The following is a 101182-nucleotide window of genomic DNA, read 5'->3' on the forward strand; positions in this document are numbered from 1 at the left end:
TGCTTTGGCCTTGCTTTGCTCTTTGGTGCCGAAATGTGTCGAAAGGATAACATTTAGAACTGTGAAGTGGTGATCGCTGCATTATCAGATATATCAGTCCCTGTATAAATGGGCCTTTTTCATATTCCTTGGGAAGGCTGTTATCAGCAAGAAAGTTCATTTCATGCAAATTGATAATTGCGATGACTGCAGCAGGCATGCTGGGCTCCAGCGTCACAGCCCTGCCCTGCCTCCCTGCTCTCACAGATGATTACTCAGGAAGGAGCTGCTGGGAGCACTGCTCCTCTCTGTGTGGTTAACTGCTTCCATGCTGAAATGGATACAGGGCCCTGTTGAGAAAACCTCCTATGTATTAAATATTTTAGATATTAAAGATGGATGATTTTCTCTTGCGTAGGGTGTTGTCTTCAGTGTTTTTATATTATACTTACTCATTTTTTTCAAGTGTCATGCTCTTTCTTATAATACCATTTATCCACCTGTCATACTGCTATCCATATCATCATATATTGTGCTGGTACAGAATTTCCAAATACATATACTGCACATACAAGAAATGGCACAGACCTTGTGGAAATGACCTGACAGGTAGGAAAAGAAATTGATTGATAGATCTCTATAGATAAAGTTCTGTCAGTGTACAGATGTAGAGATAAAATAGTGTCAGCAAACCCGCTGGACTTGTTGTGAAGGTGTAGTTAGCAATGTTGCTCACTCAATGTAGAGTGACTACCGTAACCATGCAGACAGAAATAGCATTAGGTCTAAGCTAAAAGAGGTAAATATCTGGCTTGTGCAAAGTTTTGTTCATTAGACAAGCTACATGCCTTTTTTCCCTTTAAAATCTTTTCTCAACAAAAAGCATTTCACTGAGTCATTTCCTCTGACCTACTGCTACCATCTACCATCCTCGTTGGCAATGCAATCAGAGCCTTCCTAGGACTGGAGAACCACAGGAGACCATTTCATGAAGATTTTTTTTTATGATGAGCCCTCGTCTGTGTCTTGTTCCCTTGAGCAAGGACAGGATTCAAAAGCTGGCTGCTGCTGGGAAGCAGTGTGGCTCATCGTATCTCTAATCAAACACCCCAGGCTTTCACTTCAAATGTCAATCACTGGGCAAGTGTCAAAACTAGCTTCCCGCTTGATGGCGAGAGAGCATGTGTGCAGAGCAATCAGTGTACATTATCAGGAATGTGGCATGCTTGTGCTTCTCAAAGGTCTCCCATTCATGACAGTGGTCCTTAAGGAATTAACTGCCTCCATCAGAGCATTAATTGGGTAAATAAGAGAAAACCTCAGGATCGATTTTTTCAGGATTGGGGGTTTGTTTGCTTTTGTGGAGAGGCCACTGTAAACAAGAAACCTGGCATTCCCTCGCTCTGAGGGGTCAATCCCATGCCCTTCACATTTTAGCATCAGGTATACAGCTTTCTCCTTCTCAGACCCTGGTGCACAGTGCTGAGAATAGTGCTGTCCAAGCTTAGCAAATCTGGGCTCTTGGTTCAGTACTCATTCTGTATATCCAAATTCACAGCTGCAGAGAAGCATCTTTCCACATAAGAAGCTAAAAGTAAAACTAGAAAGGTTATAAAGAGACTTTGAACTCTTCATTCAAGTACTATTGGTCACATTCCTGTAAACCCAGAACTGCAGCTTTGTCATCTGTGGAATGGACTGTGGTAACTATTTAAAAAACCCAAAGTTCGGCAGTCAGTTGCTCTGGATATATGTGGTTAGCTGCCACCTCTGCATTACTAACACTGTTAAACATGCACTGGAGGTTTCTGTTCCACATTCTCATCTTTCCACACATCAAACATCAGGACAGAGTGGCTTTCTGAAGGTAATATTCAGATCAGGTTGCAACAAAATAGGTTTTTGTCACAAATTACATTATACCAGGGTCATGTTGTATATATTTCACTGGTGAGAAACAGTGTACACATATATTTCTTATCTTAGAAATTTGACACTGATTCAGTTCAGATACGTAAACCAGCCTGCTTTGACATTCTCCCAGCCTCCATACTCTACATGGTAATAAATACACGTCAATATACAAAACTTTTACATGAGAAATGTTTCAGAAATTTTGTATAAGATCCCTGATGGATTTTGTACTCCTGCCTTGATAAATTACAGGGATTTATGGATTAGAGGAACCTCCCAACTTATTATAAAAAAACTCAATAGGCTGTTGCATGATGGCATGATGACGAAAAAGAAGTGATAAAACATGAACACAGGATTAAATATGAAATGGGAATAAGTCTATCTTCAGGACTGGAAAGCTATTCAGTTAATAATAAAATATGCTCCAAATCGCGCTTGCTTAATTATACATCTTAAGAAGCTCTACCTACATTTCTTTTGGAGAACCAGAATCATTCAGAAAATGCTTTTGTTTTGCTGTAATGGTTACATTCGTGGTGCAGCCTGAATCTTCCAGTTCTGTTCCTTTTCTTCCCAGGATGCAGAGCTGACAGGGAAAGGGGAGGGTGGCTCTGCAGCCCGATCAAGCAGTCCTTTAGGGTTCAGAGGCACGTGCACTCCAATTTGTCCTCTGTGACACATTAATTACAGCAGGCCACTCCAGCACCCTCTGCTCCAGCGGGGGGCTGCCAAATGAAGTGAAGAAAATAATTGTTCGTTCTCGTCTGCAGCGTGTGACGGCAAACTTTGCCTGGCCTGACTCATGCTCCAGCGAGGATCTGTTTAATAAAACTCCCAGGGAGCTCAGCGATATGAATTCAAGAGTGCCGTCGGCCTCTGACGACTGAAGACAGCAGTTCTCTCACGCACAGAGCCCTCTTAGGTGAGGTCACAAGCATAGAAGAAGCAGGAGAAGTGAACAAGACTCTGCTCCTGGCTCAACCTTTTATCTTTAACTCTGCATTTATATACAGCCCACCTGTGTACGTGCAGAACCTATACGCCATCTGAACTGACACACATCTATTCTACTACTTTTAACACAAAACTCAGCAATTAATAATAACACGCCAACCTGAGTGCTTGGCTGCACTTGGGACTCCAATCCTAATCCAGGCCTCTTTAAAACACCAACAACACAACAGAGATGGTTAAGCCTTAACTGGACAGATTCATTCAAGCTCTCCCCTCAAATAAGCTGTTGATGACGTAAAGACTTAAAACCTCTGAAGTCTGGAACAAGCTACCCAGCCACTCTGTTGAAGCTGATACCCCGGCATCTTTCGAGAAGTGGCTGGATATGATCCTCAGATCAATGAGCTACAAGCTACCAAACTGGCCTCCTCTCATTTTCTTATGATTAGTGCTCACCCACCAGAGCTGATGATGCCAGAGCTGAAGAGATAAGATGATCAGCACTATTTTCACCTCAGCTTTCCATTTTAACCAGGTTCTTTTTCATAGACTTTGAATGGTAATGACGACCATCAGCAGCCTCGTTCTCCACCTGCGCTTTGCCTCCTTGTCTTATTTATGATGCTGGACCTGCTTCTTTTGGCTTATTCTCTATGCAGCAGGGAGAGGAATTATTTTGTGTAAGTGAAGACCTGAACATGCAAAGCTATCTCCAAGGCTGCTAAAAGAGATGCTAATTGTATGCAGGAGAGACACATCAGGGGTAACAAATGCAGACCTAAATTGCTAGGAAGTAATCCTGCAACTCTGGGCCCCTCGGTTCATTAGACCATTATCTTCATATCCAACACCTGCCACAGATTCAACATAGACACTGCAGATTGGTACAGTAGGCTGTATAATGAGAGCTAAACTCAGTAAACAGACACCTATTTAAAACACTTAATTCATCCAGGCACTTGCTGACAAGACAGTGATCAATTTAATCCATTACAAATACAGCAATGGACTTTTCTGGTTGGAAGAAAAATCAGAACATTAGACATGAAAAATTAATTTTATTTGAGAATAATGTAACCTGTGTGTCTCGTAGTTATCCATCACTACACAACAGCAACTGAGGTACAAAGATTTTACTGTAAAAAAGCACACCAAAAACAACCCTGAATGTATCAAATATACACTGCAATATTAAACATTTGTGAAAGAAGAATTCAGCCCTGCTGAACATTTCATGCTTGAAAATCTCAATCTATCACAAAACATTTCTAAACAATGCATAATCATACCTATTAGGAATACAGTGAACAGCACTACAGTATAATGCAAAGACTAGTTTTTAAACCATAAGCAATTTTATGGGGAAAAGTCTTTAAACGGAGAATTCAATTTCCACAGCACGTTCTCAGACGTAATTAATCTGAGCTAGTTACATTTCAGAAATGAAGACAGTCTACGGAGACACACAGAAGAGCACATCTGATGAGACCTAGAAAGCAAGAACACTTCTGATATTTCTGTCCTACAAAACTTTGGTCTTTAGATCCCATTGCCAGTCCACAACATGAAAGATTCTGCTCTGGCAAGCGGGAAGGGACCATTAAGAAATATCCGCTGACCATCATTGTTGATTCAAACAAATGCACACATTTTCACAATCTTTAGCAGCACTACAGAGTACAGACACAGAAACATCAAATCACAGGATCAACATCTAAGACACCCCTTTCTACTAAAAAAAAATACTAACTTTTGATTTCAAAAATCTGAAATTTAGCAAATGCAACAGAACTCTGGCCAAATTGTCTTTGTAGATGGGTTTTAATTGCATAAGAGAGAGAGAGAGACAGAGAGATTACTGCACACCTCCTTCAGTAACGATTATGTGGCCTTTGATTATATGAATTGTAGCCCTGGTGTCCGTAGGAACTGTACTGTTCTTGCTGCTGGTAGTGTTGGTGACTGTGCCCCCAGCCTCTGTTCTGCCATGCCTGTCCGTCACGGTTATCGCCTGTCCAGCTCCTGCCCCGTTCTCTTCCTCGGTAGGATCGATAATCGTGTGGACTGGGAGAGAGGGAATCAAAAGAAACAGCCTTACTTCAACTTGCCTGATCTACAAACAAGGCCGACGGTAACTCTTGATATACCAAAACAGAAGAGTCAGCATTTTGTTATTACAGTCCACTAAAGACAACAACATCCAAGGCAGGAATGCTTTGTGACTGCCTGGAATACTAAGTGAGAAAAGTTTGGCTTAAACTTCTAGGTTACTGGGCACCCTCCTGGCTATAGGACAAGGAGGCTCGAACCCCTTTTAGACTGAGTTAAGCAAGGGCCAGCTGCAGGGGGAGCTGGGGTGGAGGAGGGATGCTTGAGACAGCTGTGAAGGGAGGCATTTGATTCCAGTCTACAGTACTGTATGTAGTCAGTATTGTGATGATGGCAATTAGGAACATTGAGTGAGACTGACTTGTCATTGTTATACCTCCCGAACTACAGTTAATAACTTCCATATCATATTCTGCTGCATGTTAAAATATTTTGGAAAAGACTGTCTTCAAATAAGAGTAAATATGTGCTGAACCTCATATTGAAGGCCAGCAGAAATGTCACAGGCTTTCTGAGGCTTTCCTTGAACATCAAATAAATCCCTGAAGAAAATAAAAACGACATTCCTGTCCGGATTCCCAACATTCGAGCAGGGCAGCAGAAAACAAAGCGAGGAATGAAAGGCTGGACCCGGAGCCCTAGCAGGTTCAGCCTGCCTGGCCGAGAATGCAGCAGAGAAATGCGACCATACCGGCTGTCCCGGCCCCGCGGCGGGCCTCCGCCTCTCCCCCTCCAGCCCTCCACAATAGGAGGCGGGTCGGGACCGCGCTGCAGGCATTCCTGATATTCCTTGTCTTCTATTGTGAATCGGTGGGCAAACTGCTCTTCATAGTTAGGTACTGACTCAGAAGCGCCGGACATTCTGCAAGGTCACACAAGACAGGGTTAAACGTAAAGCAATTCGCGTGGAGCTCCGGGTTTGGCCTCTGTACCTGTAACTGGAAGACTGTGGGGTTCAACTCTTTGAGTGTGAGCAGATCTGTGCTTCCCACACAAATCACTCCAAAAAAACATCCAGTTGCCCAAAAGGCACAAATGACAAAAGTGTCAGCTGAATAAACACGGCGTTTTTAAGTAAATGTGACACTAGTTCACCTTTTACGGGGATCAACGTGGAAGAAATCCCAGACAGTATATGCTTAATCATACAAAGTACCGCGATTTTATTTTTTTATGTTAAGCACGAAAAAAATTACTTCAGATACAAACAATATATACATATATCTGAAGTCACCCGATGATTTTCGAAAGTCCTGATCAAACAATTATCTATGATTTTCTTAATGGGTGCAAAAGAGTCAGCTGACAAGAACCTGAGCTTCGCCAGCGAAACCGGCTGAGCCGGCGCCACGCGTCTGCCTCGAACCCGAGCGTATAGCAATAACGCAACCCATTGTGTACAGGACTGCTTAAGCGACTTCAGAAGATCACCGAACCTACGTATTAACTGACTCATTTGTATATTTAGATTTAAAAAGTAATTAATTCGTCAGCTCCATGCTATTTCCAGTGCAAAACGCTGGATCCACCTCCTGCTCATCATCATTTCCCCGTGTTAATTTGTTTGCATTAGACCTTTGTATTATTCATGTAACACGTACTGGCGACGCAAGTACTGAAATAAAATGTAGAGCACACCCACAAACTGGAGCCTGGCGAACTTTATTACTCCTGTTCTGTGGAGGACGAAAAAAAAGTCTAATTTTATTCTTTCGAAACTCTTGATAAAACAAAGGTTACTTACATTAAAATCGGTCCCGAAACCCGGGATTTACAATCCAAATGTTTTCGTTACGAAAATGAGCTCCAACACTCTTGTTTCTGTTGTGCAGTAGCGTACTGATTCCGCAAGACTCTCTGAAAAATGGTTCCGGGTACGTTAGTTCCTAAAAGAACTGTGCGCTTCTTTCTCATTAAATAGCCACAAACTTTAACGGGGGTATATTCTGAAGTTAATTAGATAGAAATGATTACCTTACATATTTTAAATAATTTCTTACAAAATATCTTTGGTTTACTCTCCATTCCTTCGTTCATTGCAGTCCAATAGTTTGTATTTTTTCTAACTTAAGAAAGTTCGCTTAAAATTTCAATTGGGTCTAGAAGATCCCTACAAAACCGCGTTGTTCTTTTTAGTCAGTATCTGGTCTTATTTCCTGTAATGTGGACTGCTTAAAGTTACATACGATACTCGTATCATCACCGTTTATCTTAATTTCGGTCGTGAATGTTTTTAAAAGTTATAATTCAGGTGAGTACAGACACCTGAAGGGTCCACGGCCGAAACGTTGTGTTTTCTTCTTTTTTTCCCCAGCATGGAATAAACCTATTACTTGTTCCTTCACAGCCTACGTATGCTGACGCAGCTACCCACCTGAACTTCAACATAATTACGATTTATTTCGGCTCTTAAAATGTTGAATATGGTTTGTAATGATCCAAGTTCCGAGTTTCAGAAAGGCTGCTTCACTCTGTTTTCTGACGTCATTAGAAACAATATGCTTGTACAAAGATATTTTAGAAACTCGAACAGAGTACAGAAGCATGTAAATTAAAAGTCCAAACAAACTAACGGGAACGAAGGACTTGGAAGAGGCTTAGAACTAAATAATATTTGGAAAAAACCTCAGTGACAATGAACGAAAATAATTATTTTGATTGGGATTAATTTGCTTTTCATACAGTTTTGTAAAACCTTAATTTTGTTCACATTTATTTGCATGTGTTTTTGCTTAGTATAAAATGTTCAGCCTAAATGCTTTGGTGGAGGGAAAGAGAAAGGATCAATTTGTGTATCAAAATAAAAGGTCATGTGCAGGCTGAAGTTTTAGCTAGTTTTATGTGTATGAGGGTCGATGTATATCTAGTGATACATAACTATAACCGGCACATGGGTGGCTGTTTCTGGTCATGGAAAGCCCCAATCCAGTAGGTCATTCTCAATGACCTCTGATTAGTTTAGTCAGCCAATCGGTTCAATTAAATCAGAAATAGCAACCTTTGGGTTTTAAAAACTACAAGGGGTGGGTATTTAGATTTGAGACCATCTCTAAGATGCTTCATTGATTGAAGACAATTTTGTCCGACGTGTAAAGTAATTGATGATTTAAAGATTACCCAAAATGCGACAGAATGCTGGACTGCCTCTTTTCAGCCTGGGTCAGCAACTCCTGGGTGGTTGGGCAAAATAATTATAGATAAAGAGACGTACAGGTAAGTAAACCTTCTAATCAATTTAAAATCAATTTGAACATTTTCTTATTGGTCTGTGTAACTGTTTTGCTCTGAGGGTATTAATAATATATATGATATGGTTGTAGAAATATTATTATAAACAATGACAAAAACTGAATGAACAGGAGCAAACTCTTTATAGGGAACGGCACATTAAACGATCTGGATAATTAGATCGTAATATATGGTACTTCACTTCAGAGGGGGAAACATTAGAAATGTTGAGTCTTTGCAGATGTAGGACTTGTATGGCGCCACACAACCTTCTTTCAACTGTACATGGAAACACGATATTGCTCAGTGACTCATCATTAATCCAGAGTAAAAGCAGCTAAGTAACCAAGTAACCCGGTCGCAAGGAATGCAGCAGGAACCGGAATAATGCTATTATTTATTGAATAACCACTGGCTTTGCTGTGGGTTCCCTGAAATAAATACTGCACTACGAAGCAATGGTAGACTGATACAGAGTTTCACTTGGAACAATGCCACTAGTTCCATTTTAGAAATGCAACAATGACATACAAGCACTGTAGGCGCTTTCTGTATTCACTCATACCTCAGTGCTCGGTGACCTAATTGTGTAAAATAAAAAAGCAACACAAGTTTCTATGGTTATAAAACTGTAAAGCACGATCTGGGGTGTCTCAAAATTCTCTTTTGTATTGAAACGTTTTGACGGCTTGATGGGTTTTCAGAAAGTGCTGCACACAACTGAGAGGCCTTGCCTGCCTCATGCTGTAAAACAAAACAGTCGTTTTGCGGCGCTTTTCAGGACAGGTGAAGTCTGTCGCTATATACAATCCCATTGAAGTGGCAGGTGGCTTTTTTTTTTAAGAAACAGACATACTGTATTATATACTGTAGCATCGTGGTCTAAAATCACGGAGATCGGGGGGAGTCGAGCTCAATTGACTGTATACAACATTATTAAAAAGACAGAATTACAGATTTACTGTACCCCCACACACCTCTTTTTCCAGACTCTCCGTTCATACAGGTCTATCAAAAATGATGTACTGTAACTTATTTGCATTGCCTCTAGTTTAGTTAAAATGCCCTTTGAGCTATATTTTCTTAACTCACAAAAGTTTTATTGAAACCCACCGCTATATGTGCTCTTCTGTGGGCTCTTTTTATTCAGCTGATTGCTAAACGCCCGTTATGTTTTGCGCAAGGTCGTTATTTCTACTGTAGGTGCATCTCGGGGCAGATCATTCACCGGCGTGCTGTAGTTGTGAGTCTCGGATCTCGCCCCCTGGAGATGTAGTAACTAAGCACCAGCCCCATGTCACTCTGAAGAGTGTGGGAGGCTGCTGCCGAGAGCAGGTGGAATCCTCTCAGTGTCGCTGCTGCCGTTCCGAGCTTCACTTCCAACACAAGCGCATCAGGGAACGGAGATACACACTTCTACTGGGGGAGAAAATTAGAAAAACAAGAAAATACATTTCAACATTGCTGTGATCGTTTGTGGATTCCCCCCCTCCCCGTGTTTTCTGCATTGGACAGATTCCTAAATGGCTTGGAAAAGCGCTCTCGCAGAAATAAGAGGAAAGGCTTGATATAAGGACGAAAATTAAGCTTCTCCGTGCCCGTGTGCGAGTGAGTCAGACTCTCATATTTCAGTCCTTGCTCCTCCAAGCTAGGGTCCCGATATGCACTCGTCGAACAGTTAATACCGAGAGAGGGGATATTTTGCATAAGTTTTTGAAGATTGCTGTTACCGCAGCTGGTGAAGTTCGCTTCAAAGGCTTTATTTTTGGAAGCTTGGAGGTTTGTTCGGAAAGTCCAAGGAAATGGGGTGAGTATAACTTGACAGAGGCTCGCTGTCAGTGTCCATTATGTCGAACGCGTGTTGTTTTGACAGCTGCCTTTTTTTCATTTTTAAAATGCCCTCACGCGTTTTTACTTCTATATTTAAACATCTATGTCATAAGGAAATCAGTTTTTTTTCCTCGTGAGCAAATAGACCAGCGCCTCGCATTCGATTTTCCAAATCCGTTAATTTGATAAGTTTGAAATATATATTATCTTTATCGATCTAGCCATAGAAAGATTTATTTAATAAAGTAACTAGTTTGTGTAACCAGTCTATTTTTAGTCTTTCAGATCAAGGAGCGTTTTCTCACTCTTAAACACACGTGTACATATAGGTAATTTGTTAGATATATTAAAAGTTGAGATAAAAACTGTGATTATTAAATTTTAATTAAGACACTTAATAAAAAAAAACATTTATTAAAAATCTAGGTATTTTGATTCATGTACACGTCGGTCCTGCGTGCGCTGTGTGAGCGCTTTTGAGTTGAGATTATTAGGAAGGCATCTTTAAAGAGACTTATTTAATTTCGTAAATTACATTCTGATGTTACGAACAAACATTTATATACAATTTTAAACAGGCTTATAGTCCTCAGGTTTTACAGATACACTAGATTTTAACATATAGCACTAAGCGTTTGCGTTGTCTTTTCAGATCACTCGGAAAGTATCGATGCCATTTAGAAACCTGGTACACATTCACCTCTTCACTGCAGTTTTTCTTATAAATCTTAATCTGATTACTGTAATAGTTGTCGATGATTTGATTGTTTTTATCTAGCTATAAAAAACGTTGGTAGAATGACCTTTCCAGAAAAAAATAACGTCAGTCGTATGTACTGTAGCTTTGGTCTGGTATCATACGGCCATGTCCGGCTGTCAAAGACTAAACACATTGGCGTGATGTGTCTTTGACATATAAACGTGTCACAGCCGACTTTTTAAACGTTTCCGTTTAAGGTGCCTCTTAAAACAATAAGTGTGAGCTCAGGGACGATTCATTAAAAAGCAAGCACAGGAAAGGTAAAGGGATTATGAGGGTAATAAATACTGAACTGTCATTCTGCCACTCAGAATCACTTACAGTAGGTGAGTGCATCACTTCTTGTTACGCTCCGTTGTCAAAATGGGTCGAAACGAATGTCCTGCGACTGGGGAGATAAAATGAAATACCGAGTTTATGCGATACAAGTCAATGTCTGGTCATATGTGCGGACGGCAGGATTCATTATTTTACTTTTAGGGTCCTAGTTGATGGAACAACATGCCATTTGCTTTCCTTAGTTTTAATTTATTAAAACTATCTTACTGTAAGACTGGTTAAGGCCAAAGTGGATTTCCATATCTTTCCCAGAGTGGTCTGCATGTGGAACATTTAGAGGTTTTGATGACATAAGCGATATGTCCAGCCTGCAGCAACACAGCTACAGGTGGCTGTGCAAGGGGAGTCTGTCCTTAGCTGCAGTCTACTTTAAATGTTGTAATCAAAGTACAGTAATTGTCCCTGGAGCCCTGCCGTGCTTTCCCCCTCTAGTTTCACTGGCTGCCATCTTTACCAAGGCAACAGCAGTCTTTGAGGACATCTCGCATATCTCACCTGTTGAAATCCTCTGAATGGAGATAGCTGTTACACACAGAGCATTGTTTACAAATGTCAAATTCCGTTCAGCTGTGTGAGTGTTTCTGAAGTCTGATAGCTGGAATACCCTTGTTAATGCTGGTGTAAAAACGCACTGCGGTTTAGAATTGGAACAGGTTATTCTAAGACTCAGAATCGATCTTTTTAGTCCACGTAGCCATGTGTTATTAACTGTGGGTGATTTATGCAGTTCTGCCTCTGGTCAAGTTACAGCTCTTTGGGACATCCTCAGGACATATCTTTTGTGTTTTGTTGGCATATGAAAGTCGTTGGTGTTTTTCTGCAAATGGTGTAATTCTCTGGAGACTGGAGGCATTGTTTTGACAATGTGTCAGCTATCATGGCTGTAGTGAGCTGAAGAATTATTTTTGGCTTTTCTCAGTATTGTTGCTGAATATTTATATACATCTCCTACAGTTTGTTAGATTACAGGACAAATCACAGAACTAGCCAGTTTGCATTTGTGGTTTATTCTAAATGTTCATGTGGTTATGGCTTTTTTCAAAATGAAGCAGCACTTACTGTGTGTGGTCTATATTTATCATAATAATTCAGCCTTTTGTGTTTTGCATTCCTTCAGGCATCTACATTTACGCAGTGAAACTTCTACCCGTGAGGACACTAAATATCATAGTCCTTTTAAACATCACTGAAACGTGTTTGTAATATATGGGCCTTGGAAAGCAATATAAAAATAAATAAGTGTATTCTCTGTAGAGACATGTTGTGACTTCTCACCAGCCTCTGAGAGACGCATTTAATGTAACGTGTTATGCGGTAGCATTAAAGTCTTTTTGGATGCCAGAATGTTCTATGCTGAATGTCTGAATTTGTCAAATCTTATGTTTGGGAGGAGGAGGGGGGGAGGGTTGGTAGGATGGAAAAATGAAATAGTTCTGCAAGAATGCAAACATATGACTATAAAGCATTTGGAATTAAAAAGAGTAGCTGATTAATTTAATTGTTGAAAGCTGTCTTCAACACGTGTAAACCACAATCGATCTATGGATTCACACTCACTATAATAGCCTGTAGGTCTACATATTTTTTCTCTGTTACATACCATCTGTACAGCACTGTAGCACTGGTTTGACTTCTAACTCCTGTCTTACACACACGTTTACTGCATTAAATCATTTAATCGTACAACATCTTGCTGGGCTGCTCACCTCTATTCTGTTCATGATTTTTGTCAGAGACTTGGATTTTCATTGTTCTAGAGGGTTATGTTGGGGTTTTGCTCTTTTTTTTTATTCGGGGTATCAGCATAAATCTACAGCTCATGCTTAATCCTGTAACCTGTTATATAAACAGCCAGGTAAGGGGTTTAACCAATCGGGCTGCACAACCCAAGATGTCTTAAGATGTCTGAGTGCTTCATGTCATAGAAAGCTATCAATGTCTAATTTTATCCTTTAGGTTCTCAATGCACACCTCACTATAAATAAACCTCTGCAGAAGCTATCCTAGCAGACAGTTAATATTGCTTTACATCTTCAAATAATGTTAGAGCAGAATATTATGAATTACATCTTCCCAGCAGAAGACTTGGGTGGCGTTGTGTGTATTTTGCTGTGTCATAAATCATATTTTCGGGTTTAAAAAGGCCAGCGTGCAATTAGGAATCTCGCAGTAAAAAGGGAGGGCATGCCACGTTTTTCGGCTGGCTTGTCTTTTAAATCATTTTAATCCCGCCTGTCTTTTTTTTCCATCAGTTTTCAGTAAAATTTTCCCAACAGTCTTGAAAAAGGGATTGTCGAGTTGAAGCCTCCACTCCACATACTTTCCCTGTGGCCGACCCCCACTTTACAGTGACTGTTACGATCAATAGTGTTATCTTGCCAATGGTGATTGATCCAATCAATCACTCCGGCGCAAACAACACCTCTTGCCCCGTTAATTCATTTTGGTCGTCAAGCAGAACAGTAGCTCGATGACTCCTTTCTAATAACTCCATGTTAATGACTTGATTGAAGTTTTCAGTCTGGGAATAGACTGTGTTACATAAAAATGTAAAAGCAAGGAAAGTTAAAGAGACATGTACTGTATACTGCAGCATGCAGTGTTCAGAACACAAAATTATGAACTCTTCAAGCACACCTCTTTCTCCCAGACACTATGGGACAGCTTCTGTACTTACTGCACTCACCCAGATCTCTCTTTATGTGCCCATGGGGATCTTTTTTATTCTAGAACAATATTCAGATAAGAAAAGCATAATGTCTCTCCAGTCAGTGGAAAGCTGTACTTTTCTGGGGACAATTTACAACAAAATAAGTCTTACAGTGTTCTTTACTTTTAAAAACACTCACATTTCCATTTTACAAAAAGGTTGTCCTGTATCTGCTTCTGTAAATGTGTCGTTAATAACTAGTGGTTTAGAATGAAACTGAAGGTTGTAGACTGTGAATGTTATGCAGATGTTACTGAGAGGTAAAGTGGGTTATATCCATGGGTCTTCCATTTTACTCAGCATTTTATTCTCATGCAAATGAATAGTGATGGAGCTTGATGGTACTATAGTATTGATTTGTCATGTTTTTAGCCAGTAATTGCCCTCCAGAGCTGTGTTTGTTCTGTGTGCGAGATTATGGATTGTCTTTCAGCAATCTTTCACTCACCATGCTGTTGAATTACTCTGACAGCTCTGATCATCTCATGATATTATATCTCATAAAAAAGATTGGTGAAGGTTCTGATTAGATGACTGATAGAGCCTAAATGATATCACAAATTATTAATTAATTGTGCCACATTGCTCTGTGCTGAAGGTAATATCACTCTCCCACTTAAAACCCTCAAATCTGTTGGAAGAGAAGACTTCTTACAGCCTAGGCAACTCATTAATCCAGTCGAAGTTCAGAGAAATCAGACCAGCTAATCATTAACATACGACAAACTGAACTCTAGATGATGTAGTAAATGATTCACAAGTTGTCCATTGTTTTTTTTATTACTTCTGAATCTGAGTATGGAAGTGTCTTTGTGCCAAGTCCTTTTTTCACACTTAGAGCAAGTTTTTGCTAATTATTATTATTAGGGGTAAAGTGTGTAAGAGTACACATGAGGTCAAGAGTCAGGAGTAGAAGGACAGTTCTGCAGACAGACTAATAGGGACAGAATTTTTTTTAAAGAAATCAATGAGGCATTTCATAAATGACTTTTCCAGTCTAGATTTCAACCTGTTTAGTTCGTGTTAAGCAAACAGTGATGTTATCAAGTGCCACACACCTTTCCCCATTGTCACAGCTTTGGGACTTTATGAGTTGCCTTCTTTGGGAAGGTACAGTAAATTATTACTGCCTGGATTAGAGCTGCCAGCTGCAGTTTCCTAATGTGAACAGATAGTGAAGTACAGTGACCTTCATACATTGTTATTGAATTAGTTTTTTTTAAACTGTCTCGTCACATTTCATTTCTGTACAGTATGTCCCAATCACTCATCTGCATGGAACCAAAGAACTAGAACTCCACACTCTTTTCAGCTGACTTTATGAGTACTCATTGTCCGTTGCTATTGTTGGACTACAGTGAGTGTTGCTGAAGACTGCCAAGACCACAGAGGTAGCTAGATACTAATCTTAAGCAGGTTAAATTCTTTAAAGAGATAAGTGTCTATTACTACCGAGAGCTTTCCACTTGGTGCCTGTGCTCCATTCCTGAATGACTTAATCTGTTTTTAGACAGAAGATGCACATAAAGAATAGAAGATTCTGTTCTCACATCTCTTGCGTATCTATTAAAAGGTCAGTTACACTTCTTGTAACCAAATAATAATATTACTTAAAGAATGAGAAATGGAGGAGGTAGGCAGATATGGTTTGGAAATCTAAGGGGCAGATGGTAAGGGCCTAGGCCCTTAACCTTGTCTGCTGCCTGTTTCTCTTCTGCAGCAGACACCTTCACTGACAGTGTAAATTAAACAGGAGACTGCCCAGGGCAGATAATTTTCTCCCAGTTTGAACCTTTAACCATTTTGATTTTGTGATTCCGTTCAAAAACTGGTGACAAGCGCTTTCAATCCTGATATGTATAAGCAGAGTCTAGAAGCCAGAGTCAGGAAAATGTCGACATTTGGTACCTTACAAACAGTGAGAAACAATTGTCTGTAGGGGAAGATGACACATAATTGTGGATCCTTCCCTTTTCCTCCTCCAGTTTTCAATGTCACCCCAGTGGTGAACAACGTTTTGTGCCCCTGGGGGCATCTCTGATGGACAATCATTCTTGAGTCTGGAACAAGTTATTCCGTTAGGATTCACAGAGAGAGTTCATGCTAAAATCCCCAAAATATAAGGATTGAAGGTTTGCTTTTTAAATGAATTGTGCTGCAATAAAATATTGTATGGGGTCAATGGAATTCTTACAAAGTTTTAATATTTTATGGAGGAGAGAATCTGGTGACATAACGAAAACCCTAAAAACGGCCTTATAATATATGAATATGAAGGATTCAAAGTTGTGGTGTTTATGTTCTTGATAAGGTTTATATTGTAAGGATAAACTCTAATGCTATTTGATTTGATGGCAAAGGCTTATATATATATATTTCCTTGTGTGAAAACGTTACAGCATGTTGGCTGCTGATAAGTGCTCGGTGACTTGGATGATGATATCTAGTTCACTAAAGTGAAGCTGAGGGTGCTTTAACTGTATATGAATCTCAACACAAAAGCACTGTTGTAATTCACCTTCATAAATAGTTGCTAATGTATGCATTTTGTGCCCTAGATTTCTGAGTAGCTTACAGTTATATTCTTCCTTCAGTAAAGTCAAATGCAATGTGCTTTGTTCATTCATGTAGGGGGTCTGCTCAAATGGCCGCATAGTTATTCAGGTGTGCAATGAAGCACAACTCTGAGCAACGCTGCAGAGCCCTGAGATTGTGAACCTGCCACATGCGAGATCCTTCCCTGTCCATTTCTCTCTTTCTGAGCCTGTGTTTGATTTTCATTTATGGATTTTGTATACATTTCTATAGCTGGTTTTATTTGTTGTTTTTTTCCCCCATTTCCAAAGTCATTTGCTTTCTCTTTGTCCTGGTCTAATGTTGCTGGAAGATCGCAAGCTACAGTAAGTCTGCCACAGACAGTGGTGAATGTGCTGTGCCTTTCCTGTATGGGCCAGAAAGGGCACAGGAACTCTCTGGTATCTTGCTCAACACGCTGCAGGTCACGGGTACTGGGCCTCTGCTCTGCACCTGGTTCACGGCGCAACCGCTCAGCAGCTGTGTTATTGTCTATGAATGTTTTCCTTGCAAGACCTTCATATCTATGCTTGTGGGCTCACTGCTCTTGAGAAGTTTTATAGGCATGGCCTCATTCTCCCTCTTTCTGTTCTTAATGGATGTGCATCATTGACCAGGTTTAAACCAAAATACGAGTGTGGGAGTCTTGTCAGTACTGTGCTCAGATTTTATTGTTGCATTCATATATTCCTTTATAGTCAAAGGAGCTTTAAAAAGGTTAAAGACCTGGTTGAAGAAATGCAGGGAAGTAGGTTTGAAGTTCTGCCTCTATGTGAAATCTACTGCTTGGATTAGAGTGAGTTCATACTGTATATCGATTGTTTTTTTTTCCTTTAGGTTGGGAAAGAAGCATCCTACCCTTACTTCTAGTAAATTACGCTGATCAGGTTCTATTTGGCACATGTGTCTTCCTTAAACTATTTGTCCTAATAGCATTATGAAATCCTTTCTGAAAGCTCAGACACAGGTGCTTTGAGTTAATAGATGCTCTATTTGATAATAATTTTTTGTGATACAATTCTCAGCATACATCCAGCCATTTACTGTACAGTAGGTATCCGGTTACACACCTACTTTAGACAGCATGTCAGCCAGCTGCTGTGCCCCTTCTGGCAGTCTTGAGAAGTGTTTCTAGGCGCTGAAGTTTCATCACTGTACTTCACTCCCTGGCTGAAACATTAGGAATCTCTACCTTTGCTATCAAGATTTCGGCATGTGGAGTCCTATTCCATCCCATTCTGGCAGTGTCACTTCCTTGTATGGTTGTGTCAAGGGGAATAGTAAGTTGGATTGAACTGGCGGAACAGATGGATCATGTAGCTTTCAGAAGGATTGAGATCTGAGGCTTGTTCTGGCCAGGGAAGGTCCTGGGGGTCTGTCTCATGTTCCTCAAGCCCCCATATATGGCCTGCTGCTGGTGTGAGTCTGTTTGACAGAGGGTCCTGATATTTTGGCCCATGTAATTAAGTAGCCTTAGTAACTATTCAGAAACCGATCAAACAGCACTAGTACTGCGAGGAATGCAACATTGATCATGTTCTTTTTTCCGAATTTGCATGCAGAAGGTCAGAATTTGACACAGAAACAGATGGATGATTGGTGTCAAGGAAGCACAGTTACAGTACACTGTGCAGGAACAGTATCCAAGCTACTAACCACGATGGAACAGGTACTGCTAGGTGACAACTTAAGAAGTACAGTGCTTGCGTGTTGTAAAACAGGTTAGGCAGGGAATTGCTTATCTCTTTACACTTGGAAATAGGAATGCTAAATGCATTTTTCTATTCTATAATTCACGAATCCCCAATCTTCATTCATACAGACCACAACCAGCACGTTTTCAAGGTCTCTTATAATTTCTACCAGGTTAAAACCTATAGAGAAGGTTCACATTCGTTCAATTAAGAATTATAAGGGCCGTTTTCATGACTCTCGGTCTTTACGCTGCCGATGATTTAAAGAGGTCTTGAAAGCTAGAGAATTTTGGCTCTCAGTCACCAGAGCTGCTATAATTTAACATCAAAGACAAGCTGACCTGGCATTTCTGCCCATGTTATACACGCAGAATATGTTTTTTTCCACCAATTAAAATCGCTTGCCATTGTATTTGGTGCTGGTGGTAAAGAATGAACCCAAATGATTTACTTTACCTTTTGATCTGGAAGGGCCTGTCCTGGATATTAAGTACTACTGTATATGTTTCCCAAAGGGTGGTAAATATCAGTGTAAACGCAGCGCACACACTTTTGCACCACATAGCTATCTGAAGTAATTTAATTCATGCTTTGTCATTAAATCTACAGTTAGCAAAGCTAACAAATGCTAATTAAGTGCACAACCAGTGCCAGGATAGATAATAGAATGTAATCTTTTCGCTCACTTGTGGTCTGGTGTTGACTGTTGTAGATGATGGATTGCTCTGTATGTTAAAGTTTATACAATTTCAGCAAACTCTTTGTTCTGGGAAGTGTTGCATCACATACAGGGAGGTAGGGGGTATATATCAGCCTCTAGTCACTTCTATTTCTTTTTCTCTGCCACTGTCTCCCATCAGAGGGAGGTCTGCATGGTTCTCTGCGCCTCCCCAGAGATTCACATACTGTAACATCTATAAGTTAAAATAGTTATGCTCCTGAATTTAGTTTCAGTTCAGATCATGGAAGGTTTGCTCTTTCCTTGACTCAAGTAATAAAAAGCCCCTAGGCTGTAAAGGAATAAACCTCTATTGCCGATTTCCAATATAGCTTGGAGTATGTAGATCAGTAGATTGGAGTGCAGGTTAAAGGGTTCCTGTTTTCAAGAGAACACTGTAGAAAATACTTGGATTAATTAATTATAATAATTATAATTGGTTACACTTATATAGCGCTTTTCTGGACACTCCACTCAAAGTGCTTAACAGGTAATGGGGACTCCCCTCCACCACCTCCAATGTGCAGCCCCACCTGGATGATGTCCTGCACGTTTTTAACTGTATATTATGATATTAAATGTGTTGGTATTTTTCACTTTTTGTGCTACTGTATATCCACTGCAGCACGATCTACAGAGTAACCTGTGCTCTGTTATTACTTAAACATTACAATAGTATAAAGATTTAACCCATATACAACATAGTCTTTTGAGAGGGGGTAGAGAGTCTGTTCAGTCAGAGGGAATCAGTTATTTTTAAGGCCTTCTTTGATGTCAGACCTGGATACCACTCTGTAGAGCTTTATAATGAACTGCCTAAATAACATAAGCCTCAGCTAATTCCTAACCATTCATAAACTGCTAAAGAGGTTGAGTGTCAATATGTAGAGCAGGTGAGCAGCTGAGCAATGAATATAATTCTTCAGACACACATTTAGCCAGAGGTGTGAGGAGTATCTAATGGCTGGCTTTGGAGAGAGGGCAAAGGGTCACAGACACGCATGTGGTGGCACTGTCGTGTGAGCAGGGACATACACACGCATGTGGCGGCACTGGCATGTGCGCAGGGACACACACATACACACACACAAGTGGCGGCACTGTCGTGTGCGCAGGGGGACACAAATATGTGTGGCGGCACTGTCGTGTGTGCAGGGAAACACACACGTGTGGCAGCACTGCCATGTGTGCGGACACACACACACACACACACACACACACACACACACACACGTTTCGAGGCACTATCATGTGCGCAAGGTCACGAGGCACAGCTCATCATCAGGCTCCGAGCTGGGGTACATCTGCAGACTCCTGTCATTCTTGGCTACTACAGACAGCCCTCCTAAGAGCCATGTACTGTATGTGAACTGCCTCTTGCTGCAGGCACCATAACCAACACTTGGTGCCTTTATGCCAAGAAGCATTAATGTATAAAAAAGATTTGTCTTAGGCAAACAATTTCAATTAATTTCTGTATAATGTACATCCTTTAGGTTTGTTTAATGGTTCTGCTTGTATATCATTGTCCCATCAATTAAGGTTTCTTGGCCCAGAAGTGCAGTTCCTTTTTAAATAAAGGACAACAGAACTGGGATCTATTAAAAATGAAACAGTGTCTGTTAATTGGATAATTATTCTAATTGCATGCCAGATCTTTTTTTATTCATACTTTTGGTTACTTTGCCAGTTTTTTTTTTTCAAATCACATCCCTCATTTAAAGTTCAGTGTCAGTGCTGTCAGACTACAGCTGCTCCATGTGGAAATTGTAGAACTCCAGTATTCCTAGAGACACTTTGCTTTACAATTCTTGGCAATGAAGCAACACCCTAATTTCAAAACGCTTGATGTAAATAAAGGTGCAGCACAAGCAAATATTTATACATTTCACATAACACACTTTGTTTTGTTTATTCTACCTATGCTTGCATTCATGTCTGTCATATCCTGTGTGTAAAAAGTGGCCTATTTACAGTATTATATTGCTTCCATAGGACAGGGATAGATTTCTAAATCTAGGGCAGCAACAGCTTTAAAATCACCGCATCAGCAGTACAAACAAAGTGACCTGTGCATTTTTTTCATGTTCTGAAAATGCAGTTTAACGTCTGTGATTGCACACAAAGGTGGAGCAGTGGTTTACATTGTCACCTTACAGCGCTGGGACCCTGGGTTCAGTTCCTGGGGTGAGTTTGTACAGTATGTTATCCCAGTGTTTGTGTGGGTTTCCTCTGGGTCCTCTAGTTTCCTCCCACGGTTCAAAAGCATACTAGATAGTGTAATTGACTTCTGGGATAATTTCCCCCGGCGTGAGTGCGTACGTGTCTGCGTTTGTATCTGTGCCCTGCCCTGCCATGGACTGGTGTCCTGTCCAAGGTGTACCCTGCCTTGCACCCGTTGCTTGCCTGGTTTGACTCTGGCTTCTCCTCGACCCTGTATTGGAAGAAGCAGTTTGAAAAAGGATGGATGGGTGCACAATCCTGTCATCACCATCACTAAAGCAGGGGGCACATCAGCCACTTAGATCACAGAGGAGCTGCGATCAGTACCTACTCTACTGCCCATGTGAGGCCAGTGCTCTGGTATGCATTCTGCTGCTTCCCCTGAAACCCCCTACTGCCTTCCGACCCTTCTGAGCACTGTGTGGCAGCAGCATCCAGCAGGGCTGTTCGGCATCTGCAAGCAGGAGGCTGCGTTTGAAAGGACGAGGAAGCGGAGCGCTGGGAATAAGATATTTTCAAGCTTGGTCGCGTGCTTCATTATTCCCCAAACTTCACTCTCACTGGGGGTAGCTGCCACCTGCGGTGTGTTCTGGCTCTAAAGCTGTTGTTTGTTTTCTCATCAGCAAATCAGTGAATCTTTCTTTCTTCGTGCTCTTGATATTTTTGGAAGGTCGGTTCCTGAACTGCATTCCTCTCCTAACAGGAATAAAACAGAGCCAGGTTGTAAACGGAGACTATTTGTCCACCCACCTGCCCTCCTGGACTCCGGGGTGCAGAGCTGGGGGGGCAGTCCTGCAGTGTGAGGCTGAGCACACCCACTCGCTGCTGAATTATTGAACTACAACTGAAGGGGCTGTGAGGCAGGGGGAAATGTTTTAACACAAGCTATTGCTAGTTTGTCTTTGTTTCCATTCCACTGTTCTGTTCTGCCACATCATTAACCCTTTTATTATTTCTTGGAGTATCTGTTGGCCGTGGCAACAGGTTTTTATAACGTGCAATCATCTGCATCTGCTGTAGATAATAATTTTTCAAAACAATATTAACATTTTAATGTTACTGCAAAATAATGCCCATTCGTTTTTCGGTGACAGCTTTTTCCTTAGTGGGTCGCTCTGAGTTGTTGCCTGTCCCAGCAGGCCCTGTGAGGAGCTGATGTTTCTGGTAGGGCACCAGTCCATCACAGGCTCACATAAACATAGGAGAGCAAATCAAAGATACCAGTTACCCTACTTAGTCTGCCTTTAAACTATGGAGAGAAATCAGGGTACCAGGAGATAACCTAAGAGGATATGCAGACTCCATACAGTCAGATTAGAACTCAAGGCATTGGATCTGTTAAGTGGCAGCCTACAAAAACAAACTAAGCCTGTATCATTTGAAAGTTTCAATTTAAATTCAGGCATGTGCCATCTTCCTTTTATAATCTGAGCATTAAGTGCTAATAAGTATAACTATTCGCAAACTTTACAATAAATCTGTACAACATACTGTATAGACTGGGAGTGACTGTGACTCCCGGCTGGTAATTATCTAATTATTAAAGACCACACATACACTACGCTTATATTTCTTGTGTTTAGTCGTCCCTGGTGCCAATCATGGTGACTGTTGTTTTAAATTTGAACATCCATCCTCATGGTTTCTGCAAGTTTAAGGCTCAGGACAATATGCTTCAGTGGCCCAGCAGAAGGACGTGGTGCTCATGTTAGTCTCCTGTACCATTTTCAGAGCAGGTTCAGACTGTAAAGATTCAGTGACTTTACAGAAATTATATCTTAATCATAGTCAAATACAAAAAAATACTGCCATGGGCTGTTCACATACTAAAATAGTTTTCAGGTTCAAATGTGCATTGAATCAATGGTTTGTGGTTTTCAGCATATACTGGCTCAAAAGCTCTTTTTCATTTTTTTCTTAAGCTGTGCAGCAAATGTTGAGGATTTGTTTGACCCTGTGGCCAGAGAAGAGATTAAATCCCACCAGGTCTGCCCATCTGTGTTGCACTTAGTTACATGATTTTGTTACACCAGTGCTTTCCGTTTCTTCTCAGGGCTCTCGAAAACGCCCTGTCTCAAGAGAAACAGACAGCTGAGCGCCTGGCTTTTAATCCTGTTTACAGGGCTTTTCTCTGAAAGGTCACCCAAGCTGTGTAACTCTATAGCACCCCTGCCGCTCGCTGGCCCAGCTTGGAAAAAGGGAAGCTGTGGTGCACCACCTCCATGACCAGATGTTCTCACAGTAGAGCTGGCTCTCTAAAAATTATTTTGCTGCTGTTGTTGGGCAATGGCCATTGTAGACTCATACCTGATCCCTGTTGATGTATGTTTTTGAACCCTCTTAAAGACTAAGTGAGACTCTTATATTAATATAGTAAGAAAATGGTAATCTGGTTTTGATGTAGCGTAAGCTTGGAACAATTCATATTCCTTAATCACACCTACTGTACCTGTATGTATATAAATAATATCGTTACAAATGGGGGGGTCACAAAACTGATGAAAATCAGGATTTGACCTAGCCGTTTAGTCAATAAGTGAAATAATTGTTCATAACCCCCAACTTGAAAATGATTTCTAGCAATATACCCGAGCAAAACAGCTGTGTTGAGAGGAATAATAATCCAGACACACTTGGTTAACAAATATTTATAACAATGACAGGACACAAACTACACAACATACAACACACAAATTACTTTATGTACAGTATTTACAAAAAATACATTTCAGAGGCCTAACCTTCTGGTCACCCAGAAAACCCCAGGCTGCTACTAAGCAAGATAAGCTGCCTTCTAACTAAATACAAAGGAACCTGCAGTTAAAGCTCTCTCTCTGCACCCTGGATGCCACAAAATAAATGGGACCTATATCCCTATCCATAGAAACCCACCCTAAGCAGTAAAGATGTTTCTAACTGAGGTATCTTTTAATCAGGAAACCCAAGTTCCTTAAAAACACAGAAAAGCACATTCTCTCTAACAAGGTTCAAATACTTAGCTCCAGTCAGGTTTGATTTGGATGATGTGATCTTATATTATGTGTGTCTGTGCTGCTTCTTGACAAATCATTAATCCACAACTTACCTAGGTATACTAAGGTAAACTATACTATACAGTTGTTTCTACTCAAGGGACCACCCAGACCTCAGCAAACATCCTCTCTCCTTTTGAAGTTTGAAGTGTTTAACCTTCCAAGTGTCACAAACTTTTTCTGAAATCTAAGAGACACTTCTCAGTCACCTAAAACTGTAACAATATATAAAACATTCTAAAATGTCTTTGCTTTTTAAAGTTCTATCTATGTAGATGTCTTTCACTGAGGAGTGGTAGTGGTTCTGCATTTCTTTCTTATGACAGCGTGAGAGACTAGCTGCACTCCCACAGCTAATCTTCTGTATCTTGGCTGCTGCCTTTGAAATCTTAATCTTGTCATAACATGACATTTTAATGGTGCTCTGAGAACACTTCAGGCCCCTTGTCTGTGAATCCTTTGGCCTTCTAGCGCTGTTGGGCACTTCCTTCTTTGAATGTGTGAGATGAATTTGAGCCTCCCGGTGAAACATCTCAATGTGGAAGTGCACTTAAAACCAGGCTTTACACTAAGGGTGTAAGTGGAAGAGGTGTTAGTGGGGCCAGCAGGGGGCGCTCACCCTGTGGTCCATGTGGGTCCTAATGCCCCAGTATAGTGATGGGGACACTATACTGTAAACAGGCGCCGTCCTTCGGATGAGACGTAAAACCGAGGTCGTGGCTCTCTGTGGTCATTTAAAATCCCAGGGCGTTTCTCGAAAAGAGTAGGGGTGTAACCCTGGCGTCCTGGCCAAATTTCCCATTGGCCCTTACACATCATGGCCTCCTAATAACCCCCCTCTATGAATTGGCTTCATTACTCTGCTCTTCTCCCCACTGATAGCTGATGTGTGGTGAGCGTTCTGGCGCACTATGGCTGCCATCGCATCATCCAGGTGGATGCTGCACATTGGTGGTGGTGGAGGGGAGTCCCCATTACCTGTAAAGCGCTTTGAGTGGAGTGTCCAGAAAAGCGCTATATAAGTGTAAGCAATTATTATTAATTAAGGGTGGTGGGAGTGTGGAACAAGCTGCCCAGCCTTGTTGTTAAAGCCGATAAACTGGTTTATTTCAGGAAATGACTGGATGAAGTTCTCAGATCAATTAATCATTTACAACCATAAGGGCTGGATGAACTGAATGGCTTCCTGTCGTCTGTGACTTTCTCAATGTTCCTATCATTGTTGCCATGAGAAGGCAAATACTGTGTTATACTAATAGGACAGTTCTGCACAAAAGACTTTTTAAAGTTTTAGTAGTAGCTGAATGCATTGAAATTTAATCACGCCTCTCCAACATGTCTGTTGGTATAATGCAGGTGACATTTTCACTGACCACCTGCTCTTCAGCTGCCCATCTGTGCCTCTCCAGGAGGTGCTGCCACAGCGGCACATTCTTTTAATTTTATTGGACGTATTGTTGTGGATTTGGAGTAAACTTCAACAATGATCAGTATAAAGGGCATTATTTTCAAAAGAAGATTAGGATTACGATTAGGATCTATCTAGCGGGTGAAATTATTAGGCAGGCTTTGATTCCTTTGTGGTGGATAATCCGTGTGGCCAGAGAGGCTGTCTCAGCACTGCCCAGCAGTGCTTCCTGATTCAGCTTTCTAAGGATGAGCGATTGTGCGTTGCAGATTTTGTTTAAATTGGAAAACATGTTGCATAATTTTATTGAATAAATATTGGTGTTGTTGGATTTAAACAGGGAATTGGAGCTGGTCAGAGGGGCTTAGTTGAGAGATACACTCTATTTCAGCCACAACAGGTTTCCATAATCATAATGCACTAACTACACACTGAGCCGCTGTGACCCCTGTGATAAGGGTGCACTGCACTGCCATGTCCGTCCAGCATACAGCTGACAAGTGATCATGTAGCAGACCAGCTTCCCATGGAATCCTGAAAAAGGACATTTGATTTGATGTCATAAAAACATCAAAAACATACTTCTAGATTGATTTAATCAGGCAAGGAACCTCTCTTGGTTCATCATTACCAGGGGTCATTTTGACTATGAGTCATAAGGGAGAAAGTTTCTTACTTTAGATATGCAGTAAGATGCCAGAAAGCATTCACTCCCTTCCAATGAGGTGCTATTTTGTTAAAATTTCAAATTATGTAAACACATTTTATAAAATTTAATATTTTAATCACAGCTAAAATACTCAATCTAAACAACTTTTTTCTGTGAAAGCCGTTAAAGTTCAACAAAAACTGCAAAGTCATTCACTTGGTTTATCCAACAATCTCTACTTAGTTCATGCTTGTAAATCAAATCATTCAAGACAGCCTACACAAATCTGCTCTTATATGCTTAGAGAATGATTAATAAAATACAGTAGTTTCAATGATTTGTGTTTCCTGGAACCATATTTAAAACACACATACAGTATGTAGTCTCCTTTTTACAAAATGAACTAATTCATTTTAAGTCAACATGAAAAGTTAGATTCTGTAGTAGTATAATTGCTTCTACTTAATACTAACAGCGCAGGTGACATGGATGTTCTTATTCTTGTTTGAAGCAGCACGGAAAAGAGTATGTACCTTCAGCTATTAAAATACAGCTGTCCTTGCCAAAGAACCTCAGTAAGAGCCCTCTTCTTACAAGTGCAATTGTTTACACCACATTATCCTTATAGATGAGGGTGGTTTAAATACATTGGCAAAGTTGTATATCACTGTCTGCCTTAAAACTGTCTAAGCAACGTAAATACAGTACATGAGGACATTAGGAACAAGAAGAACTTATTCTCTGCTCTCTGTTGTTCAGACCTTAGTGGAAATTAGCTCTTCATCTCCAGGAAAAAGCTGAAGTTTGTTCTTCTTATGATGCACATTAACTACGGAAAGAAAACAAAAACGAGTTATTGGTAGTTAGTAGTTAATGAACCCATACAGCTTTCTTGAAAGAAACTGGGATATCGGCTTTAGTATCATGGCTGGGTAGCTTGTTCCACACTCTCAAGGCCCGTTTGTAAAGCAGTGCGCTCTCAGTTTTAAACGAACCTCCCCGTGGTTATAATATTATTAGGACTGTTATCTTTGCTGTGGCTGCTCTTAGATATGCCACTTTGAGATTGAAAATAGGTGTTGGTGTGCTAATAGCTGTGGGGCAGTGTGGGATTGTGGATAATGTTACATTAGCACGTCTGAGACTGTGTCAAGTAGCCCACGGCAGCATCATGTCACGTGGTCTCCCCAAGAATAGGTAGGAAACTGGCTGAATGTTTGAGAGCTGCCTTACAAAGTATATTTAGTGCAGATATATTGTTGTTGTGGTGGTGGTTATTTTAAAACTTAAACAACTTAGCAAGAACATACAAATCTCATTGCGTTATTTCTCTACAGCATTGCCAGACAAGACATTTCAGCCTTTGTCCTCTCATGCAAGCTCAATGCTTTGTCTTTCCTTTTCCCCATTTTCTCCAGGGAACAGCCGATCTTCACCACCAGAGCTCATGTCTTCCAGATTGACCCCACGACCAAGAAGAACTGGGTGCCTGCCAGCAAGCAGGCAGTCACCGTCTCCTACTTCTACGACAGCACACGCAACAGCTACCGGATCATCAGCGTCGATGGAACCAAGGTGAGTGTACTGCTGGAGATGGGTCTGTTAAATCTTCGCTGAGATCTCAGGCAAAACAGGCAGATCTCTTCCTCAGAGAAGAAGAAATCATGACCTTGAAAAGTGTTTACCCATTTAAGAAAGGTCACAGATGAGAGGGTCTATTCAATCCATTTTATTTGTTTGTGGACTAGTATCTTATTGATCCAAAGACGTCTTCCAGCCTTTTTTGAGAGTTCCCAGGCCATCTGGTTCAACAATGTGGCTGCGTCGCTCATTCAGGCTCCCACAACACGTCGTCTGAAGTAGTTCTCTCTGAATATAAATTGATGTTTTTTTGTCAGTTTTATTATCATGGACTTGGAGCTTGAAGGCAAAGTTTTCAAGGTGTCTGTATTCCCTGTTCAGCAAAAAAGAGAGCAGTTTGTCTCTGGTCTAAAGCAGTGGAAACCATCAGTTGATCACAAGCCAGTAGGATAAAACTCCATTAACTCAGCCTGGATGTACTTTTATCTCCAAATGAAAACACTTTGCATTTGATATCAGTGTGATTCATAGCATTGACATCACTGCAGCTCTTAATATTTGATAACTTAACGAGTTGAACTTAATCTCTGTGGCTATGAATGAAAATTAAACCCTTTCTGCGGCATAAATACTTAATTGCCACTTTAACATGTTCTTTTAATAAGACTACAGATTTGGCATTAAAAGAAAAATGAAATGCCCATTTCAAAATGTTTCCTATTTTCCTGCCTGTCTTTATACTGTGTATTTACATGGCATGTTTCTATGGAAACGCTTCACTCTTGTTTGGAAATGCTGTCTGCAGTGATAGTCTTCAATAGGCCCAGCCCCTCTGTCAGCACTGCCTGGCCTTGTATTTGGGTTTATGAAAGTTTACAGTCAAATTGGAAAATATAACTTTGAATTACACAAAGAAAAGTAACTTTTTGGAATCCCCCGATTTAAAATGGAAATATTTTCTTGGTTTTATGTTAGTGAATGTGTCCTCTATTCCTGTGTTAATTCTTTATGAAATGTTGGTCTTGTTTGGTCTTGGTGTGGGGTTGCTCTCTCACATCTTCTTTTTGGATATGTGGGTACATGATAATGACTTTACTGGGACATCTAGTCTCTGCAGTAGCTTGACTATCATGTCTGGGACACCACATGGGCGAGATGTACTGTAGATACTTCAAGGTGCTGAGGGGTTTTACAGCACCCCAAAAATCCACCAACGTGACAATCACGTGTACCCCACAGGGATTGTCATTCCTCAACAGGAACCTTTCACCTCTGGGTGAAAAATGCCTGTAAATGTCTGGGCACTGTGCCATGTGAACATTCAATGTCTTATACTTTTCACATCACCATCTAAACTATAAAAAAGTAACAAAAGCAATTGTAAACTCCAACAAGACTATTCAGTTATATTAACTCTAGGACTCTTCCTTGGTTGCATCTGAAAAGCTGTGCATTTTCAAGGTGGTTAGCCATTCATTTTTCAGAATCCTTTACTCGTTTTTTATTTTTTAGTTGAAACAGAATGCCAAGGTAAGTATTTCCTCTATAATGGTTGTGGTGTCTGGCAAAATATCTTAGACGCAAAATTATCATCTTGCTTAAGTAAAAGCATCACGTCCTTTTAAAACTGAACAGGATGTAAGAGCTGGGACCTCAGAAGTCTGCGGTCTGGTTTACTGCCCTGATAGAAATGCATCATTAATAGAGACAGATCTAGAATACACAGTCAGGAGCCTAAGGTTTCTGATATAATTCTATGCAGTAACTTGATATTCAGTGTTTAAGTCACATCCAAACATCTCATTAGTTTTTGTAAAACCCCAGACTGAGTTGCACAGAGACATAGAAAGTCTGTTAACCCCAGAACTCTGTCCCTCTTGAATTTGATAGATCTTTAATATGTATTTTGCCTAGAATCACTCCTGAGATCACAGGAAAGTAGTACATTTCTGTGTCTCTGATCTTTTTTTTGCATGCATGCGTATTCTAATCATCTCGTCTAAGCTATGAAAATGACTACTTTTTGTTTCTTGATTTCAGGAAAAATGAATGAGAGATATTTTAATAGGTTTTACTGAGTCACTGGTATTCCATATAATTTTTTCATTAATACTGTAATCTCTATGTAGTCAGAGCATGAAGCCTTTGTAAAAATGTCTGTCGCACAACAGACACAGGTTATAGTACCTGCCCTCTGTGAGCTCAGTGACAATTCCTATGCTGCATCTGTCAGCCTATCTCACTGAATGTGCAAAGGAATCTATCAGCAGCCACAGAATGCAGTGAGTCATTGTAAAGGAATTAATAATTTGTGCCACTATTCCTCTTGCTGCATTAATCCTTGACCATTGACATACTGTAAAAACATTTCAAAAAGCTACCGAACAATAAGAAACACAGTGTGATGAACGGCGTGTTGACGTGTGGGGAAGGCATTGCTGAGAAATTCGGATTTATTTTAGACATAAAAGATAAATTTAAAATGTAGCCATGATGAGTGTGTTTGCTCAGAACCTGCTCACCCCCTGCAATTGTAACATTTCCTTCATTGTAGTTAATGGGGATTTTGAGACAGGTAGCACAGCTTCCATGTAGAGATGATTAGCCATCATTTCATCATCTACTAGGGGTCCCAGTGCCGCTGCAAGCTACTACCCGTTCTAAGCTTTCCTTGTGGACTTGTCGTTATTATTTTTAAAACATGCACACTGTGCTCCCCTTCTTCCTTACCACTCTTGCCTGCAGTTAGAATCAGGGGCTGGTCTTTCCCTTTAGCATGCCTCAAACAGTGAATTACTGGATAGTTAAAGCAAGCAAAAGCTCTTTGAGGGGCGCAGTCGTTCATTAATGTGCGAGAAATTGCTCAATTCTAAATCAACACGACATTTATGTATGTGGACTGTGTGAATTTTAACGAGCCTGACCAAGAATCTACATGGTAAATTAGTACTCATCTAAAAATCAATTTAACGTTCATTTGTAACTTAAACATTGCTGGATCCATTTATATGAATGTTTATTTTATTCTCTTTCACCCTCCACGGCATCATTAAGTACTTTTAGCAGTACTTTTATTGCTATGTTTTTTAATGCTGTAGTAACGCTCACCTGTTTTATGAATAGTTACATAATGTGTGTCACCTAAATCCTAAGCCCTTTACAGCATGTGTGACACATTAAATGTCCTGACTCAAGTGTTTAATGTCATGTTCAGTCCATATTAGACCACAAATGAAAGAGGCTGTCAAAAAGGAGCTGGAACATTAAAAAAAAATCTTGGGCTGAAAAAACCCACAATATCAGGAGGCACTGAGAATCTCAGCTTCATATCCCACTAAAACGGCGACAGACCCACCTGGACAGGGACCATCCCAGCTGGCAGGCTCCGGCATTGGCAAGGTCTTACAGGAGCAGAGTGGGGGCGGGAGCCATAACTTGGCAAGTTGGACCCTGAATTAGGTATATAGCTCTGCTGTTAGATTTGTAATCCTGGCTGTTCATCTACAGCGACTGCAGAGAAACACCTGCTTGTCCTTCAGTTGCTTTTCCTATATCTCACTGCCATCAAATTGGAGAAGCTGAAAAAATTGGGTTTATCATGCTTTCCTAAACCCATCAGGAAGCCAGCCTGAAAACCCCTCACAAGCATTCCTCGCCAGAATCCCCAGAGGTAATTTAATATGTCCTGTCATTTGAATGACCAGGAAATCTGTTAGAAACCACAGTCAATCCCTTCAAAGTGTCTTGTGTCATTAGTAAAAATGCTAGCAGGTGTCTCCATCACTTGTATTACTGGGATGTAGGTTGCTTTATAGTAATTAGACATTTGTCTTCACATTTTCTCCTCATTAATATGACTGAATTACCTGAAGTGACAGACAAATTCTAAATGTAATGAATAATTCACATAAGCATTTTTGCTTTGAAGGAGAAAATATACTGTGCCTTGCGAAAGTGTTCACCCCCTGACAATAATGTCCCATTATGTTGAATTACAAATGATGTATACGTATATATAAAGTGAATATTAATGCTTGAATACTCAATCTGAATACTTTTATGGATAAAAAGAAGATAAATGTCACCAAAAAGAGAGAAGTGAGAGAAGTTCACTAAGTGGATCCACCAATATCTACCTAGTTCCTGCTAGCAAATCAAACCATTCAGCTCAACCTACACAAATATGTTCATATATGAGGGCTAAATTACAGCATTAACTGCAAAAAATCAATGTTTATAGGACACCATGCCAGTGGATAAGTTTTGTCTATTTTTTTCTCATAATTTGCAAGTTTTCCCCACTTTCTGTGCTAAAACACATTCAAACACATTTCTAATTGCCTTACTGATGATTTTTACCATGCCATGGAAACCACTTTATTCTTTTGTGCATGCTCTTATTGTAATGTTTTTTTTTACTTTATAGTAATTACTGTACTTTTGCAGATGCTTTGTTTTAATTCACTTCGTTGAACTTGTTTTAAGCTGCGGCAGTTGTAACTGCAGTAATTTGAGCTGGAGCTTCAGCGAAGCCTGGGTCACCTGTTGTGACTCGGCTTGAATGTACAGTACATCTCACTGGTCTCGCCTCTGTAGGGGTAAGAGAGGAGAGAGAAAGTGGGAGAGTGAGAGGAAAGGCACTCAGTTGAAGTAGCTGGGTGACAATGACTCCTGGTGCTTCTCAGACACGTTGGCACAGAACGAGTTTTGAGTCACTGGCAGCTGGTGCCAGCAGGTTCTGGAAAGTTCCGGTTCGTCTCATGTCTCCACTGGCTCTTTTCCCCTCTTATCCCATTGGTCTGTCTGGCTGTAGGAGCAGCTTGGCTGTCTGTGTATGGCCAGCCACACAAGTGAAGGAAGGCCTGTTAGGGCCACATCCACAAGTCACAGTTTTGTAACAGGATTAATCATTTTATATTATTATTACATCACCAATTATAATAATTCAGCCCCTAATGAAGGGATCTAATTAGGCCACACTTCACATAGTGCACAGTTAAAGCCTAATAGTGACATTACTTTATCTGACATTAATCTGAACATTTTTCAGTTCAAAAGGCACAGACAAGTATTTATGCAGCCTCTACTCATCCCATTTAAATTTAAATGGGATTAAATTCGGAAGGAGGAATCTGCTGATGGTATTTTATTGTGCAGTTACGGTCCTATAAAATAGAAATCCCTTTTGATTCTTCATCCAGTATTTAATCTCTTGCCATGTCTAGGATGATCAACCTGTGAGTCATTGGCCCTCCAAGCCAATAGGCACCCTGCACTGCTTGTGAAAGAAATAGAAATGGTTAAGTCCATAAAAGGTGGAAGTTGCTGTGGTTTGCAGTTTAAGAAGGATAGTAAAGCCATTATTTGATTTTTTTCCCAGAGTCCCCATTGCTTTCCCCATTAGTTCACCTGCTGGAGAAAATAGAGACATTGACGTCAGCATCTGCCACGAATCTATGCTCTGAGGAGTTTTTCTTGCTGTGAGACAATTCTCAATTCCTAATAAAGTTTCATTTCAGTTCTGTTTTTTTGCTGTCTTGCTAAAGGTATTTCTATATGTAGAGTCACAGGGCAGTTATAAGCGGTCTCAGTGCTGCTGTTTCAATAATATTAATCAAAATTGGCAAAAGCCTGGTTCTTTCTACCTGTGCCAGGCACAGTGCTCTCAGGATGGAGGCAGCGAAAAAATGTGAGGTATCATGCGTGATTGCTCGATTCATGTCCAGAGCACGGGAGACATGCTGAGCCAGGCTGGCCTAAGAAGGAGCTGCAGTTACAGTTGACCTGCTACTAGGTGCTGCTGTCAAGCCCCTAATACCTTGTAAGTAGCCACAACAAGGGTGCCGAACTTAATTATTGGCTAGTTGGTAAAGGATTTAGGAATTCGCTTTTTCACATGGGTGGAATTAGTCTTTTTGTTTTGTATCTAAAAGGCATGAGTGGGACTAATGGAGGATTGCTTTTTTTAATGCCAATGTGCCCACCAAAAGGTTTTATGCATGCAGTAACTGAGACTTCCTGAGACTACCCTCTTTAAATGTAGCGTCTCTTTAAGTGTAGCGTCTACAGCTGCCCTTGCATGTGATCAAGGTGGAGATGTTCCTGCAAACCTGAAGAGTTAACAGTGACAGTAAACAACAGTTTCCCTCTTCACTGTTGACTGGTACACAGGAACAGAGCTGGTTTTCAAAACTAGAATCCATTGCATTTCCAGGATGTTTAAATTCACAGACTCCAAATCTGACCTGTTCTTAAAGAAGCTTTGGAAACAATGAAGATTATACCTTTCAGATTCAGGAAATTTCAGTATCACATTTTTTTGGTGCATTGCTGTTTGATGGTGTTAACAGTGTTATTTACTCTGCTGTCATAAATCTCTCGCAGCACTGGAGTCTTGGGTTTAATTCCACGGGATACATGATCTCCACATGTTAGCCTGGGTGTCCTCACACAGCCCAAAGGCAGGTTAATTGGCCTCTGGGAATGTCGGCCCTGGCGTGAGTGTGTTTGTGTCTGCCCTGAGATGGACTAGCTTCCCATCCAGGGTGTATTCTGTCTTGCACCCGTTGCTTGCTGGGATAGGCTTCTCCATGACCCAGTAATGGACAGAGCAATTAGAAAATGGATGGATGGTTCAGGCCATGCAAATTAGCCCAGGTGTTTGAGATAAATGGAGGCTTTGAATGGATTTCCTCCATACCAAATACCCTTTTGGCTTACTGCCTTAGTAAACTGAACATTACTCTTTATTGAATCGAGTACCTTTATTACCTGTCTTGTTCTGGACAGCGAGGGCAGTCTTCATCTACGGCTTTCATTCAAAAGAACACAGTGAGGGTTTGAGTAGCCTGGTGACTTGGCAGTTAGTGGTGCCCAGCCTTTATTTTATCGTTTAATTGTGTGGTTTCTCAGGGGAAAGCTTTCCATTGACTGGAAACAAATATAATTTTGAATTGCTGGGATGCACTGTAAGTCACCTGGATCAACAACCTGAGAGACAGAGTGGCTCAGTGTGGAAACGGAAAGGGAAACCCAACCAGTCAGGAGTGTATAAGGAAGAGAGGTTTTTGCAACGGATTATTCTTTAGATTCCCTCTGCTGATTATCCTATTATGCATCACATGACTGAGGGATGGGACAGGCCTGGAAAGAGTCACCCACAGTCCACACAGAAATCCCTTACCTCTGCAAACAGTCGTTTACTCCTTCAGCTATATTCAGAAGTAAGTTAGTTTCTAATTTGTGATTTGGGTTGCTGAATATACATAGAAAGTTTTGCAGCTACAGTTGGTAAAATCAAAATATGTACTCAAGCAAGCATAGTGACAGTATACAAACTAGAGGTTTCTGTGAATCTTAATGCCTCAGCTTCTTATATTTGATCAATATCCTGCTTAACTTTATAATCTTACGGGATCAGCTGTTCAAGGCTTGTTGAAATCATTGCTCATAATCTCTGCTGAGCAGACGGGTCAAGAGTCTGGGATCTCATCATGTACAGTCCAGCTGGGGACATATCGCACGGAAGTCCTCTTCCTTAAGTTTGTGTTCAGACACATCTCCTCCATCAGTCTGTTCCGCTCAGCACTTGACTTAAGAGGTGATGTCTTCTATGGAGTCACATTCGCTGTCATTTTACTATACTAAAAAAAGTTACTGACCAAAACTTTTTATATATATAACTAACTCCAAATAAAAATATGAACACATCTGCACTTATTTACATTTCAGGAAATTTAATGGCTGTTTTAGCTGTCGACGTATTAAATTTGCAGATTTATTTAGTGTTTTTCTTAGTTTTAATTAGATTTTTTAATATATGTTTCAAGACAGAATTTATTTTAGAAAATGTAGTTTCTACTTAAATGAGGAAGTGCCCTTGAGCTGAGTATCGATTTTCCTTTTTATATATATAAAGAGCAGCTCAGGAATCTGTCTCTTGGCCTTACGCTGACAATATGGAAGTTCTTGTAGATTTTTCTGTTTACAGCTCCATCCATAGATTTGCAATCTTTTTCATCGCCTTTTCAGGCAATGGAAAGGTATTTAAAACTCTATCAATATTAAAAAATTAAATTTATATCCATATTAGAACCTATCTGTTCGTCTTTATGGAATGATAACCCATCACAAAATGTGAATATTTAATATACATCTCATGATATCTTTAATATTTCTGTGTTATACATTACAGATGTCACAATGATACAGTATATGATAGGAAGAAAGTCTGTAGACATCAGTGCCACAATGAAACTAAATGCCAAATCCATTTTTGGGATGTAAATAGAAAAAACGCCGTAAATAGAAAAAACAGGTGCCGTCCTTCGGATGAGATGTAAAACCGAGGTCCTGACTCTCTGTGGTCATTAAAAATCCCAAGAGTAGGGGTGTAACCCCGGTGTCCTGGCCTAAATTTCCCATTACCAATCATGGCCTCCTAATAATCCCCCTCTATGAATTGGCTTCATTACTGTGCTCTCCTCCCCACTGATAGCTGATGTGAGCGTTCTGGCGCACTATGGCTGCCGTCGCATCATCCAGGTGGATGCTGCACATTGGTAGTGGTGGAGGGGAGTCCCCATTACCTGTGAAGCGCTTTGAATGGAGTGTCCAGAAAAGCGCTATATAAGTGTAAGCAATTATTATAATTATTATTAAAACATTATGTTGGCTTTTTTTAGTATAAAGCCATCACTAAACTTACTGTTACCTCTGACCTTGAATGCTAGACATTTCTGTCCTCAGAACTGGTTCTGTTTTCAGTTTTCAGCTAGAGTGAGCTTGACGGGCCATACTAGTCTGCAGAGAAGCCGTTTTACTTAACCTTCATTGTTTTTCATTAAGGCACTTCCCCCAAGACAGAAAGAGCTATTTTACATTTGATAACGTAACCTAAAATTACCAAAATAACCACTAACATTGTTAATTGCGTTGGCAAAAAACATTTCATGTCCATTGACATTAAAGCCTGGGTATTAAAGTATGTTCTGAAATGCATCCTATGGAGACTGTATTAATTTTAAGGATGCATATAACTGTATTATGTATAGAGAAAGAAAAGACCTCAGATAAACCAAAGAGTGGATTACTCTCAAAGGGTTGAAGTGTGGAGGAAAAATAAACTTTATTTTTACCATTGCTAAAATTTTATTTTATATTTTATATTATTGGGGAAATAAAACTTATGTTGTGGAGTAGGCAAGACTGGAATTCAGAACTGCAGGGCTGTTGGTTCAAATCCTGGGTGAGGCTGTATTTGTGTGCAAAGGGCTTCCCACAGATCCCTGCAGCTGTATAAATGGTTACCAATGTAAGGTTAGCCAAATTAATAATAATTTTTAAAACAAGTAACCCTTAAACTTAATTCATAGTGATGCTGGAAGGATAATGGTGTTTTGTCCTGAAACAGCTGGATTTCCAATACTTTGTGCAGCAAATGGTCAAATAAGCTTGATTCGTGTGCCTCAGGCACATGCCCCAAGATTATCTTGCTATTGCTTCTGATTATATTAAAATAATACACGTTAGCAGTAGCTTCTGAATCCAGTCAGACATCAAATCTGAGACTATTTAATGCTGTGCTGATGCATTCTGGAGACTCTCTGCCTGTCCTGAAGGGCTCTGAAACTAGGAGATGCCAGACAAACGACGTATTTCGCCAACAAGCTCTTCACTGTAATTCATTCTTTTCAGGCCTCTGCTTCAGACACAAGCCTGCCAGGTTGCCATGATACAAGGGATGCATTTTAATTAAACTGTCTTCTATTTTAGCTTAATTGTTGGTTGATTTGCATACCCCCCTCCCGTTCGGCCCAGGGTCTTTCCATTCCGACGGGCACACGCCGACCACCCCGATCTCCTGCCCCTGCCTCTGGGCAGGGGCAGGGGCAGTGGCAGGGGCAGGGGCAGTGAGCCCGGTAGACAAGGCAACAAAATTAGCTCTTTGCAATCAAGCCCCCTCAGGGCCTCTTGTCATTTGAGTTTTCGACTATTATCACTGCTATGCATCCCCATGCCACATCCTTTGCAGCATTAACAGGGTTTTTAAAACATTGAAAGATGTGCTCAGCAGCAGCCTGGCCAGAGCAAGCGGAATATGGCGCGTCAATGGGCAGCCGCACTGTGGGAGCTGTTGGCTGTGATTCTGCCGGTCTGCATGGTCTGCTCTCCCGTTTTGCAGAGCAAATGTTTGTTCTGATCGAACTTTCCCAATCAGAATGCAGCATGAATTCAATTTCAGTGCTTCTGTGTATAATGGAGCATGGTGGTTAGCATTGCAGCCTCGCAGCGCTGGGGCCTGGATCCAGTTCCAAACCTGGGGTGCCATCTGCATGGAGTTTATGTGTTCTTCCTGTGTTCCTGTGGGTTTCCTCCCACAGCCCGAAGACATACTGGTAGCTTAATGAGTTTCTGGGAAAACTGGCCCTGGTGTGAGTGTGTGCGTTTCTGTGTCTGTGTGTGCCCTGCGATGGACTGGTGTCCTGTCCAGGTTGTACCCTGCCTTGTGCCCGTTGTTTGCCAAGTAAGACTCCAGCTCCCCCTGTGACCCTCTACTGGATAAAGAGGTTAGAAAATGAAGAGGTGAATAGATGGTTCAGGGCATGCAATTTAGCACAGGCGTTTGACATAAATTGGCTGGAGTGGAAGAAAATGGGTGGATGGACAGACATGTCTATAATGTCCAGAAATCCTGATTCTTCATGCACGTGACAATGGCCTTGTGACTGAACGTAAATTTTTAGTCCTTATGGTTTAATCCAACGGAACAAACTTGCGTCTCTCGAGTCGAGAGTGAAAAAAACGTTCTATTTTTTAAAAACATAGGTAATGATGTGAAGGAAAAGCCTTCCGCAGATTGCTAGGGCAGCATTATTAGCATTGTGTTGGGAAGACCTCAGTCATTGATGGGTGCGTCCTGAAAGACCAGCTGAAAGTCAGCCACTGGCTAGATAGCAGGGCCATTCTTCAGTGGTGAACAACTCCAGACATCAAAGACAATTTTTACATTATCTGCTGTTTCTTAGTAACAGTTCCTGTGCAGGAGTGTTGCTCACAATTCCAGCAGGAGCTGCAAATGCTTCTCAAAGATCAGATGGAAGAGGTTAGTCTGTCCTACAAAATATTGGCCACTAAAAATGACAAAATAATTTAGAACTTTTTTCTCTTTAGATCTCCCTGGCAAAAAAAAATATGTTTGAGTACTTACTGAGCTTCCAGTAAACTGACAGAAGCAAATTTTTAATTGCATAAGAAAATTGAGGTTATGTAAATTGCTCATCAAAAGTAATAAAACGAGGCTTTAAAGATTCCCTCTATAATCCATTAAATGTAATACATGGAGCTCCGTATCTATGCTTGTTTGCATATCAATCTGGAGAAGAATTGGATGAAATGTCTTCAAATATGGCATTATGGTGGCACAGTGCCTCCCAGCACTGGGGTCAGGAGTTCCATTCTGGACCTGGGGTGCTATTTATGTGGAGGTTGCATGTTCTCCTTGTTCTCATGGGTTTCCTCTGGGTGCTCCAGTTCCTCCCACAGTCCAAACACATGTTGGTAGGTTAGGTAGCTTTTGTGAAGCTGGCCCTTGTGTGTGTGTGTGTGTGTGTGTGTGTGTGTGTGTGTGTGTGTGTGTGTCTGTTTGGCATCCAAACCAGGCTCCAGGATGCTGTAACCCTGAATTGGATAAGCGGTTAGAAAATGAATGGATGGCTCAGGTATGATGTGATTATAATGTCTTCAGAACAGAGAACTGAACCAGGGGGCTTTTAATATTAACTATAAGACAGCAAATTGTGACAAACAGGGAGCCATCTAAAACCTGTTTGGGGTCTGTTTTCACCCCATGTGCACTTTCATTTGAGATGAACCGTGGAATAGTAAAAAAAACCTGAATGCATATAAATGTGTGTTTGTGCTGTTTGCTCTAAGCCCAGGATGTCTAATGTGAGGTCTCTCATCTCTGGAAAAAGTTAGTACCCAGAAGCAGAGGCTGTTTCTTATTTGAACAAAGCCTTTTTGTTTGTGTGAAAGTGCAGTAGTAGTTTGTTTCCAGGGGTGATGTTCAGTGAAGTGGAAGAGAATGTCTTGGATCTCATTATTACAGATGTGTAAAGGTAGCAGGAAAAGTGTTCTGCAGTAGGGATATGAGCTGCCTCTAAACTCAGCCATTAATGCCATACAGGGTATGCAATAAAGTTATTTTACTGTACTTCTTTTTATGTGTGCTAATGATGTTACTTAAGTTCACATACTGTATGTATTTTAATATCCTGCTGTTCCTTGCATTTGGGGGGAAAACAAACTGCCACAGACATTCACATTAAGATGATCGGAGGTGTTCAGCTTTTAACGGGAGCCTAGAAAACAAGGGACTGAGATTTAAAGTTACAGACTTTGGTTCTCCTTTAAAATGATATATTTGTAATTTGAATTTTAGCCATCAGTGCTACAGTAGTTGAAACTGAAGCAGTCAGTAACCACAGAGAAACACCTCTAGTGTAGTAAAGGGGTCAGCAGCCTTTAAGAATCTTATGGAACTCCCTTTATGCTTAGTTATTCAAGGACAATGACATGTCGTTTTTCAAGCTAAATGGAAATTAGGCATGTTTGTAATGTATTCTTCAGGTTTTAAAGTTTTGTAACCTCATTTTGGAACCTTAGTGAGATTGTTTGTCTTGCGTGGCAACATAGCAACAGAAAACAAACACCTTAAAACAGCTGGAAAAGATTTGCTCCGACTCGTGTTCCAGAACTCCAGCTGTCCTTGTACCTTACCGCTGGTTTTCTCATTCCGTCTGAAATGAAATTACAAGGTTGTACAGGTTTAAGCAATGGTTTATCTCCTTGGGGGATTCACTCATTTAAAATGAGACAAGAGATCACGAATTAGGCAGCACTCAAGTCCTCTGAGTTACAGAGACTCTCTCACTTCAAAGGGCGACATCGGTCTGTCGAATTAATTAATCGAGCAGTCAATTAATTAACATTATTTTGAGCTTTTTGTCCCAAACGATCTTAACGGACTTGACATATAGAGGAAACTCTTTTGTTCCCCTCGTGAAGGGTGATCCACAGCAGCTCTTCGGCTCCAGCAGCACTGCACCACAGTAGATCAGGGGGCGAGAGAAATTCAATTCATTGCCAATCGGATTGACGGGAAACTTTAGGTTGGGCTAATTGTGCAAGCCCAGGGTGGGAACGTTAACACATACTCTTATTCAGGACATGAATACCCAGCTGGAAGACCTGCAGCAGGCAGCTGTGGAGTTCAGCAGAACTTGAGGAGATTATCTGAACGGTGCTCCTCAAGGATCCTTGCAGGGCGGAGATGCAGCTGCTCTTCCTGCTGTGGCGCTTGTCCCTGGTTCCCACAGCTGCGCACTTATCCCGCCTGATCTCCGGATCTTGGCTGTGATGCCAGAGCCATGTGTGAGCGAGGAGTGGCAGTCGGAGTCAGGACTAGTGCTGACCCAGAATGGAATTTCACTCCTCATTTTCACTAGAGCTGACTGTGATTCATAACATGAAATGTCCTGGCTCGAAAAAAGTAGTGTTTGTTTTTTTTATGGTGGATTTTTCACAACAGTTGCAACCCAGTCTGACCATTAGGGCTTCATGTGTGTGACATGGGTTCTTTTTTTTAACTTTTTATTTAAAGATGAAAGAATGAACAAATACATGTACAATACACAGTCAAATCATTTACAGCTTTCATCTTTCTTTTGACTGTATACATTTTTTATATAATAAACTATCTACATTATGCCAGCATGGATGAGAGGTTAAAACTAGAAATATAGTCAGCAAAAACACAACAAAGAACAAACAATCTAGACAAAACATTGTTTCATCCTCTTTCACAGAACAAAATCAGGTCTCAATGAGGCCACAAATTCAATTCAGGCTTCCCAGTATTTTCTAAACTTTTCTGCTTGTAACCTAAGGGAAAAGGTGATCTTTTCCATTGTCACCTGGGTTCTACAGTCTCCTGCTGTCTTTCTCGGGCACGATCGCTGCGCTGTCATAATCCTGCAGGCAGAGTTTTATGACATTCTGACTCTCTGGAGGAGAGCAGGTTTCCCATCTAATCCTTCACCCCATTCAGCCTTTTCAGGACAGAATAAAAAAATGCAAAGGTGAAAATTGAATTGTAAATGTGGGTAATCCTAGTGTGAAGAGGAGGGGCATGATGGTGCAGTGGGGCTGGATTCTGCCCCTGGAATGTTATCCATGTGGAGTTTGTATGCTCTCCCCGTGTTCAATGGGTTTTTGCAGGGTGCACTGGTTTCCTCCCGCAGGCCAAAGACATACTGGTAGGTCAGTTGGCTTCTGGGAAAATTGGCCCTAATGTGAGTGTTTGTGTGTTTGTGTTTGTGCCTGCCCTGTGATGGACTGGTGTCCTGTCCAGGGTGTACCTTACCTTGCGTCTTTTGCAAGTTTAAACATTTAGTGAAATGCTCTAAACTATCTTCTGTTTATTGAAGCAGAGGCAGAGGCCAATATACTATTTGTGCTTCAGTAATCCTTAGCATTCTTTCATTCTTTCCTCCCACAGGTGATCATCAACAGCACAATCACCCCAAATATGACCTTCACCAAGACATCGCAGAAGTTCGGCCAGTGGGCGGACAGCAGGGCGAACACGGTCTTCGGTCTTGGCTTTGCCTCAGAGCAGCAGCTAGCCAAGGTATGTGTGTGACAGAGCCCCATGGGCCCATTGAGCCAGAGCTCATCCTGGATTCCATGGCTTTTAGTGGACTAGAGAGCACGTGACTCCCTCTTGGAACGAACACCAGTCCATAACTGGGATTACACCTTTGGAATGCTGGTCCCCAGTTATACAGCTGGGTGGACTGGACTGGTGAATTGGGGCACAGCAACTCACTCAAGGTACAACAGCAGTGTCTGCAGCAGGAGCCCATACCCACAACCTGTCTATCATGAGTCCAGAACCTTAATCAACATAACTTGCTGCCCCTCTAAGGCATGTGTATGCTGTATATTAAAATATATATAAAAAGGTTCTGAGATACTCATCAATTTTGCGTAGGGTGGCGTCTAACATGCTGTCAATCAAATGTACATAAGAACTTCATCCATACCATGAAATAATAATACAATGCATTTTCTGAAAAGCATATACAGTACTTCTGAAAAATCTTCCACAGGATAATTGATTTGTTTCATTATTCTACAACAAGAGTATTGAAGAAACACCTTATCAAGCGAATCTTTCTCCTTTCTTAATACAGTTTGCTGAAAAATTCCAGGAAGTCAAAGAAGCAGCAAAACTAGCAAGAGACAAATCTCAAGAAAAAATAGAAACCTCAAGCAATCATTCCCAGGTAATCCCCGCTATTACTGGTCTTTTCCCTTCCATACCTCCAGTTGCCCAGACATGGACATTCTAATCCCGTGGCTGTCGAATCTTCAGCAGAGCTGTATCGTAAGCGAGGTCACCCTGAAATAGATATTGCTCGCAGGCAGTAGTGGACGCCTGGTGATAGGGTAAAGTAGGGTGAAAGGTCATGAGATTGGGTGTCGCTTATCAGGGGCCAGTGTGGAATTCCGCCTCCTGGCAGGAGCCAGAAATAGAATGACGTCAGAGACGCAGAGGTCGAGTTTCCAGAGGGAAGGAGGAAGAGCTTCTGGGAATTAAATTCCTCCATATGGCTCAAACACCAACGGCACAAGGGACAGGGCTCCAGAAAACCGTCTTCGTCATTCTCCATTTGCAGCTTTGTGTTTGTGTGTCAGGCAATTCTACTAATGGGGAAATTAGAGGTTGCTCCGGGACTGACGTAAGGGCCACTCCTGTATGATCCATCATGTCATCAGTATGGTTCATTTGCTTCTCAAGGACACTGACTGCAGGGCTGCAGTTCTATTATAATATGATAATACTGTATGGGCGTTCCAGTGCCCTGAGCTCCGTTCTGGACTTGGGGTGCTATCTGTGTGCGGTTTGTATGACTTGTGTTCATGTGAGTTTCCTCCCACAGTCCAAAGACAGTCTGGTTGGTTAATTGGCTGCTGCTGGGAAAATTGGCCCTGTTGTGAGTGTTTCTGGGGGTACCCTGTGACGAACTTGTGTCCCGTCCAGGGTGTGCCCTGCCTTGCACTCATCCCTTGCTGGAATAGGTTACGGTTCTCTGGCCTGAATCCTGAATTGAGAGAAGCAGTCAGAAAATGGATGGATTGATACGGTATAATCTTTCAACATTTTGCCTCTAGTATCCAGAGACAAAAACAATAATGAAATTTAATTTTTAGGCCCTCAATATTCATTTTCTGTTAGTTTCAACAGCTTTAATTTTTTTTTCATTTAATCTGTTCGCAGTACATAAATATGCCATAGGTTTGCTCTCCTCAGCCTGGCAGGTGGAAGGAGATGACAGTAAGACGCTGTCCAGATAAACACCCGCTGCTGCCAAACCTTCTTTAATATGTTAATGTCCTCCGACTGTCACTCATGTGTTCGGTCCCTCAGAGAAAATTTGAGCCCACTTTGCATACATTTTGTCCTGTCACAGGGTAAGATAGCCAGGCCTGATGTCCCCCGAGTGGAGACGAGAAAATATGAGAAAAAGATCATTTTCTTCAGAGCTAGACCTCTGGGGTTTGCTGCCTATTTGTGGTACAGATGAAAGTCATGAGCATGGAGCTCATTAATGTCTCCAAGATGGCTCTGCTTAACAAAGGTGTGTTACAGTGTAACCTCTTTGCCTGCAATGAGATGAATAACTTTTCATTATATTTACCTGTATATGTATATAGCAGATAGGAGAATCATAGGAGTTTTTTAAATGTGAGTGTGACCTTGGGTTTTATAAACTTCATGGATGTCACTGGCCAATAAAAGTACATTTGCATGAAAAACACATTCAATCAAAATTAGCACAGTCCGGTTTTGGATTTCTATAGCCCAAGTAGCTGTTACGTACAGTACATTAACTAGCTTACATAAGCTGCACACTTATCCAGGCCATTTTTTCAAGGTTTTCTTAGTAATTACCTTTCAGAATGTTTGAGCATTCGTTTTTCATTTGGAGGCTATGTGTTACAGTGTGTAAACAAAGGTAAAATCAATTAATATTTAATGTGTTTTGATTTCAGGCAACAAAACATGTTACTTATTGAAAGGGTGTTCAGACTTTCCATAGGCGCTGTATAAGAAAAATCGATAAGCTCACTCACGAATTTTGTTGACCTGCAAATGAAGAGGAGGAAGAAAGGCGAAAGCTAGTTAGGTTTGTTTGGCGGGGTTTGAAGTCGCAGAGTGGTGACTCTGTGGCGACAGAGAATCAATGATGTTTGCATTTAAAAATAGAGCCCATTATCTCCGAGTGGGTGCTTGGCATTGTTTCAGCAATGCCTGCGGTCTGATAACCCTGTTGCTTTTCCACGGTCAGGAATCTGGGCGAGAGACCCCCTCCTCCACACAGGCCTCCAGCATTAACGGCACGGACGACGAGAAGATTTCGCACGGCGGGCCCGTGGACACACAGCTGAAGAGCGAGAACGACCGGCTGAAGACGGCGCTGGCGCAGGGGTGAGGCCACAGCGGGCTGTCCGTGCGGCTCAGCTTCGCTCTGCGGTCGGTGGCCTGAAAGACGATCGGTCATTTCTGCGTCCTCACCAGGCCGCGAGGAGCTGGGCGGTGGCCTTCTCCTTTCCTCCAGGGCAGCGCATCTGTGCATCGCATTGCTGTGCAAAAAGTTTATTGTTCCACACTCCCACCACCCTTTGTGTAAAGAAGTACCTCCCGAACTTGGGTTTAAAAGCACTTCCATGTTGTTTCCACTCATGCGCTCTGGTTCATGTTTTGCTTTTTATTTGGAAGATATCCACTTTGTTGAGTTGAAATAGATGCCCTGGTACTCTTCTCTGTTTAAAACTACAAACGTTCAGTTCCAGTTCTTTCATCTTGTCAATATAAGACATTCTTTCAAATCCCACACTGCATCTGGTTGCTCTTCTCTGGACAAATTCCAGAGCAGTGGAATCTTTTTTTTGTAAGATGGTGACAAAAATGTGCAGAGTATTGCAAATTCCTAGTGTTTTGTACAAATGAACATAAACCTTGATTTAAATTACACACTTTTAATCACATATCCTAAAAATCTATTGGCCATTTTGTCTGGAAGATCTAAATGACTTGTCAACATTAATACTTAAGTCAGTTTTTGGTATCCACTTCAAGTTTACTGTCTACCCTTTTGCATTTGCTGTATCGTTAGTTTTTGCTATGTTTATGTAGTACTCTGTACTGTTCTATGCTCTTGGGTGGCAGTAAAAATATTTCTGTCCAGAGATCTTGCGATATACAGATCGCATTTATTGCATTCCTTGGTTTCAGAAATATTTTGTATTTTGTGTTTTTTCCATTTACAAGAGAGGTCTTGCTCTTTTATTAAAGTGGACGCAGGCTCACCAGCTTTCTGTATTTTTTGTCACACTTCACTGTAAGGTTCAAAACTCTCCTGTTACACTGATACTTCTTGGTGATTGCTGCAGGGTCTGAAGTGTCAGTTTTTAATGATGCTGTGGTTTCTGAGCCGATGCCCGCTCCTCAGCGCTGGTATCAAGAGTCCTGCCACACTGGGCTGTTTAACTTTGTCATCCTCACGGCTTCTTCCTTCGGGTTTTCCAGCTCTACCAATGCGAAGAAGTGGGAGACGGAGCTGCAGACGCTGAGGGACAGCAATGCCCGGCTGATAGACGCGCTGCAGGAGTCCGCGAGCAACGTGGAGCAGTGGAAGAAGCAGCTGGCGGTGTGCAAAGAGGAGAGCGATCAGCTCAGAAACAAGGTCAGCGCGGGGAAGAAGAGATGTCACAGTACCATGGCACACGATGGTGCGCTTGTGCACACCTGAGTGTGTGTTTCACACTCTCACTCTTCACACTCCCTCGGTGAATCACAGTAGTTCTCCGTTAAGCGTGCTGAAGCTTTTTGCAAGACCAAGGTATCGCAGTGGCAGTGGCTGTTGCATCAGCTGATGCTCATTTTTCCCGGTCTGGAGAGAGAAGTGGGTTTCCTGCCAGCTTTGCTAAGAATAGAGTTTGAGCACCAATAGAAATCAGCTGGTACAGTAAACTGGAAAACAACAACCCAGCCAATAAACCAGTGTATCGTTTCTTCTGCCTACGCTCCTACCACCTTTGTAGTCACTATTTTCTTCCCCTCCCCTGAAGGATCAGGGAAAGACCTTCAAGCTTCAGCTTAATAGGAATTTAATCTTAGCTTAAACGTGAACTGGAGCATGTCATTCTGTATTTAAGTCGTGGTTGTGCTGCACAACATGTCTAAACAGGGGCTCTTAGAGGTGCTGGCCTCCCATCACTTGAATTGCACTTGAATAGAAATGGGGTAGCTGTGATCTCCTGCTGCCTCTGGGCTGTTTTCTCTACGGGGGCAGACTCCCCAGCCCTGGCCCGCTGACCCAGCGCTGTCCTCTGCAGATCTCGGAGCTGGAGGCCCAGTGCGCCGAGGCGAACCTGGAGAAAGAGCGCAACGTGCAGCTGGGCGTGCGAGTGAGAGAACTGGAGTCGGAGCTCCAGGAGAAGGAGCAGGTAGGAGGAAATCTGGCTGGCGAGCAGGCGCAGCCCACTGACACACACACACAATAACACACACCGCCTCACGATGCTACTGCTCTCTCCTTCCCTCCTCAGCTCACACAGGCTTCTGGTGGTGCTCCTCTAGATCTTTTTACTCTCCTGGAACGCCAGGACATGCAGTAAATACTGTATGAACTGAAACACCATGTCAACCTTCCCTTTGTTTCCACGGTTATTCTTGAGGATGGTAGCTTTTAAGGCAAGTGCCTTTCCTCCTCTTTCCCGGGAATTGTGTAGTAAGCATTAAAAACACACTGCGGTAATTGGCAGCACATTTTCACAGCTCTCCCAGATGTGCCCTGCCTCTGAAGTCTGGCTCACCGTAATAGGAGTCAATTAGTATCACAATGCTTGTTTGGGTGTCAGTGGCATATTTGCTTAGCAGCCAAACATCAACGCACTGGATGTCTCTATACATGTTGTGCGTCTCTCCTTCTCCCTTGGGAAGTGATTACGTTAGAAATAAGAATGAACAAATATTGATTTGTTTCATCGCCTAGAAACGTGCCATCGTTTCTAGCTTCTGTGCCGATATTCTCACACTCAGCAGATTTGTGGTATGTGTGTGGATTTTCTTTTTTTTTTTTCTTGCTTCTGCTGCTTTCGGTATTTCCCAGTAGGACACAGCTGACAAGGTACTACCATAACAGACAATAAATAACCTTGTATGTTGAACAGGAAATCCGTTGGATGCAATATGTTTGCAGGGTGAAAATTACATAGAAGGTAAAAGATTTATTGTGTGAATGTGTGAACCCTCTAACTGCAGAGTTCAGGGTTAAACTTACAGTAATTGCATGGTCAAATTAAAAATGTGAGTAGGGAATTTAATATTCTTGCACAATGCTCAAGTGCTCAAAAGATGCAATTTGTAAATCCCTTGTTTAAGTTGCTACATTTAAGACAGTAGATTTACCCAACAACCATCTTCTGCTCATCATTTTGTCCTCCTTATTATTTCCAAGTCTTTTCAGCATTTAATGTACAAAAAAATTAGAGTTGTATGCCATCCATTTCCTGACTCACCCTGAAGCTTATGAAGAATTTCCAGTTGCCGTAGTGGGAGTATCATCTATGAACTGCTCAGTGGGTCTCAGCATTGCCCCCTTTTCACTTTACGTTAAACGGTCACAGAAGAGAAAATACTTCATCTTTTTTCTGCATCTCTGCAGCTTTTTTGCTCCTTAATTAGAATTTTCTCCATTATTGGTGAATTTTATTTTGACCTATTCTTGTTACCGTCTAAATGCTACCCTGCCTGGAGACGATTTTTTCATTAGCATTGACTTTTTTGCTTAACCCTTGATTTTTATTTTTTTTTTGATGCTGGCAGATTTTTGCAAATGTCACAAAAAGCCCCTATTATACTGCTGACAGTGGGCGCATTTAGTTCTGTGTTCTAGCGTTCAATTGTAGCAGCTGCTGTCTTGCTCCCTGCCTGGTGGATGTTATCAGCCTCATCCCCGTGTAGAATTTCTTGCTTTTAAAACATAGAATTTGCGTTAGCTCAGCTGTTCTTACATTGTTGTGAATTCCGCAGTGATTTGTTATTATCAAATCACTACCAAAATAGTTCTTTAATGAGGCAAAAGGGAACAATTTAATAGGCTCAGTGAAAGAGAAGATTGAAATAGAACAAAACAGCAAGGAACTTCAATTTATTTTAACAGTGAAGTTATTAGCAAATAACCTCAACCAAATCTGTATTCAGGCATTTGTTTCTTTAAATGTAATACATCAAATTGTTTGTAATGTGCTAGGCGATAGCCTTTTCTGTTGTCTGCTGCAGTGTCCTTAAGCTGCCTTTGAGCTTAGTTCTGGTTTCTGTGGCATCATCCTGGTGTCAGAGCCAATGAGCTTTTCTGGTCCCAGCCTGGCCATGAGCTGATTGTGTCTGGGATTCCCTAAGAACATACAAATCCCACGCAGATAGACCTCCAGGTGCAGAATTGAACCCAGGGCCCCAGCACTGTGGGGCAGCAATGCTAACCAGTGCACAATCATGTCATATTGGGACACTGGTTTGGTATTCTGCTCCAAAAGGAAAGGCGCCACCTACTGGTCCACGAGCACCACTTCCACAGCAACCTAGTTTTCCTTAGAGGTCTCCCATCCCACTGCTGACTGCTTGTGTGGTGGAACTGAACAGACCACCCTGCTCACCTCTTGCACAGCAGCTGCCCTTGTGTGCCTGTGATATTCCAGTGACTTGAGCAGGAGCAACAGGACTCCTGTCATTGCAGTCTCTGCAAGAAAAATGGCAAAGCACTCTGACAAGTATGCATTTTTCCCTGCTGTGTGAGAGACACAACAGTGAGTTGACTGACAGCTGGTGACTCTAAATTGGGAAGAAACCAAAATGAAGAATTGCAATTTGGAAATTGCAATTATGTTTTAGATAAAAATGAAACATGCCCTCATCTGAGCAACAACCCTAAGCTCTCTGAAGTAGGAGCTGTAGTAGCAAGGCCCTCCCAAGGTAACTTTAAGCTAGGTTAAACTGTGACAAGGGGCAGCAGTGTGGTGCAGTGGTCAGCATTGGTGTGTCGCAGTGCCAGGGCCCTGGGTTCAGTTCTGGACTTGAGGTACAATACGTGTGGAGTTTGTGTGTTCTCCCCGTATTCACTTGGATTCCCTCCAGGTGCTCAGATTTCCTCCCGCAGTTAGTTTAGAAGAAGTGTTTAGAAAATGGGTGGATGGGATGAACTAATGAGAAAAAGAGAAGTATGGTTTGAATTTACTTACCTGTCCCCTTATGTTTCTGGAAAAGAACTGCCAGACTGACTCATTATTTACTACTACATAATTTATTATGAAAGTGCCTGATCTACTGTTTGCTGTTCTTGATGTCACCGTGATCTCTGAACAGAAGCAAAGTTAAAGAGAGACTTTGCGTGGTCTGTGCTTATTTGGCTGTCTGGTGTCTTGCAGGAGCTGGAAAGCCTGAGGAAGCAGGCAGAAATCATCCCACAGCTCATGGAGGAATGTGAATCTGTCTCTCAGAAACTTCAGGTACATAGTCCAATCTCACATGGCCCAGACGAAAGATAAACTGTTGGCAAACTCAGGAATGAATTTGATGATGTGCAGTCCCACAGAAATCACTAGCTTGTGTGAAGTCCTATGGTTCAGTTTTTCATGAGTGGATTAGAAGGCTGTGCACTGTTCAGAAGTGTGGAATGTGCTGGGCTGAGATTCACACTGCTTTCTCATTCCAGAGCTACTGTATGAAACAAAAGAAACACTGTTTATACAATTGTTTGGTTTCTTCTCCAATCCAGTCATTGGAAGTCGAGTTCTGTCTTTTCACTATGCTGAAAGTGTTGCTCTTGCTGTTAAATAATACTGTACCTTACTGAGGGTCCTGCATGAAGTCAGGTTTACACGAACAGCTGCATTTCACAAGCTTAATAATGAGTGAACTCCAATTCTACTGTTTCAGAAAAGTGATTAAAAACATTTTTGTGTCCGAATTTACAAAATAATAGGAAATAGTCCAGCAAATGACAGAGTAAAAATTCTCAAATGAATTTCCACGTGAAACCTTTAAGAATATAATTTTAAGAATGATTGTGAATTACAGCTGTCTGAATGTTCAACTCGATACACAACAGACAGAAAGTGAGGGGGTGCTAAAAATGACCATCTTTATAGGTTGTTTCTCTATTGCATGGTGAGGTGATCTGGTGGCTGGGACTTTATTCTTTAAGTACATTTTAAGATTGGGACAGAACAATTGTGCCATGTTCCTGTGAAGCAATTGAGTTTCACTTGGAGGTTTCCAGCTGTGGGGCTCATGCTTCAGTCTGTGTGCTGTGGGTCAGGAGGCCCCTGTGCCCTCTCAGCAACTATGCTGTAGTTTTTCTCTTCACAGCTCCTGCCAGCCCTGATGTTCTCTAAATAGCCATGGAAAGGCAACAGGGAACAGCACCACTGATGGGCTTATTTTCTAAAGGCCCTTTTTTCTGCTCTAATGGGAGTTATCAGGATCTGACACCTCGCCACTTTAAATAGCAGACTGAAATCTGTGACTGCCGTGGTGACACCTATTAGTCATGGCATGTAAGACATGGACTGGCTGGTGACACTGCAGAAGGCAGCATTGAACACGCTGCTTGTAATAATAATGGGTGCTGTAAATTCAGATTTCTGTGAAATCTTTGAGTTGGCTACATCCCAGTGGTTGGGCATGGCTCTTTATGTTTTATTATTCCTGACAAGGCTAATTTTTTTACCCTCTTTTAGCTATTTGTGGCACAAGGGGTCAGATTTCGGATAGCTTTTACACTAGAGGGGCACATTCAAGGGAGCAAGCAGAAGGTGACACACCTACCGCAACGCTCCCATTCCCAGCTTGCCTGCTGCAACAGGTGGAAATTCACTGCAAATTCACTGTATTTGAAAGTCTGAGTTTAGTGCCCCATGTAGAAAACAAGACCTGGACAAAGGACTAAAACCACTATAAAGCTTTTTTTTTTCCATTCCACCCTTTACAGGACTGCAGCTGAGTGGCAGAGCTATTTTGTTAAAGCCCATGTGCCTGGCTTCTAGGCGGGCTGAATGAGGATGTGAAAACAACAATGGCATGCCTGAAATAGTTTCAGGAACAATGCGAACACTCCACTAGCGAACCAACCACTCCTGATCCAACTATTTAAAGGAGGAGCCTTACTTTAGATCGGGTTACAAGTGTCAGCTGGAAACGTCTTCTGAAGCCCCGCTATTGCCTGTTATGGCTGTGTTACTGAGCTGTACAATGACAGGGCTTCACAGCCGCAGAAAATCTGGATTTCCTGTGTCCGACCTATAAGCTTAAGCAAGATACGGTTAGCGATGAAGGCAGAAAATAAATCATTCCTGTACCATCTGCTTGCACCCCTGTCAGTTCTGAACCCAAGACTAATGTTGGCATTTCTGCATTGTGTGTAAACCTTTGCTCTTGTTGTTTGTCCTTGCAGGCTGCCGAAAGGAAAAATAAAGATTTGGAAGACAGGATGGAGACACTACGGGCAGACATCGACGAGAGCCACCACAAGCAGGGCCACCTCAAAGTGGAACTGAAGAAGTTCCTGGATGTTCTCGATGGGAAGATCGACGAGCTGCACGAGTTCCGACAAGGACTGTCTAAATTAGGGATCGATAACTGAGCGAGTGGATTTCAAGAGCTGTAGGCGACGGAGATAATTCATCAGGGCCTCAGATTCATGTGACACCAGTCCTCAAGCGTGTTTCACGACAGAAAAAGCTGAACAAGAAAAAGCAACTGAATGACTGCAGTGTTCCACTCGTTTGCATCTTCTTGTGTAGAGGTTCTGAATTCACTGTTTGAGTCTGAGTTGGTTCTTGCTGAGAAGCACCCTGCCGAGGAGAAAAGGGGGTTTGTTTGCTGGATAGGTGGAGGATTTAGTCTTGGATTTCTGGTAAAAAACCAATATCTAAGGAATATGCAGTTAGAATTTTTGCAGGGTAAAAAAATGTTTTTCTTAAGGGCTGAGGGAATCATGGGGCAAAATGTACAGTTTCACACAAGTAATAATCAATTTAATGTTATTCACAGTGAGATCTGAAATATACTGGCAACCTCAGAAACAAAAGACCTTGTCAGCGATTTATGGGCAGTGAACTCAGGTGAGCTCTCAGGCAGTTTTCACTCTCTGATATGCACATACTTTAACTGCACAGTGTCACAAAGTGCCTCCGTTGAGTCTCTCTCGACTGAAAGTAAAAACCTTTCAGCTGGCAAGAAGTCACTTTTCTAATACTAACTTGAGACTCAAGGATCTTTATTATTGCTATTATTTATTTTGCTACCTGACAGACACAGAATATTTTCCATTAAATTTGAAAGTGTCTGGTTTCATCTGGAACATTTAAAACAAATGAAGCAGGTGTTGGGTAAACAGATGTGCATAAAATGAGTGGAACTAATGTGAATCATCAGTTACTTTCTTTTTTATGATAGTGGTTTTAGTGTCAGGTAACAAAGACTAGTACTACTAATACGGCAGCATCAGTGAAAGTTCCATAATTTTTTAATAGTCAGAATAAATCACATCTTCATTGAAGTCTTAGAACAGATATGAACCAGTGAAACCGTCACACATTCTAATGTTTTAGATCAAAGATTTAGGACCATTATGAATGGAATTTTCCAAAGCTACTTTCTTCTTACATGTCTCATAAAAGGAAGCAATAGAATGTAGTTTGGAAGCTTTGGTAATAATTCACCGGTGCTTTGAAAACAGTTTGCAGGATTGTATGTGCATAAGACAGGAAGGAAAGGCCTTTATTGTAAAAAGACCTTACTTGATCAATGAGTAGTTTTGAAGCAGGCCATAGTTTAATGAAGTATTTTTAAACTATATTGAGATGACTACTGGAATGAAACACCCAAAACTAGGACAGTCACTTAATGAGCAAGTAATGTGTTTGGAGGATTTTGCATGTATAGTGTCTAATGGAATTTTGTTTTTTTGCTTGGAGCGTAGAAGAAAAACATGTCTTTGAATAAGTATTGACACCTGTGAAGAATGTGCTTCCCACATGAATTTGTTTTAATGGTGATGATAGAAGAAGGGTATTTCCTGCTGCAAGACTGTGGAATCGTAAGTGCTGCCACATCTGAGAAACAGAAGCCATGAGCCTTTGGAAAAGTCCCGCGAATGAAGTCGTTTTCTGAGCTTTTCATTGTGCCTGGTGCCTTTAGGTGTGCTGTAGAACTGGTTAGACCCCCAGACCCAGAGAATTGACTGCATTTCTTAAAGTTCTCTGAGAGTACAGTGCTTTCAGTTTCATGCTTGAACATTGAGATACTTGGGTCAGGAAAACAGTTTATTTGCTAAAATCATTTTTGAAGTGAAAGGTTCATGCCACAGCTGTGCTAATTAAATTCTCCAGCTCAGTTCATTCGTTGGGTGTTTCTCACTCACGGTGCTTAAGTAGCTCTGTATTTCTGAAAATCTAAAGCCTTGTGTTTACCCATCTGATGCAGTGCAATGCTGTATTTGAATATACCAGTCAGAGAACATCAACTGGACATCGTATTATAGAAGAACATGTGTGGGAAACACTCACTTGTTTTTAGAAATGTACATTTTTATCACATTCAGCAGTTTATGACACAATCAGGCTAGTGTTTGCTACAGAGGTACTACTTCTCTCCCTTCTCCAATTATACATAGTTCCTCATTTCCAAGTGCTGGAATCAGTGTGTGTTAACTGTTTTATCCAAGTCGTCTCTAATAGTACTACAATGTGAGTACATTTGGGTTCTTTCCATCCCTGTAAAAAAGGATTTGCCTTTTGTGGTTTATATTCAATTTATTGTATCATATAGAGTTGTTTATCGTTAAAATATAGTTTAATTAAAAGATGCTGCCTCTTTGTTTTCCTTTCCTAATTGTTATGGCTGAATGTCGGTCCTGTTGATCTCGGTTGAGCTTCTTGGCGGTAATGGGGAGTATTCCAATGTGCTCAGTAGTGTTACTCAGGAACATGACCTGACCTCTGGACGTCTGTAATTTAACAGCTGTGTATAATGAACTGAGGATTTTAATGCTATTAGGTTGTGTATTTGATGAGGGTATTCAAAATAACCTTGTTTAGCTTGATTCCAACGAACAAAAAAAAAAACTCAGAAGGAAGGGGGACAGGCATCATCTTTGATCATCCCTGCTTTAAATATGAATGAAAAGCTGACATTTTGTGTGTGCAGGCACTCAATTGTTTTTCTTCTTTTAAAGAGAAAAATAATAGTTCCCAGATTTCTGCTATGCTCCGATGTCAACGCCTATAATGAAGGAAAGGCATGTTGCCTTGGAAACTTGATCTGCACTTAGTCCAACTATTGATTTCATTCTTGTTGCAAATAGCAATGTAAAGGCTTTATGGGATCATGTAAAACTGCATGTGTGTGTTTTGGCACTTACTGTACATGGTGTCCCTGCTGCAGAAAGCGTTTGCATTGGGCAGAGACTGTTGTGTCTAAAAAAAGGATCAAGCAAATACCTGCAGCAATGGAATTATGAATTTTAAAAGCAGGGAATTACAGGGTGATGCATTATTTTTTTAAGGCAGAACTGCTTTAACGCAACATTTCTGCAGTGCTCAATGTCATCAAAGAAATAGTGTCTACTGTATATCGCTATTGAAGTCCTTTTGCATAGATGAGGAAAGATATCTTGTGGTCCGGTCTCCTTGTCAAAAGAGAAATGATGCCCTGCAATTAAAACAAGATTTGTAATGGCACACAACCCCAACATTTTAGCACAGTAACCCTCCCCCTGTAGTTTGAATGACCAAGACTTGTATTCAAGGCACATCTTTCCTCTGGCACTCTACGTACAAGGTTTGTCTTCAAACGGGTAAGATCTGGTCCAAACCTAACACTGGTTAGCAGCAAAATATACAGTGATGAACTGGGAGAAATAAAAAGTTAAAAATCTATTTTCCTGTGTGTAGAAAAAGGTTTCTCGCAGTTGGGAGAAGCAGAAAAATCTTTCTTTTGCATGCCTTTCTAGTAGGGTGGTTCAGATCTCTGTCAAACATTCTCAATCTGTCAGTGCGATGAGTGGGTGAGTTGGTAAAATATAATTAAGAATGTGTTGCAGAGATGTTACTGTAGGCTACCACCGCTGAGCGATCCTGTTTCCATGGCAACCCTGGTTGCTGGGATTTGTATTTGCTCTGATGGGTTGATCTGTGCTTGGGGTGCTTTCTTCCCGAGGTTGGCCCTTCTGTTCCCCAAAAAGGCTCTGAGCTGCTGCTGATGCACGCAGTCGGAGAACCGAAGCTGTTAAAAGCCTTGAGTAACCCTCGGCAAAGTGTAGGAATTCAGCCCTTCTTGCTTTAACAAAGGGGACCGATTCTACATCAGTGACCATTTCTAAAGAGTGAACAAGAGGCAGCCAAAACAGATTTCCAAAAGCTGCAGGACCAGTGTGTTGTTTCCTGTTCTGCAGGTTTACCAGGATACATCCAAGGAAGGAGACTGTTACTGGCAACCTTTACATCATGACCTGATGCACTTGTGTCATGAATAAATGCATCTGTCAACTGAAAAAATGTTGATGTAGGTGATACAATGCATCTTGTCCACGTTGCCACGTTTACCATGTTCCACACTGCGCTGCGGCTAGAGAGCTTTTGCTGGAGTGATGTGTGATGCCCAAATAAAAATTCTGCTGTTGACCCTCTGGGATAGGGACTGGCGGGTCCAAAAGACTAAACGTGCAACACCAGCCTATTGCAATTCTTGGGTCAAGTTTATCTTGCATTCAGGAAATTATATTCTCTTGTTCTACAACTATGATGTACAAGATAATAGCCTTGCTCCTACTTGAATCTCACATTCCGGAACGCCCCAGCACGTTCAGAGGTCAGGGAAGGAAGAGGAAAACTTAAGATCTAAATATTCCCCAGATATGTCCATCATGATTTCTTGTTCATGTTCAGCATCTAGATATTTGAGGCAGAAAAGATGCTGAAAACACCAAATCAGAGCACAGTTTTGTTTATTGCGCTGTACTGTACAAGCATTGCCAGTATCTCACCAGCTTTTGATTTGGCAAAGACCGTTTTACTCATCCTCATGACAACTCATACATTATGCTATGAATTCCATACTTTTTTTTTTAATCCACTTCCCTTGGCAACTATCTTGGCAGCATCTTCTACAATACTCACTAACTTAACTTCCAATACCAAACACGTCTTTTTACAATAGGCGCTCCAAAAATTAAAAATATATTTAATATCTTTGAACATAACAACTGTTTCCTCTGTCTGCCTGAGAAGATAGTCATTATACTGAATCGGGTTCAAATGACGCAAGAACTAGCCTGCGCCATTATACTGTTTTTCTTAATCCTATTAAATGTTTTAATTAAGAAGGTCCACTTTTTTCTATACAAAAAACTTTTAGACACACCTTTTAAATGAAACAATCCACTCCTTACACATTTGGAGTGAAGAATCATTTAACATACTGAAATTCTAAATATGAAGGGAAGAATATAACTGAACTGACCAAACTGGTATTGTCACATAGGTTTACAGCACAGCCTTGGTGAAACTGAAAACACAGATGAACAAAATGAAGGATATAATCCTTAAAGAGCATGTGCTCCCCTTCTGAGGTCATATCTCTAAAAGAGAAAAGCGTCTCTGTAATTTCTGCAACCACTAGATGGCAGTGCTCTTGAGAACACCTGCTCAGGGTGCAGAGACAGTTCAGCGACATAACTAGAAAGACATATGTATTTCATCTTCCTTTCCAATGAACGGCAGGAACAGATGACAGGGCTTAGAGTGTCTGCCCTACAGCTGTAGCCATCCTAGAGACTAATATTACATTTGCACACATTCAAAACAAATACCAACATATCCACAGTAATAAACTTGATGAAAATGATTCAAAAAACACAATCCTAAAGGCACTTTTCGGGTTAGTGCTGACACATCACACTGCTAAAGAAACTGAACCTGAAAAGGCTGGAAACTCCACTTATTTTAATACAAGAAAGATGAATAATCAGTGCAAAGTTTTTTTTTGCTTTCTAGTGAAGTTTCATAAAATTATATTGTTAATCAACAAACTTTTTTTACAATTCTGTTTAAATAATTAGATGCAGCATAAAAGTGTCTGAGTAAAGAGTCCTTTCTGCAAATAACACAAGACAAAATGATGACTAATTCAAAGGCAGGATTGATGATTAATCCAAATGACTCTTCAACCTTGATAAACTGCTCTCACTCCTCTTCCTCATTAAGCTCAATGAACTGAGACCAAGGACACCATTCCAAAGACCACTTGGCTGCCACATTTCATTGGATGTGCTGATATTTTCAGAGACTGACGTGCAAGAATACAGTAAACACCTTTGTATAAAGTCCAAACCATGTGATGTGGTTCCGCACAGGAAACTGCAAGAGAGATTCTGTCCCCCAGTGGGAACAGCAGCGAAAGAATGTCTGGAGCGAGCCGCAGAAAATCTAACATGCTTCAGCCCCTGTATCAGGTTTTTACTCCTGCAGATCCGTTCCGCTTTTGTTAACTGCACCCACATGAAGAGGAGTAAAGTGCAATCAGGGTGTGCAGTATGACTTACTCTATTTTCTGCATCGTACTGTCAGGACATCCATCCCAGAAACAGAAGGGCAAAGCAGGATAATGTCCTGAATGGGACATTAATTCACTGGAAGACACAACCAAGAAGGGGCAATTTAATTACACCAATGCCTAAAAGGCTTGTCTTTGGAAGGTGGGAGGAAAGTGGAGCAAATGGAGGAAACCCAAGCAAACACTGGGAGAACGTGCAAATTCTTCACAGAAGGTGCCCCAGTATGAAATCTAAACCTAAGATCTATGAGCTGGGAAGGCAGCAGGGCAACCAGGCAGGACATCAGAAAGGAAAAGACCTCCCATTCAGTATCAATCTTTAAAAGATATCGATAGCAAACACACCCTTTAAAAAGCCAATTAAGGATGAATGGCTTTCAGTACTTTTAAGACTTTCAAGACCCTATACTGGGAGCCCCCTGAAATGACATTGAGGAGGCAGCAAAGGGCCTAGCAGTCCCAGTCTCCTGACTGTCCATCCCCTTGCTCCTCACTGTCAGACTCAGAGGACACTTTCTTCATTCTCTGCATAGCAGCCTTGATACTACGCTCCAGGTCGGAAGCCGTGTCCCTGCTGCCCTCGGTCTCGGGCCCCTGCTCCACTTTCTTCAGCTTCACCCCCTGCCTGATGGCCGACAGGATGCTGTCTCTGACGTTGTCTGCTCCCTTAGTCTGGGGGCGGGCAGACGCCTCCACCTTCCGCAGGAGGCTTTGCCCTCTCTGCAAGGAGGCCAGCACTTCGTCCATGGACCCTGCAGCGGGCGGGGGGGAATAAAAGCGTGCAGGTTAATGAGCTTTCTTTCTTTAAAAGAAGCCAAGTGTCCCTTAGATGAAGAATTTAAAACTGGGTGACAGACTCCGCTATCGCAGGAGACCCGTGGCCATCACGCCACACGCTTTCACATTGCCCACTGAAGCCGCGACCTCATTCTTCTGTGAGCGATCCTTCACTGTGCTGCATGGAAGAGATCATCAAACCCCAAGACTGCCCAGAGCGATGGGAACCTTCCACTGTTCCAGCACTACTGAAGCAGAGGGAGCACAATGGAATACAAGGACATCATTGCTGTCTCCAGTAGAAAACAAACTCTAAAATGTTTGGATACCTATAAAAATAGGAGGATATATAAAGATACATTATTTTCTTGTTTTATTCTAAAGTCTCCTGTTTGGAAAAGCCAGGGTGTGAACCCCTGTGTCCAGACTGAATTCCAGTCTGATCTTCCTAAATTTCCCCCTTAATTCCCCTGATGAAACTGATTCTCCCTCCTCCTGATCTGCTGTGCAGTGGGGCTGCTGGCACTGAATGGCTATTGCGTGTCACTTCAGTGGTGGAAGCAGTTTGTCCCTTCCTGTAGGTAGTCCTTTGAAATCCTTTGGCAAGATAAGTTCAATGCAAATGCTACAGTGTAATTAAATGAATTAATTGGGGGAATCTAAGCACAGCTATTTTAATGCAAAGGTATTCCCAATGGGTTCAACCACACAAAGGCAAACCTGTGTGAACAAATTAAATAAAATGTATGTTATACGAGTAGGAAATTGTTTCCATTCACATTACCTTAACCGGTAACCACAAATATTAAAATAGCAGATGTATTATGAAGAACAGGTAATTATGGATTAACATTTCAACTAGACTCAGACAGCCCATTAGATATTTCTGAAGCTAGACATCTTCCCAGGGCCAACAACACAGGTGGAAACTACAATGTGTAAAAATTTACCCTTTTAATCCCTCGTGGTTTATAAGCTTTTGGTCCAAGAGCGTAACCCTACTGTGAGGTCATGGTGCCATGTGAAAAGCCTAATTCTGAATAGCTGAAGAATTTTCTTACAGACTAATTCTGGATATGCTGCCTTAACATTGCCCACCAATAACTGAGTTTTTTTAAATTGATTCGTTTCATTGGTGAACAGTTACTACATTTAACCCCCATGCTGCTATGTGTCCATATTTATCATTTACTTTCTGTGCCTTAAACAGTCTTTCTTTTGCCCCTTTAAAATGGTGAGGCTGAACTGGAAGGGAGCAGCTGTATTAAAATAAAGTAGCAGTATTCTGTGCATTAAGAAAAATAAATGGTTACCTATATTCTGCTTCAGGGTGTTTTTCATGCCAAATGCTGTGCCCTCTTTCTCGCAGCGGAGTGGCATGGGCTGGTCAAGCAGTTCTGGGTCAGTGGAGGGTGGGGCAGGCAGGGGAGGGGGAGGGGGAGGAGGAGGAGGGGCTGGAGGGGGCGGGGCTGGGGGTGGGGCCACTGGAGCGGCCTCATCTGGAGCCACTCCTTCAGATCTCTGTGGAAGGAAGATGTGAACTGCGATGTCGTTCTGTTTCCTCTGGTTCTTTTTCTTCAACGGCTGGGCAGACTTCCTCGTGGACACAGCTTTATTATCTTCAGCAACTGGCGTTAGGCTGACGATGGACATTGGCTGAGAAAGGTCTGACGGAGGTGCGTTTCGAACAGCAGCCTGGGGATGATGCGTTTTTAACACAAACTGCCCCTGTCTTTTCTGGAAAAAAAGGAGAGTTTAAACTATTTTTAACCAACATATTTGAATTCTATCTCCTGATTAATTGGAATGCTAGTGTACTGGGAACATTAAAAAAATATGGTTCTTATCTTAATAACATAGCAATGATCAGTTGTTTGTACTAGCAGTTAAATGCTTTGGTTGAACACTTCTCATATAGCATTAAAAATCTAAAATGTTCAGGTCCACATAAGCCTTCATCGTGAAAATCTAAAACGTAGGAAAAATAGTCTAAGGAAGCCAGAGAAGGTGCTCGGTGGCTAGGGTCAGCAACGCTCACCTCTCGGAAGGTCTTCAGCCTTGTCAGTGTCCTCTCTCGCTCCTTATCCACCCATTCCTTCTTCTTCTGATCCTCTTCCCTCTTCTTCTCTCTTTTCTGCAATACAAAGGACCATCACTTCATTTGGGGCTTTGTTCCAGGGCTTCAGTGCAGTATCTGGGGATGGCTATCACCCTGCTCACCAAGTGAATGCTGTGGTGCTGCAGGAACCGTGTTTCATTCTCCTGTGCCTGCTTGTGCTTCAGCTCGTGTGCCTCCATGCACTGGTCCTGCAAACGAGAACCAGCTGACAATGAAAGTGAGCCCTGGAGTTACAGCTGACCTCCTCTTTCCAAGCACCTGTTTTCTACCAAGTTGGCATGAGGAAAACAGCAGATCACACACTTTACAAGATGATGATAACTCTAAAAATACAGCAATCTTGCAAAGACGCAAAACGTCGTTATGGTAGCATCACAATTCCAGTAAACACTGGATCAATAACTCCTTTTCACCTGTAGTGCAGAAGCAGAGCGCTGAGTCTATACTGATCTGGAGATGAAGATAATACCCCTATTCTTAGATTCCAGGCCTTCGGAGTTTTGTAAAGAGCCCAGTGTAAAGTCTGACTCTGCTACAGCAATAAAAAGATTTAGTGTACAGAGATGTTTCATCACCGGTATTTAAAATCAAACTATGGATAACAAAAAAAAACATAACTCATCCACTCTAAAATGCTTATATTGCAATGCTAGAATAAGGAATGCACTTCATTAATACCAAACATCGTAACATTGTAAGAGTAAAAGAAACATGGGTAAGTGAGGATAATGAGGGTAAATCTAAAATGAATGGGTCCAGATTTCTTCAGTGAGACAGGTAGAAAAGAACAGTTGAAGATGGGGACTATACAGAAAAAAAAACTGAAAAATATAGAACTGAAATAAGAGGGTACAAGTTAGAATCCATGTGGATTAAATTGGAAACAGAAATTCTGAGGTCTCAAAATGTACGCTATAGATCACCTGATGCAGGCATGGGTGAAAACAGCTCACCAGAAGATGAGACTGGGAAACATATAGAAAAGGTGATATTAATGGGTGGCTTCAACTCTCCACACATAAATTGGGATATTGCGATAAGGAACACAGCAACTAATATTTATGAGGTTGAAATGGTTAAGCATTGCTTGTCTACCATTCTAAAGACACCAGTGAGGGAAATGTTCTAATACCAGGATATAATTAAGGGAGTAGCTGTAAAAGGAGCACAGTCAATTGAGACCATAATATGATATATTGCGATGTATATATTAGGTCCTTAAAATGAGAGTTTAAAACATTAAAAAAGCAAACCATAATAATGCAAAGCTAACAATGAACTGGAAACAGATGGATTACAGAAGACAGACTCCATAAACAATGTTACATATTTTTTTAAAATGTATGCTTTAAACAATGACGTGCAAATTGTTAACATACAGATTAAGTTAAGGAAAAAACTAAAAATTTCAAGAAGACTCCATAAGCCATGTAAAAAGTCTCAAAACTGATAAAGAGCAGACTGAGCTACAGGCACAGCTAAAGACCAATTTAAGAATTCCCAAAAGGCAAGACAGTAAAGAATATTCCAACAGATGCAAAAAAAAAAACATACAAAGCTTTTTTTGGCACAACTGAACAATACTAAAAACAAGTATGAGCAAGAACCTGCTATATAATAGGGAATTAATAATAAAAGATTATAAAATATATAGTATGAACATTCCAAGTAGATTTTTACAATATAAAATCAAATGGTTCGATTTGAGAGAAGACCATTCATCCCATATACAGTAGCCTACTTGGTCTTGATGTATATGCTGACCATGAAGTATAAGATGATGGAAGTAGAAGATGTCAACAGGGTATGAGCTCCAGCGGTATTGGGTCATTGTTAACTGAAACTTACATTCTAAAGGGCCTAGGATGGTTAAAAACGAATAAATTGACAAGGCCAGACTGTATTTTTCCAGTCTTACTTAAGACAATGAGTGATATTATTCATATCCCCATAAATAGGATTACCTCACCTCAGAATCTGAATGGAACATAGATATCATAGCATTGCAATTGCAATACCAATTCATAATATGACACGTTCAGCAACAAAACAAAAATAAAGATCTTCTAAATCAAAGGTACGCTGGTAATATCCAGGTAAGGAGGACGTTTGACTGGCTGGTGTGGGTGTTTAGCAAAAAGACCACGGGCGCTCGGTACCTTCTTGTTGCGCAGATAGGCCCTCCTGGAGCAGATGCCGCCTCTCTTGCTCTCCAGGCGCTGCAGCCGGCGCTGCAGGTCCCTCAGGTCCGGAGAGCTGGCGTCCCTCGGGCTCCTCCCGGCCTGCTCTGCCTGGTGCAGCTCCTCCTCGTTCTCACAGGTGTCGTAGTACACCACCTCCTCCTTCAGCTCTGCGCCCAGGCCAGCACAGAGGGCCCAGACAGACAGCACACATGCTTCATATTTCAAACTGCCAATGCATTGTTCCAGCACAAGCCCCAAATACATGGTGCAGTCTCAGAAACTGCAATTAGGAGTATCGTGTGAATAAGATGAGTTTGCACATATAGAAAACTCAACAGAAAAATACACGGCACCCAAAGAAGATATAAAGGTGTAACAAAGTTTTTAAAAGTGTGCAGGTTTGTAAAATGCATTAGACTGACATCTGTCCTTTTGGATAAAAAAACGTTTGTACATTACATTTTGCTTTTCTGACAGAGCCCATCACCACAGTGCACTGCTTAAAATGAACACATGTCTTAAATGTGCACACACACAACCTTCTTATCTCAGAACAGTAAACCCAAAGCATCTCTAGTCCGATTAAATACAACCAACTCTGGATATCCAGCACGCACAGAACTATATTAAGGAATTAATTTAAGCGGGTAGAAAAGCTTATCATAAAGCATGGCTGCAGCCAGCAATTGCAGTTCTTTACATAAGATGCTGCAGTATAAACACAGTTTAATACACATTGCAGTGTTAATACCTTTAATCTGTCTTCGTACTGTGTCTATCTGAGCTAGTAACAGCAGCTCCTCGTTCTTCAGAATTTCAAACTTCACGTCGTATAATTCCAGCTGAGCTTCATAATACTGCATCTCTAATTCATCGACGGATTCCACGCTGTCCCTTTGATCAGCAAGGCTTTCCACCTGCAAGAGCAAACACCTCTCAGAGAAACACAGCCGCTGTCTGGAAACCCGCTCTCGAAAAGTGCAACCGGGAGATTTCTTTCCTACATCCTTTGTGTGGCTCATTGTAATTAGAGATTTGTCAGTTAATGGTATTTAGTTTAACAGCTGGCCTCTGCTTATTCTGAACAAGAGCAAGAGCAATGAAATGACTTGCCCAATCACTGTGATGCTGATACACATCAATCTCCAAAATCTGTTTGCCTAAAGAGTCTAATCTATTCACACCCCTCTGAATGATTTTCTGACATACACTGTTTTAAGATTCTAGACATTTCTTGTAACTCACCATAAAGAACAACAGCCAACAGCTTAAGAGTATACAACACAAAACTAGATATTTTCTAAAACAGGAAAAACAGCAAAAGTGGCCTCTTTTCTTAAATGGAAAAAGTCTACCTCACAAAAAAAAACCTTCACACAAACTGTTTTATCATATAAAAGTGGCTTAGTAATGACCATGGCCAATATTTCTTCCAATAATTCTGGGAATTAATTAACTTCAATACTTCTGTAGGAATCAAAATGCAGCCTAACAAGCAACTGTGTTTATATAACCTGGAATCCTGTTTTCAGCAGATTGAAACAGGCACGCCAGCTTAAGAACAATAAACTCCAATGACAGAGAAAAATGGAAGCAATACGTCAGCTCTACCTACAAAATCAAGCGGTTTCCCAGAACGTGTAGGCGTGTGGGTGGGTGCAAACTGGTCAATAGCTTTCTTGCTAAAATTAGGGCATTAAACAAGAAGAAATGGGAAGGGCACACTGAAAAACAGAAAATTGGTTTGACTGGAAGTGATACAATACCTCCATTAAGCATCAAAGTGAAATACTCAGAAGATACAGAGATACTAAGATTGTCAATATGATGCAAATCATTTTTTGCCAGTCACCCCAAATCCACTGAGCATTTCAGATGAACACAGTCTTATTTAATAAGAAGTATGAAATCTTAAAAATAAGAAATATATAAATGCATTTATATAGAGTAGAGGGGAGGATGTGGTAGCAACCCAAAATTTTAAAAATTCAAGGGTTTTTATTAAACTGCTCCCAATTATATCTGGAGATGGAGATACCCAGCTCCTACAATGTGATCTCAGCCCTGTAATGCCCGCTGTCAGGCTACACAGCCCAGGAGCTGAGCCTGACCCTAGCAGGCATCAGCTGAGTCATTCTGGAACACATGACACACATCACAGCAGGCGATTTTTTTGCCAAGAACACTTTTTTTTTTGTGAGCATCTCAAAAAAGCCTGGCAATTCATTACCAGGGGGACTTGAACCAAAAACCCCTTGAACGTCTGACTCATTCTGCAGTGTCTCAGACTGCGCAAGCCACCTCCACCAGCCATCCAGCCCCCTGTCCTTTGGATTCAAGCACACGGTTCGGGAATAATCTGCACACTGGCTGTATGGGACTCCTTACACTTTTCCTGATGTCCTCCTTCTTGCGGTTCAAGCACATTTCCTTTGCTCTCATGTGCTGCAGCATCTCTTTGGCCTGCATGAACTTGAGCTTCTCCAGCCTGGGAGAGGCCGAGGCCCACGCGGCAGGGCCAAACCTCTGTCTGTCCTCCTCCATCTGCTTCAGCATCCCTGCAAACACAGAGAAAGATGCTCCTGCAGGTGAGCACAGAGAAAACCACTGTAACATCGAACTTCTCTACAAGGAATCCACTTCTGCCAGACCTAATGCACATCACAAGAAGGAAGCTCTGATAAGACTTTAAGACTTAGAATACATTTTACATCACCCCACTGGAGGGACAGATTGATGATCTTAATCTCTGCAAATGGTAGGTCATAAATAAAGATGCCCTCTTCTTCTGATACTCTATTAATATGCGTTTACGTTGTATCTCATACTGTATATAATTCTGAACACATCCTCCATTTTGATACTTTTATTCTATTTTTCAGAGCTTCTAGCGCCCACTTCTGTGGTTGATTAACAGAGGCTGATCCCTGCCAGTCAAGAGCGTGGAACACTATGGAAAATCAGTTTGATTGCACTGATCAGCAGATGTGATCAACCAGCAGCTAATTTTCAGACAGCCAGCTCTGCATTCCAGGGGGCAGAAGGGAATGCATCAGTAATTTCATTTGTTCTGAATTCTAAAACCCGATGTCACAGACCGCCCTGCATTCTGCATCAAGGTCTGTGGGTTGCCCGTAGAATTTGCACCCGAGAAACAAAAGCTTTGACAGTTAAAAGGACCAACAATCTGTGACTCCTGCACACATTTACAGCATAAGCTAAAACAGATTAGCCACGCAGAAGTTCTGTTGTCAGGTTGTCAGGGCTAAAAAATGGAATCTGACACAATTTGATTTTCTACACTCTCTACATTGCTTTTGGCAATAAGAACAATATCGACGTTTTACCAAGCTGATGTACGCAGAGCTCTACTCTCTACGCAGAGTGAGGGACACAAACCCCACTAAACTACCTGCCAGAGCCTTTGATGTTTCTACAAAGTAGTTCACAGTGATGTCCTGAATGGAAGACACAGCATCTTGAGCTCTCTTCCTCCACTCCTCCGCCTCCTTCTCCAGAGCCTCTATTCTTTTAGGACCCAAATCCTCGAATTCCAGGGATTTCTGAAAACCAAAAGCCCAAAGTAAGACATCAAAACCATTCTTTTACTTTGCAACAATTCATCCACAAATACACTGCACGCTTTTGTCCAAAAAAGCACAGTGCTGGGTGAAATCAGTGCTCACACTGAGAAGTAACTATGAAGTATCTGCTCTGCTCCGCGTAAGTATGTGACAGCATTAATAATGAACTCAAGTTAAGCAAAGCTCAAACTCCACTGGCCTGTCAGAAAACATCTGTTAAGTAAAATATTTAGATTTAATTCTTTTCACCAATGTGTTTATGTGGCACAGAAACACGCCATTAACTGGAGGCTGACAGCGATGTCAGTCTCTCTTGTATGCTCGATATGTCTTCTCTGTCAGGATGACCTGGTATTCACTGAAGCACATGATTGCATCAAGAGATTACAGTAGCCTTATTCTCTTTAATTCACATTCTTTCCACATAGAGGACTACTACTGTTTTAATATTTAAAGCACTTGTAATACACATCTTTTTCTGTTGGATTATAAATTAACATACAAATTTAATATCTCAAGGCCTTGAAGATAAGCGTGGACATTTGAACCCATTACTAAATTCAGCTTTTTTGGTCTGAGATCTACAGTACAAATAATGTAAATACCAATCACATAAATACATAATTCAGAAAAGACAGGTTTCTTCTAATCTATCATTCATCCTATTTTACATTGACACCTAGTGGAGCAGCTACAGTTAAGATCAGTTTTTAAGGTAAAAGAGACATTATGTAGCACATACATCAAATAATTAAGCACATAAACCTCCACCGAGGTTTTAAATTCTGCTACACTAATACAATTCTGCTGGTCTTTAACGAGATTTAAGCATGACCGTACCATTATCTCCATTTTACACAACATAGCCAGCTCCCTCATGTCACGGAAGGGCTGGAGCAGGTACTGATACAACTGTGTTGCCACGGTAACTAATTCCTTGTAAGCCTCATCCTCTTCTTCATAAATCTTTAACAGGAGAACCATCTTGTCCGCAGCTTTGTGTTGTTGGAGTATCTGAAAGAAAATATTTATTTTTTTTATAACTGGATTCATTTAACTGCTACTTGTAGATCTTGTGACCAATCTAATCACCATGGGCTTTGGTTGCTTTCTTACAATTACAATACTGGATGCTTGAATATCTGCCAGTCTACATCAGGCTTCACCAACTCTGGCCCTGGGGATCCAGTATCTCAGGACCTGGGTCAATTAATCAAGTGATTTGTTAGATTGAGTACTTCAGAGATCATTTGGAACAAAAATCTGCATACTCTTGAGCTATAAAGGACCACAGTTCCCTTATTTGAACAATTGATATATGCTTAACTAAACAGTAACTTAAGTAACTGAAATAAAGTGTGTTCATTGTTTTGCTAAAAAGGGTGATTATTGTGGCCTATAAGATTAACTGGAATGGGGCTCTCTAGTAAAAAGGTTGGAGACCCCTGGTCTACATAACTAATGTTCATTTATGCCCATGTGAGCATTTATGAAGGGCTATTATTTGTAAAAACAGATAAATAAACAAACATTGCTAAATTAATTAAAGCAATAACAAGGAACCAAAGACGTAACTACAGATTTCTGCAAGAACAGTGCAATTAAGGAATTATGTCCTTCTGCTATGTTGAGTTCCAGCCTTAAACAGTAATTCCTGTTCTTGTTCAAGTTACACAAACAAGTTTAGGTTCCTTATATATCCAACACTGCATCAAGAGAGAAGTCTTATTCAATTATATAATGCTATGCACTCTTTGTGAAACACTGCAAATGTTACTTACAATATTATATTCCTAATACCAACTCTCCAACCCCAGTACATAGAGGTTTTTTAAATTAGTATTTTCTGATTTAAAAGGCTTAGAATAATTTTGCTGTGATCAATTAAGAAGCAATTTTTATAAATGGTCATTTAGAGATCACATGGGCCCATGATCTTCGTACACATCAGCCCCACAAAGTTCTATATTCTTTTAATTGGACAGATCATTTATCTGATCAAACTTTCTGGTCTTTCCAAGTAAAACTAACTGGACTGAGGCTCTTCAGAACAAAGGCTGGTGATCCTTGCCTTCTATCATACAGATCCCAGAATTCAACTTTTCAAGAAAGAGCAAATCCAATCTCCCCTGCTTGACTAGTGTAAGAAAAAGGGAGCAGGTGGGAACATGGCACATGCAGAGTGAATAACTGTAGGCTTACAGGCTACATTACCACCTGGAATGGCACAAGACTGCCCTGAAACCAATTTCAGGCCCATGGTTCTTCTCTGCCCTTGATACACAGGTATGTACACCACTTTCACAGTCTTATCAGCACCACATTTCCAAAAGTAAGTAAGCACCCTGCAATCTTGCATGGGTCAAATAATGAGCTTAAATGAAGCAGCACCAGGAACAGGTGAGGTAGTGAGAGTGGTCACTAGGATATATTGACTTCCTGAGACCAAAGCTTCAGTATCTAATCTTCAAATGATTATTGATAAGATAAGATCACTTTATTTCCATAAACAATTTCTTACATTAGGAATTTGCCTTTTCGCATACCCCAGCTTGCTCTCCATGAGACAAACAGGCAGGGAGAGAAGCTTGGGGTCAGAGCGCAGGGTCAGCCATTTATACAGCACCCCTAGAGCAGCACTGAAAATGAAAAAGCCAGAGGGTCTTTCCTAATCTGAGAGACTGACTACATCAACTTTATTCCAGACATGAAAAGCAGTGCCATATAGGAAAACATTTGGAGGATGATTGTCTTCATTTGCAATAGAAAATGTCAAAGACCTACTGCAGCAGGAATGTGATTCACTCTAAAGGATTGTGCAAAGGGAAAGTTTGCTTCTTGAATCACTTCAGGCACAACACGTTTTCCCTTTCAGTTTCTATATGAACCAGCGCACCAGCTTCTGTCACTGCAATGCTAACTTCGTCAAAAGATCCAAACTGTACTGTATATCACAAGACAAGCACAAACACTTAAAGGCTTTCAAAAACTGTAGCCTGGTTTTGTGTTGGGAGGTTCTGAAAGACAGGAGGGAAACCTGTACCGCTCCACAGCCAACTGACTGTTGACTGTCATCTTCTTCACTCTGTCACTTTTTGTACCCAGACCTCACTAGATATTAGTTTGTTTAGTTCTATTATCAATTTGAAATGTCATATTCCAGCAGCAGTAGACAAAACGCTAAAAGAGATGTTGCCTTGGGACGGACAGCTCGGGGGACGGAAGACAGAAGTGGGACACACAGCAGGCTGACAAAGCATCGACGAGACTCACCTTTCTAAGCTGCTCTCGCGCCCTGACCACCTGGTCCTCCATGCTCTTCTTTTTAAACTCGTGGAGGTTTTCGAAGTACTCCTCAACGTCCCGGCAGTCCTGCGCGAACAGGCAGTCCAGCACGATCGTGCGGCCGCAGATGTCGACGGCGGTGCTGAAGTATCTCTCCAGCTGGCGGCAGGGCCAGTCCAGGTCCATGTCGGGCTCCTCCAAGCCAGACGGCCTGCCCAGGAACAGAAGGTCCCATAGATTCCCCACCTCAAAGGCCGACAAGTCGGGGAAAAAGGCCCCCAGCACGTCGCTGACCCCCGTCAGCTGCCGATGGACATTTCTAAGATCGCTGACCGAAAAGAGGCCGGCCCAGCTGGTCTGCGTGTCCGCCGGAGCCTGCTCTTCCCTGCGCCTCTGCCTCTGCAGGGTCCGGTTGTGACAGGTGACGGCGAACTTGCACTCGATTACATTCCACTGGACGATGAAGCCCAGCTTAAAAGTCTCGTTTTCTTCAAAGACGTTGCTCTTGATGGCTACCCAGCCGTCCAGGCTGTCCAAACGTTCGTAGTCCATGATCTTCCAGCTCATCGAGACGCTGCATTTGGCCCAGAGAAGTCTTTTTCCGGAGACCTAGCGCTGTTGTTTACGCGTTCCGCCATTTGTACTACGTCATTGCCCAGTTGTCATCTTTGAACACCTGACTCACCCGTCACGTGCTCAGAAATGGCGCATGGATGAAAGCTTGCTCTTCATCTGAGAGGGCTTCATTTAAAGTTGAGCTTTATGCGTTTTCGAAGTAGCATTGCATATACTCACCAGAAATGCCTTTAGTCTAAATATAAGTATTTTTATTTTTATATCTTCCCTTATCTTTGTGATGCCATATACCGTAGTTTTCAAAGCAGTGGTTATAATATCTTTTTTTAAATCATTCTTAATAAAACCTCACCATTCTAAACAAAAAAAGTTAACAATTAATTATGAAATATTAAAACCATAACTGCATGTCAGTGTATTCCTGGTAACCGCTGTCGGAACAGATACAACGAGACTCAATTTTATACACTGCAAGAGCTGGGTTGAAAAATTGCTTTTTACAGTATATCTTTGCAACCGCACGTTTTCCCCACGTTACAACATCTATACAGTTAGTCTATACGGTAAGCGTCTATTCGTTAAACTATAGCTGAAAAAACATGTAGCGTGTTTTAATGAAGTGATTTGAGAGAAAAAAAAATGTTTGGTTTGGAATCTAAATAATTTCATACATTTTACATATGCACTTGAATAACGTGATTTATGTTAATGATTCACTCTGTAAATAAGGATTCCTAACCACTGCACACCCATGTCCCCGTATGGACAAGGCGAATGCCTTTAAATAATTGTAAATATAAGTCTCAATGAAAATGCATTAGAATGTCTGACTTCTGTTTTAACATGAATGAGCTCTAGAATCAGAGTTCACATCAACCACACTCGTTAGATCGAAGTATTTTAGAGCAAACGTTAAGCTTTACTGCCCAGTCGCAGATTCAGAGGAAACGTTCAGACTGCTTCCACGGGTGGCCGGCGGATCTGTAAAGAGGTGACCCGATCCCCAGTGACATGTGAGAAGCTGGCTCTTACACAGGGATAGGGTGGGCTGTGACACCGAGCAGTGCCCTTCTATTTTTGTATCGGGGGCTATTTACTGCTGAAATCCCGACTGAATTTACTGCACAGCCACGTCCATGAGCGCCTGCTGAAACTCTTGCGGCAAATCTGGGGAAACCGTGAAAAATACTTGAACAGGTAAAATGACCTTGCATCCCTGGGAACTATTCTTCCTACATTTTTATATCTTAAAATTAACATGCGTTGCTTGCACAAGTTGAGATCAATTTAAATGTTATTTCGAGAATACAGAAGCAATGCGGTTTTCACATTGAAAGGGTATGCAATATTCTATGATTTGTTATTTGTGAACAATTTACATAAGCCATAGTGCATCATTCTTTGACTGCTACAAATACTGCTATCAGCATACACGAAGCTACTGCGCAGTATTCGTTTTGGTGCCTGTTGCTTTAACGTGCCTGCACAAGGTCCCTGAAATCACAGACTCGGTATCTGATGTTCAGCTAAACTGACTGAGAAAAGTCCTTCAGTTGATCAATACGAAAAATTACACTAAACTGTCGGATGACATGGGTTTTCTCTGGCAATCCGGTGATTCATCTGCGGTTAAAATCTCGTATGACTCTCATACTCCTGTTCCCATTGGTACACATCTATCATGTTCGTGCATTGCCTCCCTCATCAATCAAAGACTAAAATTTCATCAGTGTTTCACTACAAAGGCAAAGAAACTGTTTTAGAAATTAGCAACAGCCTTTCCTACAGTATGTGCTGACATTCATGTGATCATCAGTTTCACCTTGAGTATTTCCACTGTCTTATCTGTTTTCAAAAGTCATTTGGAATATACGGTATGATAATATTAAAAAGAGTTTTATTTGACACTGACCGCCATAAGGCATTTCATGTGAGTTCCTGAATGTTAATGTGTAAGTTAGTTGTCTGTATTCCTCGTTCCTCATTCTTCAGGGAAGACAAATATCACACATCTATTTATTCTTATTTTCCATTTAGGATACTCTTCAGGATTTTGAGTACTACGGCTCTTAACCTATCATCTTCCGAGCAAAGCCAAAGACACAATAGCTGGTCCTCTTCATCTGGAGCAATGGACGAGGCCACTAAGCAGTACATTTTCAGTGGGGGAGAGGGGACTCTGAGCAAGGCCTGTGTGGATACCCCAGTGCTAAAGGATACCCCAAGTGACGAACCTGAAGGCATAAGTTTTTATAACATGGACCTCTACGAGTCCAGAGAAAGGCTGGACATCTTTGTAGAGGAAGTGCCTGTGAGCACGATGGCTGACAGCCAGTCTGTGCAGGAGCCCCTGGAGAGCCCACAGAGAACAGAAGAAGAAGAGTATGACCTGTACACTGCAGAGGTGACCGAGATGGCCAGGCAGTACGGGGTGTGGGACGACAAGGAGGAGGGGGACATGGGACTCCCTACCCAAGAGCCTTACGTCTTCATCACAGAAAATCCACCGGCACCCACCAAGAGAGAGGTGGCAGAGTCCGGCAGCACTGATTTCAAAAGGCCGGATTCGCAAGAGGAAATGGGACGTTTTCGGACAGCTGACCAGCGTTTCTCAGTGGAGACAAACGACTCGTTGTGCTTCGACACCTGCGTTCCTGCGTCGGACGAAGCCAAGAGCCCACCACTCACATGGGCCGGTGCACAGCAGCAGTGGAAAGAGGAGGAGGCCGAGGAGGAAGGGACGCATCGCGGCGGTCCCGAGCAGTCAGCGGGAGCCAGACTGAGGGAGTGGAAGTGCTCTGAGGAGAGCCGAGAAGACAGGGCCTTGGAGGAGGAGCAGGTGTCGGCTGAGAGCAGTGAGAATGAGCCTCCTGATGTCTTCTGTACTGACTGCCAGACCCCCATCCGAGCTTTCTACAAGCTGTTCGGACCACACAAGGACCACCGAGTCATTCAGATAGCGAACGCTGCCGAGGAGGTGAAGGTGAGGGGCTCTTTCACAAAGGCCAGAGCTTCAGCTGGATCCCCAGGACACAGTATGAAGTCTCCAGGGGCTATCTGTTGCACACGTGAAGCACTGAAATGATTGAGACCCTGAAGACTGAAATGGGTGGAATATATTATAACAAAATTATTAATGTTGACTTTGAAGATTAAACAGTGCAATGGATGTCACTTTAAATTTAAATTTGGGAAAACTATACAAGTTTTTCCAGAAAAAAGTTACACATCCATATGTACTGAGTATCAAAACAGCATTTTCATTTATAAATGCAGCAAATGCACTAGATTCTTAATAAACAAACAACATTTTTTGTAGCAGATGGTTTGACATTTTGCTGTATGGACATGATATACAGTATGTGCTGTAGATTCAATAATCTTTGTCACCATCAGGGGTGATCAACAGTTTGTCTACTGCAAAAGTTACAGGGTAGTAGACTGGTACCATAATTGGAAGCAATGTGCATTTGTGATGAAAGCTTTGCACTAGGTTAAAGATTTCTGTCCCATTCCCCACATGGAGCCTGGACAAGCACAGGCTTGTCCATTGGTTTATGAGCGCTAAAACGCCACATTTCATCCCAACTCATCCCACAAATGGTCAAAGGGGCTCACGTCTGGCTTCTACGATGTAACTGTAACATTCTCTAATCACAAAAGGGCACTGTTACAGGGGCAGCATGAGGGGCAGGTGCTGTCCTGCTGGAATGTTGTCACTTCAGGGTGAACTCGCCGGAATGGAAGTGAGTGAGTCTCAGGTCTCAAGTCAATCAATGTGGCGCCGTGCAGCCAGATTAGCAGCAATCACTGCGAGAGAAGTTCTGCAGCAACTAGGCACACCAACCCAGAACATCACACCTGGGCCTCCTCTTTCCTTGGTCTGAGCACTGAACAGTTAGAGGATCATACTGCATGTCTGAGCCAGACTACCTGACGTCAGTCAGGGTGGCCAACATGAAATCTTGACTGATCTCTATAGAGGACTTTATTGGCAAGTACAACTGAAGTGGCTTCAACCAGCCTCCAGCCTATTGATGGCAAGACAGTGTGGTTCTCTTGACAAGCAAGTTGCGTTAATTCCTGTATTTCTTTGTCTTGATTTTCACTAGGTGTGGCATTCGATAGGTTGATCCAAAATCTATATATTTGGGTTTTCTAAAAATATACATGCATATACAGATGATCATTTTTTTTTACTGTATGAATATTTCTGTATGTGGAAACTTGTACACTTTAGTTAATGTAATATGTAGACTCAAACTGCACCGTGAACAATTTAGAAGAAAATGCCTTGTTATATATGCATATCGTGAAGCTCTCATACAATACATGAGATGTCTTTCCATTCTTTTTTTTAGGATGAAATCCATAAAACTATGTGCAAACTGGAAGAACAGATCGCACAAATGGAGAATTTTGCCAGCCATTTGGAGGAGATATTCATCACAGTTGAAGTAAGACAGCAAAGGTTGTTATTGGTTTCGAATATTATACTCTAAAGGCTGAGAAAACATGGAGCACATCACAGTCTGCAGTAAAAAGCCTTAGAAAGGAGTAACTTCATGCCAATAAGTGCAAAGACAGTGCTGTCCCATACACTTAGTGGCAAGAAGCTGGGAGTGGCATTTTCACAAGGCTGTTTGTACTTTAGTGTATCAATTAGCCGCAACTGACAGCCAATAACAGCTGCAGTAGAGATTCGAATTGGTCACATACTGTACAAGACCAACCATGTTTAAGAGAAAAGAACGACTAGACCTTTACGAGTAATTTTCTCCTGTAGGAAAACTTTGGGAGACAGGAACAGAACTTAGAGCAGCACTATAACGAGGTGATGCAGACTCTGACTCAGAGATATGAGGAGAGGACGTCTGGCCTGGAGGATGAGAAGAAGCAGAAGCTGGAGGCCTTGTACAGCCAGCTCATCCGATGTGGGAAAACTCTGGACGTTTCGAAGGAGCTGATAGAGGCGGCTCAGGAACTTCACAGAAATGAAGACAAACTAAGTTTCCTTCAGGTTTGTGTGCAGATGTAAAATGTACTGTGCATTCTGTGCATGCTCGTTTTTATGAATTATAGTACTGTAACAGTTTTATAGTTAGGACACACAATTCCTTTCTGCAAAACTAAAAGATTTCTTCAAAAGACCCCAGTTAACAGACTGTGTGCTTTCAAAATGTGTGCACTTGCATTTACTGTATACAGTATATTAATTTATTTTTAAACTCTGATCCGTAAGATATTTAAGTAAAAGTTTGTACATTTTTGTCGACAGACTTTTGTGCCGACAGTTGACAGGTAATGTAAACAAATGTTTTTTCTGATGTACTGCGGTGTCTTATTAACATGCTTTTATGATGAAGACATGAGTCTGAACACTAATGACGTCAACATTTTGTCGGTTTGAATTAAATGGATTGCAAAGTTTGATGAACTCCTATAGATCTTCAGAAAAACAAAAGGTTTTGCATTTCAATCTAATATAGTTGTATTAGTGTAAGTTAGACATCTTAGTATGACTTAATTAACATTAATGTGTTCTAACATTGTTTAACCAGTGTGCAACAAATGAAAGCATGCATTTTTATTTGCAGACATTGCGTCTCGCATGATTTGTGTCAGGTGTTCTGAGTGAAAACCATATTTAATTGTTCAAGAGACAATGTGCGTTAAATAATTCCCAAAGCAAACCAATGCAAAATTGTATTTCACAATGTGTAATTCCATTGATGCTACAATGCTACAAACTACAAAAAGTAGTTTCCATAAAATGAACAAGTAATAGGTTTATTCCATGCTGAAAAAAAGAAGAAAGAGAACACAACGTTTCGGCCGTGGAGCCTTCTTCAGGTGTGAGAGAGACAGGGCAGTAGGCAAAGGTAAAGTAGCGGGAGAACAAAGGTTGGGAGGGAGGAGGAGTGAGAGGCGGGAGCAGGGGACAGAAAGAGAGGCCAATCAAGAGGTGTGAAGTCAGAACTTCACACCTTTTGTGACCTCACACCTCTTGATTGGCCTCTCTTTCTGTCCCCTGCTCCCGCCTCTCACTCCTCCTCCCTCCCAACCTTTGTTCTCCCGCTACTTTACCTTTGCCTACTGCCCTGTCTCTCTCACACCTGAAGAAGGCTCCACAGCCGAAACGTTGTGTTCTCTTTCTTCTTTTTTTCAGCATGGAATAAACCTATTACTTGTTCCTTTGCAGCCTACGCATGCTGACGCAGCTACCCACCTGAACTTCCATAAAATGAGTTTCCTGTTTGAAATCAGAGTTCAAGAGGAACTCTGGGGTCTTTAACTACTGTACAGGAGAAAGGAGATATTGAAGGAATTCTATCCTGGTGTCATGGCTTGGCTACAGAAGGTGTATAATTATATGTCAAGCTATGAGTACAGGATGTTTACACATTACTCCTTTATCTGTCTCTTTACAAGACTGGTTGAGACTGTTACCTTGAATTTTATAATAGCATTCTAATCTATGTAGCATCAGTACCTGGAATCTGTAGAATCTTTCTTATTCCTTCTGATATCTTCTTCTGTGAGCGATTAGAAATTTCATTAACTGGAAGAAATGACTTTCTATGCTGCTGACTGCTTAAATTTTAATTTAAACCTGTGTAATTTGCTTTATCTTAAAATGAAATATACAGAATAGAAGAATTCATTAAATGTGATCCAGAACTCAAGCTGTCTGCATCCATGGACTTTCAGAATGCTGCTATAGATTTTTCTGATGTCAGACAGATGATGGATTCGATCAACATTGTTCCAGGTTTGGCTCTTTTCCATGAATTTACTAGACTTTACTGATGTATCACATGCCCCTGTGACAACAGTGCCAATTCTGTTTCCTGATTCGTATGATCATATGTTTGTGTAATTTCTTTGGATAAACTCTAGCTGCTTCTGTAGAAGTATTTTCAAAGTTTTCCCCAATAAAAAATCTGTTAGCTAGGAGTCTTGTTGAACCAACTGATGTTGCATGTAGGCTGAGGACACAGTTACAGTATAATGCTCTTTGCTATGCTCTGAGTGCAGATTAGAAACATCACCCAAGTAGAGCAGTCCTGTGTGACAAGTCGTGGAGTAACAGAACCACTGTGTCTGTGTGAAAATGGTTGATTGTGTCATGAACTGAGCTCTCTCACCAAAAGAGGGCATATTATTCAACTGCATTAAACTCACAAATGCAAATTACATGAAACACTAATAGTGACAAAAAGATAAGAATGCCATGAACAGTGACAGCTGGATAAGGGATTAATTCTAGCCTTTTTTGTGGTTCTTTCTCTAAAAGTTAAATACCAAATGTTTAATTACAAGGATATGGATGACTCATAGAACTTTTAACAGCAGGTTAACATTTAAATTCACTTAATTCCTTCTTACTGTCCTTGTAATTGCTGGGATATGAAGCTGATGTTCCCTTTGATGTCACCAGGCAGTGTAAGATTCAGCTGGTGTTGAAACAATGATACACTGATCTATAAACTGATCCAAGATAAAACCTTAAGCTTTTTTTTAATTGGAGGCCGTATAAAAAAATGAGTCATGTTTGAAAACATCTGGACATAATCAGATGATATTCATTTGACCTATTAGAGCATTTTCAAGAACAATTAAGTGGGATAAGTATAGCCTGAGTTCTTTAGATTCAGGATTCTTTTCATTTCCAATGTAAATATCCCGGTATGAGGCTATTTCAGAAAAAAACTAACACTGTTAGAAGATCATATCACTTTTCTTATACAAAAAGTAAAAAATAACAATCGGAAACACTCCTTTCTTGGATAAATAAAAGGTGGTCTTTATATGAGGAGATATTAGCAGACACTGTTCTTAATGAATTTCATCTTTTGTCTGCATATTTAATTATGCTAACACAGTGCAGAACTACTGCAGCAGAATAGAAAAGATGGTCCAATTCATCTGTAGCTCAGCGTTCGTGTCACCAACTTTCAGAACCATAAAAACATAAAAACTTGTCAAAAGCAAGATGTAATTCCAGCCCACACAGAAATCTATACATTTTTGAATCATGTTTTAATACAATGTCTCAAGTTTTCATTGTCATTGTGGGTATGTATTTTAAAAAAGGGTTAAGAAAACAGAAAACATATAGTGGGATAATCAATAATTAAGAATAAATAATTATAACCCAGGGCAGTACAGTGGCACAATGGTTAGCACTGCTTCTTCAGAGCACTGGGACCCTGGGTTCAATTCTGGACCTGGGGAACTTTTTGCGTGAAGAGTGTACAGTATGTTTTCCCTGTGTTCATGTGAATTTCCTCCAGGTTCTCCTGTTACTTCCTACAGTCAAAAATACTGGTAGGTTAATTGGCTTTTGGGAAATTTGGTCCCTAGTGTGAGAGTGTGTGTTAGTGTCTGTGTGTACCCTGCAATGAACCAGTGTCCAGTCCAGGGTATATCCTTGCAGCGATAGGTTCCAGCTCCCCCACAACACCGTGTTGGATAAAGAAGTAAGAAAATAGACAATGGATGGATTATAACCCCTAATTGTTAAGGATATGCCAAGAATATACCCGAGAGGTAAATCAGAGGCAAACATCTATTAAAAATGACAATACAAACTAAGCATGCAAAAACAAGTAGTCTATTTACAAAACAAGGCATCTTAGATGCCTGCATCCTGACATCACTGTAATCCCCCACTGCTAACCCAGTTGTAAGAAATGCTGTATAATGCCTAAACTAGCTAACAAGATAAACCCTAGTCCTTAAGCAGAATACGACTCAGGGCAAAATCAAACCCTGCCTATTAATCTGAATCCTCCGAAGTGAATGGCAATCTATCTCCCTATTGTAATAATGTATCCCTTACCTGGAGAAAAAACGTCTTTAGCCTAGGGATTCCTCGTAAAGGAGATCAGAGTTTCCTGAAATAACAGAACGGCAAGCTTGGCACGCTCCTCCTTTCTCTCTCTTTTCCTCTGTTCCCTTCCCTTTTCCATTCTTCTTCTCTATCCCTGGTGGTCTCTCCTGTCTTTCTGGGTGTTGAGGATTTACTCATTATGATTTACTGGAGTAATTCCCCAGAAGTTACTTTTCTTTTGTTATTTGTGAGGAGATTGAAATGCTTCCTCCCTACTCTTGCTTTAAAACAGCAACCGATCCCTCTTTTGAATGGTGTTTTCGAATGAAGTTTTCTGTCCTGTTTCAGCCCCCTCTGCCCCAGTCATCAACCCCCAGGCCCCAAACTCTGCCACCAGCACCTCGGTGAGGGTGTGCTGGAGCCTGTTCTCGGACGACACTGTGGAATACTACGAGCTCTACTACACCCCTGTCCTGGAGGACTCCACTGTGGGAGAGAGCAAGGAACATGAGGGTAACTCCACTGACTCCCTCATACTGCCCAATCATCTCACCTCCTGTCAGGCCTGGTGCACCACTAGCACTGGAGACAACAGCCTAAGTCCTTATATAGGTTGTACTAAGAGTGGTTTTGCAACAGCTGTGTTGTGCTTCAGATCTCGGAACTATGAGAACCCACCACATTATGATAAAAGTTTCTAAATCATAATTACTCAGTTACCCCCCTGGTATTGAATCGCCATGGTACATTCCAGGAGTGTACTACAAAAACACGTTGACACTTTCGAAACCACTGCAAAACTAGAGCAAAAATGGTAGTAAAAGTCTAACATTCCTCCCCTACATTTACGGATGAGAAGAGTTTCCACAAAGCTGCAAAGGTATTCTGTAATATTCAAAATTGGCATTAATGAACAATTATTAATAATTTAAAAAAGAGAATAATTATTTTTTATGTTGTTTATATTATTAATAATGCTCATCCAACAAACATTTATAATATTCAGAATAACGACTCATACTAGTGGGAGAACTGCACCCTTGCAGACTCTGGATTTGATTCAAGAAGCGTCATGAAGAATTAAAATCCCTGTTATTTTTCAACTGCGCTGTACTTCCAAACAGGCCTGTTTTGCAACAAACAGGCTCTGTGCAGAGCTGGAAACAACAAGCGGAGATTTCTCATTGAGTGCACCTGTGTGCCTGGCATTTTCTTTCACTCGGCAATTAAACCCTGCGGCCTCCAGTCTCAAGGAGGCCTGGAAATGTTCGGAATTTGGGCCAAAAACTGTTTACATCCAATGGTCTGAATTGGCTAGAAGTGAACACAGGCTTCAGGATGGAGAGGTGCAGTCAGTGCCCATGGTGAGGACAGCTAATTAACTCCACTGTGTCTATCAAGAGCAGCGACTGCGTGGTTCTCAGCAAATTTGGCAACAAAACGTAAAGAGCTGATTTTGGTACCAACCACATCCGTTGTAAATGAACCTGAGGCCAGATCCACACCACTTAGCACCCATGTGTACAATGGTGACTGTGAGAGGAAAGATTAGAGGCAGGCACATTCCCCAGGAGGGATCAAACAAATGAAAAAAAATCTTTTCCACAAGTGTCTCTGCTGACATATCATGGTATAACTGTCTGGTAACTGTCTCATTTTTCTATTTTATGCACAGCTTCTATGATAAAGGTGAAGGAAACATACTGCACTGTGACTGATTTAGTGCCAAATACACAGTATGAGTTCTGGGTGACAGCTCTGAACACCACTGGCATCAGCCCAGCCAGTGAAAGAGCTGTGTACGTGACAGGTGAGTCTTCTACAACTAAAATGGTGTGCCGCGATTTTAACATAAGAATGATAACAAACAAGAAGAGGCCATTAGCTCATTGGGAGTTAGTAGTTAATTGATCCAAGGATCTCATCCAGCCATTTCCTGAAAAAAGCCAGGGAATCGGCTTCAGCAAAATGGCTGGGTAGCTTGTTCCACACTCCCACCACCCTTTGGGTAAAGAAATGCCACCTGTTCTTGGTTTAAAATGCACTCCCACATATATGCACTTGTGTCACATTTGTGTTTTCTATGTAAAGTGTAACAATAGTAGACTGGAAGTCCAAAGGAATGTAAAATACTGCAGAAAAAGATTAGTTCTTTAAGCGGCCCAAGTTTGGTTTTTTTAGCACCGCACAATTATAAAATCCAGCAGAATATCTCTAGTATGGTAAAACGCTGACCTTCTGGTTTTTCCACAGCAACAGAATTGTCCTTGTGTCCAAGTCCAAAACTAGTTGCTTTCCCTTAATCTTCAATAATAAAGTCAGACCACATTACATGTGGCTCTTAATGGACGACCCTCTGCTCCAACCTTCTGTCTGTGCATTTTGCAGTCCCGTCACCCCCCTTCATCAGACACAAAGAAAGCAGGAGCTGTCCCACGGCGGCTCTGATCCGCTGGGAGTCAGGCAACACCAACCCTGTGGATTCCTACACTGTGGAGCTCTGTGAGATAAGCAGGGAGAGAACTAACAGCGCTGTCACTGAGTACGTACTGTTGAACAAGCACTCTATTGACTATTGTGATAGTCAGGATTGCCTGACTGTCAAGTATTTGTTAACATTCTAATACTGCAGAAGCTTTGTGATGCATTTTTCTCACTCAAGACAGGAAGGGGAGGGGGGAGGCACTGTGCCATGGAGGTCAGAGCTGCTGCCACAGGTCCTGAGTCAGATGGCCCCGAGTTTTCCTGCTTTCCATGTGGAGTTTGAATGGTCTCCACAATATGAATGGGGTTTTCATAGGTGTTCTGGCTTCAGACATGCTGCATAGATTAAATGTATGTACTCTCTGTGACGGACTGGTGCCCTGTGTTTTTGGTTGCTAGACCTAGAAACCACAAAAAAGTGACTTACTGACCTTCAAATAACAAATGAAAACACAATCTACATTTTAATCATACAACACATAAATAGCACTTGGTTTGTGAACTCTGAAAGTAGAGAAATATCAGTAGCATTATTAACATTGAAGCCTTTTCTAATCACAGGAGATCTGAGGTTGTTTTGTATGATCTAAATCAAATGAAGTCCAGGGATTAGCCACATGATATTACACCCTGCTAAAACAGAAAAAAAGCATTTCAAACTACAATGATTTACTTAGTAATGCAATTACTTAGGGAATGACTTGATCAGGATAGTTTTAGTTTGAGTACACCCCTCATGAAATGCAAACCGGGTTTTCAAAGCAGCACGCAGAGGTCATTTTAATGCGAGCTTTACTGGGGAGCTGAGAAGGGAAGGAAGGTTGCCATGGCCCTGCCCCAAGATCCTAGCTGGCATATCAGATGGCACCATGGCCTAGAAATGCTATTTTTAGGAGCTATCCTACCATGTCATTTTAGTTTCGCAGGGTGACACACCTGAATTTGCTCATTACATCTGTATGGGATTTATTTCATTTGATTCCAGATCCATCGTGGGCATTCCTACCTGTGAATCTCTGATCCAGCTAGAGTCTGGAAAGCGCTATCTCATTTACGTCCGGGCAGTGAATATAGGTGGTCTCAGTGAAAGAAGTGACTCTATCATAATCCAGACAACAGGTGAGGATTTCCCTTCAACACATGCTCATGTGCTGTGCGTCTCACTGTTATTAAGGCTTGGATGTGTGACAGCTGGCTAGCATAGGGCCACAGGTTGATTTGCGTTCGACACCCCCGGAGTTGATTTTAGTTGCCCACAACAAACACACACTCTGGAGTGCATTATTCAGTGCAGTGGTTGGCCTTGCTGCCTTTGTGTGCTGGGATTCTCCCTGTGCTTGCATAGGTTTCCTGCCTCAGTCCAAAGACTTATAATAATAATAATTAATAATTGCTTACACTTATATAGCGCTTTTCTGGACACTCCACTCAAAGCACTTTACAGGTAATGGGGACTCCCCTCCACCACCAATGTGCAGCCCCACCTGGATGATGCAATGGCAGCCATAGTGCGCCAGAACGCTCACGACACATCAGCTATCAGTGGGGAGGAGAGTAATGAAGCCAATTCATAGATGGGGATTATTAGGAGAGGACCAATGGGACATTTGGCCAGGACGCCGGGGTTACACCCCTACTCTTTCCGAGAAACGACCTGGGATTTTTAATGACCATAGAGATTTAGGACCTCGGTATTACATCTCATCCGAAGGACGGCGCCTGTTTACAGTGTAGTATCCCCATCACTATACTGGGGCATTAGGACCCACATGGGCCACAGGGTGAGCACCCCCTGCTGGCCCCACTAACACCTCTTCCAACAGCAACCTTAGTTTTTCTCAGGAGGTCTCCCTTCTAGGTACTGACCAGGCTCACACCTGCTTAGCTTCAGTGGGTTGCCAGTTGTGAGTTGCAGGGTGATATGGCTACTGGTAGGGTAATGGTCTTCTGGGAAAACAGGCCCTGGTGTGAGTGTGTGTATGTCTAAGAATGCCTTGCAAAAGGACTCGTATCCCATCCATCCCATCCAGGGTGTGTACCACCTTGCACCCGTTGCTTACTGGGATAGGCTCTGACTCTGATAGGTTCAGATTCCTGAACTGGATGAAGCAGTTAGAAAATGAAAACACCTGAAAAATATCCACAAAAAGCAGTTCCTGTCATTCCTCTTGGGGCATGCTGTACAACAATTCATGTGCCAGAGTATAGAACATCCCCTCTTGCCACTGTGTAATACAAATCTGATAAGGAATATTATTTTTCCTTGTTCTTGAATATCTCCTTGCAATCTCTCTTGTACTGCACTATCACTGAAATCATGTTTTACCTCCAGAACACAGAATCTTCTACAAGAAAAAAAAAATATCCGCAATGGATGAATGATTTCTAGCGTACATTCTCCTTGCAAGCCCAAACCATAACTCCCCGCATTCACAACACCGGGATTTTAACTAATTTGTCCAAAAATAGCCTAACAGACTTCCTTTCTGTGCCTGAGCAGGTACCTACTTTCACCTCAATGAGGAAACAGCTCATCCCTGCCTGTCTATTTCTGAGGATGGATTCACCATGTTCTATGGTGACGAAGAGCTGGAAGTAAGCGATATGACCTTCAGTGACAACACCTTTGCCAGGTAGGTGAAGTGTAATTATAATAATAATTATAATAATGAAGCCTGTGAGAGATCTGGCCAAAATCTGGTCAGTACAAATTTAAAAGTTCAACAGTAAGAGCAGCCGGCGAAATGGTAACCTTAATGCAAAGCGATGCAGAGACAGAACAATTTGGAACTTACAATATGTAAGCTTTGTCAGGATTCCTAAAATGGAGAAGCAAGAGACAGAAGACTTCACTGCAATGTAGAATAATAATAATGCATAGTTTACAGATGTTTCCATGTGGAGTTTGAATGGTCTACCTTGTACATGAACATCGTTTGGCTTCTCAATTGCCGTGTCCTCAGGTGTGTGGCAATCTTGGGAGAATTGATCCCAGTCAGAGGAAAGCACTACTGGGAAGTGGAAGTGGAAGAGAACACAGAGTACCGAATTGGTGTGGCTTACCAGGACACTCAGAGGAACGGATACCTGGGAGGAAACAACACATCTTGGTGCATGAGACATGTGATAACCCCCTCCAGGTGAGACCGTAACAGTGCAGGTAGTGTTCAAATTACCATTCAGCTGCTCAAGACACTGCACATTTGATATATGTGGAATGAAAAACAAAAGATACCATTGTAAGGCAAAATATGGTATCTAGGAGACAGAGTTCTGGAAGTACTGCTTGTGTGCATTCTGATAATTCTGCACTTAATTACATGCAGAAGCCTCTCACACACAGAAAGGGGTTTTGTTTAAAATACCCATAGAATCACTGTATAGCTGTTGCCGTAGCAACTCTATTTTCAGCACAATAGAAAAACGTCACTTAAGCAGATCATTTGCCGGGGCTCATCACAAACAACCAGAGCAATAATATTCAAATGTTCCCAGCAGCGGAAAAATGGTTACTACCTGAAGTCAATCCTACAATTTCTTCACAACACCCACTTGTCCTCACACATCAAGAGAATATTAATATCTTGGATTTTACATTTGACTTTTTCAGACACAAATACGAATTTCTGCACAACGGATGGACTCCTGACATACGCGTAACAACTCACCCGAAGAGGATAGGAGTGGCACTAGACTACGAAACCGGAAAACTCTCCTTCTTCAACACTGATCAGTCTCAGCACCTTTACACGTACGAGTGTCAGTTCCTGCACTTTGTACACCCTTGTTTTGCTTTAGATAACCCAGGAGCACTCACTGTTCACAATGGCATTGAGGCACCCGCATATGTCAAATTCTCCTGAGTGCTCCTGCTGCACTAGTGTTTATCTTTTTAATCTCGACTGCATATGTATTTTATTTCAATGAGTTAGCGTCCATAAATAGACTACACATAGGGCAGCTGCTGATTTGGTTACACTAAACCCCAACTCTGCAGCCCCTGAAATGTGCATTTACTTCCTGTAGTTTACCAATTAACCTCACTAGTTGCATATTAGTGCCGTTATTGAAGGAGCCATTCTGACTATCCTTTTCACCAAACAGGTAGATCATAAGAATCAGAACAATTTTCTTAATTATGATTACCATAGTGATAAATATCCTACAATTCAAGAAATGACTGTTTTACTATATCAGGACCTAGTAAAGAGACTGACTGCTAAATGTGTTTTGAAGAGCAATATTGTAAGACACCCAGAAAGCAGATTACTAATAATGCAATTTTGTACCCAAATAAATGTCTCCTCATCCATGCAGTTTGTAGCATTACTTTTTTTACAAAGAAAGCAGAAAAGACCTTTTGCTGTAGTTTGTCATCCATGTTCATTATAAGAAGTCCAAACAAGGCAACATCGTTCAAAATACTTTATTACAGTATTCCATGGGAACAGATGAACACTCATTTTTCACATGAAAATCTGCAGGAAGTACAATGTAAAAGTGACAATTCGACCATTTGTATTAAGGGTGGGCAATACAGTGCAATTCTTACATAGTGTTTCCCTACACTACCCATCTTCTGATTTTCATTCAAACTGAGCCCTGATTTATTCACAACTCACTTCATCTCTTCATTTAACCAACTGCTTTTAAACTTTCTACACTCACTCAATTTTATTTCCAAAACTTTTACATGCATTTCCAACAATTGTTTTACATATGCAAATAAACTTTTAAAGACTTAAATGAAATTGAACTACAGTTTCAAAGTGTTGGTCTCCCAGTTCCCTATAGGTATTTATTAAATGTATAGAAATAGGTGGGAATGACTGTCAAATAACTCCCATAATAAGCACCATTGGTGATGTGCAGACTCATGTATTTCAACCTTAAACAGTCCTAAATGAAATGAGTTATGAAAGCCTGCACAGGGTTCATGCTGATTTCTGAACAGATGACACTCAGTCCCAGTCCTAGGGCACCACAACATATTGCAAGATACATGTTGTTCTTAAGTAGGACCAAACTGTGTGACTCATGCAAAACACCTTTAACGGTTTCCCGAGTAATATTAAAACAGCTCAGGACTTGTAAAAATAGCTGTGAAACAACTCAGCAGCTGAGGAATTTGTCCCAAAGAATTTAGAACCTGATCAACACTTCCAGAGCCTGCTTAATTTTACTCATGTTGTAGCCAGTGGAAAACAGGTTGCACACATTTTGTCCCATCAGCACAGGGCATCTTGACAATATTCTTTGATAAGAGTGTGTATTCATTAGCTTTATTCTGAACTTGCATTCAGAAGGCGCAGTGTTTTACTGAAATAAGATCCAATGAAATTGTTAACTGCAATTTCAAAAGAAGGTATGTGGTTGTTAAATACCACAATTGCAAAACACTTTCAATAAGTAGAGACCTGGAAATATAACATGAGTGATTCAAATAAAACTAAAGTTCAGGGCAGACTGCAAATCAGAAACCTCAGCTGCTCTCCAGGACCAGGAGTGAATATCAGCATTCAAAACTAAATTGTTCTAATCTCTTAAAATAGAAGTGTTTGAAAATTAAAGGTTTAAGAGGCTCAACTAAGACCGAGCACGGGAAGATTGAAAACCAGAAAAACAGGTGTACTTCAGGACCAGTAAGACTAGCATACATGTTGGAAATGTTCCTTGGTGATGGAGGGGAATAAATGGCTACCATTGCTACAAGTGAGGCCTTTATTTACATCACAAAAACATACCCCAGAGCTGCTGTGTAATAGCTAAGCAGACCTCAACAGTATCAAGACCCTGAACATGTTTACTGGAAAGATGTCTTACTGCCACGGGTCCGGTCATCCTCTTCATCAGAGGAATCGCCTCCATAGGGAACTAACCCCAATGTTCCCTCACTCGTTTTTGACTTCTTGGTTAAAGTACCCACATCACCTGTGAAGGCAAAAAAAGAAAGACAAAGAAAGGGGAAAGACCACACGGAAGCCCCATTTAAGTCGTAGAAATTGTTCAATCCACAGCCAGGGAAAGGTCATTCATGGAAAATGAAATGGCACCAAACATCCATAACAGCCACGTCCAGAGGAACATGTGAAGAGAAGACAAGGGGGAAGAAAAAGAACATATACAAAAACAAAAAGTTAGTTCATTTGCCAGGAATGGGTTTTAGCAGGTCTCCAACAATCTGGAAAGAAAAAGGCTGTGATATTTAGTGCTACATATTGAATGTTTATGATCGACAGCATAGCTGTACAGAAAGTGTGATGTCTGGCTCTTGCGCTGTGAACAGCAATGCATACCCGTGGCAGCCTGTTGTGCACCACAGCGGCCATCCTCTGCCCTTCGCCTCTTCCGCACAGCTCCGATTGGAGGAGGAGGGGGGGGTGGGGGCATCAGGATCCTGCCAGATAGAAGTAAATTAAGATGGATTTGATCACCATAAACTATACCAATTGCCATTTGAGGACTGGTCTCCTTTGAATGGCCTCTTATCATAAGGTTTTAGACAACTTACTAGAATTCTTTAAACAAGCAACAATGACAGCTCTAGAACAAGCTGCAGAAATCCAAGGATAATGTACACACACAGATTGAAAATGGGTTATCAAACATGAAATACTGACCCCTAACCAGGGTTCAATCACAAATAGTCTGGTAAAGAAACAATGTAAAAAATATAGGTAGCAACATAAAATGGGAACACCTGGGCAAATATGACCAGGTTTACTGAAAGTAAGGGCCTCCACAGAGGTGTGATCATGTTTAGAAACACGAAAGATCACACAGATGATTTTGGCCTGCAGGCAGCCATTAACCAAAGGGATCTGGGTGAATATAGATTCTTCAATGTCCTTCTCAAAATAAAAGGAAAATGTGGAGAATCAATAAAGAACAATCTTTAAAACCCAGACAGGGTCAATGCAAAGGACTTCAGATTTAGAAACTAAACAGGAATTCATTTAGGATGGAGAATAGGAAATACTTCCTTAACCATACCTTTTGGTGCTTCTTACCTACCACATGTTTGAGGCCCCTACTCAAGTTATTAAAATCTACCAAACATGCAAGACAGGCTGAATACCAACATCTCATTTTAAAGTGTGAAAGCCCTGGACAGAATGGGTTACAAGAGCACACCGATGGTTATTCAGACAGGAAAGGGCGGCAGTATTCAGACTAATCAAAATGAAATTTAAACTGGACGGGAAAAGGGGTTGAAAATTTAAGGTCAACCTTTCTAATTCTTTTCCATCATTGTTCTTGGTCGCCAGTGAAGTAGCCATTTCAGTTTTAGAAACAGTGAGGCCAGCTCCGGAACATGGATCTGTCTTGCCATGCTGAAAAGAGAAAAAAAAAATGGTTTTCCAAAAATACCAAGGAACAAAAATAAAATCTGTAAAAAAAGGCAGGTAAATGCATATTCAACCTGATACTCCAAATTTTTTTCCTCTGCAGAAGATCTCTTTGCACTTCGGTTATGGGGAGGACTGGATGTGGCCTTATCAATTGTTGCACCGTTACTGGTCCCAGTGTCCTTGACCAAAACAGATTACAATACACTGATGAGCTCAGATCTCATACTGAACTATTAGAGTAGAAACATAAGTCAATTACAGCATTGTACAAGGTTTGAAATAAAAGGCAGAAAAACTGTTCAACAGAACTAGCAAGACAGCTTTGGCATTTCTTTTTATTCTCATACTTAAGCAAAAAGGTTTACATGTTGGTATAATAGGTACAATATGTCCATAAGCAGATGATGCAAATGGATGGAGTGAAACAGCTACAAGGGACTTACAAAATCAAGAAGGGCTGATACTTGTCAAATGAAATTAAAGGCAAACAAGTGCAAAATGTTTCAACAGCCCAGGTACTACAGATCTTATCTACTCAAAAGAAGTAGACCTCCACTGTGTACATGTAGCAAAAGAACTCCTGCGCTGACAGGCCAATCCTGCCTGAACAATATGCCAACAAAACAGCTGCTGAATGAATACATCTGTTCCTGTCCGACTCCTTGTGTTCTGTATAGGACCCAGATGTTTTCCTGATCAAGTGCTCACCAGCTTGGGAAGTGTACAAATTAACTATAAAAGATGCATAGAAACCTTTGCCTAAACCCTAGAGAAACACCTTCTATATTAAGTTGGTTTTAAAAAAATGTTCCATGAGGAAGAGTCATCTGGTTGCTGCTCTAGCCAAGTCCTTACACGGTCAAACTGATTTCAGTTTTCAACATAGGGCATATTTGCAAGTGTGCTTTAAGCTTATAAATACTATCTGACCTTTCAAGTAGTATCAACCCTATCTTAATTTCTGAGCTTAAGATCTGCCCTCATTCTAGTTTTTCCTGGAATGTAAATCAACTGTAGAAGAAAAAAAACTGTGGGAGTTGTCTAACAGTGCCACACACATACGGCTGTCCAATCAACTACACTGAACTAAGCTCTTTAGATGGGGAATAATGGCAAGCAGGCATGGAGAGGCTGAAACACCACACCCTTGAAGCATGATATTTTTAAACACTCTCAACCAAATAATTGATCTTGTTTAGATTTAAGTAATTAGCATTGGAGATTTATTGTTCAGATGGCATGAAAAATAAACAGTGGCCCTCCAGGATCAGGCTAGGGAAGCACCGTTTACCCCGATACTTCAAGACAGCTGTAAAAACCAATTCAGAAGTAGTTGAAGGATCCCATTTACCACTAACCTTCAGTGTCCCTGGGGTAAGGCACTATTTCTAACAAAGCATTACTCAGAGGAAACTCATTCTAGTTATCAGAATTCCATCATCCTGGTTCATCCAAGGTGTCCTCCAGGCTGCTATAACCCTTAGCCAACAATTCCTGGTTTGTGTCAATACGTGACTGGAATTTGAGCTATACAAGAAAAAAACCTACCTGCTCTAAATAAGGTGGTGGCATTCTGGGACACACTGGATACTGAACCATTGCCTGAGAAGATTGAGGGGTTGTTGAAATGTTAGAATAACTGTGATGACCATTTGAACTACTCCAATAACCACTGGATCCGGGATATGGAGAATAGCCGCCCGAGTAACCATTTGTTGGGTAGTTATACCAGGAAACCTGGCTACAGTGATTGCTATTAGGTGGGTAGCCATGGGAAGGTGGGTATGCTGAAATAAAAGTATAGAAATGTACTGTTAATACCACAAACAGTTTTAACCCCTTCACTGTATCCAGTTACGATACTGGACAAGATTTGACTATGTGGTGATGTAAGAAAAAAACAAGTAGTACATCTCATGATTAAAAGAAAAACAATGAGCTCCCTTTTCACCACAATCTTCTCAATCTCCAATTCACACAACAAGCAAACATTTACCTTGAGGAACCCCAGGTGCTGTGTAAACAGACATCATGCGGGAGTGCTCCACGCGAACCTATAAGAAAGGAGACAGGAAGTCTTACATAAAATACAAGGATACCTTACAAACCCAATGATTCACTGCAGAAAGATAGTAGGAATAAAGCCAAGCCAAAAACTGGTTGCATAGGAGCAGAATTTTGATGTCAAGAACATTACAGGTATCAAGACAAGAAGGCAGCTTTCAAACACTGCATCCAACAATGGAGGTGCGTGTTAAGGAACATTTTACAAGTCAACTATCCCCAAAGGGCAGGTTGAAAAATCAGATGTCAGCAGGTGCAGTATACTGTAACCTTTTACTGGAGGCCAAGCTGTTCACACTACTGTGTTTCTCTAGGAGGTGAGTATCAGTGAGAGCTATACACTTTACCAGCTTCACTTTCTTAAAAACCTCCGTGTTGCAGTACTGAGGTGGAGAAAGCCATTTACTCCTGAGGAATACACTGTGCAGGAAAAAAATCCTTACCGTTTCTAACAGATTCTCACAGAGTTTCTTTGCTGCTTCCAAGCTGACTGAATTTGGGTGGCTATAAAGAGAAAAGGTGCAATTCATCTATCAGGAAGTCAATTACATGTAGACCTAAGTGCTTTTAAAGAAACCGATACCAACTCTTCTCATCAGGCTTACCTGTTAAATAAACTTTCAAAGGCTTTTAACTTTACCGTCATTACTTTCTCCCCCCCACCCCAATACCTTTAAACCCATCTGCAACAAAATCATTTTGGATGCTTTAACACAGTGGGTAATACAAGAAAACAATACCTGATGTAGAGATACAAAGGTTCAAAGGATTCTCGCCGAGAGGCCTGCTCAATATAACCAGACCCCTTTCCTCTTAGGAAGACACGAGCACCAGTCTCATTCTGGATATGCTGCAAGTATGATCCCCCAGGACCCTCTACTTTCTCTTTCACATTGAAAGAAGGCAGTGTCTGATCCAAGCCTACAAATAACTTGGTGTGGACAAAATTCTGTAAAACACAAATCCATAAGAATGCCTCATTAACATTTTGTGTTGTTTCCAACAAAGGAGTAAATCCTTATGAATACCTTAAATGACAGCTCATACACTTTCCACATTTTGAAAGTCCCAACAGCTATCTACTAGCAAGTCTCCAAGCAGACTCAACTTGCACTGATGTAAGCCTGAATGTCAGCAGGAGCAGTGCACTCCAGCCTCTCCCTGGAAGATAAAGTTGTTCTCACTGCTTGTTTTCTCTAGGAGGCGTGTATCAGCGAGAGCCACATTCTTCACTGGCTTCACTTTCTTAAGCCTCCACGCATTAGGGAATTAGTGATAGACACCATCAAACAAAGCCATTTGTTCAAAAAGTCAAAAAGACTACTTGAAAAAAAAGGAAAGCAATAGGTTTTCAAGTTTCAATATGCTCCAAGTTCAGCCTGGACTTGAAAAATGCAGAAAAGAGGAAATTCAAAGAAGCTCACAACTACACAAAATAGTCTGCTACACTTACCTCACTTTCTCTACTTTTTAATTCCTGTACATTGTTCATAATTTACTAAATATCAAACTGTCTCGACTTCTTGGTCAATAGGGCCTCTTACCAAACAGAAAAACAGACAAAGAAACACGACGCTTACTCCTGAATGAACTTGGTTTGGTGGCACAGAAGAACTGCGATTCTGATTGATGGGTGGTCTTTGCTGCAGGGCAGGAGGCGCAACAGGAGGCCGGGGTGCCTGAAGGCTGGGAGTATAGACAGGAATAGCAGAGGGTGGCTGTCCAGACGCAGCCCTCAAAACCTCCTCTGAAATGATCTCCTTGATGCGCATCATAGCCTCTGCAAGCACAAAACCACAATCCAATGTAACCAGTCACTGCCAACAAATCAGACAAAAAATAGCAAGCAAACTGGACAATAACTGGAAGTTATAGCTTACTGTTGACTTCCTCCTGGGTCTTTCCTTGAACATGTAAATATAGCGGCCGGTTCCTAAATGGGTTGGAAAAAAATAATCAATAAGACAACCTGAACAGACACATTTGACATGACATGTCTAATTATAGAACGAGCTGTACATACACTCCTTTAGCTTGTGCTTTTGCAGCTGCAGTCATGTAGGAACCCTTTGTTGATATCGTTGCTCCGCTAAACTGGCGAATCTACAATTGCAAGAGAAAAGTGTGGTAGGATATGTCAAGTTAAAAAGGGTAAGTTGGCAAAGAAAATTCCTGATCCTTTACTGATAATTGGAAACATGCTTACTTCTTCCTGAGTTTGTCCTTTTGTGAGTAAGTTCCTGCAGTGTAGAGGAACGTCATTAATGTCCACCTCTGTAACCACCAAGTCACTATTTTGAGACGAAACAGCGACAGTGGGTGCAGGCTGGAAAAGCAAAAATGCAAAGTCAAAAAGGAACATCGGACCTTTCTCTAGAGCTGTATGCCTGACACCCTTAAAGCCATCACTCACACACAGGCACTTTTAACCTTTTAGTCCTACAATAAAAAAACTTGATAATACAAGAAATCTGTTAAAACACAAAATAAACTGAATTTTTTACTCATGCGATTTGACAATCCCCATCACAACTTACAGTTACAGCAAACAATTAAAAACAAGGGACAGAGAAGTTAACGGGGTTGCTAGGAACCAGAACATTCAACAAACAACTACTACAATGACATTTCTTTTAATGTATCATTTTAGCTACAGTCGCGATGTCACTGATCAGGTGGAGACAATACACTTGTACAACAAGTTATCAGATTACCCTCTCTGGCGGGGGCTGGGCTGTCTTCAGTTTCCCCTTTGCCATCAGCATGGCGTTGAGTTTTGCAGCCATAGCAGCGGCGAGCTCCACTGCGCCCCCTGGAGGAGGGCGGTGTTCCGACAAAGTCGTGGAAAGAGCTGGAAGACTGGTGACGTGGGAGGACGGGGTCGCGTTGTTGGAGCTCATGGCGACCGCTGGACCTCTGCTACCAGGCGGGGACGTGCCGGCGCCCAGATCCCCCGCGTAACCCGGAAAGGCGCCCAATGTCGTTGAAAGGGAACGAGTTAGATTCCCCGTTAAGCTGTGCAGCATGGCGGCAGTCGGTGTAGTCTGACCCCATCTAATACCGAGACACCTACAAACAGAAGATGTTTGTAATTTCAAGCCACGTGGGAAAATCAATCACAATACAGTTCACAATCGGGTTTCAGCGTTAACATGTTAAGAGATTTTGTATGCAGAGCAAGTAGATCGCAAAAACAAAACTTAAGTTGACGACCTGTTCTCAAACTGCATTTTTAATATAGGAGGGGAGTATCAGCCGGATCCAGTGGCGACATAGGAAACCGCTTTCTTATCCCTCCAGGTAGAAGACAAAACTTGCATTTCCTTTGAAACAGTACGACGTTTTTATAAGCAAACGGGCTGAAATGCCTTGTAGGAAACGTGTACTATTATAAAACGCTAGGGAGGCAGCGCCCGGTTTAATGCAACAGTCCGCATTCTGGCGAAATAGTGATTTCTAAAATTAAATAACGCATCCCGTGAAAACGTGATTAATACCGATACCATGTTCTGGAAATAAAAGACGAAATATGCTCCATAGACTTCGGCTTTGTGCATCTGTACCTCCAGACAAATTACATTTTATAAGTAACCCAAAACAAGTATTTCAATGACTTAAACAAAAGTCCACACACGGATTCAGCCTGGCCGGTTTCTGGAAACATCGACAGACAAGGCCCAACTCCATCACCTCAATATTATCAACAATAAGCGCATTGGACCTGAAACCTGTGGACTTACGAGTTCTGCTGGGCCAACCCAGAAGCCATCTTACGGAAAGATAATGGTCCTCGTGTATCCCAACCAATATTCCCTAACCGCCGTAATAAAATATTTTAGAAGAGCCAAAAACTAACACAACCCACACCACCGCCTACCGAAGATATAGCACCCAGGGACGGAAATACGTATTGTGTTACGTAATAAAGAGGTGACAAGCCACATAGGCGCGCCCCCTGTAGTTTGGTTCCGGTGTTGCTGAGTAGCTCCGAAGTGAAAGGAATGTGGATTGGCTGCGAATGACTTTAATAAACATCAGTATTTCCGAGAAAACCAGGATTTTAGTCTTTATTTTTCAATATTAAAAACTGTTATCGCACCCATTGTGTCGTACCTGAATTGCAGTGTTTCTAAGCAGAAAAGGTGACCCTTTGATTCACTGTATTGTATCCTACAGTCACAAAGCCCCTGATGAAGAAAAACGTGAGAATAAACTCCTGGGTTTGTAATTTGCGATTAGCAGGTGTGTCAAAACTTTGATACGATCCCGTCCAGACTCCCTGGCCTACAGCTGTTTTCTTTCTCTGATTTATAAAGTCAATGAAGTGTCCCCAGTTTAAAGCTATTGTTATTTCTGAGAAATTCATGACAGTAAAAGACTCAAAGTTATGTCTTTTCTAATGTCTTTGACAAATGCTCTTTATGACAAAACATTGCCGACAAATGCATCAATAAAGCATTTTAAAGTGGCATGACATAATTGTATTTCTTTGACGTGTATTTTTATTACAGCAACAAAATGCATAATGCATAATGCATAATACACATCTTAAACTAATGTTACAGAACAGGTAAGTTGCTGGTACAGTGTTCTAGCTCAGAGTAATTTATGAAAACATACACAATTTTCAAATCTCTTCCCTTGTCCCTCACAAAAAGAATAAAACTGAAGGAAAGGGAGACAAACACAAGAACTAAACAAAGGCAAAATACTAATTACACTAAACAGTCGCTAGGAAGCAAAGAAAGGAGGAAGGCCAGTCCTCTCAGGTTTCATCTGAATAGCCAGCTTGTAGCAAACGGAGGTCTGGGGTGGAGACGGGAGGCTGTCTCGGAGTACTTCAGAAATACCTGTCAAGCTTTATAATCTTATTTTTTAAAATAACTTAACATGCATTATATTTTATTCCTAAAGGTAGCTGAGGCATCATATTTTAAAAACTAACAGTGATTAAAGCCAGATCTTAAGGATACACTGTGTACCATTTACAGGGAAAGCAAACAGAACCTTGGTCTGAGTTTCCATTTTCAGCTGTGAAAACATCGCCAGGGGATATATGAGGGAACAAGCAGCTAATGTCGGGAATAGACTTTTATGTCTTACATAACTGTTCTCAGATGTCCCCCTGTTATCTGAAGAGAAGTCAAGGAAGGTTAAAATTAAACGTGACAAAAACAGCAACAACAACAACAAAAATGTTTGTTTCCACCCTTTCTCAGAAGATAGAGCCCAGGCAGAAAGATCAAGGGGCGGTCAGGAGGAGAAATCGCTCAGAAAGCTCCGTGTTGAAAGCATTTCTTGTTTGTGGGAGGCTGTAGGAGGAGGCTGCTGCAGTTGCAGATCTAACTTTAACAGACTGACTTTGTTGGTAGTCAGTACTTCTCTTCTCTAGTCGGCTGTAGAGGGCTGATATTGTTTTGTGGCCACTGACATCCATGGTTTGCTTTCCTATGGAGAACTGCTCAAACTGGGCTATTTTCTTAATGCAAATGTGCCACAGAGCAATAGCGGTGCTTATGCAAAGAGAAAGGGCATTCCTTCCTCACACTTATACATCATTTTAGATTGCGTTTAGGTTCCTGGATGGCACAGTAGCACAGTGTTTAGCAGCGCTGAGGCCCTTGGTTCAATTCCAGACCAGGGGTGCTACCTGTGTGGAGGTCTTCCCGTGTTTGGTTAATTAGGCTAATTGGCTTCTGCGGAAAAAACGGCCAGGTGTGGGGGTGTGAGTGTTTGCATTTGTGCCTGTCTGCTGTGTGATGGACCGGTCTCCCATTTGTGCCCCGCCTTGTAGCTGTTGCTTGCTTGGATAAGCTACAGCTTCCCTGCGACCCTGCATTGTGTAAAGCAGTTGCAGAATGGATGGGTTTACTGCAGATTTCTGTGTCATCTTGGTCTTGTTAGGAAGAGAAAGCAAGCAATATACAGGATGGATCGGTCTTTCTTCCTTGGTTTCATGTTTACTGGCCAAAATATCCAGATAGCAAATTTTTAATGATGGAAAATAAATAAAAAAATATACATGCATGCTAAAATGCTTGAGGGCCCTGTAGGAAATACACTAAAGTACTGCAAACACAAGAACATCAGGGTACTGCAGGTATCACACTGACCCAGACAACTGAACATGGACACTGGTGTAAGACTCACAGGTGAGCTGATACTGTATGTAGAATACTCTAGTATCCTTAGGGATGGAAAGCACTATGCAACTGCAATGCATTGAATAATATTTATTATAGATTCTTGTAATTGTTTTCTTTATGTGCAAAGCAGATTCAGTCTGAGACATTTTTATATTGTTGAAGTACTTCAAGTAACCTGAGCATGAGTGAGGGAATTCATTTCTGTTGTAACAAATATGTTCCTGAAAGTAATCTGCCTATCTCCCAGATTGTTCATTTTTTGCCTAAAACTCAAGAAAATCCCAGTTCTTCTGTTGTATTTAGAATACACCTCAATATCAGCTAATTATGACACATCTTTACATATCTCTGTAGTTCATTCACTCTGAAGACATTCATTTCTGAGCAGCATTGTTTTTTAAATTGCTATTAATTTGTCACGCTCGTGTTAAACACCAGGAGTGAAAAGGCCAAATGGAACAAAAAAAGTAATAGAAGAAACAGGCAGAGGTTAATTACAGGCTAAAAAGTAGATAAAGAACATTTCTTTGGTGAAGCCTTCTTCAGCTGTACACTAATCATACCTGCACAGCAGCAGGTCTATATTTAAGCAGATGGATTTCTGCTTTCCTTTTATGGAGCGGATGCATGCTGAGCTACACTGGATCTACAGGTCCAACAACCCTCTATTCCTCACAGCTGTGTTGCTCAAATGATTGAATTGGACATCAGTGGTGGTGGCAGAGCTATGGTCCCCTGGAATGAGAGCAGAGGACCCTCACAGCTCTGTCCTGCAGCCCCTACCTTCCTGGTGCAGTGCGCCAGAGAACCACCGTGGCATAAAGATGAAGCAGGGGCATTAGGTTGTGAAGGGCGCTTCCTCCCCCTCACAAACCTTTCTCAAATCCAAATTATGTTCATTTTGAACATAGACATCAAAATGTGAGAGGTCTCCCCTCCCTCCATTTCCAGTTCCCCGGCCTGCTGCCAAGATTTAGACAAGGTGGTGAAGATGACATAAACTGCACCCTGTGCATTTATCTACACTTGCGAACCCCCTATGTGGAGTCATTCCAGGATTGGCAGAGTCTGCAGACCTCACCTAAAGAAGGAAAAACAGGCGGAAAGTATGCAATATTCAGTACTCCGGAGCTGAGTGCAAAGCCTGTCCTCATTATTCCACCCACAGCCACTTGCAGATCATCAGTGAAGTGTGAGAGGGGTTCAGTGACGTGGACTTTATCCTGGTTGCTGGCTCTCAGTGTGCAAGCTCTTTGAGCGTGACCAAGCAGGGCCGTTTCCCCTGTACACACAGATGTCATGTACAGCTTCTTCTTTTCATCTCTCTCAACAGCATTCAGAGGGAAAGAACGCGGTTTAGCATTTTCCATTTACAAGTAAGACAATATTGAGAGTAAGAAAAACGAAGGAGATTTATTCAAACTAGCACATGTGCAGTGCAAGGATGGCCTTAAAACACGGAAAAAGAAAGGGAGCGCACACTGCAGAGCTGCACATTTTAAACAAACGTTTCGTCTTGTCCCTAAGACAGCACAGCAGGCCCTTGCTTTCACTTCCCGCAGCTCGTCTGCAGGGAGAACAGCAGCCGGGACAGATGTGCTCTGATTCTCTGGGCTGTTCCTCATTAACAGGGTAACAGACTGACACCTCTGCTGCCAGCTGGCTCCAGGATTGCACAATTAACTTGCCATAAATCTTAGCAAGATAAAAGACCGGCATGACAAAGTGAGTAATTCTCATCTACCCTTTTAGATGCAGCCTACTAAACAAACCAGTCGCCCGTTATTAAATTACTTCATTCATGTCCAGCTGTAGAGGAGTTAATTCCCAGCGCTGTGCGGAATCCCACACAGCGATGATAAGTGAAGTGTTCATGTGCTTGGGTTTATAACGTGAGGTCCCGAAAAGAAGAAGAAACATAAGCTGCAAATAGAAGAAGATAATTCAGCCTTTGGATGCGCCTTTATTCCAAGGGCTTCATCGAGCTGCTTCTTGACGTCTGTGTGGCTGTGCAGTTTGTTGCACTTGGCCCAACAACCTTTGTGGAGAGAAGCGCCTCCTGTTTTAAGTTTCAAATGCACCTCTTTATAGTTTTCACCTGTGTCCTCTGGTTTGTGCTTCCCCGTTGATTCTGCTGAAATCTGATGAGGTGAACCCGGCAGTGCTTTTGAAGATTTCAGATACTTGATCAGGGCAGTTCATAATCTCCAATGCTCTGCTCTGGACTGATTCCAGAGCCACAATGTCTTTTCTTTCATATTGACCACAATTGTACACAATATGTTAAATCCCATTATATTAACTGTCCAATTAAAAATACATTTCATTTAAATTACTCACCTGTAACTATATTTTCTAACATTGTTTGCCTTTTGTATTGTTTCTCCACATTCTCACTAAGATTAAGAGATGTATTAACCTAGACATCTAAGTCTTTTTCATAAGTAGCGTTTTTAGGCTGAGTTGCAAGTTGTCTTACAGCTATAGTTAATTTTTCTGCTATATCCATATAGAGTGCTGCACTCTACTGTATATTAAATGTCATTTGCCAGGTGCTTGCCCACTCTTCTTAGTCTTAGTTTTTCCTTGGTAGCAGACCTCCTATTTTGACTTACTGTATATAGAAACTAGAACATTGATATAAATTAGAAAGAGATATTTCTTGTATTTCTTGATACAGATCCCCATGGTACTCCACTAAATATATCTACTCCATTTCAGCATTCACTGCTTATCTGCACTCTTTTTATCCATTAACCACTTCTCAACTAAGCCTTCTAATGCCTTCTGATCTAAATATACAATATCATATGCTCTGTTTGTATCCATCCGTGTTGTAGCTTGCTCAAAGATTCTTTAATTCAATTCTAATTATTTCCTCTACAACCTTGTATGTAATATAGTACTTACAGCGCTGTAATTGGTTAACAGGGATCGGCCTCCTCTTATAGTTAGGACCTATTAGCAACTTTGCACTCTGTGTTTTTCCTCAGTCTTAAGTGACTGCTGGGAGATTTTGTTTTATATTATGAACAACAACAACACATTTAAGTCACATAATATGGGAATAAGTTTTAATCCAAAGCAAGAAACCCTAAAAACACGGTTAAGGTATTGCACCTATACAATGCAATGACTGCCTGGGCCTCAATCCAATTAGAAACCATTGTGAGTTACAGCATGTGATGTTTTACTATTTCTGCATTCATGCTTTGTGTTATTTATGCAATCCCGATACTTTAAGAAAGACATGTTGACCCCAAGCCAGATCTGCTGTGTATTATAAACTGAAAAACTTGAATTGTGTTTAGTTTTGGATGAGACCA

The 101182-nt window shown here is 41.4% G+C and overlaps 4 protein-coding genes and 1 long non-coding RNA gene across 6 annotated transcripts; 2 read left to right on the plus strand and 3 right to left on the minus strand.

Moving 5' to 3' along the window:
* Positions 1-9265: 9265 nt before the first annotated feature.
* Positions 9266-10899, minus strand: LOC107076880 (uncharacterized). Its single transcript, XR_011189695.1, has 2 exons — positions 10821-10899; positions 9266-9603 (listed from the first exon to the last, which is right to left on the minus strand). It is a non-coding gene; the product is annotated as an uncharacterized lncRNA (long non-coding RNA).
* Positions 9545-54701, plus strand: homer2 (homer scaffold protein 2). The gene is made up of 9 exons (XM_015342954.2): positions 9545-9994; positions 27543-27699; positions 42266-42397; positions 42963-43055; positions 45123-45262; positions 46364-46520; positions 47173-47283; positions 50263-50343; positions 52290-54701. The coding sequence occupies exons 1-9, from the start codon at positions 9990-9992 to the stop codon at positions 52476-52478; spliced, it is 1065 nt and encodes a 354-aa protein (XP_015198440.2). The 5' UTR covers positions 9545-9989; the 3' UTR covers positions 52479-54701.
* Positions 54702-56826: 2125 nt separating this feature from the next.
* Positions 56827-71062, minus strand: LOC102698271 (WASP homolog associated with actin, golgi membranes and microtubules). The gene is made up of 10 exons (XM_015342952.2): positions 70387-71062; positions 67954-68127; positions 66942-67092; positions 65918-66087; positions 64281-64446; positions 63506-63696; positions 61448-61534; positions 61266-61361; positions 60541-60964; positions 56827-59202 (listed from the first exon to the last, which is right to left on the minus strand). Exons 1-10 carry the CDS (start codon positions 70963-70965, stop codon positions 58901-58903), a joined length of 2340 nt encoding a protein of 779 aa, XP_015198438.2. The 5' UTR covers positions 70966-71062; the 3' UTR covers positions 56827-58900.
* Positions 71063-72061: 999 nt separating this feature from the next.
* On the plus strand, positions 72062-86606 carry LOC102698472 (fibronectin type III and SPRY domain-containing protein 2). Its single transcript, XM_006628682.3, has 13 exons — positions 72062-72171; positions 73012-73957; positions 75336-75431; positions 75761-75994; positions 76253-76275; positions 77625-77746; positions 80159-80323; positions 81486-81620; positions 82199-82352; positions 83280-83413; positions 84795-84927; positions 85258-85434; positions 85905-86606. Exons 2-13 carry the CDS (start codon positions 73106-73108, stop codon positions 86155-86157), a joined length of 2478 nt encoding a protein of 825 aa, XP_006628745.2. The 5' UTR covers positions 72062-72171; positions 73012-73105; the 3' UTR covers positions 86158-86606.
* Positions 86607-86706: 100 nt separating this feature from the next.
* Positions 86707-95616, minus strand: LOC102698679 (KH homology domain-containing protein 4-like). Of its 2 annotated transcripts, XM_015343001.2 has the most exons (14): positions 95451-95616; positions 94425-94779; positions 93917-94036; positions 93734-93813; positions 93591-93643; positions 93291-93490; positions 92451-92659; positions 92154-92214; positions 91643-91700; positions 91195-91433; positions 89718-89825; positions 89525-89628; positions 88591-88691; positions 86707-88225 (listed from the first exon to the last, which is right to left on the minus strand). In XM_015343001.2, exons 1-14 carry the CDS (start codon positions 95477-95479, stop codon positions 88098-88100), a joined length of 1845 nt encoding a protein of 614 aa, XP_015198487.2. In that variant the 5' UTR covers positions 95480-95616; the 3' UTR covers positions 86707-88097. The 2 variants fall into 2 exon arrangements, with proteins under 2 accessions (XP_015198487.2, XP_015198485.2); XM_015342999.2 differs by having other exon boundaries at positions 88132-88691.
* Between the last annotated feature and the right edge of the window lie 5566 nt (positions 95617-101182).

The sequence above is a fragment of the Lepisosteus oculatus genome, chromosome 5, assembly GCF_040954835.1.
Source record: "Lepisosteus oculatus isolate fLepOcu1 chromosome 5, fLepOcu1.hap2, whole genome shotgun sequence".
NCBI lineage: Eukaryota > Metazoa > Chordata > Actinopteri > Semionotiformes > Lepisosteidae > Lepisosteus > Lepisosteus oculatus.

Coding starts and splice junctions, on each gene's coding strand:
- homer2 (XM_015342954.2), top strand. Junction 27,700..42,265: donor TCAGCGTCGATGGAACCAAG/GTGAGTGTACTG, acceptor TTCCTCCCACAG/GTGATCATCAACAGCACAAT. Junction 47,284..50,262: donor AGCTCCAGGAGAAGGAGCAG/GTAGGAGGAAAT, acceptor GGTGTCTTGCAG/GAGCTGGAAAGCCTGAGGAA.
- LOC102698271 (XM_015342952.2), bottom strand. CDS start 70,965: ATGAGCTGGAAGATCATGGACTACGAACGTTTGGACAGCCTGGACGGC. Junction 64,447..65,917: donor AGGAGGACATCAGGAAAAGT/GTAAGGAGTCCC, acceptor TTGCTCTTGCAG/GTGGAAAGCCTTGCTGATCA. Junction 60,965..61,265: donor GGCTGAAGACCTTCCGAGAG/GTGAGCGTTGCT, acceptor CTTTTTTTCCAG/AAAAGACAGGGGCAGTTTGT.
- LOC102698472 (XM_006628682.3), top strand. CDS start 73,106: ATGGACGAGGCCACTAAGCAGTACATTTTCAGTGGGGGAGAGGGGACT. Junction 75,432..75,760: donor AGATATTCATCACAGTTGAA/GTAAGACAGCAA, acceptor TTTCTCCTGTAG/GAAAACTTTGGGAGACAGGA. Junction 75,995..76,252: donor ACAAACTAAGTTTCCTTCAG/GTTTGTGTGCAG, acceptor TTTTGTCGACAG/ACTTTTGTGCCGACAGTTGA.
- LOC102698679 (XM_015342999.2), bottom strand. CDS start 95,479: ATGGCTTCTGGGTTGGCCCAGCAGAACTC. Junction 93,491..93,590: donor GACCCAGGAGGAAGTCAACA/GTAAGCTATAAC, acceptor TTGTGCTTGCAG/AGGCTATGATGCGCATCAAG. Junction 91,434..91,642: donor AGCACCTGGGGTTCCTCAAG/GTAAATGTTTGC, acceptor CTTTTATTTCAG/CATACCCACCTTCCCATGGC.